Source organism: Apodemus sylvaticus, chromosome 3, assembly GCF_947179515.1.
Source record: "Apodemus sylvaticus chromosome 3, mApoSyl1.1, whole genome shotgun sequence".
Classification (NCBI taxonomy): domain Eukaryota; kingdom Metazoa; phylum Chordata; class Mammalia; order Rodentia; family Muridae; genus Apodemus; species Apodemus sylvaticus.
In genome coordinates, this window is record NC_067474.1 from 57,467,454 (window position 1) to 57,611,632 (window position 144,179).

General features: G+C 43.3%; 1 protein-coding gene across 13 annotated transcripts; it reads right to left on the reverse strand.

Annotated features, from left to right (window-relative positions):
* Positions 1–1,493: 1,493 nt before the first annotated feature.
* Positions 1,494–98,108, reverse strand: Rnf38 (ring finger protein 38). Of its 13 annotated transcripts, none has more exons than XM_052176385.1 (13): positions 97,795–98,108; positions 55,468–55,538; positions 32,004–32,051; positions 26,543–26,736; positions 23,098–23,311; positions 18,166–18,333; positions 17,081–17,251; positions 15,122–15,283; positions 14,032–14,138; positions 11,113–11,197; positions 8,440–8,561; positions 6,275–6,374; positions 1,494–4,438 (listed from the first exon to the last, which is right to left on the reverse strand). In XM_052176385.1, exons 1-13 carry the CDS (start codon positions 98,048–98,050, stop codon positions 4,376–4,378), a joined length of 1,761 nt encoding a protein of 586 aa, XP_052032345.1. In that variant the 5' UTR covers positions 98,051–98,108; the 3' UTR covers positions 1,494–4,375. The 13 variants fall into 13 exon arrangements, with proteins under 13 accessions (XP_052032345.1, XP_052032344.1, XP_052032343.1 ...); XM_052176384.1 differs by having other exon boundaries at positions 31,989–32,051; XM_052176383.1 differs by having other exon boundaries at positions 31,902–32,051.
* Between the last annotated feature and the right edge of the window lie 46,071 nt (positions 98,109–144,179).

Here is a 144,179-nt window from a genome sequence, read left to right on the forward strand (position 1 = left end):
GATCAATTCTTCTGCTTGGAAACGTGGCCAACTAAACTACACTTCTATCAAACCACACAAGTATTTTATTTTGGTGTTAATAGGGGCTTCTGATCATTTAATTATAGCCAGTGATGTTTGCTGGCACATTTGAGATGCTCGTAATACTATCAAAGCCTAAAGAATGTTGTAAACACTTGTCAAAAGGGGAAGGAATTGGGGCTGGAGAGATGGCTCTGAGGTTAGCATTACTGACTGCTCTTCACGAGGTCCCAAGCTCAATTCCCAGCAACCATGTGGTGGCTCACAACCATCTGTAATGGGATCCAATGCCCTTTTCTGGTGTGTCTGAAGACAGCTACAGTGTACTCATATAGATAAATAAACCTTAAAGGGGGAGGAGGGATTGGAATCGGCAAGGACGCAGCCCTTCCAGCCCCAGTCTTCGGAACTTCTAAGAACAGCTCGCTCTTTTCCAGGTAATTCCACGTAATGGTTTATAGTCAGGATTTCTGAATGAATTTGCTGGTGCAATACCAGACTGTTACCAACTAGGTCAGCATATTGCTTACATTTTTAGTCAAAAGAGATCTATTATGCAATCATGTATGACAATAAGGAGAGGACCCTTCTGGCCTTGTCATGTTGACAGTAACTTGGATATAAACTGACCCTAATATATACTTCCTTTTCTGGTTACCTGAGATGCTACCTGTATTTTACGGCTCATGGGGAGGGGGTGGGGGAAGGGCACTGATGATGCATCTAGTTTCCTACACCTGTAACCCTGTTAATATGTGCACATCCCCATGTGTGGCTACCTTTTCTGCTGAATACTTGTCTTCCTTTTAAGGACCCAAGTACTCCATGTTACAATGCTCATTTTGTGAGTCTAGGTTGTTTACACCAATGCCAAAGAACACAGTAGATTAAGCCTCGTGGTCAGCACCTCAGTGCAGTCTAAACCATGCTGTGCCCTCCCCTCCACTCCTTTGCAAACAGATTCTAAAAACACACCTTACATGAAACACAACGTATGTTTTAAGTGTACATCATACATTTATTACCAACAACCCTCTCAACTCCAAAATTGGGCACAGGGATTAAAAATAAAAATTCATTGCACTACTTAGTAAAGCATTACTAGTAACTTTCATAAAAAATGTACAAACTTTGTTAAAAATTTATCAAGCCTTCAAATGATTTTGGTTACAGGTATTTATAATACATACATTTAAAACTATATGTTAACTGACACAATGGAATATGATTTGAGGAAATGACTCAGCAAATGATTCCAACACACACCCCTGTAAGCTTTCATAATCTGAAACAAACAGCAACATGAGGTAAGCAGATGCGCAATGGGGAGACCTAAGGAAGGCCTAGAGATACTGTGAAAATATTCTCAGAAGCAGGCAGGCAGACTGTATGTGAAGAGGCCCAAATGTAAGAATGTTAGCAAATTACATTTCAGGGAGTATATAAAATCTAATTTCAGATTCTGCTTAAAAAAAAAAAAAAATCAGGACATCTTGATACTAGGAGGCCTTGAGTTTTTTGGAAGTTGGAGTTTTTAAAAGTATAAAATATCGGGATTCATTGGGGGGTGGGGTGGGGGAACAACCAACCAACGAAACAAAACCCCCAAACCAAACTCAAAACCAAACCAAAATAAAACAAAACAAAACCCCAAATCCAAATCATACAAAAACTCCACAGCTGGGTTAGGACAGTAGAGCCAATACTGTTCTAGAACAGAGGATGAAGGCTCCCCACATCCTCTGCCACCTGGTGCACCTCCCTGAGTGGTGATGCCCAGCAGGACAGCTGCACTTCCTCATTGGCTAGCCACAGAGATGCACATGGAGGCCAGTTAGAGACTGAATGCTGGTGTGCACCTAAGAGAGCCTAAAACCTTCCCGAACAGGTCTGCACCGTCTCAAGAGCTCTGTGCTGAGACATTCCAGGAGACAGTAGTCATCTGCACAACAGGATTTTACCGGGCAGACCCAGATGCCTCCTAAATTGCCAACCACTTCTTTAAAAAAAAGAAAAGAAAAATCTTCTGGGAAAGGGATGTACTTTGACTTTATGGTAAACATTGATAGAAGAAAGAAAGGCTACTTTCGGATTGTGAGCACAGTGTGCCTTGGTAGTCAGTGTGTCTGCAGTAGCTAGGAGTGCTCGTGTGTGTGTGCATCAATAGGATGAGTGCTGACTGGAGCAGTGTCATGTTAGAGCTGTACAGGCATATAAAGGTTTCGAAGCTATACAAAAAGTCTATATAAGATGGACTTTTACCATTTTAAACATGATTTCTTTAAATTAAAAAATAAAGATTATGTGATTTGGAGCTGATTAGTACATATGTCAATAATCCTGGTATTTAACACACCTTTTATTCATTAGGAACCAGACAGGGGTTATCCTAATGATTTAAAAGTAACATGTGCATACACTACCGTGTAAGGATTTCTGACACTAACACAAATAAATCTAGGGGCAACAGAATGTAGGCCAAATCCTACTTGTCTAACTAGATAGAGGCAACAGTGTCTGGAAGAGGACAAAATTGTGCTTCTGTGTGGATTAACTTTCCTGAACTCTAGGCTGTGATGAGCTTAGAGAAACTTTAAGGGAGGGTAAGAAACACGGCAGTACTAAGTAGTTGAACACTGTCCCTGTCTGAGTAAAGAACAGGCTGGCACCAGCTGTGAGCTGAGTGAGGTTGGCAGCAGCTGTCACGGCTGCGAGTGGAAGGCTGCAGCCTGTGTGGCTGCACACATGCTGACAACTCACAGAGGCAGAGAAGGCTGAGCACACTGAGGAGAAAGGAATCCAATGGTGCTAAAAAATGGCCTCAAACAATCTGATTTATGTTCAATGAACCCTACTTTTAAAAAATATATATATATACACACACAGCTATGTATCATTTCGGATTAAATAAAGGTCAATTCCTGTTTGATAGCATTATTTTTTATACAAAAATCCAATCTTCATTTACACTGCAAGTATTCTGGGCACCTGTTGTATTAAGCTTTTCTCTTTCTAACATAAATTAAAAGAGTAAGACATCAAAGCAAACCAGGCCTGAGAATGGGCTGTCACAGCACTTGATCCATCCTGAAACAAAGGTTTCAGTGAGAATGTTGACTGAGGGGAGAAGCAGAGACCCCAGGCCTGGAGTATGTGAACTCTACTAACACAGAAAGAAACCGTTCTCTTGAAACCATTGTTGCCCATGGAGGCCTGAGAGAAGAACACAGAACCAGAAACCAGGCTGAGCTGTTAACAGATTTTGCTCTAGTAAAAGTCAAGGAAGCGAGACCTACAGGACCAGTGCTGTTCTTAAAATATATTACTCAAACATCTTCAGGACAGACCATAAATCTACACATTAATAAAAATACAGGTCCTTTCTGTAAGGAAGCTACTAGAAATGTAAAGGAAAAACATGTAACACTCAGATCACTGATTGAAATGCTAATATTGCTAATGATGATGTATATGATATTGCACCTTCTTTTTGGAAATAGCAACTTGGAGATTTAAGTTTCTTTTACAATAGAATTGAAAAATTAAAAAAAAAAAAAAACATCAGGTCAGAGTGAGATTCTGACACTTTTTTCTTAAGTGACCTACTTAGGGTCACCAAGGAAGAGAAGGGAACAGCTGCCTGAGGCAAAGGAAGAAGGCTTTTTCTCATTCCATTCATGGGAGGGAAGAGGACGGAGTATTCAATGCTTAGAATCGATGCACCCTTAGCAATCAGTGTGCAACAGCAAACACAAGGGAAAACCAGTGTACAGTACTAGTGCTGTTTAAATAACACACCAGATTATACATTGCAGCATAATTAAAACTACACACACATTCTTGGTACATGCTGGTATATAGGATCTCACACACACAGTAGCTATCATGCCCCACACATGTAGTTGCACGCACTCTCTCACGGATTCACTGACCACCAGCAGTCATACGCTGCACTCGCTCCCACTCACAGTTTCTGAAGGCTCTATATAAGGTAGATTGCTATATCATCTGGAGCTACCACGTTTTATAAAAGCACATGCTAAAAGATCACGTCCACTGTAATCTTGCAGCAACACTCGGAATGATCACACAAAAACCAGGGAATGTTAGTGCACACACAAAATTAAGCTAAAGAAAAGGTCTTTGGAGTTCCAATCACACAGTTAGTATAACAATCCCATAATTGTGAAGACTAATTGTAAGCTTTTATAGTTGATTAAGTCACACAGTGCAAAGAAAGGTCCATTGACCCTTTTGGTAAAGGGAGGCTGGAAGCCACACGGTTAAGTTCAGTGGATAGTCCATATATACATGTGATGAGGAACACCCAAACTCAATTGTGCTCTTAGGCTGGTCACTCTGAATCCCGATGCACTTCTGAAGCATCAGCTCGGCATATTGGACAAGTGCGATTTCCCTGAAAAAAAAAAAAAATGAGGAAGGCTCATTCAAGTCATGTCCCAGTGAAGTACCCAGTTCTACTGTTACTCCCATATGGTCTTTACATTCTATTTCTTTAAAAACAAATACTAAGCCAGGATGGCGATGTAAGCCTGTAATCATCTCTTGGAGGCAGGGAATCATGAGGCATGCCAGCCTCAGCCACATGAGAACTTGTTTCAAAACAAAACAAACAAATGAAAACAAAACAAAGCAAGACAACCCACAAGTAACTTTTTAATGACTTTGTTTAAATTCATAAACATAATTTCCTATTATAGTTTGGAAAAAACTAACTTAAAATCAAGATCTTGGCTATTCTTTTTTTGTTTTTGTTTTTGGAGAGGGGGATAACGGGGCTGGGGCTGGGCATTAAATCCAGAATGTCCCATACACTAATCTAGTCTTTAGGAAGGAGCACTGAACTCCTCCTCCTGTCCCTGCTTCTTCACAGTGCATGCCAAGAATCTAGCTCCAGTCTTTTTGCAAGGTTTCTCTATTGTGTAAATCAGGCTGACTTCAAACTCAAGGAGACCCACCTGCCCTGCTTCCTGAGTGCTGAGACTAAACTTTGCAGAGATTAACAGAGTGAGGTCATACCACGCCCGGTTCCCACTTACTCCTAATGTGTTTCTTCCCTTTATTTCCGCAGGTGGGGAAAACAAAGGCATCACTTACTGTCTTACCTGCTACAACCACTGAACAGCAAACACTCTAATCCCCACATTATGATGGGTGGCTGCTCAGTGCACCTGGCTCACCCCCTTCCTATTCCATTCGTATTTCCTGTCTCCCCCTCTACGCCGGCAGCCGTGGTCAGGAAGATCTGAAAGCACAGCTGCAGCAGCACCCTCCCCTCTGCTTTTCAGAGTCAAGTTCCTCCATGCTACAGAATGACCTTTCAATAACCAGCTACGTTCCCGGGCCTCCCCTGTGCGCCACCCCTCACACACAAGCCATGCTTCTGTTTGTTTTTTCTATGAAGTCCAGACTCTTCAGTTTCCGAATTTTGTAGACAGGTTTTACTATGGACTTCAGGGCAAGCCCTTCCTGGCTTGGCTTCCCCTTGAGTGGGAGATCATAGGATGTACCAGCACACCAGCTCTACCTTAACTCATTTCCTCATCAGACTATAAAGTTGCCTAATGAGCACATTCTATTAAAAAAAAAGAAAAAACTCAAAATTGACTAAATTCTTTGTCATTTTAATTATATTTTAGTCACATAATTAAGACAGCGCAAAGAAATGCATAAAAAGGAAGCCTCAGCAGTCACTGACAGACCACTGCTATTCTTAATCTTTGAGTTTTCTACATGTACGAGAAGAACTGATCAGAGTTTAGTAAAAAAACTTATTCCCCAGAAAAATCTCAGGCAAAAAAACCCCATTGAGGTCCCATCCTGACTCTGACTTAATTAAAAAAGACTTCTCGGGAGCCGAGGCCTTGAGCCCAAGGCTGAGATGAGAGCACACGGATAAAGAGGGACAAGTGCTTGTTCCCTGCCCACCCGTAGGAAACTGCCACCATGTGATAGCAAGTTACTTTCTTCTTCTTAAAAAAAAAAAAAAAAAATCACTGCTGGAACCTGCACCCAGAAGTCAGCCCTGCCAAGCGCACACAGGACCAGTCAGGCTATCTTCAGTTCAGGCTCTACCGCTACGGTCATCCAGACCTCTCACAGCACTTCCTCTGAATGCTATGCTTCCATTTGATCGCCTATACCCGCCTCCCTAACCATGGACTTACTCAGATGAACTTGTAATCAAAAGAAATCAAACATGATTATCTCTTTACACTTGTGATCACTTTACCTTAAGCCATTTATCGACACACTTGGCATGGAACTCGTGGTTACAGGGTAAGACTCTAAGAAGCTGTCTTGACTCAAAATCACACATGCATACTACACACCTGGAAAAGAGCAAAGAAATCATTTTTGGTTTTCTATTTTATTTGCAAAGGTACTCAGTTATCAAAATATCACTTTAAAAAACTAACACTATCCTAACAAAGATGATGCTAAGGGACTTACTGACAGATTATCATTATTATTTACTGAGTGCTCAGCCATCTCTGCCGCTCCTTAATGAGAAACTTAACAGTGCTCATAAGCATAAAGGCCCAAGGCTAAAGCCCCAGCACCCATGTACAAAGCAGGGCATGGCTGTGTGTGCTTGTAACCCCGGCACTGGGAGGTAGAGACGGGAAGTCTGAGGGTTCCTGGCTGGCCTGTTAAGAGGTAAAGGCAAACTAGCTTAGTAAGGGATCCTATTTCGAGACAATAAAGTGGAAAGCAGCAGAGGAAGAGACCCAATGTGCCGTGCATGCACAGGCTCAAGCACCATTCACATGCAGGCACTTCACAACTACATTCAAACATTTTACACATTCACCAGAAAGAGCAAAAACAAGTGACAAAAAGGGACATTTCTAATTAACATTCTAGTCAGTCTGAAACTAGAGATACTAGACCACTGATAATGTATTATTCTTGGAAGAACATGGCATGAGCATGGTGGTACACAATTTTAATCTCAGTGCTTGAGACAAGAGGCAGGAAGATCTCTGTGAGTTTGAGGCCAGCCTAGTCTATTGAGTTACAGGACAGCAGAGCTACATAGTGAGACCCTGTTCTTCCCCCTACACCCCGTTCCCCCAAAAGAGTACTGGAATAATAGGACATTCTCCTCATGAAAAAGAGTAAATGTGGAAGATCCCAAAATCTCACACATATATGAAATTAATAATGGATGGGGAGGTGGATTGGTGAATAAAGTCTGTTGTATAAATGCAAGGACCGGAGTTCAGACCCAAAGGTCTGATTCACATAAAAAGCTGGTATTCCTGGGACAAGCTGGCCACACAATCAGTGAGAGACCCTGACTTAAGAGAACTGGAGAATGATTGGAATCATTCTGATAATCAACTTTTGATCTCTATGTGCACACACATGTATGTGCACCTGCAGGTACACGACAAACACATAGGTATGAGAAGCACTCTGCTATAGGACTCCAGATGTGGGCTTTAGAGACAGAGGAGATAAGGCGTTAAGAGGCTGAGAGGCAGGCACTCAGTGGTGTCCCACACCTTTAATCCCAGCACTCAGGAGGAAAGCAAGTGGATCTCTTTTTTTTCTTTTTTGGTTTTTTGGATTTGGTTTTTTAGAGACAGGGTTTCTCTGTGTAGCCCTGGCTGTCCTGGAGCTCACTCTGTAGACCAGGCTGGCCTCGAACTCTCTGCTGAGTTCTACAGAGCAAGTTCTATTACAGGTGGGGCTACACAGAGAAACTGTCTCAGGAGGGAGAGAGGGAGAGAGGGAGAGAGGGAGAGAGGGAGAGAGGGAGAGAGGGAGAGAGAGAGAGAGAGAGAGAGAGAGAGAGAGAAAACAAATAAGACTGAGGAGACCCGGGGAAGTGTCTGCTAATAGATTAAGAGAAAACCATTTTTTTTGAGTGACAAAATGATCTAAACCTGTGGTGATAGCTGCCCAACTTTATAAACACCCTAAAAGAAACAAAAAATTCCCAACCAAAAAACAACTAAAAAAGGTGAACTTTATGATATGAATTTCAGCTCATCCTGTATTCAAACCTGTCACTTACTATTATAATTTAGGCAAACTTAAATAGTCCTTATAGGGACTGGAAAGATGGCTCAGAGGTAAGAAACTGGCTGCTCTTTCAGAGTTCAATTCCCAGCAAACCACATAGTGGCTCATAATCATCTTTAATGAGATCTGGTGCTCTCTTCTGGCCTGCAAGCATATATGTAGGCATAACACTGTAGACATAATAAAAACACGCACACAAACAAACAAACATGAATTTAAAAAAAAGTCCCTACGACTAACAACGTCTTTACTGGTAGCATGGACCTGGTCCGCGTCTATGCTACCCGCCCACCTTTATCACACTCTCTCAGGCACTCAAACTTTTATTTCCTAAAGGTAGGCATGTCACAGAAACATACTTACAAAGTCTGCTCCGACTGGTGGTTGCTAGGGTTGAACCTGTACGAAGGAAGCTGTTCAATATCTGCTTTAGTCAGTCCCCGAGGTTTCGCTTCTCCCAGTCTCTCTGCCAGGTTTAACAGGGCCTGAAGAGGAGGAGGAGGAGACAGATTTTCATCTCTTTACATTTCTTATTGGAGTACTATCATAACAGTTTAATGTCTTGTGCATGCAAATACATGGTACCATGGAGCACATGCAGAGGTCAGAAGACAATATATGTGGGGAGGCGGTAATCTTTACACCAAATGAATCCCAAAGATTGAACAAGAGCCCTTTGGCCATCCACTGGAGTAACTTCTATTTTTCTTTTTTAAGACAAGTATCACTTTGTAGAGTAGGCTATTGCTTCAGACTCTCAAGTGCTAGGACTTACAACTCTTTATTTTACTCTAAGTTTTTAAGATTTTTCACATATGCTCACAAGTCATTGTGACAGTCAGTCATTAGGACAGCAATCAGAACAGCCACCGAGAAGTAAAAACCAATCACACAAGAATTCCAGTATTATTTTATCAAAGACAAATTCATTTATAAAACAGTAGAGGTAAATACACTACAGGGCCAGCTACTCTAATCAGAATGACTCTGGCTCAACAAAGGAAAGGCACTTACTTGTCTTGGGCCTGAGCTTAACTAATCTCCAGACCCACAGAGTAGGAGAGAAGCAATACCCACAAATAGCTCCAAGACAGAGCAAAGGCACCACATGCACGTAGGCATAAGAAACATACATTCTAAAGATGTTAGTTTGGATAAGACTAATTGTATAATTGTATAGACTGACACCTGCAAAATGAACCTTGGGGAGGTGGGTCACATCTATTACATAATCAATTTATTAAGATAAGACTTTTCAAAAGAACACAACATGGCTAGAAAGATGGCTCAACAGATAAACGCACTGACTACTCCTCTAGAGGATCTCATTCTATTCTCAGCACCCACATGGGGTTCACAACCATGTCACCCTTTTCTGGCCTCCAAGGGCATCAGACACACCCACAGCACAAGTATACACACAGGCAAAACATCTACTCACATAAGAAAAATTTAAAAACACATCTATGGCATCATTAAAATTAATTTAAAATCAAATAGTCAATGTTCAAATACTACTGATTATTTTTAAAGTAAGTATTTTACTCAAATAGGGAAACAATGTTACCATATTATTTTACTTTATGTACACATACACATGCATGCATGTGTGTCAATGGAGGTTAAAGATGTTGGATCCCTTGGAGATGGAATCAGAGATGTTTAAAAGGTACTGGGATCTTTACTCTGGTTCTTTGGTAAAGTACTAAATTCTTTTAATAGTTATAGCATCTCTCCAGCTCCTCAAATTTCTTTATCCTTATATTTGTTGAAGAAACCAGGTCAAAGACCTGTAGAAATTCCCAGTGGGGGGCTGTAAATGTGCCTCAGTAGGCGGAGTGCTTGCTCAGCATACACAAAACCCTAGGCTCCAGCCACAGGACATCAGCAAACCAGGTGTGGTGGAACTGTTATTAACTCTACTTAAAAGATGGAGGCAGGAATAATCACAGTAAAAGCTACATAACAAATTAAAGGTCAACTTGGGGAACCTGTCTCAAAATTAAAACAAAAACCACAGTCGGTCCCAATGTGACTCTAATGACTTCCACTTCTGACCTATTTGGTTCAGCACATCTTGTACAATGAGATCTCTGACTGTTGTCAGGCTCATTGTGTCCTACTGCTCAGTCAACAGGTACAATGAACCCCCTTCCTCTGAGCCACTAATTCATCAAGGGCTGGGAGAATACTAATCACATCATTATTAAATATTCTTATAATGAGTAATTTATCCACACCAAATTGTAAAAAAGACCAATAAATTGGGTTTTTAAAGTGTTTACCATGAGCTCATATTTTAAAATACTTGATGTATCTTATGTTTATTGATTTTACACTAGTACCTCGTTCTTAATTTTTAATGGTTCATTATTTATGTGCTTCAATCCACAATTAAGTTACCTTTATAATAAAGATCAAGTGTCTTGCTATACAGTTCAAGGTGATATACATACATTCATACATACATACATGCATGCATGCATACATACATATCCTCCTGTGTTACTCCCAATATAATGCCTCAAATCTCCATTTTCTCCCTTTTTCAAGACAAGGTCTTACTATGTAGTCTAAGCTGACTTTAAATGCCTGCTTTCAGCTCTTGAGTGTTGGCACCATAGGCATGTGCCACCACACAGGCCACAGACCATATGCTATATTCCATGGTGTGCTAACAAGCTTCCTCCCTCAACCATATGCAAAAATAAAATAAAAATAAATAAAAATAAATGAAAGCCCCCCTTTCAAGGTTTAGCTCAAACACCTTTGATTCCACAATTCTTTTTGAAGCACCTGATCAAAACTTAGTATTTTTTCATTATTTGCATCCTCTCCCTGGAATTATAAATATGAACATAACAAATCTACCTGTTGTAATAGGTATGTAGCAAATGTTCAGATATCCTAGGGATGCTAAATAATTTTATTAATTATTTGTATCTTAAAATGCAAAGTTAACCTCATAAATGTTTATGTGAAAGTACAGGACAATACATACAACACTCTCCAAATTAATTCGTATTCATCACTAACCTCATAATTTTCAACTTCTCCATCTTCCACATCCAATTCGAAGCTGAAGGTTGGGCCCACTGCAGGTGGTACTGGAAGCATTGATCTACAGAGAACCACAAGGAAGCATTAGTATGGATGTACAACAACACAGGTAATGGCAGAAGGACAGAGGACAGATCTCATGGTCGAAGAATGGTCAGTGCTAATTGTGGCATTAAAGGCATTGACTTTACTAAACAGACTGAAATTGAGTAAAACCACGCCATTTGCAATAGCATAAGAAGATACATAAGAAGGCCAGAGACAGCTCAGCAGGTGTAGGAGATCTGTTAGTCCTGAGAGTTTGAACTTGATCCCTAGAACCTATGTGATGATGAGAGAACCCAACTCTCACACGCTGCCTTAATTTCCACAAGTGCACCAAAGCATGCAGATGCACACAGGCCACTATGTGCACGAACTCATGCTGAATAAATCAATGTAATTAAGAATTTAAATGTACAAAGACTTGATAAAGCATATGTAAAAACTATATAATAGAAACTGCTCAACAGTTAATATATAAGTAGACTAAAAAAATTACTAGTTATCACTATTCCTCCATATTGATCTATGGATTTAACATAAAACTCTAAGCTTTTTATGTCTTTGTTGCAGGATATGTGATCACATTATGAACCCTGAGATTGTGTTGTTTACTAGAAAAATCTGTTTTCTAGTTGTAGTGTGGCTCAGCCCTTAGTACAAACTTAATCTGTCTGGCTGGAATATAGACACACTCTTAGTACACATCTTTAATTCCAAACAATGAAGGTAAAGTTATTCTGTAGAGAAAGCACCCATGTTTGAAAGTGAATTAAGTAACTGAGTTGCAGACAAAGTGTGACTCAGAGAAAGATCTGACAGACTAGGATATGCCTAACTCTCACAAGAACAGAGAGGAAAAGGAAGCAACCTGAGGGGCAGCAGTACAGAGAAAGGAAGAGGAAGTTGTACTAGGACAGTTGTACAGAGACAGGTTACAGAGAAAGAACAAGCTAGATACAGGTGAAAATAGAACATATTGCCAGTTAGTCTGAGGCTGAGAGAAGCCAGATTGAACCAGTCAGCTTGGAGAGGAGTTGAGCCAGAAGAGCTGAGTTGAGCAGCCAGCCAGAGCTCAGAGAGGACTAGAAAGGCCGCGTCTTCAGCAGTAAGTCTCGGAGGCTGCAAACATTCTAGCCTAGAGGCTTCCAAGACTAAGCCTAGGCTAACAGACAGAGGCAGTAGTAAGCCTCCAAGGTGCTAATTACTACAGGAGAATAAAAGTTATCTTTAATAGCTTTTAGTACAAAATGAAAGCTAATTTAAAGTTTACATGGAAATACAGAAGATTAAATAGAAACATTTTTGGGCTCTAAGTTGGGAGGTTATATTACCTTTTATATTACCTTATTTTAAGACAAATAGGAAAGGAAGTGTATAGTAAGGGAAAAGAGGGGGAGTTAAGATTATCAGAAAAATAACCTGTAAAGATTACATTTCATACTTGTCTTAGAAAGTAATTATAGACCTGTGACTAAGTTCCAGTCATGAAGTATCACCAACAGTAATATGTTCCATTCTGGGAAATGTCAAGAGGTAAGCAGAGACACCTCCTTTATTTTCTTCCTTTTTTAACCCTTTTCTGAGAGGGGGGTCTTGCTATGTAAGCACCCCTGACTTGGTACTCCTTGACTCCTGTAAGCTACCACACCCAGCTTCCCACGCCCACATCTACCAGCTACGTTACTATCATGGCCCAAACGAGGACAGAAGAATCCATCCCCACAGACACAAGGGTAACAAACCACCCTGGATTTGGCCTACTTCTAAACTTCGTTATGTAAAAATAAAAACTACCTTGTTTAACCCATGATGTTCCTTACAGATAAAATTAATCCTAACAGACTAGTTAGTTCTAAGATGTAAAAATGACTTCTTGTCTTTTCTAAGAAAATACCATCAAAAGTGATTCTAGGGCCTAAGAGATGGCTCAGTAAGGTTGTTTCTGCAAGCCTCAAGATGAGTCTGATCCCTGCAATTCATAAAGAGAACAGATACCCCAAGGTGTCCTCTGACCTTCACATACAAGCGGTGGCATGCATGTGCTCCCCCACCCCATACATTCTATAAGAGCATTCTAATAAGTTATTATTTTATGACTCTAGGAGTTGAAAAGAGGGCTCAGCAGTTAAGAGCATTTGCTGTTCTTGCAAAGGACTTAGGTTCAGTTCCCACCATCAATACAGTGGCTTACAACCATGTGTAATTCCAGGTCCAGAGATCCAGTGCCCTCATTCGGGCTCTATAGGCACTGTATGCACACAATATACATGCATACACTTGTAGGCAAAAGACTCACACAAAATAAAACCTAAAAAACAAACAAACAAACAAACAAAAAAAACCACCAAGCCCGGCAGTGGTGGCACACACCTGTAATCCCAGCACTCTGGGAGGCAGAGGCAGGTGGATTTCTGAGTTCGAGGCCAGCCTGTCTACAGAGTGAGCTCCAGGACAGCCAGCGCTATACAGAGAAACCCTGTCTCCAAAAAACCAAATCCAAAAAACCAAAACCAAACCAAAACAAAACAAAACAAAATACAAAAACAAACAAACAAAAAAAAAACCCCAAACAAATCAAAACCAAAAAAAAAAAAAAAAAAAAAAACAAAGAAAAAACCAAACAAACCCGGATTCAACTGTTAAGTGGCAACACTTTAAGTTTTTCCACTTTGAAATTCGATAGATAATTTGAGTTTTTACCTTATCATTTTCTTCCTTAATGAATGGCTTTCAAGTCCCACTTAACATCAAGCAAAAACAGTATCTTAACACATACTAAGTCACAGACCACAGAGAAGGCACTCATAAAGCAAGGACTCTTAAGAGAAGTCAGTAAAAGAAGGAACTTACAGCACATACGGCAGCAAGCTTGGGTGGTAAGGCGGAGGGGGTACTGGCTGCTGGGATCTGTATCTACTACGTCCTGTGAGTCTCCGAGGCATAAATGGTGGATAAGGCTGTAGGAGGGAAAGGTTGAAAATGATCAGTCTATGGTTATAATTAGTATCAAATAATATACTTTTTTAAAACTAAAAAAAAATTATGTGTGCATGTCGGGTTTAGATAGGTGCACATGTTACAGCAGTTATGTGGAGATCAGGTGGAGATCTGGGACAAGTCTATGAGGTTGGTTCTCTCCTCCTAGCACCTTGTGATGTCTGCGATGCTGCAAGCTGCTAAACTTACATGGCAAGCACCCTTACCGTGAGTCACCCTTGCTGGCCCCAACTTAGATTTTTGTTTTTGTTGGTCATGCTTTTTGTTATCTTTCTACACAGCGCTAGCTGTGCTGGACGTTACTATGTAGACCAGGCTTGTCTCCAACTCAGAGCTGCCTCTACTTCTGCCTCCCAAGTGCTAGAATAAAATCCAACTTGCTCTTTTCCCCCCTTTTAAAGATTTATTTACATATAAGTATATAGATATTTATATTATATATATATATATAATATGTGTATGTGTAATACATATATATATATGTATATATATATATATCTTCAGACACACCAGAACAGGACATCAGATCCCATTACAGATGGTTGTGAGTCACCATGTAGTTGCTGGGAATTAAACTCAAGACCTCTGAAGAGCAGTCGGTGCTCTTGACTGTTGAGCCATCTCTCCAGCCAGCCCAGCCAGGACCTTGCTTTTTAGATCAACCTGGCCTTCATAACTTACAGCAATCCCCTGTGCTTCTACCTTCTCAGTGCTGGGATTACAGGCCTATGCTACCATGTTTCATTGACACCTGGTTTTTAAAAAGCTTACTGTTCAAGTGGCATTAACTAGTTCTTTAATGTTGATACAACAACCAAGATTAAATACACATGCAAGTCATCTTTTAGAATACATGAATTCTGAACATGTCCAGAGTGATACTGAAAACTCAAAATAAGTTGTCAAACAATTAAATGAGTATTAACAATGAATGAAGACTTACTACTCCAAAGGACACCTCCTGATGCAAAGGGTCATGTGTCAGGAACTGCAAAGGAGCTGACGGAGGTAATGTTGGGGGATGGGCCGAAGGGGGATAAGTAAAACTGCCTACTTGAAGATGTTCTCCTAAGAGCTCCACTTCATTTTCTATCCTCTGCAGAGGCTGTGGAGGGAAAAGAAATCAGTATACTCCTAATGCTTTAAATAATTGTTTTTCTTAAAACAATATTTTCGGCCAGGAAGCGGTGGCTCACGCCTTTAATCCTAGCATTTGGGAGGCAGAGGCAGGTGGATTTCTGAGTTTGAGGCCAGCTTGGTCTTCAGGACAGCCAGGACTATACAGAGAAACCCTGTCTCAAAAAACAAACAAACAAACAAAACCCAATATTTTCAAGGCCATTGTTGATACATCAAACTAAAAGAAATTTTGAGTGGACCCAGGATTTCCTGCCTTTAATTTTATTTTGTCTTATTTACACATTAAGCATTTGCATCCTCTAGGAGAGTATACATGCCCTTTAATACTCAAACTCTCAAAATGGGAGAGGAAAATTCACAGCAAGCTAATTATATGGAAAATAAAGTTCGAGTTGTCATAATACTCTTATCAACAGATAATTTCAGATACTGAGCCTCCCCGAAGAACTAGCATCTGGTATGTGTAAGTCAGAAGTAGAACAATGGGGCAGGCACAGTATAAGTTTCACTCTAGTACAAAAGTCATGGGCTGTGGTGTCAATCAGTATGTGACTGTTAGACAAATTCTCAGTATTCTTACTTACAAAACTGACATATTTTTAGCTTAATTCAAAAGTGTACTATAGCTGGGCATGCTAACACATACAATAGGCTTATAATTAACACTTGGGGTGAAGGCAGGAGGACTGAGGACAGACTGAGACACACAGGGAGACTCAAACCTAATGCACCACGAGTGAAGAGTAAGCAATGATTACAAAGCACATTGTACTTCATAGCATGTAGTATGTTTTCTTAAAATCAATGGTAAAATCAATCAGAGTGGACTCACTCTGAGCTTCTTTTGTATAATAATGCCTCACGAATCTGGGGTAAAGGAGACCTTTTCAAAAAACTTTACTAACCAATAAAAGGAGGAAGAGGAGAAAAAGAAATGAGAAAAGGAGGGAGGAAGACGAGGAAGAGGAGGAGGAAGAAGAGGACTAGCTGCAGAGATAACAAACAAAGAGGTTGCTACTCTGCCAGGCAGAATTCAGCTCCCAGCACCCGTATAGGGTGGCTCACACAGACTGAGACTCCAGCTCCAGGAGGCGCAGACTCCCTCTGCTCACCTCCATAGACATGTGCACATATGGTAGCGCGTGGTGTATACACTCAACTCTCTCTCTTCCATCCCCATCTTTAAAAGATTAAGTACTGACAATTAAGAGGTTTCCAACTTTTCAATTTAGAAATGCATGAATGAGACATTGAAATGGCTCAGATGGTGCCTGCTGAGTGATCCTGGCAACCTCAATTCCAGTTCTTGAATGCACATAGAAGGTGGAAGAAAACCAACTCCACGAAATTGTGCTCTGACTTCCATATGCCATGCGCCTCTCCCTCTCCCCCTCCCAACTACAGGATGCACACAAGAGTAGACTTAAAAACCTTAAGAATACATAATATTGAAAAAAAAAATCCCAGTATCAATTAGGGAAGAAGTTTCCTTTGCTTCTAACTGCCTGAAAGACTGCAGATATGAAAAAAATAAAAATTCACTTAAGGTAAGTAATTCTAAAACAACAAGGAAAAATTTAAAATAAGTTAACTCTAAATTATGTTTAAACTAACTTATCTATCTTTAAGTTCCATTAATTCTTTCAAGAGCTATAAGAATACCAATGTTATATGCTTAGATGAAAATTATTTAGATTTACTAAACTAACTGGCTTAATCTAAGCATTCTGGAAAAACTAGAAACACGAGGAGAAATACCTACCGAGCGTGACTGCTGTGTCTGGAAAGGAACAAACTGGCCTGGTGGTGGCAAGTGAGGAGGATGATGGGGAGGAAGATGAGGAGGATGGAGAAGAAACGGGTCACTGGAAAGGAGGGGTGGGAACGCAGCATATGGTACTGGTAAGTGCTGAACTGAACATGCCTGAAGCATCTGTAAGAAAAAATTCATAACATAACTAGAATATACAATTTTCTTGAAAAAGCTATGAATCAAATTGCCACACCTCACCCGATTCATACAAAATATCTAATTTACATGAAGTATTAGACCACTGTTGTATCTACAGGAAGAATGGCCAGCTTAGTCTGTGTGTAAGAGGAAGAGCTCAGGGCAGAAGCAACTCTCCCTTCTGTGCGCTCACTAGGTCAGCGGGTAAACACCACACAAAGCTTCACTCTGCTGCGGAGAGCCCTGCTTGGGTCAATTATTACGTTGATACATATATGTTTATTTTAGCCTCAGAGGGAGACCAGGGGATTAAACTTATACTTAGTTTTTCCAAGTGCTTTTCTCTGAAGATAAGTTACTGAGACCCACTAGATCTCAACCACTTCATAGTTGAGTAAGAAAGACTATGGGTCAGAATAGTACAAGCTAAAACATAAGCTCTAGAGGGAAAATATGTAGTATAAATCTCAATGTGTCTATAGCATTAAGCAAGTAATTTTACCTTCCAGATCAAGTTTATAGACCGTCACTCAGTAAGGGCTAAGATGGCTATCTGCTGCTACATTACTAAGTCTTAGGCAAACCTTTATTAAAGTTTTATTACAAACTGCTTAGAGAGGAAGAAATATGATTTAAGACACGTATGTATTTTAATCGCTCTAAATAAAATGTACTATACTTTAAAGCTAACTTTACCTAGTAGTCACTACACTTATGCTGAGATTTTTATTATAATAAAATTAATCTTTTAGTTGGAAGTGAAGCTATAAAGATAGTTCTTAAACTTTGTTAGCTATCATAAGTGAGGATTGAAGAGCCTTAAGTCATAAACAAAACCAGGATGACATACTATTTCAAATAGTTAAAATCCAGTGAGAATAAAAACACAGACTTACTGGAGGAGGCACACTACAGACAGGGAGGTGTTGTCCACTGAAAACAACAGAGCATCCTGGGACCTGTTGTGTACTGCAAGCAGGGATGTGCTGGCCCGTGCAGAGTGGAATCCCATGGGGTGCCACTGTGGTTACCGTGTAGGAGACAGGAACTGTTCCTTGATGGAGCTTTTAGGGAAGAAAAGTAAAACTTTTGAGAAAATGTTACTTTCTCTATTTTTAAAGTTAACATCTGAGGGCCTGGGAGGTAGCTCAATTGGTAGGGTTATTTCTTTATCCTTAGGAGGTCCTGGGTGTGACCCCAGCACCATATAAACCAGGCATGGTGGTGCAAACATGTAACCTTGACACTAGGAGGTGGAACCAAAAGCATCTGAAATTCAAGGTGTTTTATTTAAATAATATATTAAAAGCCTGGGCTAAATGAGAGCCTGCCCAAACAAATTTATTGATTCCCCTATTTGCTATTTAGACTTGCATTGTACGTTTGCCATATCTTTTTTCTTTTTCTTCTTCTTTTTTTTGGTTTTTTTGGATTTTCCAGACAGGGTTTTTCTGTGTAGCCCTGGCTGTCCTGGAACTCACTCTGTAGACCAGGCTGGCCTCGAACTCAGAAATGTTCTGCCTCTGCCTCCCAAGTGCTGGGATTAAAGGCGTGCGCCACCACTGCCCAGCTCTTTTTTTCTTAACAGTCTTACCTAGTTCAAGTTACCTTCTAACTCATGATGCAGCCAAATATGGCATTGAATTCCTGCTCCTCTGCTTCCAAGTGGTAGAATTATAGGCCTGTGACACCAAAATCAGGGCCCGCTTACTGTGCTGCCTGGGCAAAGGGGCGGGGAGCACCAGCTCTGCCCAGCCCTTGGACATCAAATGGCCCCAGGTGGCAGCCCAGACCAGGGACATACACATGGCCTTTGTGGTAACACGGGTGCTCTTAGTCACTTAGCTGTCTCTAGCTCCTCTTTCAATCTTTTAGCTTTCAGTAACAGCCAGTGCTCTTGGCTGCTGAGCTTTCTCTAACTCCAAAGTATGTACTTATTTGTTCAGGGGTGACAGGTGAAAACAGTGAAGGTGGTATTTAATATTACATTTGGATAAGGCTCCAGAGCTCAGCGTCAGTCTGCTTGCTCAAAGCCCTGGGCTCCATTACCAGCACCCAGCATAGAAATGTAAATAAGACCAAACTTCCCTCCACCTAATCCTGCAGCTATGCCTTCCCGTTTCTTTGAGGTTAGCCCGGAATTTCAAGCGTACTTGTACTAGGTACGCAGCAACTGTCATTACTCTTTTGCAACTACAAACACAACTGTTTTATATTAATAGTAGTATTATTTATCTGAAAGGATCCTGGGTAAAGATATGGGAGTACATTTCAGATTTAAAAAAACAAGAGACTGAGGCTGGAGAGATGGCTCAGTGGTTAAGAGGACTGACTACTCTTCCAGAGAACCTGAGTTCAATTCCCAACAACCACCTGGTAACTCATAACCATCTGTAATGGGATCTGATGCCCTCTTCTCCTGTGTTTGAAGACAGCTAGTGTTCTCATATAAATTAAATAAATCTTAAAAACAAAGAAAACAAAAATGATTTATTTATCATTTGAATGCATATGTAGTGTGTATGTGTGTTAATGTGCAGATGCCTGTGTCGGCCAGCCAGAGGTTCCTGCAATTGGGGTTCATGTCAATTTTGAAACTTTCAAAGCAGGTGCTTAAGAACCAACCTCAAGACTCTGCAAGAATGCCTCTGCCATCTCTCCATCCCCAGGTTCAATCTTTTTTTTTTTTTTTTTTTTTTTTTGGTTTTTTTCAAGACAGGGTTTCTCTGTGTAGCCCTGGCTGTCCTGGAACTCACTCTGTAGACCAGGCTGGCCTCGAACTCAGAAATCCGCCTGCCTCTGCCTCCCAGAGTGCTGGGATTACAGGCGTCTGCCACCACCGCCCAGCCATGTTCAAATTTTTAAAGGTATCATCTAATCACCTACAAAGGCTCTATTAAAAGTTGATCAAACTCCACAAGTGATGTAAAGGTGACCAGATTCCTAGCATCTTTCCCCAGAGATTTGCGTCACTAGCACGTGTGCCCACCTTCGCGTCCCCCCACCAAGAGCACCAAGAGCACCAAGAGCTGGCAGGCCTTCTCCACAGTCCCCACATTTTGCTCGTGGCCACCTTCCACTTTCCAAACCCATGCTGCTGACTTGGGGCTCTCTGTTTCAGCTTTCTCTAGCTTGTCCCGGCCATCTGCTATCTCCACGTCAAGGACTAAAGGCAGACAATCTGCTCAACTGACTTTAGGACATCTTACATAACTGATGAGCATCTTAATCCCATTCTTCAGAGGTGTAGGCAAGCCCAGCAACTACTGAGCCCCTGCCACCTCCTCCTCCTCATCATGTGTGTCTGTATTTGGAAACATACAGTTGCAGGACTTGGTTTTCTCCTTGTACCATGTAGACTCTAGGGACTGAACTTAGGTGGTCAGGCTTCATGCCAGATGTTTTTACCTGCTGAGCCACCTTGAAAGCCATTTTTGTCTTAATGAAGTCCACTTTTGTCAATGTGGCTACTTCCTTATACACATAGATTTAGAAATCTTTGCTAGGACTAGAGAGAAAGCTAAATAGCTTAAAGCACTTGCTGCCTACCAGAACACCCAGATTCAGTTCCCACCTCACATCTGGTTCACAACCAATGAAGCAGAAAATGACCTTGAACTATTGATCCACCAGCCTCCACTTCTTGGGTAATGACATTACAGGTGCACCCTCTTATCTGGTTGAGTATTGGAAAGCACACCCTGAAGGCCAGGCAACACAGCTGAGGTAAATCCCAACCATACTTGATCTAACTTCTGTGGATGAGAGAGAGCAGGAGTTCAAACTCATTCACATGGGTACTGAGTCATTACTGCATCAGTGCTGAAGACCTTCCTTCCTCTTTAATGAATTATTTTGGCAACTGGACAAGCAATTAAATAGCATATGTCTGACAAAGAACAATGAAATTAAAAAGTTTATATACATGTGCCACTAGTTCTGCTTGCTTTTTATGTGTTATTAAAGAAAGCTCTTCTTCCTGAAGAGAATGAAACTATTCATAAACTAATTATTTTACCATCATTTACAAAAGACTCTGTCATCTTCCAAATTCAACCATCGCCATATATCAAATACAAAATATCCACAGATGTTTCTTCTTATTCCTAAGCTTTACAATCTGTTTCATTAGCCTAATTGACTATGGCATACATGCCTTAATTAAGTCCTAAAAATTGGAAGTAAAATTAGAAATGCTGCTTAGCTCAGTGGTTAGATGCTTGGCTTAGACACAAAAACCCTTGGTTTTATTCAAGACTTGGGCCTTCAACCCCCAGTCCTGGGGGAAAGTCGAATTGCTATTTCTGCTTACATTGTTTTATCTTCAGGATTATGAAACAGTGGCTAATTGAAGTATACACTTCAACTACCTAGAAAGCCTATTAACCTATACTGCAGGTTCTGATTCAGTCAGTCTACTATACACTCTGTGAATTGGCACTGTATGTGTGTGGATAAAAAGACAACCTGTGGGAGTTGATTCTTTCCTACCACTATGTAGGTCCCGGGGACTGAACTCAGCAAAGAATTTTCCCTACTGATCCAATCTCAGTGGCTCTGAATTGGCATGTTTTAAATGGTGCTGCAGTTTCTACTCAGCAAATAAAAACTATTTGCAGCAGATGGAGAGATGGCTCAGTGGTTAAGAGCTACTGCAGAGGACCCAGGTTTGATTCCGGCACCCACATGGTGGCTCACAACTATCTAGCTGTAACTTCAGTTCAGGAGATCTGACACCTTTTTCTGCCCTCTGCTGGGCACCAGACATGTACACAATATACAGAAACACATGAAGGTTAAAAAAAAAAAAAAAAAAAAACACCATACATTAAAAAGAAAAAAAAGTCATGAGAGAACCATTTGCTTAACCTTTGACTTATGCCAAGGGTTAAGTCCATGACTTTTTTCTTAAAAGGCAAGGGTTAAGTCCATGATTTTTTTTTCTTAAAAGGCAAGGGTTAAGTCCATGATTTTTTTTCTTAAAAGGCAAGGAAGAAAGTAGTCCTTTAGGTTTGTAAACCAAACCCTGTGAGCTGAATAAAGCTGCTGCAGATGGATGAGTTAAGGGTAAAACTTTACAAAAACAAGTAGCAACAGCTTGGTTTCAATTACAGATTTAAAAAATATATTGTCATAGAAATCAGGATCAACTTTTCAAATACACTGTAATTCCATTTGGGACTACACTAACTCTGCACAGTGTATCTACACTAGTTCTTTACTTGAGAACTGACAGGTTTTTATAGAATTGGATCTTTCAAGCCAACTGCTCATCTTTTACACGGGTTTTCTTAAATTTTCAACTATATTTTAGAATTTTCTTTTTTCTTTATTTTTGGTTTTTCCAGACAGGGTTTCTCTGTGTAGCCCTGACTGTCCTGGAACTCACTCTGTAGACCAGGCTGGCCTCGAACTCGGAAATCCGCCTGCCTCTGCCTCCCAAGTGCTGGGATTGAAGGCATGTGCCACCACCGCCTGGATAGAATTTTCTTTATACAATTCTTTGAAATACTCTTCAAAATAACACTCATTTCACGTTCCTTTATATTCATTCTCTTTCTTCCTCTCTCCCTCCCTCTCCCTCTCTCTCTCATTCAGTGTCTAATTGAAGCCCTAGAGAGCCTCAGACTCAATGGATTTGCTGAGATCTGAGGTATGTGCCACAGACCTGGCCAAATTTCCATTATTAAAAGGAATGGAGAACTTAAACTACATTTCAGAAATTAGAGAAACCTGCAACAACAACAACAACAACAAAAAATCATTGGATCCTAATAAGCCATATTAACTTTTAGCACTTGTATTTCCAGGATATTCTGCTACTGTACCTGATCATGTATGTCAACCATGACTGCATTCTGCTGGGGCGGATGAGCAGCTGGGTGTAACAGACGGGGAGACACATTCGGGGGATGGAAGGCTCGAGGTTCCTCTATTGCTTGCTGCTGTGCATAAGGGAGATGGTGATAGTTTTCATCTTGACTAATGGAATTATGTCGAGACAGACGTTCCCTTCTTCCTCGCTGACGCCTAACAGGAGGACTATAATAGGGTAAATGCCAAAAAGAAGACCATTATTACAATGCTTACTAGTACGATCCATCAGGATTCTTATTATCTACTGTGTGTGTGTGTGTGTGTATGTGTGTGTGTGTGTGTGTGTGTGTGTGAGAGAGAGAGAGAGAGAGAGAGAGAGAGAGAGAAAGAGAGAACACACACACACACACACACACACACACACACACACACACACACGTGCGCGCGCGCGCTAAGGTAAGTACCAGTAATAAATAATTGCTATGGTTCCAAATTAACTGTAAATTTAACTAGGAGACTCACCAGTAAGTAATTTTTAACAAGCTTGGATTTGCAAGGATAGCTACTATGTTACTCTGATAGGGATTTTCTATTACCCTCATTTCTACCTACACTCAGTAGAATAGTTTCATGAGGAAAATTTACCACTCCTTTTTAAATTTTTTTTGGGGGGGTGATGCATGCCACGATGTATTTGTGCAGACTGAAGGCCAACTTGTTCGTTCTCTTTTTACTGTGTGAGTCCTGGGATCAGCACTCTCTACATTCTGAGCCATTTTGCCAGACCAAGTGTGTGCAAAGGTCCCTAGTCGTACTCTTTATAGAAATAACAACCTGGACATGACTATTAACCAAGAGCAAGTGGATAAACTGTCATACTTTAATGTAAGATGGTATCACAGTAAAAGTAATTGCTGGGCTGGATAGACGGCTCAGAGTGTAGAGAGTGCTGAGTGACTAAGAACACTATTCTTCCAGAAGACCAGGGTTCAATTCCCAGCACCTACATGGGGACTCACAGCTGTTTTTAACTCCGAATGGGACCTGACACTGCATACATTCATGGAGGCAAAATGGAAAGAAGAAGGGATGGGCTGGTGTGCATGTGTGTGTTGTGGAGTTGTATGAGGCCAGCTTTAACCTAGGAGTTGGTACAATCTTATTCTTTTGATTATACATTTGTCTTACATGTTCTGAATGCACAACAGTTCACCATACAATAGGAAAAGACTTTAAATGACCTGATATTTAAGCTGTAACTTTTATTAAAAAAAAAAATCCTATTTCCACATACTAGTAGTCACAAATTACTCAAACATTTCCAAATAGTTGCCTAATATATATACAAAGATACTTATATATGTGTGTGTATGTGTGTGAGTGTGTATATATATATATATATATATATATATATATATATATATATATATATATATATAGAGAGAGAGAGAGAGAGAGAGAGAGAGAGAGAGAGAGAACCAGGCATTTAAAGAGTGTTAAGTATCTAAAGAAGAGTTTAATGCTGACAGATTTATTTTGGCTAATTTGGGATAGCAATGGTGGTTTTTAAGATCATATCCAATCTTCTCACAATGTTGTAACAATTATAACCTGGATGTCTTAAATAGGACCTTATTCTCTCTAAGTTCTAGGGCTTCCAGTCTCTGATCAAGGCGTAACTGATCTAAGAGTTCTGATGAGAGCTCTGTTCCTGGCTTGCAGATACACTGCATTATCATCATGTCTGTATATGGCAGAGAGGGCTCTCTGATGTCCCTACTTATAGAAACACAACCCTACTAGACAAGGGCCCCATCTTTACAACCTTATTCCACCTCAACAATTTCCTCAGAAGTCAATGACAATCACAATGGAGGTTAAAGCTTCACAACATGAATTCTTTGTGTAGAGGCACAAAATCAGTTAGTCCAGGAACTTCCTAACTCATTCATTCCTCTGATTACTATTATTGTGTACATGGAAACAGGTACCTCAGCTTACAGTGATTTTCTTGAAATAAAAGTGATTTCTGGCAACTAAAGGACAATGAACAGAGAAGAAATTAACTCCTCTGAGAAGGAAAGGCAAACACCACACTCCTTTCAAAAGATGAACTTTACACCAGTTTTGTATTAGAAATACAGCTCTTGGGCTGGAGAGATGGCTCAGCATGTAAGAGCACCGACTGCTCTTCCAAAGGTCCTGAGTTCAAATCCCAGCACCTACATGGTGGCTCACAACCATCTAGAAAGAGATCTGACTCCCTCTTCGGGTGCATCTGAAGACAGCTACAGTGTACTTATATATAATAATAAATAAATCTTGAGAGAGAGAGAGAGAGAGAGAGAGAGAGAGAGAGAGAGAGAGAGGAAGAGAGAGAGAGAGAGGAGAGAGAGAGAGAGAGAGAAGGAAAGGAAAAAGGAAAGGAAAAAGGAAAGGAAAAAGGAAAGGAAAAAGGAAAGGAAAAAGGAAAGGAAAGGAAAGGAAAGGAAAGGAAAGGAAAGGAAAGGAAAGGAAAGGAAAGGAAAGGAAAGGAAAGGAAAGGAAAGACAGCTCTTAAAGGGTGAGAGTGCTGGAGGGGCAGACACAGGCCATCTCTAAGCTCTGACACGCTCTTGGCAGTTATAAGGTATACAGCATATTTTTCAATCAACAGACCTGCAGACCAGCTCATAAGGGGAGTGTGTTGGGGCTACTGAACACAGGACTGTTATATAAGATTTATTTAACCAAGCTTTACAGCGTAATATCTGAGCAGTTATCAATCTATTCTAATCCTCTAGCCAGTTTTCTGTAATCCACCTCCCAGCCAAAACCTCCGAGATACTTGCATTTTATATGTACTTGCACTCCAGATGCACTTTCATGGGGTCTCCCCTACCCTCCTTGTGGTGAAACACCCCCCCCCCACACCATCAGGAGTCCAGCTCTATTCTCTTCCCCACTCAGACACTGGCTGATCAGCTTTTATTGACAGGTCAGAAAATAAATGGGGAGCAGTATTTACACAACAATAAGCCAGGAGCGTCTACTGCAACCAAATATGGGGGCAAAGAAGTCAGCATTTGAATAATGCAAGGATAATCTTTACACAGAGTAAAGTACAGTAACATTATGCTCACACAGGACTTTATGGATACTAGGCAAATCTACCTTTAAGCTGTATTCCAGCTTCATAACCCATTCTAAATCATAAGGCAGTTGAATTTATATATAATGGCCAAGATTCTCTTTAGAAAAATCACTTTATTATCTTTCAGTTTCTTCACTTTTTAATGAATTCTTTATAACCTAAGATAGAAACCTAAACAACTTTTAATTTTTATGCATGAATATACATATGTATAAGACCTAACATATTTATAAAATATCCACAAAAATATGCTTTCTGACACTAAAAACTATTCACAAACCTACCAGTGGAAGTGAAGTAAAGAAATAAAGTGATCAACTAACCTTCTTCTGTTGCGTGCAGGTGTGTTACAACGTTCCCCTGAGAAGTGATGTTGATTTGGTCGAACGGAAGGGGGCTGCCTATTTGATGTCATCTCCCATGGTCGCATTGGTGGTGAGGGAGCTGGTGATGCTGATGTATAATCAAAGACTGAATGAGAGAGGCGCTGTCTCTTAGGACTTGGACTATCTTCACTCTGCCAAGGCAACAAACAAAAAGGGCCGACTGAATAAACCCCTAAGGATTTCACCTTACTTCATATGCAATAGGTTAAAAAAAAAAAAGCATTTCTCATAAAAAACCAAAAGACATGCATTGTACTAACAATCCAAATTTAAAACCCTAAATTAAGAAATGTAGATGGGGCAGGGGTAGAGAAAAGGGGGGTTTGACAGTAAATATACATATAAAAATTGAACTCTTTGAAAAATCACATTAGTTATCAACATATAAGAAACAAACAGCTACCACACACCTCCACCATCCTTGTTGTTTGGGCAGTTATTTCTTCAGTGATGGTTACATGGGTAAAATAAATCTTATGTAAAGGAAAGCCAATTGATTAATCAACAATTCTTTTTAGAATGTCATAGCACTTCGGGAGTGCCATCTAATCTTTAAAGGTCACGGTAAAAGCTTTGTAGCCATAAAAAATAACTTGCAATTGCTATTTACTCCAGGATTCCCCAACCAATTCAATTTCCCAATTAAATCTCACCAAAACTGCCAAAATTCCAAATTAACTCAAAATCTGACAGGCTATATTTTATTGGAAAGATGGTTCCTATTTCTACACTACCTAATCTACACTCCAAGTTTTAATTATTAGCCATTAGAATACTTTTATTTGGTTTACAAAATAATTGATATTTGTGGTGAACACATAAATGTACATTTCTTTTTATTTTATGCATGGTGTTATGCCTGCCTGCATGTCTGTGCACCATATGTATCCAACACCTGTGAAGACTAGGAGGATATCAGATCCTCTGGAACTAGAGTTACAAATGGTTATCAGCCATGGGGGCACTAGAAACTGAACTCCAGTCCAATGCAAGACCAACAAGTGCTTTGACCAAGTAAGCCACCTTTCTAGCCCCCAAAATGTCCTATTTTTAAAGAAACAAGCAAAGAAAACAACTGGTTTTAGGAACAAAGCAAACTGATAAATGGAGCTGAACCTAGAGTGTAATTCCAGAACTTGGGAGATAAAGGCCAGAAGATGGGTAATCTAGATCATCCTTAGTTACATAGTGAGTTCAAGGCCAGCTTATGCTACACAAGACCCTATCTCTTTAAAAAAAAAAAAAAAGCTAATGGTTACATTTGATATTTCAAAATTATTTAGCAAGTGTATCATCAAAATATCACCTAACCTATATTCTCTTAATGGTATTTAAATATACTTGGGTTTTAATTCTATCTTAATAAGCCGGGTTTTATAATGAGAATCCCCAAACTTTTAAGAGCACCACAGGAAGGCATGCACACATATGTGCCTATGCCATGTACATAGAGAAAAGCCAAGAAAATTACTTCCAAGTAGCCCAGATAGGCCTCCAACTTGTTCTATAGGTAAGAATGACTTTGAACTTCTAAACCTCCTCCTTCCTTGTTCTGAGCGTGGGGGTTACAGGCTCGTTAATGTCGTATTCTATTACAGACGTTTTTGTTTTTGAAGACAGTGTCTAAGTAGCCCGGGCTGGCCTTGAACTCAGAGATCTACCCACGTCTACCTCCTAAATGCTGGAAAGAAAAAGGTGTGCCCCACCCTCCCAGTAAGAATTGCTACTTCCGATATATGATTCTGGTGACACTTAGTGCTGCTCCAAACTCCAAAAACCACTCAATTATTAGATGGGCCTATCTTTTTGAAAAAATTTTGTATTGAATTCTCAGGGGAGGATTCTTTTCTGAGGGGGTGGGCTAAGTTTTCAACACACCAGATGCCGACAATTTAAATGTGTAAAATGTTAAATCATAGTTATTACCTCTACTGTACAGAGCACTGGTAGCCTGGGAATCAAGGGAGGAAAGAAGGCAGGAGGGTATGTGTGAGGCCTCACAATGACTATCAAACAGCAGAAGAGGCTCCAGCTTCTATCTGATGCCTAAAATGTGCCTGACTTTAGCAATCATTGTATTTTTTGAGGATTTCATTCCCAAGGAAGGAAGGAATTGGTTTATGTTGAAAGAGGTGTAAGGTTCATCTTGACTAACATGATGGGATAGGGCCAAGCCCATGAGCATGTGTGAGAAGTTTCAATTCTAAACACAATGGCTGGGGTTCTGGGCTGACCAAGGAAGGAAGCTGAGCAACTCTGCTTCTTGGGGGTGGGGGAGAGGCGGTACAGTGAGACCCCATTGTTTCCCATCCCCCCTGCCACAATGAACCATAACTCAAAATGGGAGTCTACAGAGCTCTACCCACAAAAGGCACATAAAAAGCAAAGCTAATCCCAGCATTAGGGACAAAGACAGCAGGTCCTTGGTCAGCCAGTGTAATCTACTATGATGAGATCCAGGCCAGTGAGACCCTATCTCAAAAGACAAGGTACAAGAAGGTTGACCTCTGCACCAACACAAGGAAACAAGAACAAAGCACAGATGTTAACAGAGACACAATCGGTCACCAAAGGTCATAAATGACAAAAACTCTTGTTCACTTACACTGGTGATAGGCTAGGGCAGTGGTTCTCAACCTGTGGGGGTCAATCGACCCTTTCACAGGGGCTGGCCATCAGATATTTACATTATGTTTCATAACAATAGCAATGAAATTAATTTATGGTTGGGGGTCACTACAACATGAGGGACTGTATTAAACGGTCACAACATTAGGAAGATCGAGAACCACTGGGCTAGGGATATAGCCCAATTAGTGTTTGCCTTACAAGCTTAGGAGCTGGGTTTGAGCCCCAGAATCACTTTAGGCTGGGAGGTATGGTAGTGCTAGGAAGGCAGAGGCAGGTGGCTCTTTAGGGGCCCCTGCCAATCTAGCCACCTTGTCTCTAGGCTAGTGGAAACTATCAGAAACAAGAGTAAAGATAAAGAACAATACTTTCTCTGCTACAATTGTTCTAATGATTAGCCATATGTCCAACTCCATGTTTACAATAAAAAGTTATTTTATGCCTAAAGAAAGCTACAGGGGAATTGAGTCTGTGGAAAATGGAAACCTCACCAAGGAAACAGAGAGGGTGTTTTGAGAAAGGAGAAAAAAATAAATAAAAAGGCTGAGCCTGGCAGCAGAGACCTGTTAATACCAGCTGAACATAGCAAGTCCTTGGCTCAAAAAATTAATAAAATATTAAGAGAAAAACCAACAAATTAGTAAGTAAATAAGTAAGCAATTAAATAAATGGCTGGAGAGATGGCTTGGCATTTAAAAGCACATATTGCTCTTGGAGCCCATTATTCATATAGGGGCTCACAGGTCTATTACCCATGTTATATTTTGGGTGGTGTATACACACACACACACACACACACACACACACACACACACACACACACCATCATTCAAAAACATTTAGAAAGAAGGCCAAGTCAAAGGTACCTATGGAAAGCCAAAGTCAGACTAGACTAAGGGTTCAATTGCCAAAGCTTTGGAGGAAAAAGAAGCAAAACAGGAAAACACCAAGCACAGTAGCTCTAACTTTTAACTTTATTGTTTTATTTTTAAAATAAGGGTTTCAATCAATTGCATTTGCAATTACTAAGTTTAAAATTAATATTCATTCCTGAAACCTTCAACAGAATATGGAGAACATAGAAAATGATAAGTATCTATTAGTGTCTGTAGTTAAATGTATTGTTTATTAATTTAAAAAATTCTTTTATTTATTTTTTGGATACAGGATAGCCCTGGCTGGCCTGAAACTCACTATGTAGACCAGGCTGGCCTTAAACTCAATAGATCTGCCTGTCTCTGCCTCCCAAACTGAGATTAAAAGCACGTGACATCATATCCAGCCTTAAAGTTTCTTTTCCTATCCTTCCTTTCTTTCCTTCCAGTTTTGTCTGTTTTTTTACAATAAGGTCTCTCTATATATGCATAGCCTTGGCAGTCCCAGAACAATATGTAAACCAGGTTCATCTTGAACTTGCTGAAATCTGCCTCCTTCAGATGCAGGAGTGCTGGAATTAAAGGCACAGGCTTCTAACTCTGGCTTTAAATTTCTTAAGCAATAAAGTCACCTAACTATATTGAGCTTCTATGTGCAGATAATGCTGTAATCAAAACAGTAGTCAGTATGCCACACAATTCACAGACAACTATGCCTCCTAAAACAGTTATGTACTAAATACTTAACAAATATATTTACAGAAATATGAGTAGCAGGCTGGAGAGATGGCTCAGCCGTTAAGAGCACTAACTGCTCTTCTGAAGGTCCTGAGTTCAAATCCCAGCAACCACATGGTGGCCCACAACCATCAGTAATGAGATCTGACACCTTCTTCTGCTGTGTCTGAACATAACTACAGTGTATTTACATATAACAATAAATAAATCTTAAAAAAATAAATATAAATAGCTAAAGGGAGTGTGATATAACAACACAGTTGAAATTAGATGAGGCCCTTGCTCTACAATAACTGGATGAAAGTGTGTACCTTTAACTTTGTAAAGCCTAGTTCCTTACTTTGAACAAGATGCCTAGGATATTCTGAAATTTAAAAACACTAACACATAATACATACATAACTGAGAATCCAGCACAAATTCTAAAAGGAATACCAGACTAAAGAGCCCTGGGTCACCTACAGGTATTCACAGCACATGCCAAACTTAATGTATCCTAAAGCTTTCTCTTTAACTAGTTAAAGTCCAATAGCCAGTGATTTGTATGAGCAAATCCAAGTAGTCTTGTTAATAACCCAAAGATGGTTTTAATAATCTGTACTCATTTTCAACTTATATTAAATTCCTTTAAATCAAAATTTCATGTATAGGTACTAGTAGGTACAGAAAGCAAACACCTTATGTTCTTAGGCACTAAGCAAGTAGTGATGGCTTAAAATAGATGCTTTCATTTTTCCTTTCCAACATACCTTACATATTTTAGCATCTTCTATTGTCCTACAGCAACTGAATGGTTAGATCAAAAGATTAAGACAAAAAAAGTTGTTTTTTTAAAACAGTATTAAGTGGTAAAATAATGAACAGTAGCTCAAGAGAAGAGATTCTTCAGAAAAGCTCAGAGTTACCTTCAAGAAGTCTCTAAGAAGAGTGTTAATTTCCACATACAACAGAAGGTAAGAGGATACTCACAGGCCTGTTTAAGCCTTCCTAGAAACAAGCTACAATGTCTCTGTGACTTTCAGCCCTGTGTAGGGAAAGGGTAAACATATAAGAACCTGGAAGAAAGCTTTGAAGTGAGCATCCTCTTGAATGGTAGTGTTCTGATCACTTGGGAGAGGAGGGAACAGGCTCTGAAGTCTCACCCTTTCACAAATCACCTTGTTAGGATGGCCAGGTAGAGGTGCTGAATTGGCCCCGGGAGATATCTGGGAAAAAGAGGGAGAAGAAAAGGATAGTTCATGGCTAGCCATACTGACATGGAGAATCAAGCCTATGAAGGGCCGTTTGGTTTTTCTAGGATTTGATAATTCTGTCAGCAGAGGGGGGCAGGGGAGGAATAACTTTAAACATCAAAACATACAGGAGGCAGAAACTGTCTCTAGCAGTGGAGCTTCTCACGCAAAAAAGATTTGAGATAAAAAACATCACATTTGAGATAAAAAAAAAAAAAAAACATTGGGAATTTAAGTTCTTGTTCCTCAAATACCTAGTGATAATCTTTTTGGTGACTCCTAAAGGTCAAACTTCAGGTTAAGACCTGAGGCAAAATCACTTAGTGATGAACGTTGGCCTATACTGTATTTTTTCTTAGTGTACTTTTTAGTGCCCATGGTGAAAAAAGACTTGGCAATACTTATGGTAAAAGTTCTATACTACCAGCTGAAAGCCTGTACAACATATACAAATGGTATGTTTAACTGGGGATGGCCTCTCTATTCTATTCAATAAACTTCAGCTACATTCATTCAAAACTAGCAAGGCTGAGGCAAGAACATCAAGTTCTAGGCTAAACTGGGCTCGAGATTTAAAAAACAAACCAACAAACAAAAAGCAAATGAAAATCCTCACACAGTAACAAAAGACCAAATAATGGAAACAACACAAAACTAGAGGCCTTGCTAAGGAAAAGAAGACAAACTCTTAAGTCTGAAAGTAAACAACAGTAGCTTAAAAATCTACACTGGGGCTGGAGAGTTGGCTCAGTGGTTATGAGCACTGACTGCTCTTCCAGAGGGCCTGAGTTCAATTCCCAGCCACCACACAGCGGCTCACAACCATCGGTAATGAGATCTGATGTCCTCTTCTGGTGTGTCTGAAGACAGCAACAGTGTACTTATATATAATAAATCTTAAAAAAAACAAAAAACAAAAAACAAAAACCTAGACTAGGTTAAATCTCTTTCAATTTGTATGAGTCTGTAGCAATTTAAAACCATGAACGACACTCTTCACTATGTTGTGACAGTGAAGTCTTCCGTGGGGATTCCTTCCAAGTTTAAAGGGACTTGCTTGTACTCACAAATACAAAAATAAATAAATAAATAAAAATAAACTGTGTTAAACACTGTGCTTTTACAGTTTTTGCCTCATTCCCTCCCTCAGTCTTTAAGAGTCTCCTTGGTAACAGGCACTAAACAAGAAAAAGGCATGGTTTCCTACCTTCAGCAAGCATATGCTATCAAAGAAGGAGGGAAAGGGGAAAAGGAGAGGAAAAGAAGCAAGGAAGTGGCTGTTTAGCAAGTTTTTGATGAAGCTGACACTGAGTGCTCTGCTGGCAGCTGGCAGGGAGCAGGATAGTAAGGAAACATGACTTTCAGTATGGCAGATAGTAAAGAAGATGGTAGAGGAAGTTAATGACATCATAGAATTGAATGCTGAAATACTGCCATGCTTTGATCATCTCTGGCCCATCTATAACTTTGTAGTTGGTGTGGTATAAACCTCATAAACACGGTAAGAACAAAAATACTGCCAAAGACCTACTACCACTCCTCAGAAGTTAATAAAGCGTAATACTTGTTAGTTTACTACACGGTATATTTTGGATATAAATTTTAGTTTATCTCTGTATTGCAAGCATAATATGCTAATGTTCTGTACACTTTTGAGTATGTACAGGTGAAGGAATTATTTACTGCTTTCCAAAAGCTAAGAGTGATATACCTATGTTAAAGAACTAAGCTATAAGGATTAAAAAAAAAAAAATCCAATCAACTTGTCTTCTAACCTCTGTGTGTCATGGTTTAAATGTGTGCCTCCCTATTAAATAAATGTGAAAAGGGGCAGGATAAAACGGATGCAAGCGACCAACGACAGTATGATATTTAAGTACTATAAAGCAGACTATAAAGCAGAAAATATTGGAACATAATTGAATTGATAAGAAAATAAAAGATAGATTTGATTTCCAGCATAGCAAAAAAAGAGTTAATTCAGCCTTGCAAGTAGCTTGTGTCTATTCAAAGCACTACAGAGGCTAATATAGGACTGTTGTTACAAATTCTAGGCCAGCCTTACATAGGTAAATCCTTTCTCAAAACAATAAAACAAATCTGAAATAGATTAGAGGCATATTTGCCATTCTTGATCTTCATTCAGCAAGGTATGTCACAAACTCTCTCCAAATGAGCTATTCCTTCTGGTTAGTACTCTACTTGCAATTCTCTTGGGCTTTTCTTATGTTCACAGTAAGTGAAATCCTTAGTGTTTTTTTTACCTTTTTAAAAGTAAATGGATTGCTTCTTGGCCTTCTGACTAAGATCAAGTGTAAAAATAAATGGATGCTTTATCTGTATCTTAAGCCACATGTGCACCAGGTGCCCTTTAAGGCCAGAAGAGGACATTGTATACCCTAAACTGAAATTATATACAGTTGTAAAATGCCTGCAGGTGCTGGGAATCAAAGTCAAATCCCCTGAAAGAGCAGCCAGTGTTTTAACTGCTGCGCTCTCTCTGGCCCCGTCCTGTTTTAGGCGGGTCATTTACCATCAACAGTCATGGTCAGTTTTACAATTCACAAGCACAAGCACCTGGCTAGCAAAACAGAAACCAGAGTCAGCTTTATTCTTCACTCTTTCATCCTTTGGAAAATTTAAGAGTTCCATCATCATAAAACAACAACCAACCCCTGGCACCCTTGGCTCTTGTCATACTGAGATCTTTCAAGTATATATTTTCTATCCACAATAGTTTTCTTCTGTCAGAAACTACATTTATTTCTAAAGACAAATAATATGGTGGAACAAATTATATTCAAGTCCTACAGTATCTATAATAAGCCACTGCTGGGCTTGATGGAAACCAGCACTGATCCTTACAGTAAATTCATTGTTTATTTGTGTGGAATATATGATAAGCAGACTTCCTATAAGATGTCACCATAAATTCTCATCACTCACGTACGATCCTCCCTCATTATATATACTCAGAGCACATTCCATTGATTTGAGGCAAGGTGATCAAGATTCCAACAGTTGATTGTAAGCTAATCAGGAGAGGGAGCATCCTAAGAGCGCCCAACTTAATCAGAGGAAGTTCCTAAAAAAACAAAACTGAGCTATTCTTGAGATGCTCTCTGTCAGCCTTGCAAACAAAGGTACAGTGGTGTCAGATGGTAGAAGGGAGCCAGAGCAGGCACTAGGGACAGCAGCCCTAGGCACGGGAGCAGTTACCATCCACCATCCAACTACTAACCAATGACTTCAAAAGAGAAAACTAAGTAAAGAGTTTGAGCTCCAGCCAGGTAAGAAAGACAATGATCAGAAGACCCAATCGCTTATACCAGGACTTCTCATACAAGGTTTTTGGTTTGTTGGTTTTCTGGACGAAGGGTCTCACTATGTAACTCAGGCTGGCCTTGAACTCAAGAGATCTGTTTGCTTCTGCCTCCCAAAAGCTCAGATTAAAGTCCTGCACCACAATTTTTGTTTAAATTCCAGGTAATCAGATAAATACAACAGAAATCTAATGTAATCAGATAAATACAATAGGAAGCTAATGAAAGCTAATGTACATCTGAATTTACACAACTAAAATGAAATGTTTGGGACTCAAACTTTCTTTACAGAAGGATAAACTAGAACATTTTTATAGGGCTAGGCTGTCACACAAGACTTTGCATTTGATTCTTCAAAACCCCCTCCCCACAACAACTGTTTTTTAATTGAAACAAAATTTCAACTGATAATGGCTAACTTCATGCCAGGAGATGTACTGGGTCCTGTGTTGATTAGTTTTGTCAACCTGACACTGCTAGAGTCTCATCTAGGGAGGGAACCTCAATAGAAAATGTACCCTCAAACTGGCTTATAGGCTGGGCATAGTTGCACACACTTTTAAACCCAGTACGATTAAATCCTAGTGTTCAAGAGTAGCATGCTCTACATAGTGAGTTCCAGGCTAGTCAGAACTACACAGTGAGACCCTATCTCAAATAAATAAAACTAACTAACTAACTAACTAACTAACTATATATATATATATATATATATATATAGTTAGTTAGTTAGTTATATATATATATATGTACGTATGTGTGTGTGTGTGTGTATATATATATATATATATACACGTACGTATGTGTGTATATATATATATATATTTGGACTGCATTAGAAAGCAGATTAGAAAGCAAGACAATATAAGCGGTATTTTTCAATGGCTTCTACTTCTGTTCCTGCCTCCAGGTTCCTGCCCTAACTTCACTTTATGATGGACTATAAGCTATATATAAGTGAAATAAACTCTTTTTCCCCAAGGTTGCTTTTGGTAACAGTGTTTATCACACCAACATGAAACAACCCAGGACAGGTTCTCTGATCTTTATACACTGTACAGGTTTAACTGAACTGATTAAAAAATCATGCACCTCAGAACGCCCAAAGAGGACCTTAAATCCTAGAACCTACTAATTCACCTTGTAGTTTAAACAGCTTTAAAAGTAACACTGTTCTTTACCATTTAGTTTGACCACCATTAGTCTGTAATTCAAAGTTTAAGCATGCGTCCAGTTAATTAAAAATAAACTTGTTACCTTGTAAAAACTGTTAGGTATAATTTCACTGATTCTTTCATGATTAGGGCTAAGGTTCTACCACACTCCTAAACTGATACAATTCTGTTAGTCTCCAGCCTGCAAATATTCAATAGTAGGGATATTTGGTAACTTCAGCCTAAGCTCAGGATGCAGCTTCTAACTGCCACAGAATCATATTGGAAAGGAAAATAAATCTGTAACCTCAAATTTTCTTTTTTAATGTTTGTTCACATGTACCTATATGACCAATTCACCCAGTGTGGTTGGAAAGTAAGACTGTTTATATAGGCCTTAAGCATCAGGGTATTAGTACTTTATGACTCTTTGTTTAATTTGGCCCTTCTCTGTTTGGGCAGCTAATACCATGTACAATGTAATCCCTAAGAGATTAGCATAGTTGCACTACTAATTCGATTTAAGGAAGCACTGTTCCTTCTAAAATGGTGTCTAATGGCAGCTTTCTACTATATTCAGGGTTTTTTTTTTCTTCATAAAAATGAACAAAGCAGAGAGATTTAACAGTCTTCTGTGCCAGCTTTTGTGTCTGTTTTTATGACAGAGGATGGCCTTAAACTCACAAGCATCCTGCCTCGGACCTCTAGGTATTAGGCTTAAGGACGTGCACCACAACTTCCAGGGTAGTACTAAATAATGTACTTTTTACAAATTATATTGCTTGAAATCTGACTTCAATCCCTAGGACCCACATGTACATCCTGGTACAGATGAGGCACACACAAAGATAAATATAAGTTTTTAAATTTACAATTTTTATCAGTAGTTTCTTTCCTTAATCAAACTTTTTATTCCTTGGTGGATTTTTCTGAAATCCTTCAACAAATTTCTTTACTTTAAATTGTTGATGTAATCAAATTAGGCTTGTGATATTCCTGTACATGTGGAAGCTGTGCTTTATGCCTGCCTTCCTGTCTTCCATGTCCCCCACTCTTTCTGTTCCTTAATTGTCTCTCTTCAGAGAAAGCATGCGATATTTGTCTGACTTAATTTGTTTAACGCAATGGTTCCACCAGTTCCACCAACTTTCCTGGAAATAAATGTAATAAACTGTGGAATAAAAACAAAAACCACAAAAATACTGAATCTAAAGTATGTGCTCTGAAGCAAAAGAGGTCAAAATCCTGTAAATTTGAAAATGTTCTGACACAGTTGTAGCATGGTAGCACAAAACTGTAATTCTAGATCTCTGGAGAGCCAGAAATTCAAAGTCAACCTCAGCTACACAGGAAATGGGGCCAAATCTGGTCTGTAGGAGATCTTGTCTCAAATATAAGTTTAGAACAAAACAAAAGTATAAACATCTGATACATCATAAATCTGAGATAAATTTTAATTCAAAAACCATCATCTGTGTTTAGTGCTGTTACTATTACCTAGAGGTGTAATATACTCCACTTATTGAAAGAATATATCTCCCAAACTAATCGAATGATACAACAGTCAGCTTTTCTGAATTATGTCACAAGTTTACAATTAAAAAGGCTACTAAAACTTGGGAGTGCTGGAGAGATGGCTCAGGATAACTTACTTGGCTCCCAAGCATGAGGACTTGAGATCCAATCCCCAAAATTCATATAGAATCGGGAATAGTATGCATCCAAGGGCTCCTGTGGTAAAATGAGCAACAGACTGGAGACTCCATGAAACTCATCAACCAGTTAGCCTGGTGTATACAGTAGCAGTGTGCAAGAGACCCTGTCTCAAGATGGTAGGTAAGAATGATTACCTAAGGTTGTTCTCTGACCTCTCAGCACTTGTTTATGTGTGCCATTTTTGAGAAGCCACTAGGCACTAATTGGGGTAAAAATTGGGGTATTTCAGGGAAGGTGATCACTATTGTTCACCACTGGAACTCATGTGTTAAGTAAAACTTAATCCTATTCTAAGTAGGTCTTTTGGAAGCACTCAAAACCAAGGCTGGTAAAAGCAACTAACAACTACTTGCTCCTCCCCCTTTCCCCAGTCCAGAGTGCCATAACACAAGGTAAGGAAGAGAAGTGAGACACAGCTAAGTAGTATGGAGAGACAAACTGGGAGGAAATGAATGTGACTGTACATCGCCCCTGTGATTCAGTTGTTTAAATTCCTTTCATTTACTACGAAAAATTCAATCATTTAGTTCCTTTAGCCAATGTCATAATAGGTATTTAATATCTTCTGATAGATGGAATAGAACCAGAACTATTAATGCTGCAATGCTTATGTTCCCTGGAGAGAAACTGATATGAATGAAGCAAAGCTATATTTGTATATGCACCTAACTGAAAAACAAGCAGAAAATTTGTAAGCAGCCCCAAAGACACCATGCAATAATCAAGACTAATCAAGAGCTACCTACCTTTCCAGTAAGAGAGATTACACAGTGCTCCAAACTAATGACTGCACAAAGTGCGAAGCAGAGCTATAAACATCTTCCCACACTGCTCAAGTATCTAACCATTTTGGAGATTTTTATTTTGAAGACTTCTCACCCACATTAACCAAAGTAAAAATATAATCACAGTGCCTGGCAATGTTAACTAAACAAGTTAACTAAAAGACTTATCCAATGCTGGGGCAAAGAGGACACTAGATCTATACTCCCCGTTGTGATGCTTACAGACTTCCTTAGATGCCGATTTGTTTCAATCTTTGTCAAAAATCAGATTGCTCTAGTAAAGAAAAGTCTTTATACATACCCAGATTAATATTTACCAACCTAGTTAAGGATGGGGCCTGATGAAATGGCATGGCGGGTGAAGGTACTTGTGGAGATTTACCAACCTCCAGAACCCACAAGGCAGAGGCACCCAACCAAATAGGGCAAATCCATACATATTTATTGTTAAAAAAAAAAAAATCAAGATGGGCATAAACTTCAACACGCATAGAAACACACACAACTACCTTTGGGATAATAATGTAAGTGGAAGAATCGGAGTATTTAAATACAATTCTTTCCTAACTTACAGAGAATGTGGGGCCAAGACCTCTTGGGAGCAGAACCTAACACTATCCTCCAGTGCTTGCAGAATAAATAGTACTTACTCCTACAGAAAATTACAGATTTGAATTTAAAGTAGAACCTTATAATGAACAGGCTTAGGATGACCATGTTTTCTAAAGGCAAAATACATTGCCTTTAGAATGCTTATAAACTAAAAGGAACTATGTCAAGAAGACAAAATGATACAATTCCCACTGAAAATTGTCATCTTTGAGTGTTATTTCCGAATCAGACTCAACACGTTTGATCTTCTCATTTTTCTCTTAAGTTGGACTTCTCCAGTAGAGCGTGTGTTCCCCAAAATGAATAAAAGTTTATTTTTCGATTATGACTCAAATGTGATTGCAATTCTTTAAATTCTGGTTACAAAGCCGTATGCGACATAAACTTTGTTAATTAAATGTTACTACAATAGTATTTGTAAAATAGGCAGTATTAGGCAGACTTAAGATTCCAAGTATTGTGTATGAGGGCTGAATACATTTATTTCAATGCCCATCTCATATAAAGAAAGAAATCGCAACTCATACGTCTATATTTAAGTATTCAACTCTATGGTAGAAGAATTAGCACGTTCAACTTTTACTGAATAGCCTACAACACAAAAGCGTTGTCCGCGCTGGATTAAAAAGAGGGAAAAAACTTAGTTCGCTTTGGCTTTCGGTAACCCGAAAAACTCCCGTTTCAAAAACCAACCTCTCTCATTCTTCAGCCCTGAAAGGAAGAACTTCCATCCACTGAGAACAAAACGGAGCCCGTCCAGAAACCCGCGGAGATAGAAGGCCGCGAGAGAGGACCCCTCCAACCGGGTTCTGAGTTCTCCCAAGTGACATCATCATTTCACCTGCGTCTCGTCCAGGCAGGGGCGGGCAGGCTCCCCGCCGCCGCGGGAACAAAGAGCGCCAGGCTGCCGGGAAACGTCCGCCGAGCGCAGCCCGCCGGCTCCCAACCTCCCGCGGCCAGTACCGCCCTCGCGCGGGAGCCAACGGCCGTCGCCGCCAGTACCTGCGAGGGGAGGCTCCGCCCTGCGGAGCTGCTCCCACCGCTCCGGGCCGGGCCGCCGCCTCCTATTGTGACTGCTCTCCCCGCCGGCGGCCAGCTCGCCAGGGCCGCCGTACCCGGTCGTCCTTGCCCTCGGAACCCGGGTTCCGACTGAGGCGCTGTCACGGCGCTTCCTTCCTCTTGGCACCATCACATGAGCCTCTCCAGAAAACCACGGCTCCACGTCCTGCACTGAAGGAGCCGGCTAGCGCCTCGGAGGCCCCATCTTTTCCGCCCGCCGTCCCAACCGCCCCGGCCTCCAGAGAGCCGCCCGCCAGCCGCACGAGGGGGGCCCCGCCCCGCCCCACTGCACCCTTCTCAGTGCTCGCGGACCCGCACGGGCCGCGCCGGCGCAGTGGATTGCGCTGCGCGCGCAGGCGATGCCCTGAGCGCTAAGCTTCGGACCACAGAACTCGAGAGCCTCCCACCGCTGAGTTCCGGGTGCCCGCCCCTCCCCTCGCCTGCACAAACCTAGCCAGCCAAGCGCAGGATCGCCGGAGAGCTCCGCCTCTTCCCCCGCGCCGAGCCCCCTTTGTTTCCACCCGCGGGGGCGGGGCCGCGCACGTCCAGGCCGCTCGGGCCAGTTCCGGCAACAGAGCCGGTGCGCAGCGCCCCTGCGCAGCCCCGCCCAGCTCACTCGCTTGGCTGGCTCTGGCAGCGAAGGTGGGAGGTGGGGCAGCGTCTTCCAACGCAGGGAGTGCCTAACGCTGCGGCAGCTTCCGCTCCCGCCAGCAACTCTAAAACTCAGCGGTAGAGCAGCAAACCTCACAATATAGTATGTATTTACATGACCGAAGGAGTAGGAACTTTGACTAATGTAGACACGTGGTCTCAAAACAAAACTAGCATGCTTGTATCTAATTTGTCCAACTCTCAGGACGATAGTGACAGACTTTGCTGAGATAGGAAGTTCGAATACTAAATGAAGCCTCGGCTCACTACAGTATTCAAGATTCAATAGAGAATACAAACCCTATGATGGCAATAAATACAAGGAAAAGAATTGTTTAATACCATTGGAAATTACAGAAGGGTAGGCTTTTTAAGTAGATAGAAATTACAAGTTTCTTTAAAAGTTTATTAAAAGTTAAAGGATCAATGAGCAGAAAACCCAGACTGAGCTGGGCATGGTGAGCTCAAACCCTGGGAAGGCTGAGAAAGGATTTCAGGGAGCTTGGGGTCCGCCTGGTCTACTGTATTAAAATCCGGTCTAAAAACGAAGAAAGAAGATGCCTGTAGCAAGAGGCTAAGAATAAACAGGAAAGGGGTGCGGTGGGGGTAAGAGGCCTGAGAAGGGAAATTGAGCCTTTAGAGGGCTTAACCCTGCCCTTCTCTGAGTTTCAGAGGCCTTAGGTCAGAAAAGCAGCACTAAAATGTTTCAGGATTTTTTTGGATCATATACATTGTTTATGCATAACACCATTGGGTAATTATGTACATTTGTCAACCAGCATCAGACTGAGCCCACTGCTCTATTGTGACTAACTCCAAGGCTCACCATTTCAGGTGCTTAGCAACTACTGAAGCAAAGTTCTAGCAATTCTTGTATAATTCTAATACAAAGGGAAACTGGAAAAAAATAGGCCCCTGCGAAATACTCCCTCACCCCATTTCTTCCTCAATATGCAGCTTTCTCTTTTCTTTACCCCCACCCCTAACTCACTCTTAGATCAGGCTGGCCTTGAACTCACAGAGATCTATTTGCCTCTGCCTCTAGAGTGCTGGGATTAACAGCATGTACCATTACACTCAGCTTCTAAACGCTTTCTTAACCCCCATGTCTGACACAGATAAAATTACAGTGAGAGGGCATGCCTTTCAAGAGACAACTGACAATCTAATGTGGCGGGGCTGAAATTATGTCTGAGTAGTTGTTCAACAGTAGTTCAGCTAAAGCTTTGCTTGCTGTATTTTTCCACAATGGCAGAAAGCCCTGTTGGAGAGCTTTAAAAACAAACAGAACCTCTTTCTGTAATGGTAATTTTGTACATCTGAAAAGCCCAGAAGGTATCCATGTGGTATAGCACCTGAAATGTATGAAATTAGTACACACTAGAAGAGCTAACATTTTAAAGCTGCAGCATACCAGCATCTGAAGAAAAAGCAGTTGCTGTAGCGAGAGCTTTCTGAGAATTTCAAGGCTGCCCTTTAAAGGTGGTTTTCTTGTCAGATGAAAATTGTGACTCCTCTTAAAGTCATTTACCAGGTCACTGCCTATGAAACAGGGAAGTGTTGAAGTGGACTTCAAGTGGAACTGGTAGTTATCACTGGGCTCAGCCCAGAGCCTCCTTGTAGTACGAAGGAGGAAGAGCAGTCATGGAACCCCTCCTCTAGCAGGCATCACCACCACACAGGAGCCGTGCAGAAGTTCAGGTCTGACTGCAAAGGAAGTGCACGCCACTTCACTCTGTACCCGGTCTCATTTTCTCAAGGATCTGGCTCTAACCATTCTTCTCCTTAAGCCATCAAGTTTTTCTGTCTTTATTGGGACATTATTAACATTAATTTTCTCAAACTTGAAGTTTTTAACTATAGCTAATGGTTTGGTGTTCATCTGCTGTGTTCTGTAAAACTCGGTGTCTGAACACATGACTAACATGTCCGAGGCCTTGAGCTGGATCCCCAACAATACACATGTCTATCTACATCTTCCTTTACAGAGATCATTAAGGGATTTTTCGAATAGATATTTCTAGAACTTATGCTAGAATATGATTTGGTGAGGTGGTCATCAAATTGGCTTTCCTCAGCCAGGCGTAATATAGTAGCACACGCCTCTGATCCTAACATGAGAAGCAGGCAGATTGAGAATTCTGGCCCAGCCTGGGTTGTGTACAAGACAGTATCAAAAAGAAGAACATTCTTTATCACCCTCACAGATTGTATTTCTGGGTTCAGAAATCTTGTCCACTGTTTTTTGAATTTCAATAAAACGTTTTAATTCTAGAGAAAAAGAGCAACTAGGATTTTAATTAGGACTTCATTAAATCTAGAGATGAAGAGGCAATGTTAGTTTGATAACGCTGTCTTCCAACACCTGAGCAAGATGAAGCCTTTTATTTGCTCTGAAGTTTGTTTCCCTTCACAATATTCTATAATTATCTTACATTTCAATTCTTAGGTTTGTTCCAATTGACTTTTCTAATTCAGTCATTAATTATAATGGTTAATCAACCCTTGAGGCTTCTTTTGTTTTTGCTTTGTTTATTGTTTTTTGAGACAGGGTTTCTCTGTGTAGCCCTGGCTGTCCTGGAACTCACTCTGTAGACCAGGCTGGCCTCGAACTCAGAAATCTGCCTGCCTCTGCCTCTGCCTCCCAAGGGCTGGGATTAAAGTTATGCGCCACCACCGACCAGCCCCTTGAGGCTTTTTAAAATAAAAAATTCTGTTTAAATTCTGTATATTCAGCTGAAAATAACAAAACTTTTTTTCCCTTGCCAACATATTCTTGCCCCTAATTGTCCTGCACTACTTGGTAAGTAACCCCAGTCAGAGGGAGACAGCCACAGGACGACCTTGTTTTTCCTATCAAATCTTGACAACTGTGGTCGCTTGAGTATGGAGCTTTCAGGGTATTTCTGGGAAATAATTTAAGGAGTGTCTTCTATTTCTAACTTGCTGAAAGTGCATTAAATGGCGGTTAAATTATACCAACATTTTCTTTGCTTATCATATTTTTTTAGTTAATAAACTGCATCGGTTGGATTTTGGCTATTAAACCCACTCTATATTACTATTAAATCCATTGTGGTCTATATGATTGTCCTTTTTAAATACTGATGGGTTTGGTCTACTTATATTCTTTAGGACATTTATTTTTTTGTCCTTGTATAATTTTTCATTTTTAATGCCTATATCAGGTTTTATTACAAATATTTTTGTTAGCCTTAGAAAATATCTAAGTCAGATTCTCCCCTCACCTTCCTGTGGTCTAGAAGTGAATGAAGGACTGTAGGACCACTGTTATACTTTCTTTAAAATTGGAAAAATTCATTGACTACCAACCTATTCATAGAATTAAAATTCTTTAGATTCTTAGCCTTTATTTCTAACTAAGAAGAAAACAACTATAATATTAGAATAGATGGACACACAGATACAAAGACATGAAGATCTCACAATCTGCTTTTGGAAAAACTACATTCCAATCATGAATTTGGAGAACATTTTCAAGCATAGTACATAAACAATAATTACAAGCTTGGAGAAGTGCTGCTTAGTGCTATCAAATGGTAATTGTAAAATTTGTTTTTCAGATTAAATTCCTTTACTTTGTGGTTATCTGAAGAACTGTTCTATTAAAAAAAGAAGACTGACTACAGTATTTCTTGTCTGCTTAAGTATTTCTATAACAAAATAATGCAATTTTATTAAATGTCTTATTTCCTTTATTGAGCTGTAAGCAGTTCTTTTTTTTTTTTTAAAGATTTATTTATTTTTATTAATATGAGCCCACTGCAGCTGTCTTCAGACACAGCAGAAGAGGGCATCAGATCCCATTACAGATGGTTGTGAGCCACCATGTGGTTGCTGGGATTTGAACTCAGGACCTCTGGAAGAGCAGTCAGTGCTCTTAACTACTGAGCCATCTCTCCAGCCCCGCTGTAAGCAGTTCTTATTTCAGCTGGCTTGTCATAGGGGCCCATGTTGGAGGTATGTTGCATGGCAAAAATGGTCATTTCCTATTTTAAGACAATATAAAGATGATGTTAAAATGCCCTTGAAGCGCCATTTGTCTAACCAGACATAATACCTCGCATCTTTAATACCAGCACTTAGGAAGCAAAGATAGGTGGAGCTCCATGAAATCTACGTGAGTCTGATCTACACAGTGAGTCCCAGGCCAGCCAGGGTTGCATATTGAGAGCCTGTCTCAAAATTAAAAAAGAAAAAAAAATCATTTGTCCTAATACTGAAGAAACATTCATATGAAGAAAACTACCCAAGTAGATATGCACAATCAGGCACTGTTACTGGAAGCCTCTGAATTCTGGTGGCTAACATTGTCAGGAACTAAGCTGTAGTCCTCACACCCACTGCAGCAGATATCCTGACAGCAAGCCCAGTCCAACAAGCCCAGCCTGAACTGGTGGTCCTTCCACTGTGTTCTAATGAATTAACCACTCTGCCTTGCAGTCATGTATCTGCCCACACAGTAAACTTTCTAAAGCCAACCCTTTCTAAAGCCAATGGAATCTGGCACAAGATCACAAGAGCTACATGCCACATGTAGTCAATATTCTAATGGATAAGTAAATATCTCACTGAAGAGGTAATTCCATTTTCTCAACAGGCAAGCTCCTAAAGAGAACTAGGGCATACAAACTAAGGAAAGGAAAAAAATCGGGGAAAAAACCCCACCAACAACAAAATACTTCAAAACTTCTTAATAAAGCTTGTTTTGCTCACTCTCATAAAAAGTATTTTTTCCACTAAAATCAGGTGAAAGAAACTAGTAAGATAAAAGCTTGTAATGGCTGAACAGAACAGTCTAGAGCATCTACAAGCAGGCCAAGACGGATCCATTACAAAACAATCCACATGTACAGCTTCACCCAGAAATGTTAACTCCTGTCCACAGAAAAGCCTAATTAGCTGCAACCTTCAATTAGAGCTTCTAAACACCAGAAGGGGGCAGCAAAAGTCCATTTATATCCAAATCAAATCAAATCAAAGTCTTAGCAGCCAGTGACCTACCAGGCTTCGGCTGTCCCAATCGTGCAAGTGAGAGACTACAGAGGTAGGAATGCAGCCACTGGCACAATAAAAAAAAAAAAAATTATGGCAGTGAAGATGAGAAGGGGGTGATGGTAAAAGAAAACCCAGGCTGAGAAGCCATAAGCCCCACCCAAAAAAGACTCAATCTGCATGCTCAGGACCGACAGGACAGACAGCATGGGAGAGAAGAGCCAAGAGCGTGTGCACGGCACAGCAGCAAGGCGCACGGCGCAGCGTGCTCCTTCCTAGGACAGGATGTCAGGCAGGAACTGACCCTGAAGCAGATCCTGCATGAGCTGCCTGCACTCTTGGGTACTGGGCTCTCAATTCTGCTGCTGCCTGTGCCAGGAGGATTGATCCAAGAGCTTCTAGGGGTTCTCCTGTCTCCTTTTATCTCCCCATTAGAGCACAGAGGTTACAGATATTCAACTGTAGCCGGGTGGTGGTGGCGCACGCCTGTAATCCCAGCTCTCTGGGAGGCAGAGGCAGGCGGACAACCAGGGTTATACAGAGAAACCCTGTCTCAAAAAACTAACTAAATAACTAAATAACTAAATAACTAAATAAATGAATGAATGAATGAATAAATAAATGTGTTATGTATGTGCAAGCAAATAGTCACCCATTAAATGATATAAAGTACTCATTTATGCTACAGTATAAATCTTCAAAGGATCACACAAGTGAGAAAAGCCAGACACAAAAGGTGACATACTAAATAAAATGTAATACTGAAAGAGGCTCAGTGTATTTGCTTAGTATTCACAAAGCCTAGGTTCTAGACACAAGACCCCAGAAAACAAAACATCTCCCAGCAGAGCTGCTAGGAATTAAAGAAATGAATGACAGGTAACTGCTTAACTGCTACAGATCATGGATTTGGGTTTTGTGGTGGTTTGTATATGCCTGCCCCAGGGGGTGGCACTATTAGAAGTAGTGGCCCTGTTGGAGTAGGTGTATCACTGTGGGTGTGGGCTTTAAGACTCTTATCCTAGCTGCCTGGAACCCAGTATTCTGCTAGCAGCCTTCAGATGAAGAAGTAGAACTCAGCCTTCTGGATGCTGCCATGTTCCTGCTTTGAGAATAATGGACAGAACCTCTGAACCTGTAAGCCGGCCCCAATTAACTGTTGTCCTTATGAGAGTTGCCTTGGGGAAGCTGGAGAGATGGCTCAGCAGTTAAGGGCACTGACTGCTCTTCCAGAGGTCCTGAGTTCAAATTCCAGCAACCACATGGTGGCTCACAACCATACTTAATAAGATCAGATGCCCTCTTCTGGTGTGTCTGAAGACAGCTACAGTGTACTTACATATAATAAATCATGTATATGTATACGTATACGTATATGTATATGTATAAAGAGTTGCCTTGGTCATGGTGTCTGTTCACAGCAGTAAAACCCTAAGACAGGTATGTTTGTTTGTTGATGAATGATGGGTTAGAGTTTGAGGATGTTCTAAAATTAGATGGTGAAGATCTAGTTGTACATTTTTTTGAAAGTCCTAAAAGGCAGGCTAGCTTGATGACTCTATGGGTAAAAGACTCACCACCAAGTCTGACAATCTTAATTTGATTCTTGGGCCCACATGATAAGAGGAGATAACTTGCGTCTGAAAGTTGTCATCTGTCCTTGATCATAGTATGTGTGCATGTACACACACACACACACACACACACACACACACACACACACACACGGAAAAAAGATAAATATAATTCAAAACAAAGACACTAAACGCATACATACATATATTTTAAAGCATTGTGTTTTATGCCATGTGAATTATCTCTCAACAAAGTTGTTGCTAAAATTTTAAAACATGTTAAACATTATTGGTACTAATATATTAGCTTGCTAATTGTATTATTCAAATTCTCCATCTCAATTTTCCCCCTTCAACTACGGGCATACCCTGAGGTGGTCACTAATGAGTCACTGCTCATGTGGAATCCCCTCCTACTGGAGTACACTAGAAGCCTGTGACTGACTTCTAGCTAGAAGAACATGGCAAACAAAAATGAGGTGATGCCATTGCTACAGTATGTTAGATTACAGACTACTCCATCTGAGCTATCTAGAGGGTCTAGCAGAGAGGTATGCTGTGATCACATGACATCATGTGGGCAGCCTCTAGAACCTAGTGCTGGTTGGACGTGTATAAGAGGTCAGGTCCTCAGTCACAAACTAAGGGAAATGAATTTCGCCAACAGCTTGCCTGGAGATGTAAAAAGCACAAGCACATCTTCCCAGGATTCTTAATGAGAATGCAGCACTGGGTTTGGCCTTGTGAGAGAGACCCTGAGAAGACTGTTTAGCCATTCAAGCCACATGATATAAGAGATAATAAAGCACGGCAGCGTATTTAATAGACCACATTTTCTTCTTACTGTTTTAACAGGTTTTGGCTTAAATATTGGGACTGAGTAAGGGGGAAAAGGAAACTTGCTTTTTTCTCTGATCTCAGTATCACAGAAAAGGTAAGGATCTTCCCTACCAACCAATGAGCAATGCTGCAGCAGCCGTGCTGGAGGAGCTCACCTCAGTCCTCTCAATCTACCTGGACAGCTTCAGATCCCCGCAGGCTTGGGGCTCCGTCCCCATCCTGGACCCTTCCTCACACAGCCTGTTGTTTGTCTGGCACTTGAGGGGTTCTTTGACTTGTTTTGAAACAGAGTTTATTATGAAGCCCTGGCTGTCTTGGAACTCACTCTGTAGAACAGGCTGGCCTCAGGCATGCACCACCTCACGCATCAGATGCTGGCTGGCACAAGCATCAGTTTGGGACCTGTGCTTCTGAGCACCCAGCTATATACTAGGTTGCCCACAATCCACTCCCAGGCTTGATAAAGTTTACTTGATTGGATTACAGAACTCAGAGAAACACATGCTTAGCTTCGAATCATGAATATTATAAAAGGTATGGACAAAGAGGTGACAGCTGAGGCTGAGGAAAGGGACACAGGGCTTCCCTAACCTCTCTGGGTGAACTCTCTACAACAATGTTCTATTTGGAAGCACTCTGAGCCTGGCCACTGGCCTGTCTCAGGACGTCACTGTGGGATGACAAGCATGGGCGACCATGCCCTAACATCACTAGGTCAGGCCTGGTTGCTCAGATCTCTAGTTGCACAGCAGCAGTGCCATAGCCAGTGAAGTCTATCTGAAGAATTACTGCTAGTTGAAAACTTTCTCCAAATTCTTAAGTATTTCTTTCCTCGTGCATTTGGAAAATGAAGGCCCTTGCCACTTGTATCACAAAAAGTAGGTCAAAATTTTCCTTTATGGCCAGCTCGAAGGCAGAAACAAAATTAGAATTTTTTTGACATGCCTTGGGGAGTTAGTTATGAGCCACTAACCATTAACAGATAGTACATACCATAATATTAAATATATTTTGCTCATGGTCCTATATTAACTATACATTATTCCCTTTGACACTTTTGAACAGATTAATGATTTATGAGATTAATTCTCTATTTGGGTAGCATGAGGCACCCTTTAACTCTTGCACCAGAGAGGCTGAGGGAGAATGCTCAGGAACTGACCACCATCCTAGGTCACATGAGACTCTGTCCGGAAAAGGGGGCCTTCACATTCTCTGTGCTCACGCCCACACGACACCCTCTTTGCCTATCTTCCAGAGCCACAGGCTGTCTTCTCTGTTGCCAGTCCTCCAGCCTTAGCTTCTCAGAGCCGGGGTTGCACACGGTCATGTGTCTTCTCCTTGCTTATCTGTAATAATCAGTTTTTGTGCCATTTTGTTGTGTGTCTACTTCTTGTATAAAATATAGGGCTGAAAATGTGTTCTCTAACAAAATGTATTACTTAATAAACAACTCTAACATTCACATACTCTAGAACCAGCCAGCTCTATTACGTTATTTTATTTATTTGTTTACCTTCATTCATCTTGCACTTTAAAACCTTACTAAAAGTCTCAAGGGCAAGCAAGGTTTTCTAGCTCCTTCTGCATTCCTCTTTTGATGTAAAATTACACATTTTATTTCTATAATTTGTATTTAGCAACTCTAAACTAAAAACTCAAATAAAGCACTATTAAAAAACATTGGGTGATGGGTGTGTGTGTGCATGGGTCAGTATGAGTGATTGAGGTCTGTGTATGACTAATTTTGTGTGTGTTTATGTGTGTGTAAGTAATTGGGTGCATATGTGAGTGACTTGGATGTGTGTGTGTCTGTGTGCAATTGGGTGTATATATGAGTGTGTATGAGTTACGGGGTGTGGGTGTGAGTGACTGGGGACAGGGCAGACATGTAATAGCCGAAGAAGAATTGTTAGGACTCAGTTTTCTTATTCCCCTTTGTTTTGAGGCAGGGTCTTTCTTTTCTGCCATTTTATTTCATGTGGTGTGGTCAATTCTCCCATGGGAATGCTGGGATTCTCCTGTGGCAGGGAATACAGACATGCACCACCATAACAGCCATTTTATATGGGTTCTTTAATTCCAATTCAGTTTCTCAGACTTTTGTAGCAAATACTTTCATCCATTGAGCCATTGAGGTACTCAAAAACTTTAGAGGGGCTGGCAACAAAATTGCATACTCCATAAAGATGCCTGGGCACCAGTGAAAACACTCTCTCCTCTCTCTCTCTCTCTCTCTCTCTCTCTCTCTCTCTCTCTCTCTCTCTCTCTCTCTCTCTCTCCCTCCCTCCCTCCCTCCCTCTCTCAATAAAAGGTAAACAACATTTAGAGTGTTCTAATTTCAGATTAACTATGTCCAAGAAGGAAAACTGTGAAATATTCTACAACCTGAACCATTTCCACTTCCCGTCCTAATTATTTCAGTCACAGGATCTACCCTACTCCTAACTGCGCTTTTAAATGGATAAACACTGCTCAAATTTGTCAAATTGATTTCTTAAGCTAATGAAACTTTCTCTATTAAGGTATAATCAAGGGGCTTCAAGATACATGACCAACATACGACCCTAAGAAGCTGCCTTAATACAATTTTAACTAGCACTCTCCGGCCTACTAGCAGGCCAATGGTCTATGTACCATCGGTTCCGCCCTTAGAACTGTTACACATAGAGAGAACTTCAGATACCATCCAATACAAATAGGTTTTCTCACAATCAACCTATGAGTACCTTAAAAGCCATGTTAATAAAGACATTCCTGAGGGTGTATTAATTAGCAACAAACAAATGCTATCATATGTGAGTGACTCAGGGTGTGTGTGTGTGTTTGTGTGTGTGTGCATTTCTGATGTAGAGAGCAGAGGGGCCCCTAGGTGAGTGTATAAGAAGGGATGACGATGTTCCAAGGGAATTCAGATAGAATTGGGAGTTAATGTGTGTGCCTGGTGTGGGCACAGCCCTCTCAAGGACTCCAAAGCCTCACAACCATGGGAATGGCAGTCCTCCCTGGCTGAGGCTCAGGGCATGGCAAAGCCTTCCTTCCTCTGGTTCAAGTGTGTGTATTAGGCATGATCCACCAGTGTGTGTAAATCATTAGCTGCAGCTTCCTCCTCCAGGATGGCTGCAACCTAAGACTGCTCCTCTACAGTGACCTCCTACTGAGATTAGCTAACCCCTCCTCCTGAGTTGTACTTAATAAAAGTACTAAAGTGCCTGGTTGCTGCATAATCAATTGGTGTCTTACGTGTTCACATAGTGCCCACCACATCTGTCTATGTGTGTATCCCTTCTTCATTCTTTGGACACCCCAGTCAGGACTCAGTAAGTAGTGCTCAAACTGGGACTTTGGGGTGTGTGGAATTTGCAAAGACCAAGAGATTTCCCTAGAGAAGCAGGTAAGGTACAACAGGTAAGAGTGAAGCAGTCAGGTATAAAAAAATGGGCCAGCTGAATCTATAAGGCAGTTCTATGTTGGTGCTTCATGGGGAGACTGAGGACCTGCGGAAGAGGGGTGACATGACAGCAGGACACAAGCCCTTGGCTCCCAGAAGGGACAGTAAGTATGTATCCTGATGACTAAAATGGAAATACTAAACCCTACAGGCAACAAAGCTATTACTGTCCTAGCTCAAGAGCCCTTATTACCTACCTACCTACACAGACACACACGGACACACACACACTTCTGCCAAACCACTGCAAGCCTAGTACTCGAAGTCACACTTAGTTCCACAGATCCTGTTTTCTAGTGTGTTAGACAAGTAACAGTTTTTTGAAAAATAGAAGTGGTATAAGCTGACAAAGCACAGTAAAGAACCTAAACATACAACAATGGGAAAATCAAGCTGTGTGGGAGATGGGTTCACAGCTTCCCAACCACACACTGAGTTCACTGAACTTGTCTTTCTTTCAAAGGGGGCGCAGGGATGACAAGGGAAGAGAAGAAAATGAAAAAATGTAAACTATTGGTAGTTAAAATGGAATATAGTTCATTTAATGAGTTCACACATCATACTGTTTGGAATAAACACAAGAATAGCTACATTTAAGTATTATATTAAGAACTTTTGAGAACTTCTCCAAAGAAGAAAAAATAGCTAAGAAATATCTCAAAAATTTCCAAATTTGCAATTAGAAAAATGCAAGTGAAAACAACTCTTGAGATTTCATCTCACCAGAATCCGAATGGTAAAGACAACAGGACAAGTGACAATGAGAGGGAGTGTGGGGAGGAACCTCATGCCAGCTTGGAAACCAGAGTGGAGAGCTCTCATAAAAGCAAAAATAAATCTGCTGCATGACTATCCAGCTAAAGCACTCCTTGGCAGTGTCCAAAGGACTCACCACTCGATTCCACAGATAGCACTCAGTCATGATCATTGCTGATCTGTTCACAATAGCTAGGAAATGGAAACAACCCAAAGTTCTTCAACCAACAGACAAGTAAAGCGTGCACACACACACACACCAGGAGCCATTACTCTGCTATAAAGCAAAACCCTGACCTGTGCAGGGAACTGGATAGAACCGGAAAAGGTCACACTGGGGGAGGCAATCCAGACCCAGAAAGATGAACACCAAATGTTCTTTCATCTGAGACTCCTAGCTCCACATCATCAGCTGTGAGTACGCATCCAGGAACGACTGCAGAAACCAGGAAAGAAAGAAGGGGCCATTGCTGGGAAGGTGGTTAGTGGAGCACTAGAGTGGCACGGTGCGAGTGGTCTGAAGGAAAGACAGGGAAATGGAGGAAGCCTACTGAGGGAAGGCAAAGGAAGACAAATACAAAAGAGAGAGAGGGGATAATAAAGTATCAGCAAGGATGTTTTAAAAAGTCATAAAGATTCATACTATTAACAATCTGCCCTTAAAAAAAACTATAATATACAGTCTGTATAAATATGCATATATAGTTTAAACAAAATGTTCTCATCTGGGCTGACAATGTTCCTCCAAGAGCCAAAGAAAATTTAACAAAACCCCAACAGCAGGCATGAGAAGCCCTCTGAGTTTTGGGCACAGTTGTCCAAGAGACTCTGCAAACATTACCAACTACTGCTAGTGCTTTTGTCTGCCATGGGTCCCATGGCCCCCTATCTAGGGTGAGTAGACAGATGTGTGTCTCACCTCCCACACACTGGGGTCTGAGTCCTTGTCTTAAACATGTGAGGTGAGGTGGAGTGGGGTAAGATGAAGCCAGACAAGTCAGCAAGGTGGCAGAGGAGGTAAGGCCCTGCCACACAAGCCCGAGCCCTGCGCTACGGAGAGGCAGGAAGGCACCAACTCCACAGAGCTGTGCTCTGACCTCCACACACTTCCCCGTGTAAAAGTGAACTGAAAGATAAGAATAATACAATACTGAGATAAAATAATAAAAGCTGCCATCTTTACATCCACTTCTGGGACACCATCCCACTTACCATGATCAACTTCTTTTTAAATTGAGACAGGATCCCACTATGTAGCCCTGGCTGGTCTGAAAACCGCTATGTAAATCAGGCTGGCCTGGAACTCAGAAAGCCACCTGCCAGCCTATACCTCCTAAGAGCTGGGATTAAAGGCTGTGCCATGACATGTTGCTCTACCTTTTATTTAGTTCTTATTGTATCTTACTGTAACATTATATAACTGACATTTTTTTAATTACCTGTTTTGCCCAGTCATACTGTAAAATCATGAAAAAAAAAACAAAACAAAACAGGACTTTCTATCCACCTTGCATCCTGATGTAGTCCCCAAATGACTCGACACATAGCTACCAATCAAACACTACTTGCTGGCTCAAACCAACAGAGTAAGTTGCAAGTGCATGGTCAAGAAAATCCTCTTGCCTGGCAGTGGTGGCTCATCCCAGCACTTGGGAGGCAGAGGCAGGCAGATTTCTGAGTTCGAGGCCAGCCTGGTCTACAGAGTGAGTTCCAGAACAACCGGAGCTACACAGAGAAACTCTGAAAGGACGGAAGAGAAGGGAAGGGGAGGGAGGGGAGGGCAGGGGTAAGGGGAGGGGGAGGGGTTGTATGCCTAAGAGTGAGGCCAGGGCTTGGGTCTGCAGAACCACAGAACGCTTTGACAGAGACACACATCTCCAATCTAAGCTGTCCTACAGCAAGATGGAAGCTGAAATGTGCATGGAAGCAGAGACAGTGGCAAACAAGAAATCCTGCTTCAAATACAGGGACAGTGAAGATCAATAAATACCCCAGGTTTCCTGTGGCCTGCACCACACACATACAATCATCACATTTATAGAAAAGAAATGATGACAGCACAATAATCAAAACTATAAGTGAAACAAATATGGAATGTCTGGGTTATTCCCAAGTAGAAACACATGAACTGCTTAGCTGCTGAGAGAGCACATGTTCACTTGTTAAAATAAGCCTTATGTACAGACTATGCAGAGAAAGAAGAAGTACAGAGATACAGACAGGAACTTGGAGGACTAGGCAGGAGCCTAGGACACCTCTTCTGTGACCTGCACTTTGGGCTTTCTGGAGCAGTCCAATAATCTGATACAGAACCCAGTTAAGACACCCTGCCCTGTACTGTGCATATCAACATTATACCCTCAGTCACGGTCCCGTGTTACACAGGTGATTCCAGCAGTACAGTGAGGATGGCATGCATTTCCACGGTGGCAGACATCAACAAGGACCTCACCTTGTCACTGTCATCATGACAAATGTGGTCGTGATGGATGGACTGGCACTGAAAAGAAGCACCAACACTACCTACGAGAAAAAGGAAGGAGAGTTAAACAGCAGTAATCCCTTGCAGCAAACCGCCTCCGCAATTAAAGAGACTCATGTAATGTCCATTGTCCCCTCTAATCCTCTGACAAGCTTGTAGAGCAGCAGCAAGGTTATTTGTGGATTTTCAAAAGTTAGATGGTGCACATGAGTGTGTGGAGGTCAGACAACAGCCCGCAGGAACTGGCTTTCCTCCTAACGTGTGGCAATAGGGACAGCTCAGGCTGTCAGGCAATCTGTGGGCCCTATTCGGAGCTTCTCCACACAAGAAAAACACAGACACAGATTCACAGCCAGCAGCAAACAGGGAAAAGGGCACATTTAAAACTGAAGGCTAGCCGGGTGGTGGTGGCGGCGGCGCACGCCTGTAATCCCAGCACTTGGGAGGCAGAGGCAGGCGGATTTCTGAGTTCGAGACCAGCCTGGTCTACAGAGTGAGTTCCAGGACAGCCAGGGCGACACAGAGAAACCCTGTCTCGAAAAAACAAAACAGCCCCCCCAAAAATAAATAAATAAATAATAAAAAAATAAAACAAAACAAAAAAACCCTGAAGGCTGGTTGTTCAAACTTGACTCACTCACCACTCTGAGGCACAGCAAGTGGCCTACAGTCCAAGTAAGACACCCCCCACCCAAGTAAACACATCCTCCAGGAAGGCAAAGTCTCCTGACAAAGAATATAATTACATTCTTATTCAGCATACACAGACTTTGAGGCTGGCCCTATAAATTCAACATATAAAATACAATTCACCCAGGCCTGATGGTACATGCACTTTGGAGGCTGAAGCAGAAAGATTAAGAGTTCAAAGACAACAAGGGATATAGTCTTTGAGACAGTAAAAGTTTCTTTTAAAAATCTACATCAAATAAGATTTCCAGTATTGTTAGGCATGGTGGCACACACCTTTAATCCCAGCAATTGGGAGGCAGAGGCAGACAGATCTCTGCATTTGAGGCCAGTTTGGTCTACAAAATGAGTTCCAGACCAGCAGAGTTATATGATGAGATCTTGTCTCAAAACAAAACAGAAAACAGAAAGATATGAAATATTTTGTTACTTTAAACACAAAAGGAAGCGGAAGAAACCATTGCTATGGGTTATTTGTGACGTCTTCCTAAGTGTGACCCTCCGCCTACACAGTGAGCTGACTATGGGTGTGTACCACTAGGCAAGTTCTAACCACCTGAGTTTTCTCCTGAAGTTTTTGGTTCCTATTTCACACCATACACAACATGGTAATTAAAAGTTCCATATAATTAAAAAAAAAATAAAGCCAGATGTGGTAGCACTAATCCCAGCATAAATAGCTCCTGGCTTGTGAAGGCTACACAGTGAAACTGTCTTAGGAAGGAAAGAATGGAGGGAGGAAGGGAGGGAAGGAAGATGAGAGGGAGGGCCGGAGAAGGAAAGGAAAAGGAAAAGGAAAAGGAAAAGGAAAAGGAAAAGGAAAAGGAAAGAACAGGGGAAAGAAAAAAGAAAAGAAAAATTTTAGGGGAAAACTAGAGTTTTTGTTGTTGTCTTTACTATATAATCTCAAAAAAAAAATGTAGAAATGGCGGGCGGTGGTGGCTCACGCCTGTAATCCCAGCACTCTGGGAGGCAGAGGCAGGCGGATCTCTAGGTTCGAGGCCAGCCTGGTCTACAGAGTGAGTTCCAGGACAGCCAGGGCTACACAGAGAAACCCTGTCTTGAAAAAATCCAAATCCAAAACAAAACAAAACAAAACAAAACAAACAAACAAACAAAAAGTAGAAATAGGAAGATCATCACAAGTATGAGGCCAGTTTTGTCTAAACATGGAATTCCAGGTCAGCTAGGGGTGAGGGGGATGATGTGTGTGTGTGTGTGTGTGTCTGTCTGTCTGTCTGTCTGTGTGCATGTAGGGGGGATGTGTTTTTATTGCTAGGGATTGAACACAGGGTCTCATGCATCTAGGCAAATGCTCCGCTATTGAGCTGTCCATCTAGGATACACTGTCCCAATCTTCTGAAAAGCTGGTATACGCATAAAGCCACAAATGGAAGGTCAGCACATATGAAGTGGGTGTGGCGGTGCATGCCTGCAATCCTAGCACTTGGGAGGTAGGCAAGATTAGGAGCTCAAGGCCAGACTAAGCTATATGAGAACCTTGCCTCAAAAGGAAAAGTTGGTACACATTCTCTAATTGACTGAAGAATAACAAAGGCCATTTTCCTTATGTATAAGAATATGACTTTCGGAAAAGCCATTTAGCAGATCAAGAAAGCATGCCAGCTATACTTGCCAACTTTGTTTCTGACAGAAATTTACCCAAGTCATAAATTGTATTAGAATGAGAATAAAGTAAATACTAGACAGCCACAACTCTGAGCTTCCCTGAGCGTGCTGTTTTATAATTAGGCTTGTGTCCCTGGTCCTCCTGGGGAGGATTCTGTTGGTATTTCTCCCAGTGCTGGGGACTGAACCAAGGGCCTAATGCATACAGGCAAGTCTTCTGCCACTGAGCTGCATCCTAACTGGACTACCCCTAGACTTTAAAAAGCTACAGTTCGCCGGGCGGTGGTGGCGCATGCCTGTAATCCCAGCACTCTGGGAGGCAGAGGCAGGCGGATTTCTGAGTTCGAGGCCAGCCTGGTCTACAGAGTGAGTTCCAGGACAGCCAGGGCTACATAGAGAAACCCTGTCTCAAAAAAAAAAAAAAAAAGCTACAGTTCTTCATTATATAATCTTCTTGCTCATTTGTTAAAAAAATAATCTCTACAGATTCAAACCGTGAGAGATAAGTTAAATGAAGACAGCAGGCAGACTGCTCAGTAGGTGAAGTGGGGGTGTAGCAGCTGGAATTCCCAAAGCATACACAGGAACTGGGCAGAGAGAGCAGCACAGCTATCTGTATTCCATGTGCCGCTGTGGGGAGAGAGGCAGAGAGAGGAACTTAAAGTCTAGGGGGAGTCTAGCTCAGTGGCAGAAGGCTCGCCTGTATGCATTAGGCCTTTGGTTCAATCCCCAGCACTGGGAGAAATACCAACAGACCCAGAAGCTTGTGGGTCAGCTAGCCTGGCTTACAGAGGTGAAGAGAGTCTGTCTCAAACAAGGAGGAAAGGTAAAGACAGGCACTCAGAGGTTATTCTCTTGCTTCCATAAACACACCTAACATCGCTACCCCCCAAACACACAAATTAACACAAGAGACAAACTCATTTTAAAACTTCTTTAAACTACAAAGGATAAAGCAAAAATATCTTAACAGCTTTACATTTCAGATGTGCAAAAGCTTCCTAATCTATCCAGTGCAATAACCGCCTCATTTATTTTATATGGTATTGATTATAGATTTAGATGATAGTATTGTAATAAAACAGTTGGATGTGGTGGCTTACAACTTTAATCCCAGCATTTCTGAGGCAGAACCAGGCAGATCTCTGTGATTTCAAGACTAGCATGGTCTATATATTAATCTCCAGGCCAGCCAGTCTACACAGTGAGACCCTGACTCAAAAGTAAAATAAGAAAACAATCTCACTTGTAAGAATAAAAATAAGTAAAATTGGGCTAGTGAGGTAGTTCAGTAGTAAAGCAACTTGCTGCCTGACAATCCTGAATCAGGCACACTGGGAGGAGAGAAAGGACTCCTGCAAACTATTCCCTGACCCCACATGCACTATTGCCCTCACGCATCCCCACACCAAATAAATAAATGTAAATAAAAGTATACTATTAAGTCATATTCCTATAACTAGTTTTGTATTAATACAGCATATTGGAGGCTGTTGGACTGGCAAGAAGAACTGTAAGAATGGACAAGAGTATGTACCAAGTCATTTCAAAAGAAAACCAAACAGACAACAGTTCATCCTCAAATAAAACTCAAGTACTTAACCTATTCGTTCCCATTAGACAGACAGATCAAATGTGGCTGGAAGCCCCGAAAGGAAGCACTGGGTATTAACTGTGGTTGGGGCCATAACGCGAGCCTGCTCCACCAGTCCTGGAGAAAATGAAAACTCCACACAAGTGATCGAGAAAATCTCTCCTAAAAGAGCATATTAAAATATATGGAGGTTGGAAAGATGGCTCAGTGGTTAAGAGCACCAACTGCTCTTCCAGAGGTCCTGAGCTCAATTCCCAGCACCCACATGGTGGCTTACAACCATCTCTAATGGGATCTGATGCCCTTTACTAGTGTGTCTGAAGATAGCTATCGTGTTCTCATGTATTACAATAAATTTATCTTTAAAAAAATATATGAAACTAGGCCACAGGTAGCATCTGAATTGTAGTAGTTAGGAGAGTAAGACAGGAGTATTGAAAATTAAAGGGGCTAGGGAAATAGCTTAGTGGGTGTTATGGTTTGCATATGCTCGGCCCAGAGAGTGGCACTATTAGAAGGTGTGGCCCTGTTGGAGTAGGTGTGTCACTGTGGATGTGGGCTATATTAAGACCCTCATCCTAGCTGCCTGGAAGTCAGTATTCTACTAGCAGCCTTCAGATGAAGATGAAGACCTCTCAGCTCCTCCTGTACCAGGCCTGCCTGGATGCTGCCATGCTCCCACCTTGATGATAATGGACTGAACCTCTGAAGCTGTTAAGTCAGCCCCAATGAAATGTTGTCCTTATAAGAGTTGCCTTGGTCATGGTGTCTGCTCACAGCAGTAAAACCCTAACTAAGACAGTAGGCAAGCATGAGGAGCTGAATTAAAATCCTCAGCACCAACATAAAACCAGATATGGAACACTGGCTGTAATCCTGTAATCCCAGCATTCCCAGAAGCTCATAGGCCAGCTCTGATGTATCAAGAGAAAAAGAGAGGGACCCTACCAAGGTGGAAGGCAGGGACTGAACCAGAGATTGCACTCTGAACTTCACAGACATCCATGCCTACAATAGCAAACACACACTGACACAAAGTTAAAGGCTAGCCTGGGCTACACAGCTTACAATATGAGGAACAAACATGAATGAACAAACAAACAAGTCAGATGTGGGAATACATACATGCCTATGGTCCTAACTATTCCAAATGTTGAGTAAGAGGATCACTCAAGCCTAAAAGTTTGTGGCCACCCTGGCCAAGTTAGTAAGACCCTATCTCTATAAAATGAAATGAAATGAGGGCTGAGACTATAGCTAAGTTCTAAAGTATTTGCCTATCATGTGTGAGGCCACAGTTGGGCTCCACAGCACTGAAAAAAAAAAAAAAAAAACAAAACCAAGCATGCAAACAGACATTTACATGCAAAGATAAGTAAAAACAAATCTGGACATAGGCCTTACACATGTCACAAACACCAATTCATTGTGGTGAATGAGTGTTCTATGGAGGCCAGGAGAAGGCTCAGTGGGTAAAGATCGTGGTTCACAAACATGAAGATCCACGTTCAGATCCCCAGCACCCACATAGAAGCCATGCAAAGTAGCACACATCTGTAACCCTAGTACTGGGGGGCAGAAGCTGATGCCTCTGGGGGGCTATATAGCAGAAATGCTGAGCTCCAAAACAATCAAAGTGAGGTCGGGAGAGAACAACCAAGAAGACACCCAAACACACTGGTATGGGCAATGCATCTCTCTCTCTCTCTCTCTCTCTCTCTCTCTCTCTCTCTCTCTCTCTCTCTCTCTCTCTGGTAAATTCATGTGAGTATTTGGGTGTATGTGCCACGTGGAGGCCACAGCAGGATTCCAGACATCTTCCTCTTCCTCTCTCACACCCCACATTATTGCCTTAAATCTGGGTCTGTTGCTGGACAAGAAGTCTCAGTTTCTGCTACTCTGGCTGCCACAAAAATCCTACCTCTGCCTCCCAGTGCTGGGGTTACAGACCCATAAAGCTATGCCTGACTCTTTTTATAGGGGCTAAGGATTCAAACATAGGCACTCAGACCTATAGGGCAAGCAATCTTAACCCTCTGAGCAATCCTCCCAGTCCCTAAATACTAATTTTAAAGAGAATATTCTCTTAGAGAGGAGTCTGTGTGTTTCACACAATTATCAAAGGAATCAAAGGTACAAATACTCAAAATGCCACTTAGCAATCAGAAGACATTATTTGTCATATTCATAGAGACTGCTGAGTGTAGAACCTAATGGTCAATTCTGAACACTCATCTTTCTTGACTTATTGGTAGTGTCCAGTTGATACAGCTCTCCTCCTCAAAAAGGTCATATGGCACCTATATCCAACCTTATGAGGAACTATCAAACTGTTTTCAAAGTCACTGCATCATTTTACAATCCCAGCAAAACACAGAAGGGTATTTTCAGTTGTTCTTGGAGTAAAGCCCACTTTGGAGTCCTATCAAATTGCAGGCTAGAGATTTGCTGACTGTGTAATCACAGGAAAGTCACTCTACAAATCCTATGCCTCTCTCACTGGAAAACGAGAGTGATATGACCATCTTATGTGGAAGTCACAGAATTCTGAGTTTTTTGGGTTTTGTTTTGTTTTTTTAATTTGGGTTTTTTTTTTTTTTTTCAGGCAGGGTTTCTCTGTGTAGTCCTTGCTGTCCTGGAGCTCACTCTGTAGACCAGGCTGGCCTCGAACTCAGAAATCCGCCTGCCTCTGCCTCCCAGAGTGCTGGGATTACAGGTGTGCGCCACCACCGCCCGGCTACTTCTGAGAGTTAAGATTGAGCAAATGACCAAGCTAGCAACACATGTGGGGCACATAGCAATATAACATGCTCTACATGGTATACATGTATGTTACCTGTAACAGGCTGTTACAAGGTTTGCATGAGGGAAGAAATGTAACACTGTCTGCCACAGAAACAGTCCAATTGTTACTGTGGGAGCTGGGGTGCCAGTGTTCATACCCAAGCACACACGCAGACCATGCACATGGCTGATTTCTCACACTCCGCCTTTTCCCATTGAGATAAGGACTTTCATTAAACTTGGAGCTGGTCTGGTCGCCAGCAAGCCCGTCTACACCCACAAGCACTGGAGTTACAGGTACACAGACTTTTTATTGGGGATTTCTTTTTCCTCTGAGGATTTGAAATTCCTTCATGTTTACAGAATGAAGTATCCCTACTCACTGAGCTGTCTCCCAGCCCACGTTGTTACTCCTGCAGCAACAGAAAAAGTTAACAGGACCAACCTCCTTTCTCTACAGTCCCCCAACCTGTCATAGTTGTTACAGGGGAAGCTTACTGGTGTCATCAAGAGAAGAAATGGTTGACTAGAATTCTATTCCTTCCTATGGACTAATTACAGCTCTCCTGAGAACTACTGGTGTGAAAAAAAATCCACCAAAATATACTAGCAATTTAAAGAATCAAAAATGCAAACTTTAAATAAAACATTAAATATAATAAGCTCTTACTTTTACTTACTTCAAACTGAGTAAGCTTTTTTTTTCCCCCCGAGACAGGGTTTCTCTGTGTAGCCCTGGGTGTCCTGGAACTCACTCTGTAGACCAGGCTGGCCTCAAACTCAGAAATCCACCTGCCTCTGCCTCCCAAGTGCTGGGATTACAGGCATGCGCCACCACCGCCCGGCACTGAGTATGCTTTTAATCTTAGTACCTAGGAGGCAGAGGCAGAAGGATCTCTCTGAGTTTGAAACCACCCTGGTCTAAAAGGTAAGGTCCAAGACAGCCAAGACCCTGTCTCAGGGGGAAAAAACATAAAAACTAAATATAGACACAAACTATTCACAGATCCTTGAAAAGGATAATGGGATGGCAACATGTCTTTGTATTATTTTCCTTTTCTGTAAGGACAAGCTCTTGACTCGTGTAATTACCAAAGAAGGATGGAGATCTCTCAGTGGGTAAAAGCACTTGCAGGGCAAGCCTGATGGCGGAACTGCCCTGGAAGCTTAGGCCTGCTGGCCTGGCGTAGGCAGCAGAGCAGCAAAGCAACGGAAAGACGCTGCCTCAAACAAGGTGGACAGTGAGGACAGATGCTCAAGGCTGTCCTCCACACCCACGCCACGGCACAACCAAAGTCATAGGGACAGAGAGAGGCAGAGATAACATTATTATTTATATAATTAAAGAGAAATTATATAACCTTAAATACTAATTACATAAATACACTTATTTAACCTTCCTATTTAACTTTCCCCTTAAATACCTCATGGTCTGACTGCCTTGAAAAGCCCTCAGCAGGTCATTTTGATTCTGGCAGCCAACCAAGGCGTAGTGACTAGATAGGAGCATACAGCTCCCAGAGGGCAAAAGTAGTAGAGAAAAGGAGGAAAGACAGGCAAAGCGCTATGACGGACACTCCCATGTGCCCAGGGTCTGACTGCACAGGGACAGGAAGGCTGGGAGGGAAAGCATGCCCTCTCTATGCTGCCAGACACCGCTGTGGTTATAAAGTGATCTTTGCTCAACCTAGAAGATATCTATTGTGACCTCAACTCTCTAAGTGCAGCACAACCAAGCTTCCTGGGAAAATCAGCTGATACACACAATGTAAATCACTTCATTCTCAGGCATTCTACCTGTTCAAGTCCTATTGATTACCTCACCTCAAATTAACTGCCAAATTACCTGTCTCATCTCATGTTATTTCACCAGATACTTCCTCACTCACACAACTACATACTTCTAGAACTAAAAACCTGGCCAAAGGCACAGATGTGGTAGCACAGGCTGTGATCACAGCACTCAGGAGGCACAGGTAGGACTCCTGTGTGTACGCATGTTTGTCTATATGTATGCATGCCATGTGTGGGTGCCCTCTAAGTCCAGAAAAAGGTGTTGGATCCCCTGTAGCTGGAGATACCAGGAGCTATCTGAGACGATGCAGGTGCTGGGAACGAAATTCCGGTCCTCTGGAAAAACAGCAAGCATTCCTAACTACTGACCCATCTTTCCATTTAAAATACTATGTTGAGACAGGGTATCTCTACGTAGCCTTAGCTGGGCTGGAGCTTGCTGTATAGACCAGAATGCACAGAGATCTGCCTAGAGGTAGGAGTTTGAGGCTGGGCTGGTTACACATCAAGTTCTAACCAGCCAGCTACATGGCAAGATCCTATATAAAAAAAGAAAAGAAAAGAAACAAAACAAAACAAAACAACAACAACAAAAGGGGACTATGACCCTAAAAACCCACCATATAGATGGTTAACTGCCAAACTGTATTTTTGAAATGTAATTTAAGTGAACTATAAGAATGATATTCTAGGGCTGGAGAGATGGCTCAACGGTTAAGAGCACTGACTGCTCTTCTGAAGGTCCTGAGTTCAAATCCCAGCAACCACATAGTGGCTCACAACCATCCTAATGAGATCTGATGCCCTCTTCTGATGTGTCTGAAGATAGCTACAGTGTACTTACATATAACAATAAATAAATCTTTAAAAAAAAAAAAAAAAGAATGATATTCTAGCCAGGCGGTGGTGGCGCACGCCTGTAATCCCAGCACTCTGGGAGGCAGAGGCAGGCGGATTTCTGAGTTCGAGGCCAGCCTGGTCTACAGAGTGAGTTCCAGGACAGCCAGGGCTATACAGAGAAACCCTGTCCCCAAAAAACCAAATCCAAAAAAGAAAAAAGAAAAAAGAAAAAAAAGAAACCAGAGAAGGAGTAGCCCAGGTGTTTAATCCCAGCAGAGAGTCAGATCTCTGTGCCTTTAAGGCCAGCTTGGTCTACAAAGTGAGTTCCAGGACAGACAGGGTTACACAAAAAAGCCTTCTTGTCTCAAAACAACAACAACAACAACAACAACAACAACAAGTACAAACAAAACAAAAACAAATAAAGAAAAAGAAAAAGGGAAAAGCCAGAGGAAAGCTCAAATGAATAATAATTACATCTTAGAGCCCTCAAAGCGGAAAATTAAGCCGAATCCCAAGTCAGTAGACAAAAAGAAATCAAGATCAGGGCAGGAATTAATTAAATGAGAACAAAGATAATAACACAAAGAATCAATGAAACAAAAAGTTGATTCTTTGAAGAGTACAACTAACGAACCCTTAGCCAGTCTAGCGAAAAGGCAACAATTAATAAAATTAAAGATAAAAGGAGAACCTCTACAAAGATACCAACAAAATTCTGAAAATCATTAGGTTTTATCTTGAAACTGGGTATTATAAATAAAAAACTAAATCCAAAAAAAAAAAAAAAGCCAGTGGTGGCGCACACCTGTAATCCCAGCACTCTGGGAGGCAGAGGCAGGCAGATTTCTGAGTTCGAGGCCAGCCTGGTCTACAGAATGAGTTCCAGGACAGCCAGGGATATATAGAGAAACCCTGTCTGGGGGGTGGGGTGGGGGAACCAAATCCAAAAAAAAAAAATTAAATAAAAAATAAAAAATAATCCCTATTTTTAAGATATCTCTCTATTCAGCCTTGGCTGTCCTGAAGCTCTCTTGTAGACAAGGGTGACCTTGAACTCAGGGCTAAATGCGATGCACAGCCTTTAATCCCAACAGAGGCAGTTAGAGCTCTTGAGTTCGAGGCCAGCCTGGTCTACAGAATGAGATCCAAGGAGAGCCAAAGCTACACAGAGAGACCCTGTCTCAAACAGAAATATAAATGAAGCATTGGAAATTATATGTGTATGCACACACTCACACACACTGCATTGCACATGAGTTAGTCAGAGGAAAACCTGGAGTCAGTTCTCTCTATCCACCACATGGTCCTTGGGATTAAAGTCAGTCTTCAGGCTTAGTGGCAGATGCCCTGACCTGATGAGCTCCTTTGAGCATTTGCTTAGATAGACTGATTATCATATAGCCCATTAGTATACACTGGGCTACATCCTAGGAAAGTCTGTGGTTGTCCCCCTACATGCTCCTGGTCAGACACACTACCAAACACTCAACAGTGCAAAGAACATTCCCTTTGTGTGTAGGTAGTTTGAGTACTTTATGTTAATGGAAATTTTCTTTGATGAATCTAGCATAAATGCCAAGAATATGCATATTTAGTATGGATAGGCATATATGCAGGCAAACGCCTATATACATAAAATAATGAAAGAAGAGGAAGAGAACGCAAAACAGAGGAATGGCTGTGGCCGCAGCTGCTGAAACTACATGTGGCTTAAAACTTTAGAGAACATTGAGACTCCAGGTCACTCAGCTAACAAAGCTCTCCAGACTTCTCATTGTGTCTGAGGGATTCTAATAGCATTACATTGTATTTATGACAGTTCCTCTGTTTGATGTAACTGTGAAAAGTCACTGACTTACAGCCTGGTCTGTTTTCTTCCCTAGACAGTAGGCAGTGATGGACAGGTTCATTCTAAGAACTCTCACTAAGAACCATTAACACCATCTAGTCCGCTCATGTACTTAAATGCTATCATACACTGTCCTGTCCCTGTCTTTAAACTGATATCCTATAGCATCAACTTTACCATTTAACCACTGAAAATGCATAATACAAAGGTACTAATTATATTCATGTGTGAACAGCTACTATTTTCAAAGCATTTTCAATTATCCCAAACCAAAAAAAAAAAAAAAAAATCTGTATCAGTCAATAACTTCTCACCATGTCCTTTTTTTGTTTGTTTGTTTTTTGTTTTTTGTTTTGTTTTGTTTTGTTTTTTGGATTTGGTTTTTTCGAGACAGGGTTTCTCTGTATAGCCCTGGCTGTCCTGGAGCTCACTCTGTAGACCAGGCTGGCCTCGAACTCAGAAATGTGCCTGCCTCTGCCTCCCAGAGTGCTGGGATTACAGGCGTGCACCACCACCGCCCAGCTCACCATGTCCTTTTTAAAAAAACCATACAGCTTCAAAAGCCTTAACTTTCAAGTTATGATATGCTGCCACCAGGTGGCAAGAGAGTGTCATGGCTGCCCATGACTGCTATGGAAGGGAGGCTAAAAACTTTTGCCATTGCTAAAAATTAGAATAGTAATACCATCTATAAAATGAAACTTTTTAAAGTTCACTATTTTTTATACTTATTTTTTAAATGCATCGCTGTTTTGCCTGCATGTCTGTCTGTCTGTGTGAGGATGTCAGATCCCCTGTAACTGGAGTTGTAACAGAGTTGGGAGCTGTCAGGGGTGCTGGGAACTGAACCTAGATCCTCTGGAAGAGTAGCCAGAGCTCTTAACCATCTTTCCAGCCCCAAAAATGAAACTTTTAATGTCCCTCAAATTAAGGGAATACACTGACAAGCTGGAGTGTGGATCAGTAGAAGAGTTATTACTATTTAGCATGTGGTTCAGTTCCAATGAGAACCATAGAAAATAGACATTTACAGACTAAACTCCGCACAAACTTTAAATAAATGAAGTTGGGATAAATGTTTAAAGTAGAGAAAAGGAAGGCTGGTGGTGGTAGCACACACCATTTGCTGGAGCACTCGGGAGACAGAGGCAGGTTTATCTCTGCATCTAGTCTACAAAGAGAGTTCCAGAACAGCCAGGAGTACACAGAGAAATCCTGTCAAAATAAACAAACAAAAAACAAAAACAAGGAAAAGAAAAGGACTCTAAACTAGTGATTGTGTCACCAACTTAATCATCGTTTTACCTTGCAAAGCTTCAAAATTAAAAGTTTTAATCTGGCCGGGAGGTGGTGGAACACGCCTGTGATCCCAGCACTCTGGGAGGCAGAGGCAGGCGGATTTCTGAGTTCGAGGCCAGCCTGTTTTACAGAATGAGTTCCAGGACAGCTAGGGCTACACAGAGAAACCCAGTCTCAAAAAAACAAAACAAAAAAGTTTCAATCTGATACCAAATAATTCACAATAACTTGGGGGGGGGTGCCAGTTAACTGGGGATGGATCCCAGTCACCTCCCACTGAGGCCTCACATCTTTGCCCTTTGTTAGCTCACTTGCTTTGTGTCGGGCAGGGATGCTGGGTGGCTGCCCTTGGCCTTGGACTCTGTGCCTCTGCTTCCCCAGAGGCTGAGGTTATAGGTGTATACCATCATTCCCAGGGTTTGTTCTGTTTGAGACAGGTTATTGCGATGTACCCCACACTGGCCTCAAATTCAAGATCCTCCTGACTCAGCCTCCTAAGAGCTGCAATAACAAATATATCCAAATTATTTATCTAGATCCACTTCATGACAAAGATCTTTGGCTTTAAATTCATATATTAGCACACATGTTCCAAACAGCCAAACAGCTATGAGCAGAAACAGCAAACCTTACTTAGAAGCCTACCCCAGACATGTAGTAGCAAGCCTGGTAGGCATGACACAGGCACAGAAAGTGACCCACAGACAAAGGGACAGCGATGAACCACACAACTAAAGCTATGTGGATTCTCAACAAAAGGGATGAAGCATACCCTGCATAAAAAACAGTCTTCAACAAACAGCGCTGGGAAAGCTAGAAATGAAGAAAACGGAAATTAGATTCTTATCTCTCACTCTGCATAAAAACCAATCAAAATGTGATCAACGACAGGAAAACATTGCAGAATGGAGGCACAGACGATGATTTTCTGAATACAACTCCAATGGCTCAGGAAATAAAAACAGGAATTGAGAAATGGGGACTGCAACAAATTAAACACCTCACCAAAGCAAAGGAAACAATCAAGAGTGGACAGACAGACTGCAGACTTGGAGGGAAATTTACCAGCTGTTCATCCATCATGGAATTAATATACAAAATACATGAAGAACTCAAAAAACTCTGGTTCAAAAGAACAATTAATATAAGTAATGAAAACAGAAACTTCTCAAAAGAAATACAAATAGTCCTTAGCTGAGCACAGCTTTAATCCCAGCATTCAGTAAGTAGAGGCCAGCGGATCTCTGTGAGTTCTACACTAGCCTAGTCTACAAAGTGAGTTCCACGACAGCCAAGGCTACACAGAGAAATCCTGTCTAGTAAGATAAATGGATGGATAGATAGATAGATAGATAGATAGATAGATAGATAGATAGATAGATAGATAGATAGATATCCTGTCTAGTAAGATAGACAGACAGACAGACAGACAATTAGTTCATAAAAGCAAGAAAAAATGCTCAGCATCTTTAGTCATGGGGAAAATTGCAAACTAAAACTATGCTGAAGATTGGAGATGTAGCCGAGCTGGTATGTGCTTGTCTCGTTGACCAAAGCCCTGTGTTTGAACCCCAGCACATAAATTGGAGCACAGGAGCAAATGCTTGTAATAGTAGCACTATGAAGGCAGAGGCAAAAGGACCAGAGTTCAAGGACAGACAGAGATAGATGAAATTCTGTCTCAAAACCTTCATTGAGAGCAGGACATGGTGGCACAAATCTAGAATTCCAGCCCTGGGGAAGCTGAAGGATTAAAAGTTCAAAGCCAACCTGGGCTACCACCAGACCCTGTTTCATGAAACAAAAAACCTAAATAAATAAATGAATGAATGAATGAATGAATGAATGTCTTTAGCTTAGCCTCCCAACTGCAAAGGTTACAGGCACAGGTGAACACACCTAAGACCCTTCATAACCAGGCAGTTCCTGAACTCACTGAATCATTGTGCCCCAGCTTCCAAATGCTGGCTTTACAGGCAGGAGCCATCATCATGTGTGGCTTGTCTTTGTATTCTTTAGACTAGCCATTGTGATTAGAGTGAGTTGGGAATTGAACTCAGGACCTCTGGAAGAGCAGTCTTAACCACTGAGCCATTTCTCCAGCCCCATCTGTTTTTTTAAATCACAGAAACAGGAAAGGAAACTAGAATTTGCATTTATGCTGATAAACAAAACCTGTTATTGTCATCCAACAGCTACAAATGTAAACAAAACCAGGGAATGGAGAAATGGGTCTGTGTTTAAGAGTATATATTGCTTTCCCAGGTACTGATCCTCGAAAAAGAGAAACAGGAAAATGAGGGCTGGGGTATAGACCAGTGGTGGGGCCTGGCCAAGTAAGGAAGGCACTGGAATCAACCCTCAGAACCACAAGGAGGAGGGAGGAAGGGGAAATGGGGAAGGGAAGAGTGCAGTAAGAAAGGAGGCTTGGGAGGGTGGGTAAAAGCTCAAAAATGAGCAGAAGCTAAAGTCTCAAGTCAGAGAAAGTAAGACATTGGATATTCAGTAATAGACATTGGATAAGTTCAAATGAGATGGAAAAGTTCAAGCCAGCTTTGTGTCTCAGGGTCCTGGCTGAGCTAGGTCCTAGCATCCTCCCTCTGCGTCCTCAGAGCTGCACTTACAGGGCACAGCACCAAAGCTGTGGTGCTTATGTTCTCTGTGTGCCACATGTAGAGGTCTGGAGACAAGGTGTTGCCGGCCAGTTCTCCCCTTCTACCATGTGGGCTCCACATAGCAAGCTTGCTATCAGGCTTGGGGACAGAAACAATCACCCACTTGCTGGCGTATGAGGTGCATTTTGGAGGGGGAATGAAAAGGATATGGAAGCCAGAAGGTCCGGTGGCGCATGCCTTTAATCCCAGTACTTGGGACACTGAAGAAATTGGATCTCTGTGAGTTCAAGGCCAGCCTGGTCTACAGAGTTTAGTTCCATGACAGTCAGGGCTACACAGAGAAATCCTATGTCAAACAAACAAACAAACAAGTTATCTTGTATATAATCCAGACAAGTTATAATAATGCTTCCGATTATGTCTCTGAAACAAAACCTTTTTGTTTCTTTAGATGGGCTCTTGCTATGCACCCATAGCTGCTCTGGAACTCAATATGAAGACTAGGCTGGCCGCAAACTCAGACATTCACCTGCCTCTAACTCCTGAGTGCTACAATTAAAGTCACGCACCACCACAGCTGGCAGAAATACAAATCTTAGTCCTATCTTAGAGATCTTGCTTGCATTTGATTATGGGCCATACAGATCATCTCTTCAAGTAATCTACAATACAGACTCTGTGGAAACCAGATCCAGGAAAATGCAATACTTTGCAATACTTACCAAATGGACTAATCTGCATTGACTGTATCTTAGAAGGGGGGAGGGAGTGCCCCTTTAATTCCAGCACTCCAGAGGCAGAGGCAGAGACAGTGGCAGGTGGATCCCTGACTCTAAGGCCAGCCTAGTCTAAAGAACCAGTTCCAAGACTGCCAAGGTTACACAGAGAAACCCTGTCTCCAAAAACAAGTGGACTAGTCAGGATATGAACAGAGACAGAGACAGAAATATTAAAACAAGTTAAAATACATTTGAATCCGAGTACTTGTAAATCTGACTACATAATGGCAAGAGGCATTTTTAAAAAAATCATCTTCAAAACAACATGTAATGGCCGAGCGGTGGTGGTGGTGGTGGTGGTGGTGGTGGTGGTGTCGGCGCACTCCTGTAATCCCAGCACTCTGGGAGGCAAAGGCAGGCGGATTTCTGAGTTGAGGCCAGCCTGGTCTACAGAGTAAGTTCCAGGACAGCCAGGGCTATACAGAGAAACCCTGTCTCGAAAAAACCAAACCCCCCAAAAAACAAAAACAAACAAAACAAAAAAACATGTAAGATAAAAACAAATATGGACAGAGATGAGAAAATAGAAGACTCGCATAAGCATTCTCACTGGTCGCCACAGAACTCAATGCAGTGCCAAATGTCTAAATTTTTCATAATTATTTTTGTAACCAGAGGCAATGAATGTATACCTGTTTGCTTGTCTGTTTTGAGACAGGATTTCTCTGCATAGCCCTAACTATCCTAAAACTAACTCTGTAAAACTGCCTACCCTCAAACTCACGACGATCCACCTGCCCCTGCCTCCCAAGTGTTGGGATAAAGGAGTACATCACCACAACCAGGTAAGAATAAATTCCTTAGAGACAGTCTTGTAGGTCGCTGGATCCAGGGACTTCCCACCACGCCTGATGACCTAAGCCTGATCTCTAGGACACACAGCAGGAGAACCCACTCCTACAAGTCAAGTCTGACCTCCAAGCCATGCAATCACAGGCACGAGGATGCACAAATCACACCGAAAATAATGGTTTTTTTTTAAATGTGCATTGGTATTTTGCCTGCATGTATGTGTATGTGAGAGTGTCAGATCTCAGAGTTACAGACAATTCTGAGTTGCCACATGGTTGCTGGGAATTGAACCCAGGTCCTCTGGAAGAACTCTCAATACTAAACTGCTGAGCCATATCTCCAGCCCCCTAAAATAAATATAAAAAAAAATTAAGTAAAAGCAGTTATTTAAACAAAAATAACAGGATTTTTGCACTGCTGCCAAGCTGTAAGATGTGAGCTGTTCTACACTGTCAGACCTTCCCCACCATAATACTCTTGAAATGCTCACAAGCACATCTTAAGGTAGACATCAAGAGATGTCTCCAGTCTCAGGGAGGGCCTGTAATCCCAGTACCTGGAGGCCTGGAGGCTGGGTCAGGAGGACTGCCTTAAATCTTGTTTGTTTTCTCTTTTGTTTCACTTTTTTTTTTTTTAGGTAGGTCTCTCTGTGTGGTCTGGAGAGATCCTCTGGCTGAGGATGCCAGTTCTGTTCCCAGCACCCACATCAGGCAGCTAACTTAGAAATGCAGGTCACTGGAAGTATAGCTCTCTCTTCTACAAGGAACACACCTTTAATCCCAGACCTCAGAAGGCAGACAGGTAGAGGCAGGTAGATCTCTGTGAGTTCAAGTTCTAAGCCAGCCAGGGTTATATTGTGAGACCCTGAAACTCTTGTCTTAAAAAAGAAAAGAAAAAGAAAGAAAGTGACTTAAATGAAAACAAAATAGAGATGGGTATTACCTCTCACCAACAAATATTTTCCTACCCAATATTTGCTATGAAATCCTAATTATCAGTGATGGCATGGGAAAAAATATAAAAGGCATTCTCTTTCATGAATACGTATCAGAGCCCCAAATACCAATAAGTAAATCCAGAATGGTGAGACTTATTCCAGAAATTCAGAGGCAATACCATACTGATAATAAAGTTCATCATGTAAATAGCTCAAGACAAAGAAGCGAGGGTGGGTTAGTGGGAAGCATGCGGCACAGATCAGAGAAACGCTTGTAGGAATAAAAAAGTGCCTTTCTCTCATTAGGCCTCAGCCAGTCAATCCAACAATTAACACCGCAAAAGACTAAAGTTATAGTTTAACTGCAATAAGAAAGATACAAAACAGGAAAGTATTAAGAGGAGTCTAAATTCCCAGTGTCAGTCTATAAGAAAGCTGTCTAAATGGAAAAACCTACAAAACAAAAACAAAAACAAGAACAACCTCTATCAAAAAAATTTAAACAAAAATCCCAAGAAATTCAGGTTACCAAGTCAATTTAGAGCCAGGAGTGCAGTCCACATCTATAATCCTAGCGCTGGACCCTCAGGTAGAGGAGGAGAGGATCCAGCCTGAACTATACAGATTCATTTTTTTGAAATTAGTTCAATTATAAAAATCAACATCTTGTCGAGCGATGGTGGCGCACGCCTTTAATCCCAGCACTTGGGAGGCAGAGGCAGACCTGATTTCTGAGTTCGAGGCCAGCCTGGTCTACAGAGTGAGTTCCAGGATAGCCAGGGCTACACAGAGAAAACCTGTCTTGAAAAAAACAAACCAAACCAAAACAAAACAAAAAAAAACCCAAAAACCCCTATTATAATTAACAAATGTGAATCAAAACTATGAAACTTCACTGATACACTATTGCACATTAAAAAGATAGAAAAAAAATCAAGGTACTAGACAAAAGACTCAGGCGAAATGAAGATGTTAACCATTTCCTACAATGGTCTGAGAATATAGTTTAGCTACCAAAGTCCCTGCCTGGCACCAAGAGGGGCCTGGGCTAGATCCTTAGCACTGGGTAAAGTAGGCACGGTGGAAATACCCGTAATCCCAGCACTTGGGAAGTGGAGGCAGGGGGATCGGATATACATCATACTGACTTACGCAAGCTAAGTGAGCGTGAGTGCTTTGCTTTGGGGTGAAGAGGTACACACTACAGCACACATGTGAAAGCAGAGGACAAGTGGGTAAAGGTTTGGCAACAAGCCAACAACAACCCACATTCACTCCCCAGGATCCATGTGGTAGAAGACAGAAATCCTGCTAGTTGCCCTCTGAGCTCCACATTTTGTGTGGCATGTTTGTACACATGCACACACCACACAGACAAGTAACTACAGACAATGATAAACCAGTACACAGGCCTGGGAGAGCCTCCATGGTGGAGTGGACTGCTTGCTTGGCACACTGGCTCTGGACTAACTGAAAGGTGGGGATGAAAAGCAAGAACAAGTAATTAAGCAAAAGGAAGGTATTACAGGAGGCCTGGGGGAGAGAGGTGGCGGGCGGCTGTGCTAGCACAGTGCTTGTCTAGCACGCACAAAACCAGGTTTGATTCCCAACACCAAAAAGACGAATGTGGTCTAAGAGGTAATCTCAGCACTTGGAAGGTGAAGGCAACAGTGTCAGAGTCTCAAGTCATCTTCAGCTGTTTATGGTGTTCAAGGCAGGCCGGGATATGGAGGGCCCTGTCCTGGATGTACGTATGCATGTATGTATGGATGGATTGAGGGATGATGGATGGATGATGGATGGATGGATGGATGGATGGATGGATGGATGGATGGATGGATGGATAGATGGACGGATGGATAGATGGACGAATGATGGGTGGACAGAGTCCCACCCTACATATTCCTTGCTCTTCTGCAGAAGTTATCACCTTTGACACAGAGAGACAGAGACAATAGGTCACACCTGTAATCCCAGCACTGAAATGTCAGAGGGAGAAAAACTGACATGAGTTCAAGTCTAGCCTAGGCTACACAGTAAGAGTGGTCCAGCTGGGACTACCATATAAGACCAGGTCTGAACCCTCTCCCCAAAGTAAGAACTCATCTTTGTTCTTGACCCTTTGTTCTTGTTTGACAGAGAGTTACTGACCCTTTTCAAGGTAGAGAGCCATAGATATAATATCCCATGATAAAATACAAAAAACTGTAGGTGTTATTCTTATCTGTATCTATTTTTGTTTTATTTTTGTTTTGTGGTCCTAGGCCTTGAACCTGCTAAGGTGAGAGAACTCTACCACTGAATTACACGCTCCTGTTTTCTTTCTTTCTTTTTTGGTTTTGCTTTGTTTTGTTTTTGTTGGTTTGGGGGGGGTTGTTTGTTTGTTTGTTTGTTTGTTTTTGAGACAGGGTTTCTCTGTGTAGCCCTGGCTGTCCTGGAACTCACTTTGTAGACCAGGATGGCCTCGAACTCAGAAATCTGCCTGCCTCTGCCTCCCAAGTGCTGGGATCAAAGGTGTACACTGCCGCAGCCCGGCCCCTGTTATTTCTTTACAGGTTTGAGATAGTCTTAAATAGCTCACACTGGTCTCTAACTCACATATAGCTTAAGCCAGTTTTGAGCTCCTGATCTTTAGGTGTCTGATACCATAACCAGTTTTCACTTTCTTTCTTTTTTTTAATAAAGTAAATCTGTGAATGAAATGCTAAGATGAGGGTCTTAAGGCCCACACCCACAGTGACACACCTACTCCAAGAGGGCCACACCTTCTAATAGTGCCATTCCCTGAGCTGAGCATACACAAACTATAACAGCCAGCCCAAAAGGGAGATAAAATGGGAGAGGGAGACAGGCAGGGAGGGAGGGGCCCAGATGGAGAGTGTGAGGCAGGAGGATTAGAAGTTTAGTTATCCCCTAAACAGTAAGTTTGAAGCTAACCTGCGACACAAAAGGCCCTGCTGTCAATAATAAAACAAATAAATTGGCAAAATTATCAGGCCTCATCTAAAAAGGTAAATGAAAAGCTAAGGTGCCCCGCCCTGTCCCCTGTGACTATTTGAAACACACTAAGTTAAAGAACCGCCACTTTAGCTCTGGCTACTCAAAACATACTCCATCATCACTTGGGTCTTTGCATTTTTTCCCTTTTTATCTTTATTTTATGTGTATGGGTGTTTTGCATGGATGTACCACTTGTATGCAGTGCCTGAGGAGGCCAGAAAAGGATATCTATTCCCTGGGTTAGAATTACATGCGGTTGTGAGCTAACATGTGAGTTCTGGAAATTAAACTTGGGTCTTTTGAAGGAACAGGAAGTGCTCTTAACCACTGAGCCTGGGTCCTGAATTGTTCACAAGTTTGTCACACTCTAAGGAACTACAGGTGAGAGGTGCTGCCTAGCTCAGAGCCATCCCCATTACCTCCGGCCTCCGCACAGTGCTGGAGAGAGAGAGAGAGAGAGAGAGAGAGAGAGAGAGAGAGAGAGAGAGAGAGAGAGAGAGAGAGAGAGATCTCCGAGTGAGCCCCTCTTTGAGCAGTCGTGTTGAGCAGTCGTGGTGGGAAGGCCGCAGTACTGCACGCCCTAGTGAGCGAGCACATGAGAGCAGTGCCCCGCATGACAGACCACACCCAGCACCACGCAGCTGCCTTGGAAATGTACTTACTCCTCTTGGTTGTCAACATGCTATCAGAAGCAATTTTTCTTTTAAAATAAAAGAATTTGACTTTCACTCCAAAAATAACAAAACTAACAAGAAGAGCTCATTTTGTACTGGGAATCTATCATCTTAAACAATGGAAATAGGGAGCTGGAGACATGGCTCAGCAGTTAAGAGCATTGAATGTTCTTCCAGAGGACCTAGGTTCAATTCCCAGCACCCACATGGCAGCTCACAACTGTCTGTAAGTCCAAGATCTGACACTATCACACAGACGTACATGTCTGAAGCAGGCAAAACCTCAATGCCTATAAAATAAAAATAAATAAATTATTTAAAAAAAAAAAAAAGAAGGGGCTGGAGAGATGGCTCAGCGGTTAAGAGCACTGACTGCTCTTCTGGAAGTCCTGAGTTCAAATCCCAGCAACCACATGGTGGCTCACAACCATCTGTAATAAGATCTGGGGCTATCTGAAGACAGCTACAGTGTACTTAGATATAATAATAAATAAATCTTTAAAAAACAAAACAAAACAATGAAAATAGAACCTCTTTGCCGGAAGCATACTTTCTCAGAGTATACAAACACTACCCACCCTCTTAGGGGCAGGGAGAAATATCTACCACATTCTACCTTTAATTTCTTTTTCTTTTTCTTTTTTTTTTTTTTTTTTTTGGTTTTTTTTTTGGTTTTATGGTTTTATTGAGACAGGGTTTCTCTGTATAGCCCTGGCTGTCCTGGAACTCACTCTGTAGACCAGGCTGGCCTCGAACTCAGAAATCTGCCTGCCTCTGCCTCCCAGAGAGCTGGGATTACACAGCAAGTACTATGGTACATTCGTGGGGCCCAGGCCCAATTTGACTTGCCTCTCCTTTTTTAAAGCACTCTTAGAAATTAAAAGCTCTAAATCTTTCTTTCCTATAAAACAAGGGAGTTTAATAGTCTTAAAAATCAATTTGGGCCTTAGGTTTTTAATTACATAATATTAAGAAAAATAATAGCAATCTACGAAATAACCTTATCTCAAAAGAAAACATCTTTTTATCTCAAATGTGCTTTTAAATGACTTTGGTATGGGGCTGGTGAGGCGGCTCACCAGATAAAGGCACTTGCCACCAAGCCTAGCACCCTGAGTTTTTAATCTTTGGGACCTACATGATATAGACTGTCCTCTAACTCAGGTGCACACATATACACATAGACAGACAGACAGATAGACAAAAAATAAAAATAAAAATATTCTGGTAAGGTAGTTCATTTCTTCCCATTTTAAACTTTTCCAACAGCTCCAAAATTGTCTGTTAAGATTATTTCTAGGACAGATACAACAGCTCACAGGTAACCTGAGTTCCAGTCCCAGCCCCATATAAAGGTGGAAGGAGAGAACAGAATCCACATAATTGTCTTCTGAACACACACACTCACCAGCACATTTACTCCCAGAGTCACTCATACACACATAAGCACATACACACGAATTAATAATAATAGCTTCTAAAAGTTTATCACTGCTCCTCTTTACTCATTTCTGCGTGTGTGTAGGTTCGAGGACAGCTTGCGGGAGCTGAGTCTCTCCTTCTACCCCGTTGGTCCTGGGACCAAACTCTTGACATCAGGGTGAGTGGCCAGTGCTTTTACCTACCAGTATCCTGCTGACCTTAATCTAAAAACAAAAATACTGGGCTGGAGAGATGGCTCAGTGGTTAAGAGCACTGTCTGCTCTTCCGAAAGTCCTGAGTTCAAATCCCAGCAACCACATGGTGGCTCACAGCCATCTGTAACAAGATCTGACTCCTTCTGGGGTGTCTGAAAACAGCTACAGTGTACTTACATATAATAAATAAATAAATAAATCTCAAAAAAAAATACTTTGAAGATAGTATCTGTTAGTAGGAAGAAGTGACAGATACCTGCAATCCCACCACAGGGAGGTGAAAGGCTGGGGAAAGGCTCAGGGAGGAGGACTGGGTAAAGAGCTCACTGTGCAAGCACAGGCGAGCGAGTGATAGGACCCGCACTTGGATCCCCAGCACCTCATAAAGAGCCAGACGCAAGGACAGCTGCAAAAGCCATCAGCCCTGGAGAGCAGGAACCTGTCTCATAACAAGGAGTGACAAAGGAAGACCCAGTGTCTGCCTCTGGCCTCCAAATAGATGCGTGTGTGTGCTGTCAGTCCTGTCAAATAAGCTAAAACCAGAACTCTTTTTTTGCTGTTGGGAGGTAGCCGGGAGGGTGACCAGAAGGGAACAGCCTCATGTCTTCTAGTTTGCACTCACACCTGCTATGTCACCAACCAAAGTGACATACATTTTGACATTTCAGTCCTTGAAACTTCTAGTCACCCAGCTTCTGCCTCCCAGGAGCTGGGCTCACAGAAATGTGCCACCACACTGGCACAGAATTCATCTTTAAATTGTCTGATTTACCAAAATTTACATTTAAAATACATACAACACTGCCTGAACACCCAGGTCAAATTCTGACTTCAGAGGTTGGTGCTGTTTGGGGTGAGGACTCGCACACGCTAGCCAAATGCTCCACCACTGCAGTTCAAGTTCGCCTCAGTTTTAATCTCAACAGCAGCTTCACAGAGTTTCAGAAACTGATTTAAGAAGTTGGTATTTGGATTTGTGCTATGCTGGTCTTCGGCTTCTCTTCCTATTCTTGTTAACAGCGGCTTTTTAGCTAAGTCTTAAAGACGTCATTACTAACAGCAACTCCTAACTGCTCCCTACAGTACATGCAGTTCTAGAGAAGCCATAAGTCACGTAAGTTCTTAGCTCATGTCCCTGCTAGTAACACAGTTAACTATGTCTTCCTAAGAACCTGAGAACAGCACACACTAACTCAGTGGTTCTCAACCTTCCTAACGCTGAGACCCATTAATACATTCCTCACACTGTGGTGACCCCCAGTATGCTACTTCATAACTGTAATTTTGCAACTGTTGTATCTTCTAACATAAATACCTCATTTTCTTTTAAGAGACTCCTGTGAAAGGGTCTTCAACCGCTCAATCCTGGGGGAGGGGGGTCTCAATCCATAGGTTGAGAACCACTGCTATGGACCCATTCTGAAGTTAGATTTGTTAAGACACTCAAACCAGTGTGAGTCTGCATTCTCAAGATGACTCTTCTCAACTGTACATTAACTGGTTCTCACTCCAACTCTCCAGAGAAAGGCCTTCCTTCTAAGAATCGTTTCTATGTTGTTCAGCAATTTTGAAAGAATTCATCTTTTTCTAAGTATCCACAAGTTAACTAGGGCAAAGAGATTGAGTTGGTAATTCAGAATTCAAAAGCAGGCCATTTTTCTAAAGGCAATAAGTATGACACTTACACTGGACCTTAAAATTCCACTTTTCCACAGAACGTTTTCTAAATAGTTTCCTAGAGCAACCCAGCCCAGGAGCTTATTCAGAAGACAACACATAACTCCTTAGGAAGAGATTATTACATGGGATTCCTACTTGAAGACACTTATGACCTGACTACTGACAGAGAACCAGTGAACACTGAAATCAGTCCAGGAGCAGTGCACTTGGGGTCACTGTGGTGGAGTCTCTTTCATCAACACAGGCTCTAATGCTCGGGTGTTCATAGTCTTATTCTGCTGAATTAAGGAATATGCTTGTACTTTAGCATAAAGCAAAACAGAATTAACCAGAAATTCAGGTGGTATATATACTAGTCAGGGTTCTCTAGAGTCACAGAACTTTAGCCATCTCAGTGTGTATACATCAACCAAGGCAGAGAGGTCAAAGATCTCACCATCACTCTGTTCTGAGGTAATCCCTCTTTTTCCTATTTCCCTTTCCTGTCACCCTTCAGTACACTCCAGGCTCGGTGACCTGCACACCTCTAGACAATTCTGTCTTCACCTCCTATCCTGCCACAGAAGTGCTGGGATTACAGGTACACAGGACCAGGTCCAGGTTTTATGTGAGTTCCAGGAATCCTGCACGCCAAGCACTTTTACCCATTGAGTCATTTCACCAGACTGGAAAGAAATTAAGGCTAAAATCCCCAAACTCAAATATCTATCCTTACACTGATTTGGGTGTGGGGGGTCTAGGGTACTGTAATATCTCTCTCTCTCTCTCTCTCTCTCTCTCTCTCTCTCTCTCTCTCTCTCTCTCTCACACACACACACACACACACACACACACAGTTCAGAAGGTCCTACAGGCACTGTCACATTTTCCTTTGACAAGCTTGCATAAGCAGCCAAACAAGCTTTTGGTTAAGATTCTAGAGCAGGCAGTGGTACACAGCACACACTCAGGAGACAGAGCATCCAGGGCTACACAGAGAAACCCTGTCTCGAAAAACAAAATAAAATGAAAAGATTTTAGAGCTGCAGAATATGAGAGGTTCAGCTGGGCAGTGGTGGCACACGTGTTTAATCCCAGCACTTGGGAGGCAGAGGCAGCTGGATTTTTTTTTTTTTTTTTTTAGATTTATTTATTATATGTAAGTACACTATAGCTATCTTCAGACACCAGAAGAGGGCGCCAGATCTCTTTACGGAAGGTTGTGTGCCACTATGTGGGTGCTGGGATTTGAACTCATGACCTTTGGAAGAATCAGTGCTCTTAGCCACTGAGCCTTCTCTCCAGCCCAGCAGGTAGATTTCTGAGTTCAAGGCCAGTCTGGTCTGCAGAGTGAGTTCCAGGACAGCCAGGGCTATATAGAGAAACCCTGTCTTAGAGGGGAAAAAAAAAAAGATTATGAGAGGTTCTATAAAAAGATTCCAGGACTTATGATATAGCATGTCCAAAGCTCTGAGTTCAATTCCTAGGACTTTTTTAAAAAAGCAATTTTAATAAGCCTAATTCAAGTTGACTTTACTCCAGGACACATACACAATTCCCACTTCTAAGATGAAAAAGTAAATAATGATGTTGGGCTCACACCTGTACACCAGAAGTCTAAGAGTTCAAGGCAGACTGGGACCCTGAGTTACACAGACCCTATGGAGGAGGAGGAGCAGGAGGAGGAGGAGGAGGAGGAGGAGGAGGAGGAGGAGGAGCCTAAGTTGCACAGACCCTACCTAGGAGGAAGAGGAAGTGAAGAAGGGGGTTGGGGAGAGAAGGGAGAAGAAATGAATAATCATAAATCTCAACATGAGAAATTAAAAACATTAAAAACACATGCATTTTTCAGAAAGAAAAAAGATTTCATATTCTTGCTAGGTTTAGTAGTGCAAACCTGTAATCACACTTGGGAGTCCTGACTCAAAACATAAAATACTCTACTTATATTCATCTTCAGTATTTTGTTACCAAAACTAATTGCTGAGTTAAGAAAGGCTCTCGCTCCATCTATCAGTGAGCTGCAGGGCAGCGCACCAGATAAGAACAGATCCTAGCAGTGCAGCTGCCTCAGTCCTATCCCTGGTGGCCCTTTTGTAAGGGCAGTGCTGCAGGCCACGGCCTTGTGCATTCTAGGCAAATACTACCACTCAGCTCTAGCCCCAGTTCCACAGATGGCATCACCAGAAGCTGGATGCATCTACTAAGTTATTTGACCTCTCCATGCTCCAGATTCTTCATCTGTACAGTAAGTATGACAGTAGTATATACATTAGAGAACTACAGTGAGGATTAATTAATTAATCCACGCAAGTTACTTACAACAGAGCCTCACAAAATAAGCACGGACTAATGTTATCCGGAAATCTAGATGGGTATGATGACTCGTGTCTGTGACTCCAGCATGGAGGAGGCAGAGAGACGCAGGACTGCTTTACAACCCAAGAGCTTGGAGGGCAGATACAGTCCGCCTAGCCAACTAGGAAGCCCAAGACCAAGGAGACATCTTGCCTCAAATATCAACATGGACAGGGTCTAAAGAATGATACCTAAGGCTCATGTCTGGTCTACATGTGTTGGCAGGGGTGGGGGAAGGGGGGAAGACTGGAGAAATCAGTTGACAGAAAATATGCATGTCAAACTGAAGCATGAATAGTAGATTAGAACAAAGAAAACTCAATTATGCTGATCTTAAATATTAAATAAAGTAAGCCTTTTCAAAACTTCTATTTTTACTAGGGGGTCACAAAATCAAACTGCACATGTGGAAGTCAGAGCTCCCAGTGCTTGTGTGGGTAGTTCTTTAACCACTGAACCATCTCTGGTGGTTTGATTTCTGTGTTTTAAAGGATTAATTATCAGGGTCACCATATTGTACTCATGGTTGTTTGTTTTTTAAGCAGGGACTCCTGTAGTACAGGACGACCTGCTTCACCTGCCTCCACCCCTCAAGCGATGGGATCACAGGAATGAATGATAGCCAGTCATATCACTACTACTGGTCTCTCTCTCTCTCTCTCTTTTTTTTTTTTTTTTTTTTTTTTTTGGTTTTTTGGATTTGCTTTTTTCAAGACAGGGTTTCTCTGTATAGTCCTGGCTGTCCTGGAACTCACTCTGTAGACCAGGCTGGCCTCGAACTCAGAAATCCGCCTGCCTCTGCCTCTGCCTCTGCCTCTGCCTCCCAGAGTGCTGGGAGGACAGGCCTGTGCCACCACCGCCCGGCTACTACTGGTCTCATTGTGTTCTCGGTACTCTTCAGGGCCAAGAATCCCCAATACCTTTGTTCTTCTGCTTGCCCACTGTCAGACTCCACCAATGAAATGCTACTGCATGTCTACATCATCTCTGAAGTCCTGACTCTGCCTAGTGCACTATAGATGTGTTATCTAGTCGATAATTTTAGTGGCCACCAAACTGCAGGGAAATAGTCAAGAGCTATTTTTCCAGAAGAAACATATATTTATAAATGAAACAGTCCAGATAATAGTAGATAGTTTAAGCTCAATAAAATACATTCCTGATAAACAATTCCTGATCAACATACTTGATTAAAAGAGGAACTATTATTTTGGTTTTAGGAGTATGTAGCCCAGGCTGGCCTTAATCTATTCCTACCTCACCAGCCACATATTAGAATTACAAGCATGCACTACCACTCTAGAAAAGGTTAAGGTCAGGCAGTGGTAGCTCACTTGGGAGGGAGTCAGGTAGGTCTCTGAGAGTTCCAGGCCAGCCTGGTCTACAAAGTGGGGTCCAGGACAGCCAGGGCTATACAGAGAAACCCTGTCTTGGAAAAAAAAAGAACTTGGGAGGCAGAAGCAGGCAGATTTCTGAGTTCGAGGCCAGCCTGGTCTACAGAGTGAGTTCCAGGACAGCCAGGGCTACACAGAGAAACCCTGTCTCGGAAAAAAAGAGGGGAGGGGAGGGAAGGGGAGGGGAGAGGAGGAAAGGGGAGAGGGAGAGGGAGAGAGAGGAGACAGGGGGAGGAGGAGAGGGAGGGGGAAAGGGGGAGAGGGAGGGGGAGAGGGGGAAGGGAGAGGGAGGGGGAGGGGAGGAGGGGGAGGGGGAGAGGAGGAGGGGAAGGAGGAGAGGAGGAAGGGAGAGAGAGGGGGAGAGGGGGAGGGGGAGGGGGAGAGGGGGGAGGGGGAGAGGGGGGAGGGGGAGAGGGGAGGGGGAGGGGGAGAGGAGGAGGGGAGGAGGGGGAGAGGGGGAGGGGGAGGGAGAGGGGGGAGAGGGGGGAGAGGGGAGGGGGAGGGGGGAGGGGGGAGAGGGGGGAGGAGGAGAGGGGAGGGGGAGGGGGGGAGGGGGAGGGGGAGAGGGAGGAGGAGAGGGAGAGGGAGAGGGGGAGAGGGGGAGAGGGGGAGGGGGAGGGGAGAGGGGGAGGGGGAAAGGGGGAGAGGGAGGGAGGGGGAGGGAGGGGGAGGGGGGAGAGGGGGAGAGGGAGGAGGAGAGGGAGAGGGGGAGGGGGAAAGGGGGAGAGGGAGGGAGGGGGAGGGAGGGGGAGGGGGGAGGGGGAGGGGGGAGGGAGAGGGAGAGGAGAGGAGAGAAAAACTTACATAGTCCACTAAAAACTGATTAAAAATAGAACTAGTAAAATTGATTATTGATTAAGGAACCTGCAACCAAGCCTGGCAATTTGAGTTTGATTCCCAAAATTCTCATGGTAGAAAGAGAATCAACTGCTGTAAGTTGTCCTCTGACTTCCTTTGCATGCTACAGAACAGGTATGCACACACACACACACACACACACACACACACACACACACACACAGTTCCTGTAAAAAAACAAACAAACTAGTAAACACAGATACTTGTGTAACTTTTTTAAACTTATGTGTGAATGTTTTACCTGTACATATGTATGTGGACCATGGGTACCTGGTGCCTGTGGGGGTCAGAAGAAAACACCAGATCCTCTAGAACAGAGCCCTGGTCCTCTCTGCAAGAGAGACATGCTCAACTACTGTGCCATCTCTCTAACCCTCCAAATGTAATTTTTAGTCTCATAAAATTTGGCTATCAAATTAGTAATACCTTTATTTAAAAAGTATTAAAAGGGCTGGAGAGATGGCTCAGCAGTTAAAAGCACAGGATGCTCTTTCAGAGGTCTGGAGTTTAATTTCCAGCAACCACATGATGGCTCATGACCATCTGTAGTGGGATCTGACGCCTTCTTCTGGTGTGTACTCATGAGTATTTGGACAAGGTCTTAGGGCACTGAACCTATAGCCTCGTGCATACTAAGCTACAGACTTAGGCCGTGGATAGGTAGGCTCTTGGGGTTTTGTTGTTGTTGTTGTTGTTGTTGTTGTTACTGGAATGTTTTTTGTTTGCTTGCTTGCTTGTTTTGGCTTTTCTGGATAGGGCCTCTCTTTGTAGCCCTGGCTGTCCTGGAATTCAATCTGTAGACCAGGCTGGCCTTTAACTCAGAGTGATGGGATTAAAGGCATGTGCTACTACTACCACCGGACCTGGACAGGCAATTTTAAATGCCAGCAGTATTTATGTAGAGATAACTTTAAGACTTCCTTAAACAAGGATAAAATCATGCAAAAATCAAGAATCAAAATCAAATTGTGAATTTGACTCCCAGGAAGATGAGCCAGCTGATAGCTATACATTTCCATTAGGTACAAGCTATCACCTATACAGAACACACAGCAATACAAATTACAGTCAAAAGTCCTTTATCCACACTCTAAAAGTCCACTATTGCTGTTTGAGGTTGTTTCCTTAGTTTGTTTTGAGTAGTAGAATCTCTTGTAGCCCAAGCTAGCCTCAACTCTACGTTCAAGGATGACCTTGAACTCTTCCTCTCAAGTTCATAGAACCTAAGGCCTCGTGCGTGTTAGGTGGGCATTCCACCAACTTGGTTCACCTCTAGACACAATTGTTTGGTGTATTTTATTTTGTGTCTGTCTGTCTCTGTCTCTCTCTGTCTCTGTCTCTTAGTCTGTCTCTCTCTCTCCCCTCTCTCTTTCCTCTCTCTGTCTCTCTCTCCTGTGTTTTGGATTTATTTTATGTATGAGTTCGTTGTCTGCTTGTACATCTATGTGCCAGAAGAGGGCACCAGATTCCATTACAGATGGTTGTGAGCCACCATGTGGTAGGACCTCTAGAAGAGCAGAGTGCCCTTAACCGCTGAGCCATCTCCAGGCCCCTTTCTGTCTCTTCTTAAAACCAATTTGTTTGAAATACTAGTAATAAGTAGTACAGTGATCACTTACATGCTGAGAAAAACCAGGCTGAGTATGGTAGTACCTGCCTATAATCCCAGCACTCAAGAGGCTTAAAACGTCAACCTGGGCTATAGTGAGAATCGATCAGAAAAAAGAAAAAGAAAAAAAAGAAGGGGCTGGAGAGATGGTTGTGGCTTGGTAGTTGACAGCATGTGTACTGCTGCAGGGGCCCAGAGTTCCACTCCCACCACCCACTTCTGGCAGCTCAAGGCCGGCCACATCTAACTCTAGCTCCAGGGGATCCAAAACCCTCTCCTGGCTTCTACCGGCACTTCACCTACATGCCCTCACATCTTGCCAGGCTTGGTGGCACACACTTTTAACCCCAGCACTCAGGAGACTAAGGCAGACTCTATGAGTTCAAGGCCGGTCTGGCCTACAAGTCCAGAACAGTCAAGGCTACATAGTGAGACCCTGTCTCAAACAAGCACACACACACACACACACACACACACACACACAAACGACCAAATAAGTAATATGGGCGTGGGGCTAGACAGATGGCTCGGCAGTCAGGAGCACTAACTAACTAACTCGGCAGTCCGAGGATCAGAGTTTGATTCTCTAGTGACAAGGCAGCTAACAACCACCTGTTACTCAAGTTCCAAGGGATCCAGTGCCCTCTCCTGGAATCTTTGGGCACTGCAGACATGTGTAGTACATACACATATGTAGAAAAAAGCATAAACGCACGCGCACAATTTTTAAAAACTGTTTTAAACCAGGCAATGGTGGCACACTCTTTTAATTCCAGGACTTGGGAGACAGTGTGTGGGGGTGGGGGGGGGCGTTGTACATCTCTGAGCTTTCAAGGCCAGATGATGTACATACATCATGAGTCCTGGACAGCCAGGACTACACAGAGAAGCCTTGTCACAAACAGACAAAAAGGAAAAGCAGATAGGAGAGGGAGAGACAGAGAGAGAGAGACAGAGAGAGAGACAGAGAGAGAGGCAGAGAGAGAGCCCATCATCTTCACTGAAAGCCTAACAAAGCATCATAAAATTGAGTAGTGGATATTAAGAGTGTCTACCTGGGGCAAGTGAGACAGCTCTATGGGTAAAAAGGCATTTGTCATCAAGCCTGATGAGTTCAGTCCCTAAAATCCATATGGTACAAAGGAGCAACTCTTGAGTTGCTCTGATGTCCACATTTGTGTGGACAAAAGGGATAGAGCTAGATCTGTTAGTCAAGTGCTTGCCTAGTACATAGAGGCCCTAAACTGAGCATGGTAACAGCTTATATATAACCTCAGCACTGAGAATGTGGAGGCAGAAAGATTAGAAGTTCAACGCCATTCTCAGCTACATTGCAAGTTTGAGGCAAGCCTGGGCTACACAAGTCTCTATTTCAAAAAAATTTTAAAAGAAAATATTTGACTAATTTAAAACAACTTATTTCCATGTATCCCAGAGGAGGGTTTTTTTTCCCTACTAGTACAAATTAACTTCTCTGCTTCCAAAAAAAAGTCCTGAAAGACAGGCTGGTTGACATGGGTCTATAATCCTAACAGTCAAGGAGCTGAGGCGGGATGACCACAAGTTCAAAGCCTATCTGAGTGACAACATGAGACTTGTTTCCAACAAAGCAAACAAAACTGCACTAAAGGAGCTGAAGACTGGCTCAGTAGTTAAGAGCACTGCTGCTCTTGCAGAAGACCCAAGCTCTGCTCCCAGGCAGCCCACATCACCTGACCACGCGGTAACTCCAACTCAGAGATCCAACACACTCTTCTAGCTTCCGTGGACAACTCACAGGTTTGACACAGTCATACACACATACATAGAAATTAGTGGGAACATCTGTACAAAACAGGCAAAATATGTATTTGGCTTTCTAGAACAATCAATTATTCTAGCAATACAAATGTAAACAAACAGCTACATACACGCCTTCTAAAGTAATTTTCAATTATAATTTCAGATTAGAAAAAAAAATGTTCCAGGCACAGTCTTGTGCTTTTTAAAGCTTTAGGTACCTTGTAAGGAGTAGATTTAAAACTCTGAAATATATTCACTTAAACACACTCTTGTCAGCATTACAACAACGCTCCATTAGCCACTTTTGGATGCTGTCTCCAGATAATTTTTAATCCCCGCCTGACTTTTCCTTACCAACAAGAACTTGGATACCATCTTTACCCTGCCTGCCCCCATTACTTGCTTGTGCTCAGGGAATTATAATTACAGTGATCCCGCCTCTCAGAACATCCGCAAAGGACAAAGCCTCTTTGTATGATTTCGGGAAGGGTGTGCTCTCCAGGCTCTCAGGAGGAGGATGAGTGGCAGCGTGAGGAAGGAAGGAGGAAGAGCTGTGTCTGCTGTGGTGGGCTCAGTTCTGCCTGGATACTGTTCCTAGGGGTTTTCTCTTCTCTGCCCCCACACCCCTTTCTCTTTTTCATTTTGAGACAAACTCTTGCTAGGTAGCTCCGGCTGGCTTGATAATACTCACTATGTAGTCTAGACTGCCCCAAACTCCCAGCAGTCCTCCTGTCTCAGCTATACTCAGCCTTTGGGGTTTTTCTTGTGGGTGAGCATCAAGAATCCTGCTTGGCCTCTGTTCTCCCTGCATGGGAACAAGGGAGGGGCAGAGCCCATCCTGACAGACAGGCACAATCACTAAGCCCAGAGTGGCCAGGAGCAGAAGGATAGAGAAGAGGGAAAGCCAGCACGCTGTCCTGAAGTGCACCCCTGGCTCCTCAGCACCTCAGCTGCAGCTGGCAGCCAGGGCCCTCACCCGCTCGGCCTGTGGCCCGTGCCACAGCAGGGTGATGCCCACATACACATGTAAGGGAGAAGCCTAAGAATTTAGCAGAGACACAAACTTAGTTTTTTATTTTAAGCTAGATAATCCAAAAGCCAAACAAAGAGACAAACAAAAGTAGGTTTTTGTTAATCACGACCATCTCAAATTAGTGAAGGCAACTGTGAAGTGAAACTCGTTTTACTTTCAGCCTACCCACCCTTAACACTAAAAGGCACTAAAGCAGAATGAGACAGGGACCAGCTCTTCTTCAACTCTAGGAACACACAAAGCCCACGCAGAACACACCCCACCACCTGGCTACTCTTTCCTACACACATACGTCTCTTCCTCTTACCACTTTTCTCCATTTGTCTCAACAAAATCCAATTATTATATTCAGGGAAATGTACACATTCTCGCTCCTGTATTTCTATACATATTTTACCACAAAAGCAGAAAATGCAGAAATCGTCCTCTGCATTCTGACTTGCCCTAAACAGGACACAGTGATGTTCCATCACCTACACCTACCCCCTCAACACCTCTGTCTCATTCTGCCCCAAACAGCACTTCTATCCAGTTAAGAAAACAAGAAAGACAACAGTTCCATCACTTTCGATGAGGTCTGCAGTTAAGATCTGTAGATCCTCCTTGTGTGGGCATAAGGCCATTTTATTTTCATTAAACATTTCTATTTACATATAATTTCTTCAGACAAATACACAATGGGCTTCCCTATCTGCCACCTCAGCCGTGTATGACATAACGGAGAGGACAATAGAACCCACTTTACATGCGGCTCTCCCTCCAGCCGCAGGAGTATCTCTTGACCATGACAACTGTTCTGGAAAGCACTCTGCCATCATTTGCAAAAGCAGCCAGTCTGTCCTTGGTACATAGTACTCCATCCTCTCCCCAAGAAAAAAATGAGACAGCAGGAAGCACGGACAGCAATTTAATGGAAAATAAACGGGTAAATACTTTTTAAATTGGCTAAAAAGCCTCAGGTCTCAGAAATTCAAGAATGCTATGCTAGTATGAATGAAAAATAGAGATAGAAAAATAACATTCTACCTCCCAAAGTTACTGCTGCAAGAACGTGTGAGCAAGCGTGGGATGCGGCTATGGTCTCGCCTTCGTTTACCAGTGCTACTGTCTTTCTTACAGATTGCTCTTATTACGTTTAACCATAAACCATTTCCTGCTTATTCTGTATTATTTCTCCAGTCTCGTAATAAAGTTTATCACATAAAGCTGAAATCTTTGATTCGGGTTAATGTAGTGTTAAAAAGACAGACTGAAATCCTTCTAAGGATAAGTTCAGGTGGGGAGCTAGAAATGTCTGTCAGTGAAGTATTCAGTTACAGTTTATTGAGACTCTAGGTTCAACTCTCAGAACTACCCTCCCCCTCCCCCCAAAAAAGATTGGGGATATAACTAAATTGGCAGAGCATCTGCTGAGCATACACACAGCTCTGTGCCTGCTGCCCAGCGCCAAGTAAAACCAGAACTGTGAGCCCAGCACTCAGGTGGCAAAAGACAACAGAAGCTCAAAGCCAGGCCAGACCAAATAGTAACTCTGAGACAAACGGGAGAAATGCAAAGCTCTGGCTCAAAACAGCAAACAAACAAGAAAAAGCCACACAGCAAATTCTTTTAGAGCCTCAAACCCAGCACCAAACCAGCCTTCAAGCCAGAATCAGATTAAATGTGGAGAACACAGTCACTGCCGGACCCAGAGCCTTCAGGCCATGCTAGTTAATACTTCAGTGTGAAGCTGAGAAACATGGTCCCTTTTGAGGAAATGGAGTGCCTTTGTTTGTTGTTTGTTGGTTTTGCATGTGGAAGGCAGGGAAGAATTTGCAGGCATTAGTTCTCTTCTTCTACCATATGGGGTCTCAGGGATCAAACTAAGGCCACTGGATGTGACCTTAGTCATAAATAACGCAAATAACGTCATCCACTAAACCATTCTGCCAGGCCTTAGCTGCTCATCCTGACCAAAGGTGTCACCCTCAGTTGCTACCTGAAATAGGTGGTCTGTTCTGGAGATCATGTATATAGTCCTATACAGCAGTCTTGCTTAAAATTAATTAAAAAAAAAAAAAATTAGGATCCCTGGAGCCATGCCACACTTCTAAAATGAACCTGTCAGAAAGCACCTCAACAAAAACAGGCATTTTACAAAATTCATCATCAGAAACTCTCATCTTCAATACAAAATTTTTAAATGAATCAAGACTAAAAGTCTAACATCTAAAGAAAACTACTAAATTTGAAAGAGGAAACTTTTAAGTCAAGGGATAAGCAATCATTTCCTAATACTAAAATTTCTTGTGGAGTTTCAATGGCTGAAACTCAAAGGTAGATAATAAGCCAAAACTCTTCAAGAATCTCCATTATCTGGAGAGGGATTTGCAGAAAGGCATGAGGGCGCTTGGCGATGGTGGCGCACGCCTTTAATCCCAGCACTTGGGAGGCAGAGGCAGGCGGATTTCTGAGTTTGAGGCCAGCCTGGTCTACAGAGTGAGTTCCAGGACAGGCAGGGCTACACAGAGAAACCCTGACTTGAAAACAAACAAAAAAACAAAAAAAACAAAAAAAACAAAAAGAAAAAAGATGGGGGGCCTGAGGTCTGGAGTGCGGCCAAAGGCAACACCCATGCTCATTAGCATGGGCAGGGCTGAGACCAAGCCCCAGGCCCTCCTCAACCACACACACAAATTTACCATTTTGGGGTTTGCTTTCTGTTAGACCTCTTGTTATTCTCCCAACTATAAAAAGACAGAGCTAGCCGGGCGATGGTGGTGCACGCCTGTAATCCCAGCACTCTGGGAGGCAGAGGCAGGCGGATTTCTGAGTTCGAGGCCAGCCTGGTCTACAGAGTGAGTTCTAGGACAGCCAGGGCTACACAGAGAAACCCTGTCTCGAAAAAAACAAATCCCCCCCCCAAAAAACAAAACAAAACAAAACAAAAAAAAAAAAAACAAAAGCAAAACAAAAAGACAGAGCTGACAATGAGGTAGAAGTGTGTACATTTTGATAAAAAGTCCTCTTGTGAGTCCCTTATCCACCTGCCCAGAAGTAAGGAACTGGCAATGTGGATAAAGATGGGCATGGCCAATCAGGTATAAATAACTAAAATCCTAGCACTAGGGCATTGAAGCAAGAAAATCTGTAGTTCATGACCAGCCTCAGCTACATAGAAAACTGGAAGCCAACCTAAGCTACAAGAGACCCTGTCACAAAAAAATATCGAGAACACTGGCGACATAGCTTACTTGACAAAGTATCTGGGTAGCATGCACCAAACACCAACACAGCATAAAATGGTTTGGTGCGGGCCTATAATCCCAGCACTCCCACAGTTCAGGTGAGAGCAAAAAGACCGGAAGTTCAAAGTCATCCTCAACTGCAAAACAAGTTTGGTGCTGGCCCAAAACACATGAGACCACCTCTAAAAGGAAATGGGTTAACAAACAGGCTACAGTTAAAGGCATTCAATCCCAACCTTAGCAGTTTCCTTCTTCCCTCCCTCCCTCTGGCCCTCCCTCCCTCCCTCTCTCTATCTCTCCTTCCCTCCCTCCCTCCCTTCCTTCTGAGACAAGGTTTTTCTGTGTAACAGCTCTGGCTGACCTGGAACTTACTCTGTAGACCAGGCTGGCTGACTTCAAACCCACAAAGATCCACCTGCCTCTGCCTCCAAGTGTTGGGATTAAAGGTGTGTGCCACCACTGTAATAATGAGTATGTGTATATGTGTGTGTGGTACCCACCCATGCATGTTCCCATGGTGGAGATGCAGGTATGTCCAAGTGCAAATGCATTCATGTGGCAGGCAGAGGTTGGCACTGTGTGTCTTCTTACATCACTCTCCACCTTGGGTCTCTCACTTGAAACCAAACCCTGCCGATTTAGCTAGTCTAGCCAGCCAGCTTATTTGGGGCATCCTCTATCTACCTCCCCAAGCACTGGAATTATAGGCAGCTGCCTGTCATTTACCCGGTGCAAAGGATCTGAACTATGGTCTCCAGGCTTGCTCACCAAGCACTTTACCCATAAGCCATTTCCGGAGCTGCTCCCTTGTCATCCCCTATGCTCCACAAAGGAAGTAAGTATTTTGACAGCCCATGCCTATACTCAGAAGCTTCCAGCATGAACATGGAGAAGGCTGGCCTGAGCTGAAAGGACCTGGTCTCAAAGTGATAAATATCACATGGTTCAAGTCATCCCCAGTCATGGAGCAGGAGCAAAGCCCAGCCTGGGGAAGAGCCTGGAGGCTGGGCTCTGGCAAATCTGAAACAAGTCCTCAAAACTCTAGAGCGTGAGCCGGTGACTCACCTCAGGTCAGCCAGTGGCTGGGCCCACCTTCTACCTGGTAAATCAGAACGTGCAGGAGCAGTTTCATCTTCGACAAAGCTCAACTGCTGACTTAGGTCCTCTAGAACATTTAGAAAATCCTTCATGTTCTCCAGTAATTCTAAAACAAAAATTACCCATGGCGAGAAAACAACGGCTCAGCAGTTAAGCACTATCCATGCTTCCCAGAACTCACATAGCTGCTTACAACTGTAACTACAATGCCAGGGGATTCAACACCCTTTTCCAGACTCAGGCACCAGATATGCTATGCCATTCAGTCATACATGCAGGCAAAACACCCATTATTATAATTTTTTAAATTAAAAATAATAACAAACTTTTTTTCTCTTTACTCACAGCAAAACTAGGTTACAGGTCAGAAAGGGTAAAAAAGGAACATGGGACTGGTTGGCCGCCTCACAGACTAGGCTAGACAAGATGCTGTAGCTACAGACCAGCTAATAGGACAAAACTTTATGTTCTGTAAACAAGAAAATGAGAAAGATCTGAGAAATATTTCAGACATCTGTCAAATATTTAGAATATATTTAATCTCTACACCTCACGTCCAACACTAACAAATCTTAATTTGCAATTTCCTGATCTAAATTTGAGTAATATTAAGTACGAGAGCTTTTTGCAGACCAGTCTTATGCCATGTTCCACCTTCTCCCCAGAGATAAGTACTACTCGTGAATTTTTGTAGTTCCCACACATGTATTTACATTACTACGTATGTATATAACCATAAATAGTTTTGAGTTTTCAAAATATACAAATAGAAAATGTCTGTAAAAATTCTTCTGGGATTTGCTCCCCCCAAAAACATCTTAGGTTTCTAATACACATCCATTTTTAATGCATTAGCTACAATTTCCTGGGGAGGAGGGCTGAGATAAGTTTTTTAGTAGCCCAGCCTGGCCTTGAACTTGTTCTGCCTCCAAAGTATTAGAATTACAGGTATGTGACACCATTGCTGCTTTTATTTCTTTCCTCGTAGAGCTGTAATGTGCTGTGTGGGGGCCTGGGTGTGTGTGTGCAATGTACAAATGACTGCTCACATGTCCTTCTGCACACACCTGCCCATGTGGATGCTAAGGCAGTCTGGGCATCTTTCCCTTCCACGGTTCACCTTATTTTTTTGTGGCTGAGTCTCTCATTGACGCTAGCTATTAAACCTAGGGTGCAGCTGCCTCCGCACTACCCACCCACCCTGCAAGATGAGGGTCGAAGGCCAACACTGCCACAGCTTTTACAATCCAAACTTGGGTCTTCGTGCTTTCATAGAAAGCACTTTACCTAGTGAGCCATCTCCTCACACTGGGCAAGGATCTTTCTAAAAGTTTATATGGCCCTACTGGTGCCATATATAAGGTAGTAGTATATATATATAACTTACTTATTTTTTATTTTATGTGCATTAGTGTTTTGTCTGTACAGATGTCTGTCCAGATGATCCTGGAGTTACAGACAGTTGTGAGCTGCCATGTGGGTGCTGGGAATTGAATCCCAGAGTCCCTGGAAGAGCAGACAGTGTTCTTAACCACTGAGCTTTCTTCTCTCCAGGCCCTGGAATAAGATTCTTGTACTTCTCTTGTATTTATTATTGTCTTTTCACATTTTACATAGATATGTATGTCAACCAGCTTTCAACTAGATATTTATTACACTGCTATTCTCCAAGGTGGAGGCACCCATTTCCATTCCTGCCAACAGTATATAAAAGTACAATTTATTAATCCCAGCAGTCAGGAATCAGGGAAGATGCATCTCTGTGAGTTCAAGGTCAACTTGGTCTACAAAGCAAGTTCCAGGCCAGCCAAGACTACACAGTGAGGCCCTGTTTTTAAAAATATTTCCTGTTCCTCACAGGGCTAGACATATAGTGCTGTGTGATAGAGTACTTGCTTAGCACGTAGGAGGCTAAATCCTACCTTCAGCACAACAACAAAGCAACAGAAGTTTATTATTTCTCTACAATCTTACTAATGCTCACCAGAACATTTACGTTCTTCCTGGCTGGCAGGTATGAAATAGCGTACACTGCTGTTCAATTTGCATTTCTCTTATTACAAGTCTTTGACAAATACATTTTCTTATACATATGTGCATATATGTGGACATATCTGCTAGATGTGCTTTTTACACTCATGGTTTGTTTATACTATTAGGAATAAAACCCAGGGCCTGAAATATGCTAGACAAGCACTCTCCCTTTTATTACATTTCAAAACAGGATTTTGAGGTCAGAGAGATGGCTCAGCAGTTAAGATCACAGGCTATATTTGCAGAGGGCCCAGCTCTGACCCTAGCATCTACATGAAGGCTCACAACAGCCTGTAGCTGGACTTACAGAGGACCTGACACTGCATTCTGGCCTCCATGCAATGTCCATACATAAATATTTGCAGACAAAAAAACGCTCACATATGAAAAATAAATCTTTAAACCAGGTGTGGCAGCACAAGCCTTTTTAGTGTCAGCACTCAAGAGGCAGAGGCAGGTAGATCTGTGAGTTCAATGCCAGCCTGGTCTACAATGCAAGTCCAGGACAGCTAGGAAGGCTCAGAGAAACCCTATCTTGAAAACACACAAGTAGATAAATCTTTAAATACACACACACACACACACACACACACACACCTCTCTAACAAGATTCCAGGATTTTCCTGTTGACCAGGCTGTGGTGACCAGCTGGCCTGGAACTCTTGAACCCTCTACCTCCGTCTTCCTGGTTCTGGCATTACAGCCCCAAAGCATCCTTCCAACAGCATCCAAGAGGGGAAGCTCAGGTACAGTGCAAGAAGTAAAAAAACAGCTGACTGTAAGGACTCAATCCGGACAAAAGGCCTTAATTAATTCATTTGCTAATTAGTCTTTCTCTCCCTTCTTTTGTCAAGCCTTACTTCCCAGACAATACCTTAGGCACTCTGAGGCCTGTATGCTTGGGGTGAGAAGGAAGTAAGCAGGTGATGTTAAGGCCAGCCTGAGTCTATTAAATATTACAACTGGCCTTTCTCAAAATTAAAAAAAAAAAAAAAACAACTCATGAAATTATGTGAGACCCATAGGAAAACTCTACACTGTAGACAGCATTCAGCTTGAAGAGGCTCACTTCAAACTTACCCCACCTGCTTTCCTTTTGAAGCATCCCAGTCTTTTTCTGTAAAGTAGCCGCCCTCCTCCCTCCCCTTCAGCAATCCCTTTATCTCCCCTCCCCCACAATAACTACATACCCTCTCTTTTTCCCCATTCCACAGCTTCTACTGGTCTTTCTTCATTGCCTGTTATCCATCCATTGCTTTCTCCATCTCCTCTGGAAATAATTAATATCCTCTCTCCTTTTCTAAGATGCACGCAAAGTGAAAACAACTCACCTAACCACCCCAAGTAGGAAGGGATTTCTCCTGGATTGTAAAGCAGGCAGAGGGGTGACTTGGCCTAACCCTCCCAACTTCCTTTCCCCTTCTAGGACAGCTGCTCTTCCACTGAGAATTCACCAAGTGTGGTAAGTCCAGACCGTCTAGAAAAAGCTCGGATGGCCTTCTGCAGCATGCATGTTTTTACCAGGACCAGTATGTATTTCTGTTCCGGGCATAAACAAAACTCGGGCAATTTCCTGGAAAAGACACTGTATGAACAGGCCTCCTTCCCTTTCACTCCCGCTGGGCTGGCTTAGCCTATGCAGTAACGAGAAGGATGACCTGGAGAAGACCAAACGGTCCTGAGTCAAGTTTCCAAAGCTCTACTCCACTGCCTCAATAAATCCCTTTCTGAGCACATCCCCCTCCCCGCCCCCGGCAGGAGTCCTGCTAGCTTCAGCTCCCCAAATCGGTTCCCTAGGGCACCAAGCTCCCGAGGCAGCTCCTGTTTCTCCTTTCTACCTGTCCTGGTCAGCCCAGAATAGGTTAGCCAGCCTGGTGGGTGTGCCGGGACGCCGGCCCCAGCCCCCTGCTTCCTACCACTCCAGACTCAGGGGCTGGGGACTCTGCCTCCTCCCAGCCCCCTCGGCTGGCGGCCCGCGCCAGCTCCAGGGTGGCCCTGGTTCTCAGCCAAGACACGACTCTAGCTGGCTTTGTGACCTTGGGCAAGTCACTTCCCCCGGTAAGCCTCAGTTTCCTCCCCGGCGGAGCCGATTCCTCACGAGGTCTTGCCCTGCCCACCCCGCAGGAAGGGGCTGCCCAGCGGGTGCGAAAACGCTTTGTGAGGCGCTCTGCCCGGCGGAGGAGCAGGGCTCCCAGGGTCTCCCGGGCAGGACAAAGCTGTGGCGGGCAAGGCTCCTCCCTCTCCGCGGGACCCCTGGCCCCGGACTGACCCTCACCCCTCCCCGCACAGCCCGCCCCGCCCCGCCTCGCCTCGCCGGCGGACCCCGTACCTGCTCCGGGCGCTCTGCCGCAGGCACCGACACCCTGCGCCCCGCTCCGAAGAGGCCCGTGGCCGGGAGGGCTAAGGCGGCCGGCGGTGATGGGCTCGGGCCGGGGCGGCGGCGGTGGTGGCGGGGGGCGCGGGCGGCGCGGGGGCCCGAGCTCGGCGGGCCCCGGCCTGGGAGACGACGGCCGAGGCTGGAAGTGCGCGGCGGCGGCAGCGGCGGCTGAGGCGGCCGCGACCGCGGCGGCGGCGCTTCCGCTCATGGCGGGGCCGCGGGCAGCGGCTCGGACTGCGACTGTACTCTGGCGCGGCGGGCGCTGGCTGGGCCCGGACCGGCGGCGAAGGAGGCTGTAGCGGCGACGGAGGCGGCTCCCGGCGGGCCAGGAGGCGGAGCTGAGCCGCGGCGGCGGAGGGGGCGGGGACGCCGGGGGGGCGGGGAAGCCGCGCCGCGCCGCCAATGAGCGCCGGGCTCCGGGCCGTGGCTCCCGGGCGGTGTCTAGGGGGATCCTCAGCAGCCTCGGCCCGCCCAGGCCGGGAGGCCGGGGCCAAAGCTGTCGGCATCCGCGCCCCCGAACCCCGTGCTGCCCCGCCCCCGGCCCGCCTCCGGGGCGCGGCTGCGGGCCTCTGGGGCCAGGCCGACCGCTGTGCAGGCCCGGCCGCTCGGCCGCCTCGGGCGGTGTCTGCGCCGGGGAGTGTGCCCGGGTCCGCCCGGGTTAGCCTCAGCCTGCCGGGCGTTCCACTGCCCTCCCTGCGCCTGCCTGCTTCCTGCCTCTGCCCACTGTATGTCGGTCCTCCCTCCCGGCTGTCTCCTCAAAGTTTGTGCCTTTGTGACACTTAGGAAAGAAACTCTCCCTTCGCTTCTGAGGCTGATTGGTGATAGATCAGTCTCCGCGGAGCCCTAGAGAACCGCAGAGGCGGAGACGGAAGAGCTGGAGAAGAGCACCCTTCCCTGAGTCCTGGAGACCCATCTTGAATTCCCAGCAGAAGCCAGTCCGACTCAGCCGTGGTCCTCGCCCCCGTCTCCGACTTTCTCTTCCTCTTTCTCACTTTAAATGCCCTTGTTGGTAAAGCACTGACAGGAAGCCGTCCAGGCAACTGGGCCTAATCTCAGAAGAGGAAGAGGCTGTAAAGTGAGGAAATACTTGGGGCTGTACTGAAGGCTTTCCTATTATTTGGGGAAGATTTCTGAGGATTCAAGACTCCCCCACACACACGCCTCCCCCGCCTGCCCTCTTTTTCTCAAATGTGATGTTGGCGGCTGAACACATTATCTTTCCATCTTTCTCTGGCTCTCGTTATCCGTGGAAGAGCAAAATAAACTCAACCATGTGCTGAGTGTCTCTTAAGTACAGGCATGTGGATAAGGATGCAGCTAAGCTGCTGGCTAGATTGTTTTAATAAAAATTAGCCTCAGCCTTTCCCTGGACCATGCAAAGAAAGGATGGGAGCGCAAAGCAGGAGATCTTTGGCCACAGACACTTCCAGATCCACAGTTGATGCTGCATGATGCATTCATTGTCTTTCATCTATCCGGTCATCAGCAGTGCTCAGAAATAGAGATAGATGATTAAAATGATATTGTTCAGGCCTTCAAAGGGCTTGCAGTCTCCTTCAGAGGAGGTCATTCTTGGTCACTTAAGATATTTGTAGCCAAATTTCTGAGCTACTGCAGAGCCTGTCTCAAAAGAAAAAGAAAAACAAAAAACTTTTAAAGAGCTTTTTTGTTTGTTTTTTTTTTGGTGTTTTTTTGAGACAGGGTTTCTCTGTGTAGTCCTGGCTATCCTGGAACTCACTCTGTAGACCAGGCTGGCCTCGAACTCAGAAATCCACCTGCCTCTGCCTCCCAAGTGCTGGGATTACAGGTGTGAGCCACCATTGCCCGCCTTAAAGATCTTAAAGATGAGTATTTAAACCAAGAAGGACAGCTCGGGGAAGCTGTACTGGAACACAGTGAGATTATCTTTAGCCAAAGGACCTAAATTTTCCTGCAGTTCATCCCTGGGTTTCTTGTCACTGGAGAGTCAGATAATATATTTTCAGGCTGGAGCCTCCATCCTAATAAGACCCCCAGAAGAACATCTGTAAAGGTATCTTCCCTTTCATGAATCTCAGCTGTCTTAAACATAGTTTACTCTCCTTTTTGTTGTTTTTCAAGACAGGGTTTCCTCTGTGTAACTCTGGCTGTTCTGGAACTCAGGCTGTAGACCAAGCTGACCTTGAACTCAAGAGATCCTCCTGCCTCTGTATGAGTGCTGCAACTTAAAGGCGTGCGCCACCGCTGCTGAGCCAGGTTAGTCTTTTTATCCCCACAGTCAACATCCCAAAGTCCTCTCTTACAACCCCAAGTTAGAGCAAATGTATTTGTTTGTTTTGTTTTGTTTTGTTTTGTTTTGTTTTGTTTTGTTTTGTTTTTCAAAACAGGGTTTCTCTGTGTAGCCCTGGCTGTCCTAGAAATCAATCTGTAGACCAGGCTGGCCTCTACCTTCCAAGTGCTCGGATTAAAGGTGCGTGCCCCACCACTGCCAGGCTTTAGAGCAAATGTCTTAAGTGACAACGCTAAAGAGAAAAGAACAGACTAGCAGTTTAGTCAGCCCAAAGAACCCATCAAAGGACGCCCTGAGACGAGGAGGAAATAAGGGAGCTGGCCAGCAAAGGGAGTCTTCACCACCTCACCACGCCCCTAAGACCTAACGAAAGCACAGGCCCGCCTGATTGCTGTGGCTCTGACCACTTGCCTCTTTCTGTTCTCCATTGGTGATTGGCCAGAGAGACTAAATCTGTGGGTGTGGAGAACACAGAGTGGGTCATTTAAGGAAGTGCTGCCGAGGTCAGAGGAAGAAGAGATTGTGAAGAGATCAAACTGGGAAGTTGAAATGCTGTGTATGCACACAGTGCAGCATTATTTATTCATCTGTAAAGAACAACGGAAGCTCGTCATTTGCAGCTAAATAAGTGGAGCTGGAAGACATCATATTGAGACAAGTATGCTCCTCTCACATGAGAAAAGTTTCACAACATAGACCCAATTGGCTATGGAGATGGCTCAGGAGGGAAAGGTGCCGCTTGTGGGCAAACCCCACAACCAAAAGTACCATCCCAAGGACCCACATGAAAGGAGAGAACTGCGGGCTGGAGAGATGGCTCAGCGGTTAAGAGCACTGACTGCTCTTCCAGAGGTCCTGAGTTCAATTCCCAACACCCACATGGTGGCTCACAACCATCTATAATGGGATCCAATACCTTCTTCTGGTGTGTCTGAAGACAACAACAGTGTACTCATATACATTAAATGAATAAATAAATCTTAAGAGAAAGAAAGAAAGAAAGAAAGAAAGAAAGAAAGAAAGAAAGAAAGAAAGAAAGAAAGAAAGGAGAGAATTGGCTCCTTCAAGTTAGCCACACAGCCGTCATAGCATGCAAGCACCCCCCAACCCACCCACCCCACAAATACATTAATGTAATAATTTTTTTTAACAAAAAATGGGAGATACACATGGTCACACATGCCTATAATCCTAGCACTGGCAAGCAGAGGCAGGGAGAGTGCATATGTGAAACCTGTACTTCATGATCAAATAAATAAATTAAAATTTGTAAATATATAAATGAAAATTTATGTTACAAATCAACAGGCAAACAGGATAGTGATTACAGGACATACGTGTCTGTATCATACTGAATCCTATTAATATGTGTAATTAATATGTTTAAAAGATAAGGCTAGCCCGGTGGTGGTGGTGCACGCCTTTAATCCCAGCACTCTGGGAGGCAGAGGCAGGCGGATTTCTGAGTTCGAGGCCAGCCTGGTCTACAGAGTGAGTTCCAGGACAGCCAGGGCTACACAGAGAAACCCTGTCTCGAAAAAAAACCCAAAAATCAAAAACAAAAAAAAACAAAAAACAAAAAAGATAAGCCTAGAATATACAGTCTTGAATGCCATGCTGAGGGCCATCAGAGCTGCTCATGCAGTAAGTGAAGGGGCTCATTGGAGTCACTGAGGAAACACCGAGATTAGGACATACTTTGGAAACACTCTGGCTGCTCCATAGAAGGTGGGTTGGAAGAAAGCACGACGAAAGAAAACAGGCTACAAAGCTCTTAGGCGAAGGGTGAGAAAGACCCAAACTAAGGCACAGTGATAGGGATAGAGAGCCAATAAAGGGCAGAGCCAATGGCAGCTGGGGCAGAGAGGTGGCTCCATGATCATGAGCACTGTGTCCTCTTTCTTCCTTCCTTCTTTCATCCCTTCCTTCTTTCTTTAGTTCCTTCTCTATGTGTATGCATACCTTTTTTTCCTTTTTCTTTTCTTTTTCTTTTTTCTTTTGGATTTGGTTTTTTTGAGACAGGGTTTCTCTGTGTAGCCCTGGCTGTGCTGGAACTCACTCTGTAGACCAGGCTGCCCTCGAACTTAGAAATCTGCCTGCCTCTACCTCCCAAGTGCTGGGATTACAGGCGTGTGCCTCCTCCGCCCAGTGTATGCATACTTGTGTGTGTGTGTGTGTGTGTGTGTGTGTGTGTGTGTGTGTGTGTGTGTGTAGGCCAGGGGATGACTCACGGGGGTCAGTTTTCTCCTATCATGTGGAGTCTCAAGTGGTTGTGGTTGGTGGCAGATATCTATCTGCTAAGCCATCATACTTGATACTGTCCGCTCTCTTAGAAGACCTGGGTTCAATCTGCAGCACTCCCATGGCAGCTCACAGACAACCTCAACTTCAGCCCCAGTCACCTGCGCAGGCACCAGGCACACATGTGTTACACAGACATACATGTAAGCAAAACCATATGGATAAAGTAAAATAAAAATATGTTTTAGCCGGGCGGTAGTGGCACATGCCTGTAATCCCAAAAAAGCCAAAATAATAATAATAATAATAATAATAATAATAATAATAATGTTTTAAAAAAACGGGCACAGTGTTGAAGTAAAAGAAAGTTGAGAATAATGAATATTTTTTGTTTGCGTTTGAGACACGGTCTCACTATGATGGTCCAGATGTTCCAGACAACAGACTTGGTTGCCCTCAAACTGGCAGGGATCTGCCTGCCTCTGCCTCCCCAGCACAGAGATTAATACACACACCACCACCACCTGGCTGAGAACAATGAATGCTTTTGACTTGAGCAACAAAGTGAAGGTTACAGCATCCCAGCAGTCGGGAGTGCAGGGCAGAGCAGAGAGCAGGAGGAGCAGCCAGTGGTGACTCTGGGGTGAGTCCCTTCAGTTATTTGTTACCCTCTAAGGCACAAGGACTGGGGTGGTTGGCTTAGAGTCACACAAGTATTACAGAATAATGCTTTTTGTCATTTGCTAGCGAAAGAACTCAGGAAAAACTGAGCTCAAAGGAAACTATCACTGTTCCTGGCGACACAGTAGACCAGCCATGCCTAATGAATAGAATGAAGAGGCTGAAGCAGGAGATGAGGTTTGTCACTGTTGCTGTTGTTGTTGTTGTTGTAGTTGCTGGTGGTTTTAATTTAGAGGCTTAGGATTTTTGCTAGTTGTTTGATTTTTTTTTTTAAGCAAGGGTCTCATATGCCAGGCTGGCCTTGAATGCTCGAAGCTTCTGCCGTTGTCTCTAAATTTGAGAATTACAGATCCGTGTGCCACCATGCCTGGCAAGGAGATGACCAAGTTTGAGCATCGATACTGCATGGTATCTCTTGTTCATCAACATATCACAAACACATTCGGAGTTCAACAGAGACGACTCTGATTTACTTGAGATTGGTGACCATTTTTCCTTATTGTTGTGAAATCCATGCATGTGAGCCCCTTGCTTTATATCCTTTTCCTTTCTGAATGGTATTGGAGATAAAATCCCCGTGTCTTTGTACTAGACAAGTGTTTTCCCACTGAGCTATCTCCCCAGTCCCATTTCCTTAGACTAGACTCTCTCCTTAATTATGACTGCTACCCCAATATTTGTTGTTGTGGTTTGTTTTGTTTTGTTTTTTAACACAAGGCCTCATGTAGTCCAGTCTGGCTGTCAAACTTCTGGTCCCCCTGTCTCCACTTCCCAAGTGATGGGATTAATGATGGGCACTATCACATCTGGCTTGCCTTAATTTTTTTTTTTAAGACTGGGTTTCTCTGTAGCCCTGACTGGCCTTGAACTCAGGAATCTGCCTGCCTCTGCCTCCCAAGTGCTGGGATTAAAGGCGTGTGCCACCACCGCCCGGCCTCATTTTTTTTTAATGGTTTTACTTTCCATAAAAACTGTGGACATTTATTTATCTAGTCATTCACTTATTTTCACTTAAAATCAGGAAATTGACTTTTCTTATTTCTCATCTGAAAGTCACTCTTGTTTGGTTTGTTTATTACTGTTCCCTTTTTCTCATTACTCACCATGGCCCCCTAAATTTTTTTTTGACGGTCTCCTGTAATCCAGACTGGCCTCAAACTCAAACTCATTATGTAGCTGAAGATAACCATGATCTTCCTGCCTCCACCTCCTAAGTGCTAAGATTACTATCCTGCACACCACACCTGGCTTCTCCAGTCTCACCACACACACACACACACACACACACACACACAGGCCTTCTCCAATTTTACTCCTTCCCCCCTCCCCCCAAAGGCCATCATTCAGGCTTGTAGATGTTTGTGTAATATATATTATTTTTGTAAATACATGTATCTTCTACTTAGATAAACAGAATTGTGTCATGGAAATTATTCATCTTTGATCATTCAATCCCAGATAAAAAACACACAACTTTAATTTAATTTTATTTTTTAATTTAATTAATTAATTAATTTGGTTTTTTGAGACAGAGTTTCTCTGTATAGCCCTGACTGTCCTGGGACTTACTCTGTAGACCAGGCTAGCCTCAGAAATCCTCCTGCCTCTGCTTCCCAAATGCTGGGAACAACTTTAATTATTAAAATAAGCCTTAGTCAGCACTAGAGTTGGGACGATATCTACCCTTTATGCTATTATGTCTCCTTTCCAACCAACAGCTATGAATTATAACTTGCTGTGTTCCATCTGGGCTGCTCTTCACTCCAATTGGCCAGCCCTCATGGCCATGTTCTGAAAATTCTTATCCCGTGGCATCTTCTGTTCTCTCTACCTTCTCTCTCCTCTCCTCCTGGTTCTCCTCAGACCCTAAGCCCAGGAACCCCAAACCCCATCTATGTCTCTTCTGGCCAGCTGTTGGCTGCTAGCATCTTTATTTATTGTTTTAAATTAAGGTGCAAAGTCACATTGTACGTGCGGATTCTTTCCTCTCAGCAGTCCTTGGGGCATCACCATACATAGCAAAGACCAGACCTCAACAGAATCATACCAGTTTCCTTCTTATTTCTTCTTCCTCACTAAAGTATGCTATCTATCTATCTATCTATCTATCTATCTATCTATCTATCTAGTGTGTGTGTGTGTGTGTGTGAGAGAGAGAGAGAGAGAGAGAGAGAGAGAGAGTAGTATGTGCCTTAACATCAGAGGACACTTTGTGAGAGTCACCTGTCTCCTTCCACAGTATCAGTCCCAAAAACTGAACTCAGGTCTTCAGAGTTGGTAACAAGCACCCTTGTGCAATGAGCCATCTGGATAGCCCCCACATGTTTTCTCTCTTTCCTTTTTAATATTTATTCTATGTATATAAATGTTTCGTCTGCATGCACATCTGCACACCAGAGGAGGGCATTGGATCCTATAGGACTACAGTGATAGACACTTGTGAGTCACCATATGGGCACTGGAAATTGAACCTGATCAGAGCCATCTCTCCAGCCCTCCATTTGTTAAGGGAGGAAGAGTCACTGTAGCACACCAGCAGGAACATCTTTTTAAACTGTGCTCAGTTAGCCTGTCAAGGTGGCACAGATAATTCTAGTACTTGAGAGGTAAAGGCAGAGAAATCAGGAGTTCATGGCCAGCCTTGGCTGCATAAGATACTTCGAGGTCAGCTGGGGCTCTATGAGACCTTATCAAAAGAATAGACAAGTAAGCAAGCTCTATTGTGCTGCCAGCAATACTGTGTGGAATACTCTGACTGTTCCATAATGTAGGCCCAAACTGCCTCCAACTCTCCACAACCCAAACCAGAACTGATGAGATAACACAGGCCTATGATTCCAGTACTCAGAAGCAGGAAGATCACTCCAAGTTCAAGGCCAGCTTGCTCTACATAGTGAATCCCATGTAGGCCAGGGAAACTCCTGTTAAAAGAGACCCCAAAAGCATTGCCATGATGTCTTCACACACTATCTCAGGAGCTGTGATAAAAATTCTTTGGATCATAAATACAGTAGGAGGCTATGTCATCTTCCCCCATGCCCACCCCCAGGGTTACAGGTATGAGCCACCACATCAGCTTAATTTTTATTTTTTCATTTCCTGTTGGATGTGGGCTTGCATGTTCATTTAGTCTTTTTGTTTGTTTGTCCCGGGAAAAGCTTGCAGATAGCTCAAGCTGAACTCAAACTATCAATATGAAGGCAAAGATAACCTCGAACTCCTCTTCCTCAACCTTCCAAGAGCTGGAGATCAAACCCAGGGCTATAGGCATACTAGATGGGCACTCTACAGCTGAGCCACACCCCAGCCATGCGTGTATGCCTCCTTAACCACCACATCCTTCTAGGAATCACATCCCTTTTTTTAAAAAAAAATATTTCTTTTTTTTTTCTTAAAGATTTATTTACTTATTGTATGTATATAAGTACACTGTAGCTGTCTTCAGACACACCAGAAGAGGGCATCAGATCACATTACAGATGGTTGTGAGACACCATGTGGTTGCTGGGAATTGAACTCAGGACCTCTGGAAGATCAGTCAGTGCTCTTAACCGCTGAGCCACCTCTCCAGCCCTTATTATATCCTTAATCCTATCCTCACTACTTCTTCTAAAGAGCAATTTGATGTATAATTGATTGTAATATATTGAATAGATGTGCTTGCTACATGAGTCATAATGGGACTCAGAGAGAAAGAGAAAGAGACTTAGAAAGGGGGAGAAAAGCATTTACCAGCACCAAAAAATACTATGATAACACAGAGTGTGAAATCTTAGTCTTTAATCCCAGCACTCAGGAGGCAGAGGGAAGTGGCTATCTGTGAGTATAAGGCTAGCCTGGTCCAAATAGCAAGTTCTAGGATAACCAAGGCTATATAATGAGAGTGTCTGAAAACTTTAAAAAAAAATAAAATAAAATACTGTGATACCAGCTCCTTTGTCAGGAACTGGGCCATTAAAGAGAAAGAAGGAAGCATTTAGCCTACCATTGAGGGATAAATTAGATTCTTCCCTGTCCATGAGGAGAAAACCTTCTTTACAAAAGAACATCAGCTAACTTGTGTAGTAGAATTGATAGAATTAGAAAAATCAGCATTTTGCAATCTCCAGCAAGATAATTGACTCAGGGAAGGATCATCTGGAAATGTTAATCTGTTTCAAAAGAAAGAAAAAAAAGTCACCAATTTCCCACTGTTCACTTTCTCTACAAACATTTCCAATTTCCTCTCTGCCCTAGTGAAAGACAGTGGTGACTTCTCAATTGCTAAGTGTAATGGCCTTTTCTCAGGTCTCGTCTTCCATGATCTCTTCATAGTCTTTGACAGGAGAGGGCACTTCCTTTCCTTGTAAGTGCCTTCTTTTATTCAGAAAAGATGGGTTATCCGTTGCACAGCAAACCCCTCTAACCCCTTAGAGACTTAAACAAGTTTATTTCTCAGGCAGGGCTCTTGCTGTAGTCCAAACTCAGAAGAGCAGCTAGGGCTGGATCCATCTGAAAACTTGGGTGGGCTCAAGATGGCTGGTTTAACCGGGACGTGGTGGTGCATCCCAGCATTCAGGGGGCAGAGGCAGGCAGTTCACTGTGAGTCCAGGACAGCCTGGTCTATGAGACCACATCTCAAAAGAAAAAACTGCTGGGCAGTGGTGGTGCACGCCTGTAATCCCAGTACTCTGGGAGGCAGAGGCAGGCGGATTTCTGAGTTCGAGGTCAGCCTGGTCTACAGAGAGTTCCAGGACAGCCAGGGCTATACAGAGAAACCCTGTCTCGAAAAAAAAAAAAAAAAGAAAGAAAGAAAGAAAGAAAGAAAGAAAAAACAATTTTTTCCCTTCGGAACCTTCTTACCTAGAATGACTAAAACAGGTGAGTATTAGCAGTGCATCGCCCATAGGGTTGGGGTTAGCTGTCTTATAGCAATGTGAATCCAGGGTAGGTAGACTTCTTATTTTGTGTGTGTAAATATTTACCTATATGTATGTGTGCACCACATGCATACCTAGTGACCACAGAGGTCAGAAGAAAGCATCAGATTCCCTGGGACTGGCATTACAGATCAGATCATTATGAGCTGCCATGTGAATGCTGGGATTGAACTTGGGTCCTCTGAGAGAGCAAGTATTCTTAACCATGGAGCAAACTCTCTGTATTCTTGGGAGACAACTTATGCTATTTCATTTATTTTATTTCTCACTCAGGGGGCTGGAGAGATGGCTCAGTGGATAAGAGTACCCACTGCTCTTCCGAAGGTCATGAGTTCAAATCCCAGCACCCATGTGGTGGCTCACAACCATCCGTAAAGAGATCTGACACCTTCTTCTGGTGTCTGAAGACAGCTACACTGTACTTACATATGATAAATAAATCTTTAAATAAATAAACAAATTTATTTCTCACTCAGTATATAAATGTGCATCGCCTACTAGTTACTTCCAGTACTGTGCTTTGTTTGTTTATTTCTTGTTTCATTTTGTTTTTTGTTTGTTGTTTATTTTGAGACAGATTCTCATATATTCCAAGTAGATCTCAAACTTACCTGGTGGCAAGGCTGCCCTTGAACTCCTGACCTTCCTGCCTCTACTTCCCTAATGCTGGGATGACAGCCACATACCATTGTTCCTTTAGAGCATAAAGGACTCTGAAAACCCAACACTAAATATAAAACCCATCCATGTTTTCAGGTCAGATCTCACTATGTTAACCAGGCTGGTCTTTAACACCTACTCTCAACTGATCCTCCTGCCTCAGCATCTAGAGGGACTGCAGACAGGCCCATGACTTGGTTTTCTTGTTAAATTTTGCTTCTCTTTCTTTTTCTTCCTTTCTTCCTTCCTCCCTCCCTCCTTCCTCCCTCCATCTCTTATCATCTATCTATCTATCTATCTGTCTGTCTGTCCATCCTGGATATCCATCCATCCATCTAGCTCTTTTTTGCCCTGGGAATTGAATCCAAGGCCTCACACATACAAGAACTCTACCCTACAGCTGCTTTTCCATCCTTCTTTCTGTTTTGATAATGGCTTTCACTAAACTCCCTGGACTGGCTGTGAACTCACTCTGTAGCCCAGACTGCCCTTTAACTTTTAAAAGAGATTGCACATCTGTATCACCAGGCCCGGCTTTTTGTTTCAGTTTTTACTGTTTAAACAGTGATTCCTGTCTAATTTTCAATGATGTATTTAACCATATCTAATGCCAAAGAAAATGTGAACATTTTTACCAAGCTTTTCAAAAAACAGTTCAGTTTTCATATGCCCAGAAATTGGTTCTTCTTGTGTTTGCAATTTTGAAGTTTAATTAATGTTTATTTAAATCACAGAATTTCAGCAGTAAATACAATCCTTTTTTTTTTTTTTTTTTTTTTTTCCTTTCTGAGACAGGGTTTGTCTGTGTAGCCCTGGCTGTCCTGGAACTCACTCAGTAGACCAGGCTGGCCTGGAACTCAGAAATCCGCCTGCCTCTGCCTCCCAGAGCGCTGGGATTACAGGTGTGTGCCACCACTACCCAACTCTTAGCGCATTTTAAATAAGCATCGAGAGAATTGGTTAATCTCAGGAGAGAGTTATAGAATTAGAAGGTTCTATGTCTTTCTGTTTGATATTTTGAGACAAGATTTCCTTCTACAGCCCAAGCTAGCCTTGCGTTTGAAATTCTTTCAATTTAGCTTTCTAAGCAGTGGGATGCAGATTTGTGTCCTCATAGCAAGCTAAAATTATCCTAATATATCTTTCTATTTTTTTCTTTCGGGTTTCTTAGTAGCCTTAAAAATACTGTTTCTGCATGTGTGTGTGTGTGTGTGTGTGTGTGTGTATGTGCCTGTGTGTGTGTGTGTACACAGCCATGCTGTGTCACAGGGCAACTTGTTGGCATCTGCTCTCTCCATCACATAATTTCAAAGGGTCTAACTTCAATGGTAAGCCATGGTGGCAATGACCTTTACCCTTGAGCCATCTTGCCAGCTGTCTGATGTGTCTTTTTTTTTTTTTTAAGATTTGTTTATTCATTAAATGTAAGTACACTGTAACTATCTTCAAACATTACAGAAGTCCAGAAGATGGCATCAGATCCCGTCACAGATGGTTGTGAGCCACCGTGTGGTTGATGGGATTTGAACTCAGGACCTCTGGAAGAGCAATTGGTGCTCTCAAGTGCTGAGCCATCTCTCCAGCCACATCTCCCTGATGTGTCTTTTCTTGAACCCCTTGGTGGGAAGTAGCATGAACCACTTCTTGAAACACAGCTTATTGACTAGTACAGTTGTATAGTCGAGGGGTGAATGCTGACCATTGCCAGTCTCCCTCCATATGTTGACATCATGTTTGACTTCATAGATGACAAGATTGTGACTGCAGCTGCTGGCCCAGAAGAGGGACGTGAATCTGTCTCAGTGACCCGAGCAAAGTCTAGCACGACTCTCTGTTGACTAACATTGAGTATAAACCATCCTTGTGCTGATCTGTGGCCAGGGCAACAGGGACAAACCCGCTGATTTAGGAATGAGTTCCATCCCTCCCTGAGGCCCTGCCTAACCCAGCAGACTGAAGAGAAGTGCCTTGGAGCATTGCAGTCTCCGAGTGGAGAAGCCCACTTCTGAGGTGATGGTTGCTGGGGAAGGCAGAGCCATCTGCTGCCTGAGGGCTATCGGTAGCCAAGTCGGAGAGTATTTCCCTATATACAGAGCGGGCACTGCTCAGGCTTAGTATGAATGAGAAATTTGCATTTTCCCCTCCAATCACTGTGCACCTCACTGAATTTTATGGCAAAGACTTTCATGGAGTGCAGGGCATCAGTCTTCATTTGCCCGAATCGTGTCATCTTTTGATCTTTTGTGAGTCAAAGCGAAGGCTCCATCAGGATTTGGATGCAAAGGCCTGGAGAGCTGTGCTCCTCAAAGCGTCTCCCAAGGCGGTCCCTGGTCGGCCCTGCTCATTGTTTTTTTAGCACTAGTGAGACTGAGCCTTCTCCTTTTGGGCTTCCATCAGTGCCACTTTGGGGGTTTCTTCTAGGGTCCTTCCCCATCCTCCTCCCTGGCCCCTTGCTTCCCTGCAGCCACAGCTGCTTGGCTCGAGGGCACTCAGTCGGCACTGTCGCCTTGGCAACCCAGAAGGGGGCTTCAATCTACTGTCTCCCCAGAGGAACTGGGCTGGCCCAGAGCCAGGAAGAGGCAGGGGGCAGGGGACCTGACTGGCCCTGAGCAGAGCATGTTGGGAAATAAACAGACTGTGTGCTGCCTGCCATGAGGGGGGTTGGGGGGGATGTCATGGGTGTGATTGTCCGTGTGTTGAGCAAGCAAATGGCTAAGGATACCAGCAACCTATTAAAGAAAGAGAAATGGGACAGAGAAAGAAGGCCTCTGGTGCAGCTTGGGGTAAGATTTGTAGGCTTGGGTTTAGTGGTTGAGCCTTGATGTTTGTTTCTAGGGCTGTCATAACAAATACCACAAGCTGGGTGCTTAAAACAACAGAAATGCATTGCCTAAGTCCCAAGGTCCAGAAGTCTAAAATCTCTGAAACCTGTAGTGGGATTCTCCTCTGCTTTTACCAGTTCCCCGTGGTGTGCTGGCCACCCTCCACATTCCCTTGCTTATGGCTATGTAACTGTAGTTACTACTCTGGAAATCTGTGGCAGGCTCCGTTTGATTCCACAAGGCTTTCTGCTAAGGATGTACCTCAGGTCCAGCCTACCTTGCTCCAGTAAGATGACACTATTTGTTTGTCTTCCTTTGGAAGTACATTTTAAAAAATTTATTTATGTTATGCATATGAGTACACCACCATTGCTCCCTTCAGACCCACCAGAAGAGGGCATTGGATCTCATTACAGATGGTTGTGAGCCACCACGTGGTGGCTGGGAATTGAACTCAGGACCTCTGGAAGAGTAGTCGGTGCTCCTAACTGCTAAGCCATCTCTCCGGCCCATTTTTGAGACAGGGTCGCTTCAAACTCACTTTGCAGCTGAGGCTGTCTTTGAACTCTTGATCTTCCTGCCTCCACCTCCTGATTGCTAGAATTACAGGCAAGTCCTACCAAGTTCAGCCTATTAGTATCATTTTTTTCTCCACTTATTCCCCCCCCCATACTTCTTCTTTTCTTTCTTTTCTTATTTTTGTATTATGAATTGAATCCAAGGTCCTAAGCCACAGCAAGCAAGTAACTGTACCAACTGAGCCTTATACCCTCCTCTGATTTTACCATATCTCATTACAACTTCATTGCCTGTGGTTTTAAACAAGATCACGTTCTGAGATGCTGGGCTTTGAAGTGAGACATGCTATAGCCCATAAATAACTTTCACTTGAGGAAACGGAGAGATGATCTTCCTGAAGATTGAAGTTCAATTCCGAACAGCCACACGGCAGCTTCTGACAACCTCACATAGGCATATATGCAGGCAGAACACCAATAAACACAAAATAAAAATAAATTACATAGAAAAGAAACTCCTGGGCGAGCATAAGGATAAGGATTTTGATGATTATTTATTTATTTACTTACTTACTTATCGAAACATGTCTCATATAACCCAGGCTAGCCCCGAGTTTGTAGTTTTCCTGCCACTTCCTCCCAAGTGCTAGGATTACAGGCATGCACCGTCACATCCACCTTTGACCTTATTTAGTATAGGAGAACAGGAACAGAAGTGTGTCAGACATGACTCGGTTTGTCATCAGATGCTTTGTAGGGCTTAGTGCCGGTGGAGAGAGCAATGTCTCCAGTGTGAACCCCTCTGCTGTCCTGCTAAGACAGAGCACAGCCATATAATGAATCATGGCAAACAAACAAACAAAAGACCCTAGCACAGATTTTGGGGTGACCCAAAAGTGAGACTGTCACTTACCAACTGTGTCAACCTCTTCCGTTGCCATGAGTGTCTTTTTTTTTTTTTTTTTTTTGTAGAGTTGTCAGGAGGAGGATTGTGTGTGTGTGTGTGTACATTTATGGAGAAGAAGGGGGAGGAGACAGACAGACAGACAATAAACAAAGAAATGGGAGCATAAGCACTCAGGAAGCAGAGGCAGGAGAATCAAGAGTTCCAGGCCAACCTGGACTGTCTAAGTTGTAAAACCGAAGTTCAACAGAAACTAACAAAATGCCTGACAGATAACTCAGTAAAGGGTTGTAATCACTAAGCTAACGCAAATGGCTCACTGGGCAAAGGAGGGCAGGAGAAGCCCTTGCCAGTGCAGCATGCCAGACTGCAAAGCCTGGGGCTCCCGCCCCTCCCCTCCCTCCCCTCCCCTCCTCTCCCCTCCTGGAACAGCCTTTGCCAGGCTTCCAAGCTCTTGCTCACCCAATCCCCTGTCTCTATATCATCGTCATGACAATCTCATGAGACAGGGAGGGCTGTCATTGTCTCCATTTTGCAGACGAGAAACTGAGACCCAGGTGGGTCCCATCGCGGCTCCCAACTTTCCTTCTGGGACCAGTGACAGACTTTCAGGTGGGACACTCCCAAGTGCAGCCCTTTATCAGATCCCTCCTACTAGAAAGCAGTTAATGCTATGTAGCTGCTAAGGAGGGTAAGAGGAGTTATGTATAATTGATGGGGGGAAAATAGCTCGGATATATTGTGGGCGAAAACAATTCCAATGGCAAATTTACTATTCCTAGTAAGCCTGTATTACTGTGTTTATTTAGCACATGTCTATTACGTGTGCATGAGATTGTCAGGAAAGGCTGTGTATGGTATGAAACCGTTAACTCAGAAACCGAGGGTGGATGGTGGCCCACGAACACTTTTATACCATTTTTTTTCAAAGCGTGTGTATTATTTTTATCATGAAAGCATTTGGTATTCAAGCAACATTATAGGCAGACCTTGAGTCTGCTCTGATTTTCTTCAAGGAAATCATTCATGAATATGTATAGATTACCTCTGGAAAGATATTTAAGAAGCTGACGGCAGTGCTTGCCTCTAGAGAGGAAGTCTGGGGGACTGTTGTTTGCAGGGAAGGACGGGAAAAAAATGGACTTCTCTCTGTATCCTCTTTTATAAGGTTTAATTTGTTTTCAACCAAGTGCATGCATTATAAATTCAAATAAGTTGAAAGAATATTATTAAAAGCTTCAGTGGTTTATAATTACCAGTGAATAATTTGTACTCCACCTTCTGAGTGATATTGCATGCCAGTTAGTATGCCTACTGTATTGGCTACTAACACAGAGCGCTTACGTCCAAGCACGGGGCTTCTCCGATCTGTGGCTTTTTACATTGTGTCCCCAGTGTGTCACTTCAAGGGACACACACACACCTCCACAAACCCACTGTTCCCTAGACCCAGCTTCCAGAAGGAACTTACCAACCTATCTTTAACTGGACCAAAAAAAAGGGGGGGGTCAAAAATTTATTTTTAATGATAACATTTTATCACTGTATCTATTTAGCACACATTCTGTGTTGTTTTACCATACTCTGCTGTTTTTTTCCTTGAAATATAACTTATTTGTTAAAACAAAAATGAGCATAACCTTGTCTCAAAAGAAGTGCACAAGGCAGCTGGAGAGATGGCTCAGTGTGTTAGAGCACTGATCGCTCTTCCAAAGGTCTGGAGTTTAAGTCCCAGCACCTACATGGTGGCTCACAACTATCCGCAAAGAGAACTGATGCCCTTTTTCTGGTGTGTCTGAAGACAGCTACAGTATACTCACATATAATAATAAATAATTTTTTTTTTTTTTTTTTTTTTGGTTTTCTCTGTGTAGCACTGGCTGTCCTGGAACTCACTCTGTAGACCAGGCTGGCCTCGAACTCAGAAATCCGCCTGCCTCTGCCTCCCAGAGTGCTGGGATTACAGGCGTGCGCCACCACCGCCTGGCTATAAATAAATCTTTAAAAAAAAGTGCACAATAATGAAATTTGACTCAATGAATTGTGTTATCATTGTTTTTATTTTTACATTTATTTGCTTGGGGTGTGTGTGTGTGTGTGTGTGTGTGTGTGTGTGTGCTTACATACACTCATGTGCCTCAGCACTTGTATGGAGGAGGTCAGGGGACAACCTTTGAAGGTTGGCTATCTCTCTGCCATGTGGGCCCAAGGTACTGAACGCAGGTTGTGAGCCTTGGCATCCAACCAGCTCTGTGTCCCTTGTTGCTGTTGTTGTTATGAGGCAAGGTGTCACTCTGTACAGTCCAGACTTGCCTGGAACCCATATGTATCTCAAACTTAAAGCAATCCTCCTGCCTCAGTCATTCAAGTGCTAAGAGTGTAGGAGTAAGCCACCTCTCCTGCTCTCAGTCCGGTGAATTTATATATTTGTCCTACTTGTGTAACAGACATCCAGATCAAAATACAGCTGTGCTGGATACAGTTCTCTCTGGATATAGTTCTTCCCTCGCCTCTCTGGGCCCCTACTCCTCTCTGAAGGTAGCTCTTATCTGATTCCTAGCACCAGAGATGGACAGTCACCACTTTGGGGTAACATACAAATGAGATACACAGTGTCCTTCTACTGTCTGTTTCCATAGCCTACCCATGTTGTGGGGTGTAGCATTGTCTGGTCTTTACCAGACTAGAAGTGCTGAGTCACAGGGTATACATATATGTAACTATAAGTGTTGGGGTTTTGTCTAAGCTCCACCCCACACCTACCTGGCAATAGCCAGGTATGCCCTGCCCCAGAGATCTGGCCCACTATAAGAGGGGCTACTTGCTCCTCCTCTTTCTCTTTGCTCTCTGCTCTCCCACACTCTCTCACCTCTCTGCCCCTGGGGCTCTCCCCCCCCCCACGTGGTCATGGCCGGCCTCCACTCTCTCTATTCTCTCTCTCTCTCTCTCTCTCTCTCTCTCTCTCTCTCTCTCTCCCCCTCTCTCTACCTCTCTCTCTCTACCACTAACTCCCATCCCCTATTCTGAATAAACTCTATTCTATACCATGTCTGGGGGTGTGTGTTCCCTCAGGGGCAGAGGTGCCCAGGCAAGGGCCCGCCTGGACACCTTCCCCCACGACGCCTAGCCATACTCACCTAACCCCCTATACTTCCCCCTTCTTAAGCCCCTTCATCATCCTGCTGCCGAAAGTCCTCCAATGGTGCTCAAAGTCCTTCAATAAGGATCTTGTCAGACAGCTGTCCACTGGTAAGAAAGGTCCACTTGTTTCCCAGCCACAAACCCTCCGTGTCATCGGTCCCTTTCCTTTCAGCCATTGTGGGGTTTGCTGACTCTGCTGTGACCTCTTAGTTCCATGGTGCCCATCTGCTCACTCCTCAGTTCTGAAAGCACCCGCCCCTGCCCCACCCCCATACCATAGTGCATGTGAATGCCTAACCACTCTTTCCACACTTTCCTTTCTGGGACAGAACCCTATCCTTCCCTGATCTCAACCCCTGATCAAATCCCAGCCTCTGCCTCAGGTTGAAACCTGTTTCCAGCAGAGACTAAGCCCTGATGTGAATCATGGACTGTCCTCTTAGCCCACCACACACTGAGTCCTAATCACAGCTACAGCGTGACCCAGCCCCCAATTCCAGCCACCCGGCAAGACTAAACTCCCCTCTCTTAGATGGTGATTTAAGTTGACCTAATCTGAAGTCCTTACAGAAGACACAAAAGGACCAAGCACACTGTCCAAAATTATTAGGAAATGTTAAATTGCAATAAAATGCACCATGAAGCCATCCCAAAAGTGTCTCCTTGATGTACTTCAGACGCTCATTGTGACTGAATCTTCCTAACTTAGAGAAAGAAACTAGGATCAACCCCACTCCGATATGTAATAAGGAACAGGCTGGGGGTGGAAGTGGGGGTGTGCATCTTAAGAAAGCCTGGAGCTGAGCTAGTCCTGCAGATGGTGACAGAAGGAGAGTAACCTTCCTCCCGTCCTCACAAGATGGCAGGTTTATTTTAATGGTGTTTTTAACAGTTTGAGAAATGGATTTAGAGAACCCAGAGGGAAGCCTCTGATTGGGGAGCCTTTGTCCATGATGTCTCTTTTATTAAAAAACAAAACAAAACAAAACCAAAAAATACAATGGTGTTTGACTCCTGGTGAGATTTGTTCCTTCATTAAATTCTGATTCTAGTAGTGTTTACACCCCCACCATCCTGCCCCCCCCCACCCCCTCTCCTGCAGTGGCTGCAGGGCAGGGATTCAGAGCCTTCTAAGAGGAAGAATGCTTTAGGTTGCTTGCTCTGTCACCTAATCAGCAGCAAGCTGAGAAAGTCATCTTCACTTTGCTGCACGTCCTTGAGAAGAAAAAAAAAAAAAAAAAACACGAGAAAACGTGCTTTCCTCTTTAACACTGAGAGGAGTGACCTGGTAAGTACCCTGTCCTCTTAAGGCTGGCTGAGGGAGCTAGGGACTAACAGGCCTTCATATACGGATGATTCTCTCTCTCTCTCTCTCTCTCTCTCTCTCTCTCTCTCTCCTTTTCCCTCCTCCTCCTCCTCTTCTTCTTCTCTCTCTCTCCCCTCCTCCTCTCACAGAGATGAATTTCTCTTCTCTCCTCTCACTGATTTGCCTATTAACATTTGTTTTGCATCTTTTACTTTTTTTTTTCTTTTCCAAGACAGGGTTTCTCTGTGTAGCCCTGGCTGTCCTGGAACTTACTCTGTAGACCAGGTTGGCCTCGAACTCAGAAATCTGCCTGCCTCTGCCTCCCAAGTGCTGGGATTACAGGCATGTGCCACAACCATCCACTGCCCAGCTTGGTTTTGCATCTTTATGTCCTCGTGTTTGGATACCAAATACTACTTTTGGCTCAAGAAAGCAGCGATCTTGTTTAAGTAGTCTAGAAATATTGGTGCATCCACTGAAAAGAACATGGGTTTCCCCTTTCTCTCCCTCTCCCCACCTCTCTCCTGTTTTTAATTACATTTATCTGGGAATGGGGTTGGCACTTGAGTACTAAGACATGCATGAGTTTCAGGAGTTGGTTCTCTTTCCATCATGATCAAACCTAACCATCAGGTGCGTAGTAGCAGTTATCTCTAACTGCTGAGCCATCTGCCAGTCTTGCCCTCCCTTCTTGTCTCGGGACAGGCCTGGGTTGACATCCTAGCTCTATCCTAGCAGCCTAGCGATGCCAAGTACAGACTCAGATGGAAGCCTGGTAACCTTTTGTTTCAATGAAATCACAATACCTGACAGAATCAATTAGGAGAAGAAAGACTTAGCCAGGCAGTGGTGGCGCACACCTTTAATCCCTGCACTTGGGAGGCAGAGGCAGGCAGATTTCTGAGTTCAGGGCCAGCCTGGTCTACAGAGTGAGTTCCAGGACAGCCTAGGCTATACAGAGAAACCCTGTCTTGAAAAAAACAAAAGAAAAAAAAAAAAAGGAGATAGACTGATTTTGGCTCACAAGCTCAGAGTGCTTCCGTCTGTTGTGACAGGGGAAAGTATGGTGGGACAGCTCAGGCGTCTGTGGCTGACTGGCTGATGCTGTTCACATCGCAGAGTCTAAGGTGTGAGTCTCCAGGTGGCTACCGTTTTCAAAAGTCTTCCCCTAATGACCTACTTCTGCCAGCAAAGCCCCACCTCCTAAAACAGTGTCACCAGCTGAAGAATACGTATTCAAAACATGAGCCTGTGGGATTTTCACTTCAGATTCTATAACAGTGTTACTCATGCTGAAAATAACTCCTGACTGCTCAGGTGCCCCGGGACAGGAGGGGAGAGGTGTTCAAAGCAATCGTGGCTTTAGGCGTCCCTGACTGGAGTGACTCTAATTTGTTCCTTTTTTGGTTTATAGTACTAAATGTTGAACCCAGGGCCTTGAGGTTGCTAAGCAACTGTGAAGGCTAATCCTGGTTATCTGGAGTCATCTAAAACTCAAGCTTCTGGGCAGGCATGTGAGGGATTTCCTTGATTGGAGCGTTTGAGGTGGGAAGACCCACTCTATATCTGCGTTGCAGCTTCTGGCCGCAGCTCATCAAAAGACGTGAAACAAAGACACTTTCACGGGGCTTTTGTTTTTGTTTTTGTTTTTAGCTTGCTCTCAGTCTCACTGGTGTGTGTCCATATTGCCCTGCAGCTGGCATTAGAACTTATTTTCTATTCCAACGTAGATTTAAGACTGGCTGAGACATTTGGCCTTGTGGATTGAACAACTACCAGATTCTTGGCTTTCCTTCCAAAGATGACAGCCATTTTGGACTAGCTGGACCTCAGCCTGTGAGCCACTCTAGCATTAGCCCTTTTAGTATATATTCATTGTCAGCTCTGTTCCTTTAGAGAACCCTGACTAACTCTGAGTGTTCTGCCACTGACCCCCATTCTTGGCTCTAAGGGATTCACAGAACACGGTTCATCTGCTTTGAGCCTCCCAAAAGGTATGACCAAACACAAGACGCGAAATTTTAATTCCTGTTTGGGACAGGGAATCTCCAAATTAAGATTATTGCCACACCTGCTGATGATACCTGCCTGCCCACTCACAGTCGATTGGGAACTTCAAGAGGCCCAGTCACTGGATCACTACAAGAGTGTCCCAAAGCCCAACCTACAGGTGATGACTCCTTGATATAGTGCTTGTCATCTTAGACCCTTCTGAATTAATATGATAGCCGAGGCTGAGGATATTTGAGTGGGGTTGAAGGTCTAGTTCAATCTAAAGACAAGGTAAAGCCGGACGGTGGTGGCTCACCCTGTAATCCCAGCACTCTGGGAGGCAGAGGCAGGCAGATTTCTGAGTTCAAGGCCAGCCTGGTCTACAGAGTGAGCAAGGACAGCCAGGAATATACAGAGACACCCTGTCTCAAAAAAAATCAAAGGGGGAAAAAGATCCTTTGTGCCACCCAAAATGGGCATGGTGGCACAAGGTATAATCCTAGCACTCTGGGAGTAGGCTCTGGAGAAGAGAAGGTTGACCTGGCATGGTGGTGTTGGTTTTTTCCAGACAGGGTTTCTCTGTGTAGCCCTGGCTGTCCTGGAACTCACTCTGTAGACCCTGTTAGCCTCAAACTCAGAAATCCACCTGCCTCTGCCTCCCAGAGTGCTGGGATTAAAGGTGTGAGCCACCGCCACCTGGCTGGTGGTGCCCATCTTTAATCTCAGCACTTGGGAAGCAGAGGCAGGAAGATCTTTGTGAATTTGAGGCCATTTTGGTTTACATAGTGAGTTCCAGGACAGCCAGGGCTATATAGAGTGACCCTGACTCAAAAAGAACAAAAAGAAACAAGAGGAGGAGAAGGAGGAAGAGGAAGAAAACTATGGCAAGAAAAGAATTCAAGGCTATGTAGTAAATCTAAGGCTAGCTTGAGCTACTGACCCTGTCTCCGACCCCCCCCCCAAAGTCCATGTCTTGACCTGTGGTTATATAGAATGATAGATTTTTTGTAAGATAGCTAAAGGCAACTTCACCAGGTAGCGGTGCGCACCTTTAATTCTAGCACTTGGGAGGCAGAGGCAGGAGGATTTCTGAGTTCGAGGCCAGCCTGGTCTACAGAGTGAGTTCCAGGACAGCCAGGGCTACACAGAGAACCCCTGTCTCGAAAAACCAAAAATAAAAAATAAAAATAAAAAATAAAGGCAACCTCATGCTGGCAATTCATACACACAATGAAAATGGATAAGATATTTAATTGAAATCTGAGGTCTTGAACTATATCCCACACTTTTACAAAAAGTTCATACTGGCCTGCAGAGTAGAGTGTGCGAGCCTACTCCTGCCAGTATAGCCAATGTGGTGGGTTGAATGAGATGCCCCCGTATCTCACGCATCAGAATACTTGGTCTCGAGTTGGTGGTTGGGATGGTTTAAGAGGCTTGCCCTTGCCAGTGGAAGCAAGCCACGAGGAGTGGGCTTTGAGATTTTAAAAGCCATGCGCCGTTTCTAGCAGACTTTCTTTACTTCCTGTCTGCATTCGGGGACTTGAACTCTTCAGCTGCTGCTCCAGTTTGCTGCCTCTGCTCTGCCATTGTGGGCTCCTATTTTCTTGGAGCCCTAAGCCAAATAAATCCTTTCTGTTATTAATTGCCTTGGCTATGGTGCTTTAGTGCACCAGCGGGAAAGCAAGACAGCCAACTAGCGCTAGGAATGCCCTGTGTCTACTGCCTAAGTGTTGTCATTAGAGGCAGTCCCCCGCGCCTGCTCAGGGGATCTGAACTCATCCTCACCCTGTACAGTAAGCAACTTCATCCACTGAGCCTCTACCCGGCTCCAATACAAAGTTGTTTTTGTTTTGTTTTGTTTTGTTTTTGTTTTTGTTTTTTTGCTTTTTTCCGAGACAGGGTTTCTCTGTGTATTCCTAGCTGTCCTGGAACTCACTCTGTAGATGGGGCTGGCCTCAAACTCAGAAATCTGCCTGCTTCTGCCTCCCAAGTGCCGGGATTAAAGGCATGTGCCACCACTGCCTAGCTGTTTGTTTTTTCAAGACAGGGTTTCTCTGTGTAGCCCCGGCTGTCCTGGAACTCACTCTGTTGACCAGGCTGGCCTCAAACTCATAAATCTGCTTGCCTCTGCTCCCAAGTGCTGGGATTAAAGGCATGAGTCACCACTGGCCGGCCAATACAAAGTTTAAATGCAGGAAATCATGCCCAGCAATGCATGCTGGGAGTCTCAAGAAGTCCAAACAGGAAGATAGGAAGACCTAGGTCAGCCAGTGCAGCATAACAAGACCCTATAAGCAGAGTAACTGAATAAAGTAGCCTGTAGAGTCTCGTTTTAATCATCTTAGAGCCCAAAGAGCATCTAGGATTAAGTTTTGCTCTCATTAGAATGCTCATCCTAGACCAAAACAAATTTTCTAAAGGTTTTGATTTTACACTTAACTTTTAATTATCTGTGTGTCTGTCTGTGGATTTGTGCAAACAAGACTGCAGTGTCTTTGGAGTCCAGAAGATTCTCCAGGAGCTGGAGTTACAGGTGACTTGTCAAACATCTGACATAAGTGCCAGGAACTGAACTTGTGCCTTCTGTTAGAGCATCGAGTATTCTTACCCACTGAACTGCTTCTCCAGCCCCCAAAACAGCTTTCCTTACACCTAAGAACAGACTGGAACAGACTGGGACATAGCTCTGTGGACAGAAGCACAGAGCAAACACACATTCACACACTTAGACATGGTGGCAGGAGAGTCAAATGTTCAAGTTCATGCTTAGTTACGTGGGGAAACTGAGGATAATCTGGACTACACAAGACCCTGTCTCAGAAAAAAAAAGGGGGGTGGGAGAAAGAAAGGAAGAAAGAAAGAAAGAAAGAAAGAAAGAAAGAAAGAAAGAAAGAAAGAAAGAAAGAAAGAAAGAAGGAAGGAAGGAAGGAAGGAAGGAAGGAAGGAAGGAAGGAAGGAAAGAAAGGAAGGAAGGAAGAAGGAAGGAAGGAAGGAAGGAAGGAAGGAAGGAAAGAAAGAAAGAAAGAAAGAAAGAAAGAAAGAAAGAAAGAAAGAAAGAAAGAAAGACAGTGATAACGCCAGGCCTTGTGGTGCATGTACCTGTAATCCCAGAACTTTGGATGTGAAAGCATGAGGATTGCTGTGCTTTTGTCAGTGTGAGGCAAACCTGGGCTATGATAGCCAGACCATGACTTAATAAATAAGTGAGCAAATCAGTAAGTGGAGAAACTCATGAGTCATCTCTTACAGGAGATGGTTGGAAAGATAGAGGCTATTTTCCTGAAAAAGCAACCATATATGACCAAGAACAGATCATGAGAGGAGTCCCTACACAGTTGGAATTTGGAGAAAAAGGCAGATGGGATCTGGGTTGGAGAGTGCCTGGCATGTACTGAAAAAAAAAAAAAAAATCCTAAATGGCTCAAGATGACTCCATGTGGAACAATGGCGGCTGAGTGGAAATTTTGGGAAGTAGCACATGAAGAAAATCACAAAGTATCAGAGACCTATGGCTTTCCTAACATCAGGACCTGTATGTTTTTTAATTCCCTGGCAAGAACAGAATTCAAGTTCAAGTCTTCTCCTTGGCTATATAGTAAGTGTGAGCCAGCCTGAGCTTGAGAACTAGAACCTGTCTCTCTGTGTCTTTTCTGGGCCACTAGAAAAGACACAGAGAGACAGGTTCTAGTTCTCAAAGAGCAGTGTTAATATCACTACGCAGAAAAGCAATGGCTGGGAGGAAGAGATGGCTCAGTGGGTTGAGAGCACTGACTGCTCTTCCAAAGGTCTTGAGATCAATTCCCAGCAACTACATGGTGGCTCACAATCAACATCTAAACAGTCTCTCTCTCTCTCTCTCTCTCTCTCTCTCTCTCTCTCTCTCTCTCTCTCTCTCTCTGTGTGTGTGTGTGTGTGTGTGTGTATCACATCCCCCTGGAGTTGGAGCTACAGGCAGTTGTGTCATTGGATATAGGTTCTGGGGACTGACCCTGGGTCTTCTGAAAAAGCTCCATGCCTGGCTTCTTAAATGCAGGTACAGGGGGTTAGAACTCAGGCTCTCATGCTTATATAGCAAGCTCTATGACCTACAGTGCTATCATCGTCCTGCCACAATGGCTGAAGTTTTAGTTACCATTCTAACAGTGAAATTCTTTCCCACTAATGACCCAAGGACCTTGGGTTTCTAGTAACTCTGGTGTCCCCACATCATTACGTCAACTCTTGGTTTACCATATCTGACCCACACTCCCCCCACACACATACACTTTTCTTTTTGAGACAGGATTTCTCTGTATAGCCCTGGCTGTCCTGGAACTCGCTCTGTAGACCAGGCTGGCCTCGAACTAACAGATATGTGCCTGCCTCTGCATCCTGAGTGCTGGGATTAAACGTGTGTGCCACAACCTCTCAGCCATGCTCCCCCTTTTTATGGGGTTCTGGAAATCAAACCAAGGCTTTCTGTGTAATAGGCAAATGGTTTATCACTGCACCACACTCGAAGCCACCTCTAGACTTTTTTTTTTTAATTTATTTATTATTATATGTAAGTACATTGTAGTTGTCTTCAGACACTCCAGAAGAGGGCATCAGATCTCATTATGGATGGTTGTGAGCCAACATGTGGGTGCTGGGACTTGAACTCAGGACCTTTGGAAGAGCAGTTAGTGCTCTTAACTACTGAGCCATCTCTCCAGCCCCCTAGACAATATTCAACTTTATTTTTGTTATTTATTTTTTGAAACCAATCCAACTATGATACACTACGAGAAATGTTATTTGTTATTAAAAAAAGTTAATTATGTAAAATGAGACTTGGGATTTTTGTTGCAAATACCTGGAGAGTTCTGGTTATCTCCTGGGTGAGGTCATCTGCATGCAACTTCCCCCAGTCATGTTAGAAGGAACCAGTCTCTCTGGAGTTCTTTGGTTCTCCTACAGAAGTTTGTTTATTCTGCCAGGATTAACACTTATCACACTGAGTTTGTGCCAGGTCTCTCACCCACGTTTTTAATTCCCCAGCGCACTGTTTACAGCATGGGCGTGGTTAATGCCAAGAAAGTGTTGAAAGAGGAAGGCGGGTATGTTGCTGTCCGCGGTCCTGAACTTTCAATGACGTAGATGTTTTCGTATCACATCTCTACCAACCTCACTAAAGAATTCTGAGCAGGCAAGGGAAAGGTAAACATGTGGGTAAAGAATGAGGGCTCAGAGAGAGACAGAGAGATGCTGCCAGAGAACAGCTATTGAGAGGAGACCAGGGAAGAAAAACGAATGAAAAATGTTTCTCAATAAAAGAGGAGGAGGGGCTGGAGAGATGGCTCAGCTGTTAAGAGCACTGATTGCTCTTCCGAAGGTCCTGAGTTCAAATCCCAGCAACCACATGGTGGCTCACAACCATCTGTAATGAGATCTGACTCCTTCTTCTGGAGTGTGTGAAGACAGCTACAATGTACTTACATAAATAAATCTTTTTTTTAAAAAATGGTATGAGAATCAAGGAAGACAGACACTAGCCAGGTGTAGTAGTAGTCCATGTCTGTAATTCCAGCAATCTGGAGATGGAAGCAGGAGTTTGCAAATTCAAAGTCATTCTTACCTACATTGTGAAATTGGGGCCAGACTGGTCTATAGGGAACTGTCTTGGGGGGTGGGGGAGAAAGAAGGAAGGGGGAAGAGGAGAAGGAGAAAGGAGAAGGAGAAGGCAAAGAGGAGGGAGAGAAGAAGGGGTGGGGAGGAGAGGGAAGGTGGAGAAGAGTGAAGGGGAGGAAGAGAAACTGGTTCACAACGCCCCCACCCTCTTGAGGTTCTACAGGCAGACAATGGTTTTAGGGGAGAGAAAGATAGTTTCTTCAGTGATATAGCCACTGTCAAGTTGTCCATGCTCCTTCCTGTAGGTAACCCTAATTAACCTTATTGGTACGTACAGACAGACGCACACACAGAGAGACATACACACACACAAACGCACAGAGACACATAAACACACACACAAAGCATATCCAAAAGACAGGAGACTATATGGGTAGAAGGAGAAACATGAACTCTTTATAACGAAGCAAATTATTATGTATGAGTAGTATATAGCAACAAAAACTAAATAATAATAGTAAATATGTGAAGCCAAGTCCTCAGAAGAAAAGAACAACTAGGTTAAAGATTTAGCGAGGCTGACTGATTGGAACTTTGTGACACTGAATTAATGACCAAAACAAGGATCTGATCCCCCATGTTCTCAGTGTGGTTGACATGATCCTTAGTATGATTGGGGAGAAGGTTTATTGTAGATGAGGGAGAATTCAGCCAGAGGCATGGGGAAGGGGCCAGCCTGACCATGGCCCGCAGACTGGACGAGACTGTGAGGGGAGGAGGAGAGAGTAAGAGAAGAGGATGTGGGACGTCAGGAGCAAGCCAAGAGAGCAGGAGGCCAAGTGACCGAATGTCCAAAGTAGTCAGACCGCCAGCTTCCGCCCACTGAAGAGCCAAGAATGTCGTCAGACAGCACCCGAATTCTCCTGCAGCGATTCCCCGTGTTGCTGTTCCCTGACCACCTGATCTTTTCCCCAACGTGATGTTATTATAATGTACATATTTATTTTGTCTGCATATGTGTTTCTCTATGTGGCCCTATATGTGGAGGCCAGAGGACCTGGAGATCAAATTCAATTTGTCAGGGTTGGCAGTAAGTGCCTTTGCCCACTGAGCCACCTCACCAGCCCTCCACTGTTGTGTTTTAAAAATGCCCTGACATGGGCTGGAGAGATGGCTCAGCGGTTAAGAGCACTGACTGCTCTTCTGAAGGTCCTGATTTCAAATCCCAGCAACCACATGGTGGCTCACAACCATCTGTAACCATATGACAGCATACTCATATACATTAAATGAATAAACTCTTTAAAGAAAAAAGACTTCCTTTAAAAAGAATGCATTGACATAAAATTTATGCCTCTTGTTCTCTAAGTATGAACACATACCATTTTTTCCATGTTGGAACATGTTATTTGAGGCAACCTGAATCTATGTTCCCCGGGTCATGCTAACTCCCACTAGGTTCCAGAATAAACTATCTCCTATATTCTTTTGATGTGAGAGTTGTGTCTGGAGCCATCACATACTTAAAGATGTGTCATAAGTGTGTGTTCTAAGTGATACAAAGTTATGCATGTGTTGGTATGAGCAGCTATGTTTGCTCACACAGGGAAGCAACGTGTCCTGTGGATGGAGCTGGAAGGAGACATGTTCAAATGTTTGCTTTTCAATCTTGATTGCATTTAATGAGGGTTTTGTTGGGTTTTTTTTGTTGCTGTTGTTTTTTTGTTGTTGTTTTGTTTTGTTTTTCCAGACAGGGTTTCTCTGTGTAGCCTTGGCTGTCCTGGAACTCACTATGTTGGCCTCGAACTCAGAAATCCACCTGCCTCTGCCTCCCAAGTGCTGGGATTAAAGGCGTGAGCCACCACTGCCCAGCATTTGATGAGTTTTAAAACAAGTGCATTGGGGACTGGAGCAGGAGAGCAGCTTGGGGCATGCTCACCCCGCAAGCCCAGAGCCCTGGGTTCCACTTCCAGTCCTGTGTTAAACTCTGTGTGGCACTTGCCTGTGACCCCAGCACTCTGGAAACTGAGACGAACTGAGCAGAAGTTCAGGTCCTCATGGGTTACACAGCACACTGGCAATCAGCCAGGGATACAGGAAACCTTATCTCAACCAATAAAAAAATGCAAACTCTTGACTTTAGTCAAAAAGCCAAGAAGTGACTAAGCTAATTAAATAATTAATCAAACAGGTGCTTCAGGAGCCAGGGATGTAGTTCAGTGGTCTGGGATCTGCCTAGCATACACAAAGCTCTGGGCTTATTCACCAGTAGCACACACACAGTCAAAGTGATTTTAAAAATTGTTCAGGCTAGAGAGGTGGTTCAGTGGTTAAGAACACTGGCTGCTCTTCCAGAAGTCCTCAGTCCAATTCCCAGAAACCACATGGTGGCTCACAACCATCTGTGATGGGATCCAGTGCCCTCTTCTGGTGTGTCTGAATACAGCTACAGTGTACTTATATGCACAAAATAAACAAATGCTTTAAAAATTGTTCCACTGAAGCATCTGTACAGTGACTTCTGTTTTAGACTTCATACAGATAACTTCACGTATTTAAAAATATTTCCACATCTGTACTGGGCACAAGAAGTTCTCTCCTCTCTCTGAAATTTGGAGGATGGGGTGTTTTTCTCATAACTCCCCTACCTTTGCTTCTCCAAGCCAGTGGTTCCCTCCTGCAAAAGATTCTTACATAGATATTGTTTCAAATTCATGCTAGGTGCTTAAAAATGCATTATCCCAGTTAATCCTCCAAGCAACCTACAATATCATTGTAATTGTTTTCATTGCAATTAAATTCATGACATGGATCTTTGAGGGTGTCTGTGAAGAGCTGAGACAATGAATAGTGATTAAGAAATGTCAAAGGTCTATTCACATTCACCCATCTGTCTCCCCAAATAGCCTTTGAATATTTGGAAGTCATAAGACTTATCTTATTCATCAGTGAATTCTCAACATTACCTAGTATGGTTCTTAACACATAGTAGGGGTGCAGAAGTGTTTTTGAACAAATGAGTCAATTGATGAAAATGTTCAATAATGAGCATCATACTTGAATAATTCAAAGAGCTACATTTATACATAACAGAGCAAAGTTACATACGAGAAACTGTAATATGGTCTTAACTATGGTGAAAAGGTTAGAAAAAGATCTACACACAATGTTCACTAATGAAAAAAAAAATGTTCCCTGCATAGACCAGGCTGGCTTCCAGCCTGGGACCATCCTCCTACCTCTTGACCTCAGTACTGGGATTACAGGTGGGTGCTCTATAGCCCTACAAAAATGCATTTTAGTTTTTAATTGAGACAGGGGACAAAAACAGTGAGATAAATCTCTTTACATAAACCAAAGGCCATTTGCTAAGGAACAGGGTGGGGGTCCCTCAGTGTGTCTTCCCCCTTCTGTCCTTTCTTTTCTCTCCCATCCATCCCCAGATTCTTGTGGAGAGCATCTGTTTATGTGCCATGAAGTTTTCAGATTTGGCTCCCACAGAATTTATTCATATTGAAACAAAAACCACAAGTCTCACCTCAAAGGGGATATAAAATAGTTTCTTTTAGAGCCATTATCGACCATGGCCTGAGAACACCGATTCAGGTTACCCTGAATTCCATGTTTCAGCATGCTAACAGGTCCATGAAATTTTATAGCAACAGAACAAACAAAGTCACAAAGGTACTTCTCAGTACACTGTTGAGGACATCTGCAAGGGGTTACAGCAAAGCCTACAGTCTCCGATAAGGCCTCTGATGCTATCAGAGGACATTTTTAGCATTTAGGTTGTTGGAAGCTCCTAGTCCGTTGAGTCAATACATTCCAAAAGGTTTCACATGCTAGTCACGCGGATGTTAGGTGAGCCAGAGGCCGGCAAGGACTGGCTGTTGACTAGGGCCAGGCGTGGTGCTACACACCTTTAATCCTAGCCCTGAGAGGTAGGGACTGGCAGATAGATGTCTTTAGGTCTGAGACCAGCCTGGTTTACATAGTAAGTTCCAAAACAGCCAGAGCTACATAGGGGCCCCGTCTCAGAAGTGGGGAGAGTTTAGAGGCAGCCTCAAATAATTGTAAGAGGGCTCTGGACCTGTGCCATTCCAACCTCTCCTGGCAGCAATTTCTGTGTAAGTGTGGCTTCATTCCTGCTGCTTTCCTTCCTATGCTCTAGTCAGAAGGGAAAGGTCATGACCCTAGAACTACTGTGACAAGGAACAACTTTCTACAAAGATCTCAAGCCCACGACTTTGCTTCGAGCTGCCTTCTTGCCCTCACACACACTTTATCTTAGAAGACTTACCTGATCTAGTTTTCTATACCCAGAAGCAAAAAACAAACAAAACCAAAGAAACTCCTCCCTCTTCAGTCTGTCACGTGAACCTGCAGTAGCTGGCAAACCATATAAGGCTGTCATCCTCTGAACACACACACACACACACACACACACACACACACACACACACACACACACACACGCACACGCACACGCACACGCACACGCACACACACACACACACACACGCGCGCGCACATGCACACACGTGCGCGCGCACATGTTTACTACAATTAAAGCAACGACCTGGGAAGGTTCTCTGGGACCCAATTCAGTGCAGTGCCAGATCTGAGGCACAGGCTTCCCTCCCCACGTGATTCCTTTTTTTCTTTTTCTCTTTTATTTTTTTTCTTTCTTTCTTTCTTTCTTTCTTTCTTTCTTTCTTTCTTTCTTTCTTTCTTTCTTTCTTTCTTTCTTTTTGGTTTTTGTTTTGTTTTGTTGTTTTTGTTTTTCCGAGACAGGGTTTCTCTGTGTAGCCCTGGCTGTCCTGGAACTCTGTAAACCAGGCTGGCCTCGAACTCAGAAATCTGCCTGCCTATGCTTCCCAAGTGCTGGGATTACAGGCCTGTGCCACCATGCCCGCTCTCCCCCACGTGCTTCCTATTCTCCAGTATTTCTTAGCTCCATTATGTCTTTCTGCTCACAGGCAAGATCTCAGGCTAGGACCCAGCAGTGACTGCAATGTGACCTTGAGACCGCTGTAGCCTGCAGTCTATTCTAGACAGCGCAGGAACTTCTTGTTTTGTTTACTTGTTTGTTTCAGGCTGGTTTTTGTTTGTTTTGAGAAATGGCTTCTCTGTAGTCCGAGTGTCCTGGCGCTCACTCTGTAGACCAGGCTGGCCTTAAACTCAGAGATTTACCTGACTTTGCCTCCAGAGCTCAAAATTTTGCTATGTAGCCAAGGCTGGCCTTGGATTTCGGGGCATCTTTTTTGCTTCTGCCTCCTAAATGCTGGAATTATGGGCATGCTTCTAAGTACAGCGCTGGCTAAGCTTTTAGGACACAGACCTTTTTTATTTCAAGTTTTTAAAAAATATATGTGAGTATATGTACAACATGTGCATGTGGGAATGTGTGTGTGTGTGTGTGTGTGTTACATGCTTTTGGCATGCGGGTGCCCACAGAGCCCAGAAGCGGGTGTCAGTCGCCTAGGTCTAGAGTTATGGGAAGTGCCTTCACTATGGGTGCTGGCAAGTCCAGCTCCCAACTTTATTTTTTTGGTTTTAGTTTTTCGAGATAGGGTTTCTCTGTGTAGCCCTGGCTGTCCTGGAACTCACTCTGTAGACCAGCCTGGCCTCGAACTCAGAAATCTGCCTGCCTCTGCCTCCCAGAGTGCTGGGATTACAGGCATGCGCCACCACCGCCCGGCGTGTTAGGTTATACTTTGTCCTCCCACGGTAAAGTGGACTTTAACCAGTGTAGCTGCTCAGGACAGGATGAGAAGACAATGTTTAACATGAACCAGTGATCAGACATACGGCGTACTGCGCAGACCTGCACTAAACGCAGTCAGAGGTGAATATATTATTCACAGGAACGGAAGACTGCTAGATAGTCAGGCCTGCATTTGGGAGTGTAATGGAAACGACCCCACGTTCAAACGTATACCCGTGGATTAGCAAAGGGTCACAGAGCTGACACGTATACCCTGTGACCTCTTTTATAGTCTCAGGTGACAATCACCAGGTCCTGTCAGGAAACTTCCGGCCGCTGCTGCATCACTGAGCCCCTCCCCCTGAGTGACTGTGAGGGATCTCTTTGACCGTCAAGAGGTTTTGAAAGGAAAGTGAAATGGAAGATGGAGAGAGAGAGAAGACAAAAGAGGAAGCCAGGTGGGAGGGACTGTAAGAAGAAGGAGATTACTGAAATGATTTCAGGCTTCGTGTGCTGAAATAGTCATTCTTGCTACAAGCTGCTAGCTTCTCTTCTTATGAAAACATGTCTAAGGTGGCAGATGAATATATTTAAATTTTTCTCCCTGAAACATAACACTCCAACAGGATGTGTCAGAGAAATGCCAAGAAGCCAGAAGGAGGTAAAATCCCTGAATGAAGTCAGTGGCAGAGGGACTTCTGCGTGGACGCTGGGAGACCTCGTCCGCACTAAGCTCCCTGGTCTCCCGGGTGGAGCTGATTGTCTCCTTGTTGGACGTCTGTGATGTCCATGACTGTCTCGTGGGACTGGCGTGACAGGTTATGAGCTCCTTGGCAGCAGCTCACAACCCTCTGGAGTCCCAGCGCTGTGTTCTAGTCATTTCTTTCCCAGTTCCTCCCGCAGAACCTACCCACAGGGCATGCGCGGTAGCTCTGGAGTTGGGCATGCGTGGTTGCTCTGGAGTGCGCAAGCTTGAATCTAGGACTTGGAACCATGACCTCTGAAGAAAGAGTGAAATGCAGGGGACAGGTAGCCTGGAAAGGGGCCAACTATGGGAGACAAGACTCCCTGTTTTTATATATTTGACAGATGATTTGGAGGCCACATTTGAAATGTATTCTGTGGTCCAAATATCCCGCTGGGACTAAGGATGCAAGTCTTAACAACGGTTGTGTAGGCACGGGGATGGGGGGTGGGGGTGGGGGTGGCGCACACCTGTAATCCTAGCACTCTGGGAGGCAGAGGCAGACAGATTTCTGAGTTCAAGGCCAGCCTGGTCTACAGAGTGAGTTCCAGGACAACCAGGGCTACACAGAGAAACCCTGTCTCGACAAAACCAAATCCAAAACAAACAAACAAACAAACAAACAAACAAAAAACCCAAAATGGTTGTGTAGCAGGGGCTTGTAGTTAACAACAATGCCTTGTATCCTGGAAAATCACCAAGACGGTACATTTCTTTTTTTTTTTTTTTTTGGATTTGGTTTTTTTGAGACAGGGTTTCTCTGTGTAGCCCAGGCTGTCCTGGAACTCACTCTGTAGACCAGGTTGACCAGGTTGGCCTCGAACTCGGAAATCCGCCTGCCTCTGCCTCCCAGAGTACTTGGATTACAGGAGTGTGCCACCACCGCCCGGCAGAGGTACATTTCTATTTAGCTATTTATCTGTGTATAGGTATGGCGAGAGGTGTTTGACCACGTGTGTGCATGGAGAAACCAGAGGTTAAAGTCAGGTGTCTTCCTCCCCTTCCCCCTTTTCAAACAAGGTCATTTATGGAATCTGACCTTTACCAGCTGGTAAACCTTGGAATCCTCCTGTCTCTGCCTCCCAGGGCTGAGGTTACAGGTACATGCCACCACACCCAATTTTAAAACTGGGACCTAGGGATCCAAACTCCAATCTTCGCTCATGCCCAAAAAGCATTCTACCCACTGAGCCCACCCCCTCCATCCCTTACTGTATTGTTTTAAACTCATTATTAGCAATTTACAAAGAAGGTCTCACTGTGTAGTCCAGGTTATACAGACATCTGCATAGGTACTTCTCTGTGGCTGTGATAAAACACCATGGCTGAGGCCCCTTATAGAGGGAAGAGTTTATCCAGAGAAGAGTCTGTACCAGTCTAGGAGGCATGGCCGCTGATGGCTGGAACGGGGGAAACAGAGGGATCACATCTTCAACCCCAAGCACAATGCAGAGAGGGGAGGCTATGAACCCTCAGAGCCCACCTTCCTCAGAAAGGCTGCACACCCTGCCCACCTCCCCTGTCACCACCTGGAGACCAAGGACTCAGAAGCCTGAGCCTGTAGGGGACATTCTCATTCAAATCACTCCATCTCTCTCCGCCTCTTCAGGGTCATGACCAAATCACAATTAAAAAAAAAAAAGAAATGCATCGTTCACCTTCGAAAATTTCCACAGTCTTTAACAGATGCAACATTATTCAAAAGTCCAAAGATTCTTCTGAGACTTGAGGTAATCTCTTTACTGTCATCCCCTGTAAAATAAAAAAAAAACAAAAAACAAAAACCAAATTACATACTTCTAATGTTCAATGGTACAAAATGTATATTAGCGTTCCAAAAGTGAAGTGTTGGGGTACAGTGAGGAAATATTTGCCCAAAGCAAAACTCATCAGGACAAACTCCATGTCTGATGTCAGTGAATTTAGAGGGCTCAGTCCCTCCAGCATTGCCGCCTGCCGCCTACATCTGTCTCGGGCCGCCTCCACTTCCTGTGTACAGCTCTCCTTAGCAGATGACTTAGGGTTCTAATATCTCCCACATATTAAGGTATTAATATTATCCACTGCTGTCCAGGATTCCCACAATGACTGCTCAGGGCCTTCTGGACCTCCAGACCACCTTCTTACAGTGACCCCAGCACTGGTACACACTGGCTGGCCTCAGTAACTCTCTGAAACCACAGAGGAAAAACCCACAAGTCCTCGCTCTTGCATCTCTTATTCCCCTCAACGACTAACACATGGAGGACACAGGCAAGTTCAACTGTCATCTCCAGATTGAACCTCACCCCTTTGACCCTTAGCAGAAACTTTGGTATGTTAAAGCTTTCTTGAAGTAGAAGAACCCTTAGGCTCCTGGAGAGTCTTTCCCTTGGGCACCTCTCCCATTACTACAGCCCAGAGCAGGTTTGTGTTTCTATCTGCAGATGAAGGCAGGAGAAGAAGTTTACTTTCTATTATAGTCCCCACTTTCTTAAGGTTATAGTTTTATATTATGAAATAAAAGAGATAGGTGGTGGTGGTGCACACCTTCGATCCCAGTACTTGGGAGACAAAGGCAGACAGATCTCTAGTAGCCTAGTCTACTCAGCAAATTCCAGGACAGACAGGGCACAGGGCTCACAGGGCTACATAACTGTGAGACCCTGTCTCAGAGAGAGAGAGAGAGAGAGAGAGAGAGAGAGAGAGAGAGGATCTGGGAGTTTTACTTTGAGACTGGGTCTCTTGTAGCCCCATGTGGCCTTAAGAATAACTCTGAACTAATTATTCTTCTCTGCCTTCCAAATGCTAAGATCAACAAGCCTGAGCCAGCACATCTCTTTAATGTGGTATTGAGCATCAAACCCAGGGCCTTACACATACTAGGCAAGCAATCTATCAACTGTGCCCAGAGATCAGAACTTTTTGTTTTGTTTTGTTTTTTTGTTATTTTTTTTTTTTTGAGACAGGGTTTCTCTGTGTAGCCCTGGCTGTCCTGGAGCTCACTCTGTAGACCAGACTGACCTGGAACTCAGAAATCTACCTGCCTCTGCCTCCCAGAGTGCTGGGATTACAGGCATGTGCCACCAATGCCCGGCTAGAACTTTTCTTTATAATAATTTCATATCCAGAATCTAGTTTTTTTCTTTTTCCTTTTAGTTTTCTGAAATAGAGTCTTGCTTTGCTTCTTTGGGGGACTTGAATTCCTGATCTTTCCATCTCTGTTTCCCCAGGGTTTTTGTGATGTGCGTGTGTGAGTACGTGTGTGCATGTGCAAGTGCATGTGCAAGTGCATGTGTGTGCACGTGCATGCATGCGTGCGTGCGTGTGTGTGTGTGTGTGTGTGTGTGTGTGTGTGTACAAATGTGTGAAGGCCAGAGGGCAACCTTTATAGTGTGTGGAGGTTTGAATGAGAATGGCCTCCACAGGCTCATGTATGTGAATGCTAGGTCCCCAGGTGATGAAACTGTAAGAAAATGATTAAGAGGTTTGTCCTTGCTGGAGGAGATGTGTCACTGAGGGTGAGTTTTGAAGTTTCAAAAGCCCACATTGTCTTAGTCAATATTCTGTTGCTGTAAAGAGACATCATGATCGTGGCAACTCTTGTTTTGTTTTGTTTTGTTTTGTTGGATTTGGTTTTTTGGAGACAGGGTTTCTCTGTATAGCCCTGGCTGTCCTGGAATTCACTCTGTAGACCAGGCTGGCCTCGAACTCAGAAATCTGCCTGCCTCTACCTCCCGAGTGCTGGGACTAAAGGCGTGCGCCACCACTGCCCGACCTGTGGCAACTCTTATAAAAGAAAACATTTAATTGGGGCTGGCTTACAGGTTCAGAGATTTAGCTCATTATAATCATGGTGGAAAACATGGTGTCACACAGGCAGACATGGTGCTGGAGAAGGAGCTGAGAGTTCTATATCTGGATTGGCAGGCATCACTGGAAGTGGGGGAGGGACACTGGGCCTGACTTGAGCATTTGAAACCCCAAAGCCCACCCCCACAATGACACACTTCCTCCAACCAGGCCACACCCACACCAACAAAGCTATACCTCTTAACACTTATTAAGTAAAACCACTTCCAAATGCCAAAGCTCCAAATATATGAGCCTTTGGGGGTCGTTCTTTTCCAAACTACCACAAATACCATTCCCAGTTAGCTCCATCTGCCTCTTGATTGTTTTGAGTTGTAAACTCTCAGCTTTTGCTCCAGCACCAAGCCTGTTTGCTTGCTTCCACGCCCCCTGCGTGGTAGTCAAGGGCTCTGACCCTCTGAAACTATGAGCCCCAAATTAAATGTTTTCATCTATAAGTTGCCTTGGTCGTGGTGTCTTATCATTGCAATAGAAAAGTAAGAGTTGTTTCTTGGTTTTCATCTACTTTGTTTTGATTTTTGAGAAATGAATTCTCAGGCAGGCAGTGATGGTGTGTGCCTTTAATCACAGCACTTGGGAGGCAGAGGCAGGCAAATTTCTGAGTTCGAGGCTAGCCTGGTCTCCAGAGTGCTTTCCAGGATAGCCAGGACTACACAGAGAAACCCTATCTCAAAAAAACAAAAGAAGAAGAAGAAGAAGAAGAAGAAGAAGAAGAAGAAGAAGAAGAAGAAGAAGAAGAAGAAGAAGAAGAAGAAGAAGAAAGAAGGAGGAGGAGGAGAGGAGGAAGAAGAAGAAGAAGAAGAAGAAGGAGGAGGAGGAGGAGGAGGAGGAGGAGGAGGAGGAGGAGGAGGAGGAGGAGGAGGAGGAGGAATTCTCATTGTCCTGTGGCTCAACAATCAAACTATGCTGGTTGGAACTAAAAGAGAATCAAAAAGAACCAACCATGTGTGGTGGTTTGAACAGAAATGGCCCCCATAAACTCATGAGTTTGAATGCTTGGCCCATAAGGAGTGGCATTATTAGGAAATGTGGCCTTTTGGAGGAAGTGTGTCACTGTGGGGGACAGGCTTTGAAATCTCCTATCCTCAAATTTCATCCAGTGCTGCTCAGAGTCCTCTTCTGGTGCCTGTGAATTAAGATGTAGAACTCTTAGCTTCACCACCATGTCTGCCCGTACAATGCTATGTTTCTCATCATGATGATAATGGACAAACCCTCTGAAGCTGTAAGCCAGCTCCAATCATAAGAGTTGCTTTTATGGGCTGGTGAGATGGTCAGTGGTTAAGAGCACTGACTGCTCTTCCGAAGGCCCCAAGTTCAAATCCCAGCAACCACAGGGTGGCTCACAACCATCCGTAATGAGATCTGATGCCCTCTTCTGGAGTGTCTGAAGACAGCTACAGTGTACTTACATATAGCAATAAATACATCTTTAAAAAAAAAAAAAAGAGTTGCCTTCATAAGAGTTTCCTTTATAAGAGTTGCTGGGGTCATAGTGTCTCTTCCTAGAAATAGAAATAGAAATTTTATTTATTTATTTATTTTAAGACAGCATGGTAGTGGACTGAAGAGATGCCTCAGTGATTAAGAGCACCGACTGCTCTTCCAGAGATCCTGAGTTTGATTCCCGGCAACCACATGGTGGCTCATAACCATCTGTAATGGGATCTGATGCCCTCTTCTGGTGTGTGTGAAGACATCGGCAGTGTACTCACATACATTAAACAAACAAACAAATAAATAAATCTTTAACAAAACAAAAAGTCCAGGCTAGCCTTGAGCTCAGGCTCTTCCTGCCGCAGTCTCCCGAGTGCTGAGATCACGAAGTGCTCTGCCAGACTTTTACTTTTCCCTCCTCATGAAACACTTCAGGCCTGCTTGTAGCTTCAGCTTGTGTGTGTGTGTGTGTGTGTGTGTGTGTGTGTGTGTGTGTATGTGCGCGCGCGCGCTATATGTCTGTGCTTGCCTGTGTAAGGGAGTTCACCTTTGCTGCTATGTGCAGAGGCCAGAGTATCTTCCTCAATCATTTCTCTACCTTATTTTATTTTATTTTATTTTATTTCATTTCATTTCATTTCATTTCATTTCATTTCATTTTATTTTATTTTATTTTATTTTATTTTATTTTATTTATTTTGAGGTAGGGTCTTCACTGAACCAGGAGATCTCCTTTTTGGCTACAATGTCTGGTCTCTGAGCCCCCAGGATCCTCACGTCTTTGTCCCCCTGTGCTGGGGAATGTGCACACCAGCTAAGCCTGATTTTCACATGGATGATGAGGAATTTAAACTTAGATCTTTGCACCTGTGGAGAAATGCTGGACTCACTGAAAGCCATGTCCCAGCACCTTTTGGGTTTTGGGGGTTTTTTTTTGTTTTTTTTTTTTTTTTTTTGAGATAGGGTCTCATGATTTGAATTTAATTGTCATGTAGGCAAGGATTACCTTGAACTTCTGTTCCTCCTGCCTCATCTTCCAAGGGCTAGGATTCCAGGCCTGCAGTTCCACACCAGTTTCCACCCTTAATTTTTTTATTTTCCTGGTTAGAGAGCAGGTGCAGAAAGCAGAAAGAAGAATCTGAAATGCTAGCATTCAATGTTTTCTTCTTTTATCCTTATCTCAATCATTAATATTTGCAGAATGAATTCTGAGAAAACACAGGAATCCTTTGATCATTGTCAAGTACTCCAGAAGAGAGCTCATATCATTTGAGATGGGTCGATCAAAGTCTACAAAGTCCATTAGAGCCAGGCAGCCAGGCATGGTGGCTCAGACTTGTGATTTCAGTATTTGGAGGGAGAGGTAGGAGGATCAGGAATTCAAGGTTATTTTCAGATACATAGTGAGTTCAAGTTGTCTGTGAGGGTATTTCGCAAGGAGGGCGGCCCCATCTTGAATGTGTTTGGTGTTAACTTACAGGGGATTCCACTAGGGTTTCTCCCAGGGACTTAGCAACTGGCTATGTCATCACCTGCCTCTGGCACCAGGTGTGCCAGGTGTGGGCTGTGTATAAAAGGACTGCCCACCACTCCAGTGCTCTCTCTTTCTCTCTCTTCCCATCGCTGTGCTTCTGTATGCAGCATCCTCTGCCCTCATGGCTCTGCTCCCATTTGTCTGTCTGTCTGTCTACGTGTCTACTCATCTGCCTCTACCCCTTCTCAGGTCCTCACTCCTCTCCTTTCCCCAATAAACCTCCTTATACCTGATGTGTTGCATGCCATGATTTCTCAGGGGCATACGTCGGCATGGGCCCACTAGTGCCTCCATTGCATTCTATTTCGTAACATTTGCTTTTATTCCCAGAGGCCGGGCTCCCTTACTGAGAAAGGAGCTGAGGGCCAGCACCCCTCTCTGCCTCTTGACTGTGGGTGAATGTGACCTCAAGCTTCTGTCGCCATGCCCACCGCACCTCTAAGCTGTGAGCCACAGTGAGCCCTTCCTCCTTCCCCTGTTAGCATTTATTTATTTTCATATTGTTTATTTATTTTGCATCTGTGTGTGCATGTGCAGGAGAGGATATGACCAACAGCACTTCTGTGGCGGCTGCAGAGCAACTTTCAGGAGGCAACTTTCCCTTCCTGAGGACTGAACTCAGGTTCCCAGGCGTCCTGCTGGTTACCGGGACCCACTGAACCATCTTGCCAAGGCCCATTACCTTTTTTTTTTTTTTTTTTTTTGGTTTTTCGAGACAGGGTTTCTCTGTGTAGCCCTGGCTGTCTTGGAACTCACTATGTAGACCAGGCTGGCCTCCAACTCAGAAATCCACCTGCCTCTGTCTTCCAAGTGCTGGGATTAAAGGCGTGTGCCACCACTGCCTGGCTCTATTACCTTTCTTAATTTGCTTTTATCAGTTTTTTTTGTTTGTTTGTTTTCTTGCTTTTGTTCTTTTATATCAATAAGTGGAGTAACCATAGACTGAGGATGTAGTTCAGTTGGTCAAGTGTTTACCTGGTAGGCATGAAGCCCTGGGTTCAATTCCCAGTACCACAAAAAACAAACAGACAAAAAAAAAAAAAAAAAAAAAAAAAAAAAAACAGGTGTGGTAGCATTCCCATAATCACACTCGAGGGTAAAATAAGAGGATCACACTTTTGAGGCAGAATTGAACTAGTTCTTCAGACAAAACAAAACATGTCCCCACCCCACCCCACCCCACCCCCACCCTACCCCCACCCCCAGGGACCAGCAAGATGGCTCAGCAGGTAAAGGTGTTGCTTGCTGGGTGATCTGAGCTTCATCCACGAGGCTCACACGGTCCAAGGAGAGGACTGATTCCTTTAAGTTATCCTCTGACTTGTACATGAGCACTGTGGCTTGTACATGCACATACACATACACATGCACACGCACACGCACACGCACACACACACACACATACACATACACACATACAGGATTAAATGTGTACATTGCAAGCACAAGGATGTGAGTTTTATCCCATACCCAAGTCCAAAAGCTGACTGCTGTGGTGTTCAGTCGTATTCTCCGTGCTGGGAAAGTGTAGCCAGGCAGATCTCTGGGGCATGCTGGCCAGCCAGCCTAGCAGAGTGGGTAAGAGCAACCGCACTGAGAAACACTGTCTCGAAAGAAATAGGAGGGGTGCTGCCAGTAGACATCCTCTGGCTTCCACATCTGCATGCACCCCCTCACGTGGATACCAGTGCACATAAACACATGCATAAAATAAACACGCCCCCCACCACCACCAACAAAACCAAAACATCAACAACAGTAACAACAATATAAGCCACAAGGACTCTCCGAATAAATGATGGCAGGTAATACTGAACTAAAGGCCAGTTTCAGCTGACTCTGAACTCATCTGTGACATTCTGCCATTTTCCGATGACCTCTCACTCATTCTGGGGCCAGCTCCATCTGGCATGGGCGTGAGTCTCAATGCATCCTTTCTCAGTCCTGTAGGATTCTGAAAAGATGCTGTCCCCCGGCACAGAGGTATGGATAACACTGGAATGCATGTTTTAGTTCTGAGGAATTCCTGACTGTAATGAGGGCAGAGGCAAGTATCTCAGAGACCTTGCTGAGGACCCAGCCTTACTATCCAGGGTTCCATGCGTTTTTATGGAGGGACCTCCTTTAATGGAACAGTGGCGTAGATAACTGCTGAGTCTGGGAGGAGACATGGCCCATATGGGGTTTCCATGTTCCTCTCTCTCTTTCTCTGGCACAAGCCCACATGGATGTCATGAATATCCCAGTGAGTCTTTTTAAACTCTAAATATTGTGTGAGATCAACAATTGCCTGGACCCAAGTCAAGGTCAGAGATGTATTGCCAAGAGCTATCCTGTACCTTGGATAGAAAAAGTACTACAATTGTGAGTACAGTTCTATGGTAGAGTGCTTACCTAGCATACCTGAGGCCCTGGGTTCCACCACTAATCCTAGAAAACAAACAAATATACACACATACTTATGCACATAATATACATACATACAAGCACACACAATTCATACATACACACATACAAACATACATACATACCACACACAATACATACATATACATGTACATTCACACACAATAATACATACATACATACATACATACATACATTCATATACATATACCAAACACACAATACATATATACACATGTACATACAGACACAATAATACATGCACACATTCATACATACATGCCTCATACACAATACATACATACATATATACATGCATATACATTCACACATATACACATACATATATACATACAATATATACACACATACATACATACACACATACACACATACATACACACACATACATACACACACATACACACATACATACATACACACACATACCACACATAATACATATACACATACACACACATACATACATAGATACACACATACATACATACACACATACCACACACAATACATACATACACACACAATAATATATACATACACACATACATACATTCATACACACATACCACACACAATACATATATACACACACATACATGCATACACACACATACACACAGCACTACACAGACTTCAAGAAGGAGGAAACATTACAGAAATGAGAAGAAACGAACATAATAAAGGCTATACAAACATTAGAGTCTGGTGAACCAGGTCAATGCACGGCGGAAGGATTGGGGTACATGTCAGAAAGTGACAGGAAAAGAAGATGGTAAGCCAAATGTAAGGTTCTACACAGTACTAGCATGTGTATCTTGAAACCAAGAGTCAGCTGGGTGGTGGTGGCGGCGGCACACGCCTATAATCCCAGAACTCTGGGAGGCAGAGGCAGGCAGATTTCTGAGTTCAAGGCCAGGCTGGTCTACAGAGTGAATTCCAGGACAGCCAGGGCTATACAGAGAAACCCTGTCTCGAAAAAACAAATCCAAAAACCAAAACAAAAAAAAGAAAGAAAGAAACCAAGAGTCATGTTTATGAGGCACTTACTGACTTTCCAGTGCTTAGAATGAACAGAGTCTAGCTCAGGAGAACGGGTACAGGGCCTGAGACACTGTGCTTAATAAACTGGGTATTCCCTGTGGGCGCCGGCACTTCGAGCCTGAAGTCAGCTGCTACGGTTCAGCCTCTCCACGGCTCCTTCATGAAGCCCATCAAGGACCTCTGCAGGCCTCTGTGTCACGGAACTCCAGCTTAGAAATCCCTGAGTGCTCAACCAGCGGCGTTGAGACTCGCAAGCACGGTGCACCGAGAGAGTCCACGTGTGTGCTAGACGGAAGTCGAGTGTGTGTTTGAGTCGAGTGTATGCAGCATATGAGTGAGCAGAAACCGAAAACATAACCTTTCGGGAGAGACAACAGGCAAGCGCGAGCCACAGGAACGCAGAGCATGCATTATTCATATTGCAAAACAAATCTGAGGCAAGAAATGTCTATTGAGCTATTTACCTAAAGAAAACCACAACTGAACAACACAGGGATGGGCCAAATTCACAAGAAAAGTAGCAATCTGTGGTCTTCTTTTCCTTCCTTCTTTCTTTTTTCTTCTCTTCCTTCTCCTCCTCCTCGCTGCAGAGAGCTCATAAAGCCCGTGATGGTCAAAATTGCCACCCAGCCCAGGCTGCTTTCGAATTCCTCCTCCTTCCACTCCACCTTCCAAGGGCTGGGGTCACAGGCATGTGTGACTATGCAGACTATTAAGTTTTCTTATAATATAAATAAAAATGGGGCCGGGATATAGTTCAGTTGGTAAGTACTTGCCCAGGAAGCATGAAGCCCTGGTTTATCACTGGCTGCTGATAAACTATGTGGGTGGCACAAGCCCAGTGCTGAGGAAGGGGAGGCTAGAGGAGCAAAACTTCAAGGTCATCCTCTGCTTTATAGCAATCTGGAGGCCATCTTAAGTTGTGGATAGCCTTGGGCCTGTGTTTTGATGCTAATTCCACTCCTCAGAGGGGCTGCAGATGAGGAGTTGCATTGTGAACCTTCTCCCCACCTTAACTTTTCAAATAAAGGCTTGAGCCAATGATTGGGCAGGAGGAAGTGGGAAGAGCTGAGAGTCTAGGGGAGGAGCGATGGGGGTAGTGAACAGGAGGAGGAGGAGCTATGGAGATCAACGGAGAGGCAGCAGAGAGAGAAGCTGGGGGCTTGGAGAGACCACAAGTTATATGGGATAATATAGATGGAATAGGGTAGTTTAGTGGGAGATCTGCCCAATCTAGGCTTATAGCTTGTTTTGTTAACTGATTAAGTTGAGCTTTCTTTTACGGGGATGGTTCGGTGTGTAAAAACACTTGCTGCTAAGTTTGAGAACCTGGATTTTGCCCTCAGAATTCACGTGGTGGGGGGAGAAACCCCAAGTCGATCTCCCCCAAGTTGTCTTTGATCTCCACAGTAGCTTTGGCATGTCCCATGCCCCATAAAATTATAAATTTGAGGGCCTGGAGAGATGGTTCAGGGGTTAAGAGCACTGGCTGAATTCCAGAGGACCTGGGTTCAATTCCCAGTACCCACATGGCAACTCACAACTATCTGTAACTCTGTTCCAGGAGAACCCAACACCCTCACACAGATATGTATGTAATCAAAACACCAATGTACATAAAATAAAACTAAATTAAAAAAAAACAGTAATAAATGTGAGAAGGAAGGACTAATTTAAGAAGCATGAGAAACATAAGGGTATTGGGCCAGAGAGATGACTCAGAGGTCAGAGGGTAAAGGTGGTGACCTGAGTTCAAACTCCGGAACCCACATAAACAATGGAAGGAAAAAATCAAGCCCACAAACTGTCCTCTGGCCTACATATGCACTAAAGGCAAGCACACACATGTAGGAGAAATCAAAACAGAAGATGAGGGACCAGGCATGTGCATGGTGAGGAGCAGAAGGTGCTGGTCCTCTGCATGGTGGCAGTTCAACTTCTCAGATGCAAATGGTACGATCAGAGATGTGGACAGCCGGGAGAGGGCCCTGCATCACAAAGGCTAAACAAATAGAGTCTGAATAACCAGAGAGTCAACGAAGGGAGACTACAGTCAACACTGTGACATCCAAGTATAGACCCAACAAGAAAATGGCTGAAAGTCTGGTGTGGTGGGCCATATCTGTGACACCAGCACTAGGGAGGTGGGGGCAGAAAGATCAGGAGTTCAAGGCCAGCCTGTGCTACATAATACCCTATCTCAAGAAAAAAAATGGGGGGCAGGGGGGGTTGCTGGAGAGCTGGCTCTGCAGTTAAGAGCAATGTCTGCTCTTCTGAAGGTCCTAAGTTCAAATCCCAGTAACCACATGGTGGCTCACAACCATCCGTAATGAGATCGGATGCCCTCTTCTGGAGTGTCTGAAGACACCTACAGTGTACTTACATATAATAAATGAGTAAATCTTTAAAAAAAGAAAAATTATCCGTAGCCAAAAATGCTCAAAAATCAAACCAAAATGGAAAAGACTTAAAACCATCAACACCAAGATCAAAGGGTCAAGAGTCCTTCAAAAAACAGGAAAAAACTCCTAAAACACCAAAAGGAC

Excerpts from the sequence above, each read along its gene's own strand:
- Rnf38 (XM_052176383.1), bottom strand. The coding sequence starts at position 98,050 with ATGAGCGGAAGCGCCGCCGCCGCGGTCGCGGCCGCCTCAGCCGCCGCT. Across the intron at positions 18,334-23,097 it reads TGGTTGACATACATGATCAG|CTCCATCAAGGAACAGTTCC; the intron begins GTACAGTAGCAG and ends CTTCCCTAAAAG. Across the intron at positions 17,252-18,165 it reads TCTGTAGTGTGCCTCCTCCA|ATGCTTCAGGCATGTTCAGT; the intron begins GTAAGTCTGTGT and ends TTTTTCTTACAG.